Here is a 115,663-nt window from a genome sequence, read left to right as displayed (position 1 = left end):
TTTGATATGTGATTTTTGAGTTATTTAGATGCTGTTACTTTTGTACTTAGGTATAAACTGAAACACAAAACTTTTATTGGTAACAGAGTATTTATACACTGTGATACTTTTATGTAATTACAAGCTAGTACTTCTCTACAAAGAGTACTTGTCCCACTTCTGTCAGTCTCACAGTGTGTGTTATGTTACTGTGTCGCATCCAACTGAGAAGCAGCATATCAGATATCTTCTTCTTTTTTTTTTGAGTAATGTCTCCAAAGACCCCGATCAAAGATGTTCTTGCCTTTTCATTTTTTAGGAATAATTTATTGATTTATTATTTATTATGCAGTGAGATTAATACATTTTAAGTGTGTCCTCATGAAACTTTTGATAGCAAATATTGACATCTCACTTCATCTCCTGTACAGAATTGTTGTGTTTGTGCTTCAGAAACACTTGGACTGCACGCAGAATGTGGAATTAAAGGATTCAGTCCGTTAAAGAGCAGGAAAAACATTTTCACTTCTAGTGGTATCTTTCCACCCAATGTAGTGGAGTGGCATAGAGTTTCCGTTGTACTATTTGAAAAAGAACAGGAATGATTGTCTCCTTAAATTGTCATTGTGGTTAGTTTTAATCAGGACTATTTCTTCAGTTTATAAGGTACGAGTTATAGTATTATTAATGTAATACACTAGTATAGAGTGTAGAAACAACCCAGTTGAGCTATAGGAGATTTTGTTAGCCAGTACTGAAATAAGGGAATGAGGGCACATGCTTTGAAGGAATGCTTTTCATCACTGCAGTAGAGTTCCACACACTTTGAGAATCTGTGAGGAGAAGCTCTGAAGCCGTTCTGGAGGTGTCAGTCTTCATTCAGAAAAAGAAGTGACAGGATGTCTCAGTGGATGCTAGGAAGTATTAGCACGTGTAAGCTTAAAAAAAAAAAAAAAAGCAGTTTACTCTTACAATGCTGGTGGTATCTGTATAAAAGAAAGACAACATGTATGTTTAGGAAACTTTTGGCCTGAGCAGTCAGCTCAAAACATTGTGTTTAGTCTTGAGGAGAGAAGATTTATGAGAGGCAGAAGATGTGAGGTGTTCCCTGGTGAGCCACTGTCCCTGAATCTGTGCCCTGGCAGACCTCAGGGCTCTGATAAGATGACGTGCTGTCGTGGGGGGGGGGGACATCATTTAGGCTCAAGGTTTAAGAAAAAAGCTGAAAATGACTGTGAACAATCACAATTTATAATACAGCTTTTCATTTGTTTTTAACTAACTGCACAATTAAAATAGACATTCTTAAATTTGAAAATTATTTACTCATCTATAAATACAAACCAATACATACCAAAGTAAACAAATTCATTGTTTCATATTTTATTGGGCAATAAAAATAGGGAGCATAATAGAATTTGCAAGTCATGAAAAGGATTTACAAAAATGACATAAAACAGTAAATCATTTATAAATACATCAGTGAATTCATAAATAAATTATGAAATTTAAAATAAAGTTTGAAAAGAGAAATAAACTATATTCACAAACCGAATGAAGAGTACGGATTTTAATCAGGCATGTAAAAGGGCAACTTCCTTTACCATTTGTATTTTCATTTCGGCACTGTTTTTCCTTTTCCTATTAGCTATTCCATTTGCTTAGTCTTAGTCTCAGTCTTTCTGTGATACTTTTGAACTTGCACAGGTAAAATGAAGTAAAACAGAACAAATGGGATGAAACAAGATTTCTGATTGGTTACAGAAGTGGACCAGTCTCATACCCTCACTTTTCCAGCAGTGTTCAGACACCAAGAAGGCCCATGGCTAATTTACATTGTGCGTTAAAATACTGAATTACTTTGGAATTCAGATGATTTATTTATAGTTCAATACAAAACATATAAACATATTTATCATTGACTATTCTATAGTGCAATTATTTATTAGTTAAGGCCACACTACACAAAATGATACAGAAAATGTCATTCTAAAATATCAAGCACAGACTTAACTGTAGACTGTTCAATGGTTGTCTGACCAGCACTGGAGAGACATGAGCTGTTTTTATAAGAAAGACCCAATTTCTGACCGCCAATTAGATGTCGGTCTCCATAAAATCAAACTACTTCACATGTGGTGAGATAATTTCTTCAACTGCTGCTCCCGTGGTCAAGAAGAATGTTAGTAACAATTAATGTGAAAACTCTGAAGGGGTTGGATACTATTGGTTTAACTGAGATTTGGCTCAACCCAACCATGACAGTAATAAAGTGGAATAAGTATATGGAAGGCTGTCTGTACCAAAGTTTCAAGATTGGTCAGTAATTGGGCGGCAATGCAGCTACTTCAGATGTCGAAGTTTTACACCAAAATATGTCAAGACACAGACATTTTACACTGCTGCATCATCCAGTGTTTCTCTCAGCTCTAATTACACCCATTTCATTCTCGTTTCATTCTAATCCTACAACTGTTTAACTGTTCTAACCACACGTGGATTCTGCAGACTGGCTGGGTTGTCTTTGAAGGCCGCTATGTCCCCTTTATGAATCCAGTCCAGGAACGCACCCTCAGCCAGCTCATCGGCAGGACGTTCTCCCCACCCTGCTGTGGAACACGTGCAGTATTAGGTAACAAGACTCAGCAGCATAGCCTCAAGGACACGGTCAGGGTCAAGCAGCTGTTTGGCCTTCAGGCTGCTGATAACTTTGTCCCTTTGCTCCTTATCACGAGTCTGGGCTGAGGATGCAGAAAGTTTTCTGCATCACCAGAAATTTCTTAGCTTTATGGAGAAATATTTTTTAAATACAGGCTCTTCACTTCCAGTTCACTGCCAACTGTTAAGACTGAGTGTGACACCAGAATAATTATAGTCTTTCTTAATCTTCGGTTCTTTAAGAACTTTAATTAGAAACAATTACAAACAAATAAATGGGTGCAGGGACAGTTCACACCAAAATCTAAAATACATATTTTATCTGGATTCTTTCGGCATGAGCTGCAGAGTTTTTGAGATATGGGCTGTAATGTCTGCCTTCTCTTTAGTATAATGGAACTAGATGGCACCTAACTTGTGTCTGTGTGTTTGCACATTTTAAAAAAAACTCAGCAGTTGTCTGTCTTTCCAGAAATCAAAACTCGGTCACTCAAGATACTCCACAGCAGTTTCATGTAGCATAGCTGATATCCCCAAAACTTGGCAGCTCACGCCAAAACAGCACCACCGGTAAGAGGAAACATATACATTTTTGATTTTGTGGTGAACTGTGCCTTTAAAAAAAAACAAAAAATCAGAGCTTTCATTACTCTGTGGGTTGGGCCCCATGTCATTTTAGATGCAACATTTCTTTGTCTAAAGTCATGACAATTAAAGCAGTCACAGAAAGGGAAACTGTGAATGTTAAAGCAGCAAACTCTATTGAGGTACAACTTTAATACAAATTAAACTGAATTTGTAAGTAGATACATTTGAGTCCAATGTACCAGATGCAAACCATAAAGCAGAGATCACCAAACAGGCCAAAACTTTTCCCAGTCCATCTTTTCATCTTATTCAAGTGCGGTGAGATCTTTTTTGTTGAACTACTCCTCTTTCAAAACCTAAATGGCTAAAATGAATATTTGTACAAAGAACTCAACAAATTCCAGAAGGCTCATTCTATTTTCAGAACTGTTGCTCTCACAAAGTGCCTGCACAATCAAGACAACAATACACAATATTAAGCTCTACCAGTCAATGATGGTGATGAGGTGCACTCTAAAGACAAACATTAAAAGAGGTTATGCTTTGGTGCAGGCCTACAACTTTTTAAGACGATGGAGACAAACGTATTTCATAAATCAGTGTAAACATTTTACATAACTCAAAAAACTGTACGTGGTCCTCTCTTTGCTGACCAATCCTTAAACACAGGCACATGAAATGACAACAGCCCCAACTGCAGCAGCTGGCAGTGCGTTTACAGTAGCAGTATGGCAGATGATCCATGTGGGCCAGCATTAAATCCCACAGACACTGCTGAGACAGTGCTGGTTCGCACAGGACCCTCCTGAGGCCGGGGGGGCGCCAGTCACTTCAGCAGGTGTCTCAGCTGGTCCTGCAGGTTTTTAGAGTGCTCCACGCTGGAGGATGAGAACAGGAGGTCAGTGCACGTCATCGGTTTGTGTTATGACTAACTGTTGAGACATGATGTCAGCTGTTTCTTTAAAAGCATCAGCAGAATGCAGAGTTTACACTTACTTTTTCTGGATGGCCTCCTGCCTTAGACAAACAGAGAGAGACTCAATGTTCACACCCAGTTTGAGCAAAAGTGAACTGGTTTGAAATATTTCTACTCGTAAACAGCTGAGCGATACTTACTGGTACTGTAAATGTGTGGTGATAATGGACATTTTCCTCAGACTCTGGAAGGCAGGTGAGAATAATGTTGAGTTGTGACATCTCATGGACCATACAGCAAGAGCAATTAACTTCACCTCCTATTACTTCATTTCACAATCACAAATTAGAAACCTGAGCTTAATGTCATGTGATCTATTGTGCAACTGTTCAGGTTATGCTGAGACTCTCTTAAAGAGGAGTTAAAGAGGAATTCCTGTAATTTTAAACCTGGGGCCCTTTGTTTACATATTCTGGTGTGTAAAAGATTCATACTTTGGTCCAGTAGAACAGCTCACACGTTAGCTGGGGCACAACTGCAGCGGCTTCATCGTAATCCTTTGGGACAACTGTGACTGTCAAATTTATGTCTGCTAAAACTGCTTTATCACCACTCACAGGCTGAGACTGTTACTCAGAGTGACTGACAGCATTACAGAAAGGAATCCCTACAGAGAGAAATCTTTTGTTAAAGAGTAAAATCCTTTTTGTTTAAGCAGAAACACGAGTCTCTCTCTCAGGTAAAAGTCTCACTCTGACATCTTGTCAGAAGTGACTTTTGGCAGGAAGATGACAGTAGATCTGTCATAAGGTTATAAAATACCAGTAATCCCCTACAGCTGAACTGTTGATACTTACATCCTCAGAATGCAGGATAGCATCCTCCTGAATGACCATATTTCTTGCTGCTTGACCAAGAAGCTGGAAGAGACATGAGTCATTTAGAGCTGCAACTGATTTTCTTGATGAATCGATTCATTGTTCAGAATTTAGAAATGTAAAAATAGTAATAATAATAATAATAAAACTGTTTCAAAAGTCATGATCCCCGAGGTCCTCTAATTGGCTTTTTTCAGACAGAAAGTTCTGATTTCGGGTTGGACAGTGACAGATTACCTGTAATTTGGATTATGTAATAAGTTTACAAAGAATAAGCAACTATTATCACCTCAGACTACGTTTTTAGGCAATTTAAAAAAAAAATATTTCATGAATATGAATATGCTGTATGTGTATTGCTGTATATGAAAGCAGATTACTCCTCTCAGGCGGTCAGTTGTGTCAGCAGTTGTGTTGTAAACTACACACAGTATCATTTGTCCGTTAATGGTAAATGTGGTAAATGCATTTTATTTGACTAACATTAACATTGCCGTGTATTTTGGTATTCAGAAACGGACTAACCTACATTTCAAAGTAATCTGACCCAACCTTGAATATCACAGGAGACAAAGGCTCGCCGGAAAAATGACTCAAACGATTCATCTACTGACAAAGAGTTGAAGTAAGTAATACTGGGTTCAAGTCTGTTGTTTGTGATGAAAAATATTATTCCAACACTAATATACAGTTCTATTTCAACAACTTAACGTCGCGTTAAATGTCTTTATCAAAGAAGTTTGGCTACATAAAAAAAATCCCATTAAATTAGTGAATTCTACTATCCTGCATTGTAGTTAGCTACCAGTATCAAGTCACCGAAAATGACGCCCAAAGCTCACTTTTCAAATTAAAATAACTAGCGATGGAGTCAATGGGAACTACGTTGGACGTGCTACAAATGCTTTTATTTTGAATACAAAATGACACTTCTGAATGTGTTTCCGTTTGTTCTGTGCGTGTTAGCTACTAGAAACAATATGATGAAGCTGTAAACAACAGCGATATTTTTTTGATTAAATCACTCGTATAGTTTTACCTCCTGACTGCGGGATCCCTTCAGCACTTGGCGGGTCAGTGCTATCACGTCGCCGCTACAGCAGCCCACTTTATCGGATAATAAACCCTTGACAGACTGGCCAAACCGCGGCTGAGACTCAGTTGAAGCCATTTTCTGTTTTGGCTAGCGATGGTGCGCGGACAGGGACAAAACAGACAGCAACGCGTCTAACGGACTTAAACTAAGAATTTGACTCTCTTCAAAATTCATAGTCTCGCAAATTTAAAAATAAATGAATGGACTAGCTTTTTTATTTCATTATTAAATACAGTTGCTATTTAACGAGGTTATTTTAAACAGTCATTTTGTCCATGTCCATAAATCGATGTAAATTGTAATTTAGAGCTCCTTGGTGATGGTGTCATCATTTATTTTACAGACATAATTTTGCTGGTAGACTTTTAGAGATTTCATGGATTTTCTCAATATATATTTCAGTGCAATGGAAATTAACGTGGTGGAAATTAACGTTTACTTAAGTAAGTACATTTACTGTACTTAAGTACAGTTTTGAGGAACCTGTACTTTACTGGAGCGCTTCCATCTCCTGCCACATTGACATGAGATCAGTATCTCACTTTCAGCTTGAAGATAAAATAAAATGGGGCAGCACATTGGGGCGGTGGTTAGTGCTGTCACGTCACAGCAAGAGGGTACCAGGTTCGACTCGGGGTCTGGGCCCTTCTGTAACCAGCCCAGGGTGTACCCTCCCTCTTGCCCGTTGTCAGCTGGGATGGGCTCCAGCCCCCCTCCATGACCCAGACAGATAAGCGGTATAGAAAATGGATGGATCAGATAAAACTTTATTGATACCTTAAGGGAAATTCATAAGCTACCCAGTAGATACACTATATGATGTAGTAAAACCACCTTTACCAGCTGCAACATTAAAGAGATGAACACATCAATGCAATTAAAATACAATATTATTCTGAAGAATGCTATTCTGTATACTGTACTGTTACTTTTGGTGCTTCAAATAAATTTTAATGCTGATATATTATACTTCTATTTAAATGTAAACATGTAACACAATATTTATACACTGTGGTATTGCTACTTTTCAAGGATTCAGTGAATCTAGCGTCATCTTATCTTGTTTGAATTTGCCCAGCCTTAAATATTCGGATTCAAGGATTTGACATTGAAGGAGCTGCATAAAAGCGTGGCCCAGCAGCAGCTCGTGGCCTTCCTGCATAGCTTCTCTCTGTGATGCCTGGCCTCCGTTGAACTAGACCCCTCTGTCACGGCCCTCTGCTATGGATATAATTTGGTTTCTGTTGGTGCTTTTGGCTGTGGTTCTGGCTTTTTTAGTATTGCAGCTAAGGCTTAGGATGTCTGCACCTGGCCCTCAGGAGCCCCCTCACCTTCCAGCGCTGCCCCTGATCGGCAGTCTGCTGAGTCTGCGGAGCCCACTCCCTCCCCATGTGCTTTTCAAAAAACTGCAGGAGAAATACGGACCGACATACTCTCTGATGATGGGCCCCCACTGTGTCATCATCATCAACCATCACACCCACGCCAAAGAAGTGCTGCTGAAGAAGGGAAAGATATTTGCTGGGAGACCCAGAACTGTGGGTATACCTCTTCTTCTTCTTCTTCTTCATGTTCTGCTTCTTAGCAGCAGTAGTTACATGTGATTTTTTTTCCTCCTCCATCCCTGTCCTGTGTGTGATGAAGGTAACCACAGATGTTCTGACCAGAGATGGGAAAGACATCGCGTTTGGAGACTACAGTGCTACCTGGAGATTCCACAGGAAAATAGTTCATGGAGCCCTGTGTATGTTTGGAGAAGGCTCTGCGTCCATTGAGAAGATCAGTACGTACATTTCAGTTCATCTTAACATGAGGGTTATAACACCTTTTAGGTTGCATCCCTGACACTTTGACGACCTTCTGTCTGCCCTCTAGTGGCATCAATCAATGCACATGGTTTTGGTTTGTTTATCTTCATTCTGAGACATCCGTATTTGAGATTTCTGCCTCTGAACATATAGAGTAAAAGAGAATGGAATTTAGTTTGAACTGCGCAAAGCATTAAAGAATACATTCAAGAAAACTTTATCTTTCCAGACGAAGTGCCCCCAATACACTGATTCACTGAACACAATTTCCATTAAAGTTACTGTCTACAAAAAAGAAAAAAGAAAGTAAAAAAGGCCCCAGTGAAAACAGGTTGATTGTAATGAGTTTGGTGTGTAAGAAGTTTCAGGCTCTATCAGTGCTTTCTGACTTCCCTACCCTGTCTGTAGCGCCTAGCTCTTTGGTACTGAAGATTTGAGTCAAAAAAGAAATGCTACAGCGATGTTCATGTCACCTAGTGCAGCAGTGTGGTTCACTGATGTGTTTTAAATAGATGGATAAAATACGGCACGAGGAATAAGATATATCAGACTTTGATAAGCACACAAAACAAGTGAACATTTTAGTAACAGACTGTAAACACGTCATTCAGTGAAGATGGTTTGTCGCCCATGTCCTGCTCAGTCTGTGCAGAGGCTCAGTCTCTGTGCTCAGTCCTGTCCGAGGCGGCAGCAGCTGGACTGGCTCTGGATCTGTCTCCTGAGCTGACTCGGGCCGTCACCAACGTCATCTGTTCACTCTGCTTCAACTCGTCCTACCGCAGAGGAGACCCAGAGTTTGAGGCCATGCTGCACTACAGCCAGGGCATCGTGGACACTGTGGCAAAGGACAGTCTGGTGGACATCTTCCCCTGGTTACAGGTAGACAACATGAACACTCTGAATGTGGTAAATAAGGTGCTAAACAAGAAGGTGCAGGAAGATGCAAGAGATAGACAGAATCGCAACTCAAGATGCACTGTGAATATTTTTAATCATCGGTGTGTTCAATGAGTCAATATAATTCATATGTAATTACTGCTGGTGTTTGCTGGGTAGCAGTTTAAATTATTACTAGCTATGTTAAATACATTAAAAGCAAATTTCCTATGACTCCCATAATATATGTGTGCCAAAAAGCTTTTGTGCTGAAAGAAACAGTCCTCTGCTGCTGGGTACATGAAAGTGCAAAATGCAGCAGTTATACTGATTTCATTTGATTTACTTGTTATTTGTTAAAAATGTTCAAATGAGGGATATTCAAACCCGATAGGCCCATCCACAGCTCTACATTTAAAGATGAAGTTTAGGAGAATGACAGAAGAGAGTGAGGGATCACAACATACTGTTTGTAGCGATTATTCCAACAGAACTACACTGATATTACAATAAAGCTTACTGTATATTTAAGAATGACATGTGCCTCTTTGTCGCAGATTTTCCCCAATGCAGACCTGCGTCTTCTAAAGCAGTGTGTTTCAATCAGAGACCAGCTTCTACAGAGGGAATACGATGCACATAAGGTACGGTTGGCCTCTTGTGAATAATATGCCCTGTGCTGAAATGGAGTGAAGATGATTAAGATGTAACGGTGACATACATCAGGTTGGCTGACCATGCAAAAACAGGCTGACATCAGCAAATGTGGAAGATAAGGTTTCCAATATAGTCAATGTTTACTTGATTATTTCTTTAAATGTATCTTATTTTTAGTATTTCTTTAAAGTATGGCAAGTTTAAACTCAGAAACTTTATTCAGCACAGCAAATGCGCGGTCAGCTCATAAAAAGTGTATCTGACTTGTTTTATTTACAATAAAAATGGAAGCTGAACACTTCAAGTAAGCAATCTTCTACGTCCTCCATGTGGCCTTTGATTAAAAAGAGCAGCAACAAAAACAAAAAACAGCATCACACATGCTGTGGAGTACACACAGTACTTCTGTAGTTTGTACCAGTGTACCATTTTTGCCAGGGTCATTTGATATGAGCAGCTGGAAATGGTAAATAACTTGTTTGCACTGAAAATGTTTTGAAATATTTGAAGACAAAACAGAATAGTTATGGAACTCGGATGTTTACGACTGGAGGCTTTTTTTCAGTATGAGGTGCAATATGTTCAATGACTGATTTGGAAGTAATCCAGATCAGATTATTGAGATTATGTTGCAATTTTTCTGTAATCCTATGGATGACATTACTAAAACAATGGCCATGTATTTCGTAATCAGAAACTACATTTTAATGTCTCTTATTATCAGTAAATTATATACTTGTTTTTCAGGAAATATCCTTGAAAAAAAGCATTTTTTTTTAAATTTATTTAACAAAGTGTTGTACAAATCACTTATAAACAGTCCGAAGCAATATGAGAAGAAGGACAGTGGGGTGGAAAAAAATATCCAACTTCCTGCTCTCTCCTGGAGTTCTGTGTAACTCTACTCAGTGATCAAATGGCAATAGAAAACATCATCATCATCAACAACCCCGTCAACCAATCTGTTTTTAACTACTTCCTCTACTTCCTGCGTCTTTGCTGGAAGTTATTGCCATACACAGATACTGACAAAATGTACTGCGGTAGTGATTTTAAGTTTGTCTCTCTGCTAAATGAAATATAGTATACTGTGTGTGTGTGTGTGTGTGTGTGTGTGCGCGTGTGCTGCACGTTGGCTTCCCCCTCCTAGGCAGACTACAGTGACCATGTGCAGAGAGACCTGCTGGATGCCCTGCTGAGAGCCAAGCGCAGCGCTGAGAACAACAACACAGCAGAGATCAGTGCAGAGTCTGTGGGCCTGAGTGACGACCACCTCCTCATGACTGTGGGAGACATCTTCGGAGCCGGCGTGGAAACCACCACCACCGTGCTCAAGTGGGCGGTCACCTACCTCATCCATCACCCGCAGGTGAGGGTGGCGCTGCTGCGGTGTGCACGAGGGGTGGGGTGTTTTCCCTGTTTTCTGTTCAAATGGCCAGTCACAAGTTTTAATTCCTCCCTCACACATTTCTGTTTGGATAATGGAATGTGTTTATCTAGCCATACTGTAAGGCCGTTACCCTGGACCCAACCACATGATGAAAACATTTTTATGATTCATAAATTGGAAATCTCTCTCTTTTTTTAACAATAATTTCTAAGAGTTTTCTGAATTTCATTGCTCTGTTCTTTTCATTGTTTCAGTTTTGTTTTGTTTTATGTAGTGGCAGAGATTAGGGATGAATAGAAACAGCCATAATCATAATCATACAAACAGAAATGTATGCATTGGCTTACACAGATTAATTCTGTATATAGAAAAGCATATATTGATATTGTGGTCAAAGTTTGTAAATTGCTTTATAATTCCTTTTTTTAAAAAATTTTATTTATTTACAGTTAAGCTTGGGTGGAGTATGCTTAATCTGTTCAAACAATAAAATAGCCATTATAGCCTAAATAACACATTTTAATGCATCTGAATGTAAGACAGAGACAATGCAATTGATAAAAGTGACTAAAAGTATGATGAACAAAACTCAACCTCTACATTTCTGCATAGCAGTTTCACTTGCCAAATACTATGTTTGTATTCATACAAATTCTAGGACTGGAAAAAATTCTCTGAATTTTGTTTGCGAACTCTTTAAAGATCGCATGTACATTAAATTAAATGTATTCTTGGTGCAGAATATGGATACTTGTGACTGTGTTTGTGTGTGATTAGATTCAGAGGCGTATTCAGGAGGAGCTGGACAGTAAGGTGGGAGGAGACCGGTCCCCCCACCTCAGTGACAGAGGCAGTCTGCCCTACCTGGAGGCCACCATCAGGGAGGTGTTACGGATCCGACCCGTGGCCCCTTTGTTCATCCCTCATGTGGCTCTTGGTGACACCAGGTACATTCAACACTGGGTCATTCATTGTCACCCACCTCTGGCAGAATCTTTGGAGTATTTGTTTCTATCTCAGAACATGCATTTGCTTCATGCACAACGTTTTCACACCTGCAAACATTAAATGTGAGTAAACACAGTTCATAAAATGTTGCTTTTCTGTCTATGCATCTCTGTAGCATTGGGGATTTTATGGTGAGGAAAGGAACTCGAGTCATCATCAACTTGTGGTCCCTGCACCATGATGAGAAGGAATGGAAAAACCCTGAGCTCTTTGACCCCGGTGAGAGGAAACTTAAAAAATATGATGCACTGAAGTGTAATTGTTAAGTGTCTTATAAACTCACACTTCCACTTCAAATTAAAAGCCTTTTAGTTTTTCAATGGAAAGAATCCCTCCATTTCTTAACATGACTTTTATTGTGAAATATTTGCAGGAACGTGTAGTGAAAGGGTCTGACATGTACTGTTCCATCACAAAACTTCAAATGTAGTTTCATCTTTTGGAACGTGTATATTACTACAAAGCTACAGTTGGCTGAGACATTAACATGCACAAACACACACACAAAGTCTTGTTTCCATCACGTTTGGGGATATTACATAGACTTACATTCATTTTCCTGGAGGTTTAACCACCATCCAACCTTTACCCTAACCTTAACCTAAACCTATACTTCAATCCAGCCCATCCATCCATCCATTTTCTATACCGCTTAACCGTCAGGGTCGCGGGGGAGCTGGAGCCTATCCCAGCTGACTACGGGCGAGAGGCGGGGTTCACCCTGGACTGGTCGCCAGTCAATCGCAGGGCCAACACACAAAGACAGACAACCACACACTCTCACACTCACACCTAGGGGCAATTTAGAGTAGCCAATTAACCTAATGTGCATGTTTTTGGTATTGTGGGAGGAAGCCGGAGAACCCGGAGAAAACCCACGCAGGCACAGGGAGAACATGCAAACTCCACATAGAAGGGCCCAGACCGGGATTCGAACCTGGAACCCTCTTGCTATGAGGCGACAGTGCTAACCACTGCATCAATCCAGTCTTCACCCTAAAATTGAATCATTAACAAGCACCAGAAGTTTATCCACCCTTGTGTTTTTCTTCCAAACTGTATTCATGGTTGTTTGTTATTTGTTGGTGTCAACAATGCCATTACCTGAGACCCAACTTTAAACAGGCTACTAGCTGTTTGAGAAAATGCAGTATTAGTATCCAGAGAAATGTGTGACAGTCAAAATATGATTATTGTGGCAAAACTTAACCTTAAGCTTTTGTCAGTCACAGATCAGTACCGTGTGCATCTGGATATGTGTCGAGCTGGGAAAGGAATACGTTGCCTGTTTATATTGCTCACTCTTGCAAAAAAATGTTGAAAAAAGTTGAACTATTTTTCACATGTGGACCAAATATGAGCTGGCAGAGGCTTAGCACCTGTCGTGTAGGCTCAGAGCGGAGACTCAAAGCCACACCACAGTAATTTCTAAGTTTTAACTGTGTCAAATTGTTCAGGAAAATCTTCCCTCGAAGTCCAGTAGAATCATCAACAGGAGACAGGATTCTGAACAGCAAAGACTTTAATGCCGGCAAAAAAGGGAAAAACCGTTCATAAAGCACACGAGGTACACATGAAGGGTCTCTCGTAGAATGACTGGTGGCTTCACATTATATACCTTAAGGTTTGCACCTTTCCACGCCTATTGTCCATCCCTTTTGCCAACTGTGTTTTATTTACTCCAATAGGTGTCTGTTTTTGTCCTGAATTGGGTGGTGACTTTTACACCATTAGGTTTTCTGGGGACTTTCCACTGACCTCATCTTGCACCTGTTTATTCATTATTTTATTATTTTCATATGCTTCTGTGTACAGGTTACACCGTTATGTTTTTTATGTGCTTCTATGCACGTGCTTCTGTGTACAGATTACACCGTTATGTTTTTATGTGCTTCTATGCACACCACTAGTTCTCCTCTCTGAGCTGCCTTCTAATTTCAGCCTAAGTTTCAGCTGGCACCTGACACTATTATCTCCAGGCCTCTTTCTGTGCTATTTTTTTAAAACAATTGTTTTTTATGCAGGATTACAATAAATGTTCTTTTTCAGGTTTACAGCAGTTACAATGAGATTGCATTGACAGTGTATAGCTACCATAGACAGTGTTTCATTACCATAAAACAGTTTCACAATTACAGTTTTACCTTCTATAGCTTACAGGCCCTTAACCAGTTGTATCTTTTAATACAGCTGTATCTTGCTTTTCTTTCAGTCTTAATGGAAACATAACATGACTACTTGACTACTTCATGCTATCATATTGCAGTGCATACCATAACTTTAGCTCATCATAACTTACATAGAAATTATATCACACACCACGAACACCAACACTTTGCTTTTGTTGGTTGGGTTGGGAAGCTTGTAGTTTTGCTTGTAGTGTGTGTTGATTCTGATTTCTGTGTCCTTCCTCTGTAGGTCGGTTTTTGAACAGCGACGGCACTGGTCTGATTATCCCGTCACCCAGCTACCTGCCGTTCGGTGCTGGGGTCAGGGTGTGTCTGGGTGAGGCCTTGGCCAAAATGGAGCTCTTCCTCTTCCTGTCTTGGATCCTACAGCGCTTCACCCTCTCTGTCCCATCAGGCCACCCTCTGCCCAGTCTGGAGGGTAAATTTGGGGTGGTCCTCCAGCCAGCCAAGTACAAGGTGAATGCCATGCCCAGACCAGGCTGGGAGAGAAAATGCCAGGCATGTTGAGACTGGCCTCATGTTCTCCACATAGAAGTTCTTAGTTGTGACTGGAGAGTCTGTGGGAACAACATACATCATGTATTACAAGCATCGAACAGTGAAGTGGACGTATCATAACATCTTTTAGTAGAAGTAGGCTAGACAAAAGCTTACATACCAGCCATTCCATCGAGCAGCGGGTAAGACAAAATTTCAACAAACCGTCAATCTACAAAGCAGTTACCTTTTTTAATTTGCCTGTGCTGTAATGTCCTTTGGAATCAAACCAAGTCAGACCTCCTGTTAATGTACCTGAACCTTTTCAAAATGATTTTAGTGATGAATAATACAGATGTTTTTGATGTTGCATTTGAAACAGAAGCAACATCAAACTAACCCAGCATTTAACTGTAAAATACTCCAGTACAAGTAAAGGTACTGCGTTCAGTAAAATGTATTAAAATGCGCATTCTTTTGTATGACAGATTATGGGTACTGATGCATCAGTTAGTAAGGAGCATTTTACCACTGTATCCGCTGGAGGTGGAGCTATAGTTCTAACTACCTATATACACTTAGCTATGATCCAGTGGTTCCCAAAATAAATGTGCTTTCTTTTAAAAAAAATAATAATTTAAAAAATCAAACCATATGAGAGGTTTAAAGGGGAGATGTGTCTTTAGTGGAACGGCAAACAATTCATAAACATGTGAAACGTGACTAGAGGCCACAAATAGACACCAACCCTTTGTGAGGGGAACCGCTTCATATTAATCTTAAACAATGTACAATGTATATAAAATCTTAAGCTGAAAAGTAACTAGTAACTATATATCTATCAGATAAATGTAGAACAGTAAATCTAAAGTAGTGTAGTAAATGTAGTTAGGTAATTTTGACCGCTGGCTATCAAAATAAAACAGAGAAGGTGCTGAGATTTCAAGTTCTTCACCCAATGAAACACACTTCCATATGAAAGTATTGTAATGCATTTGGCATGTGAGCATATGCTGTGTATTGTAGAAATACTCAAGTGCTTCAACATTGCACTTAAGTTTTAATGCTATGGAAATGTACATTATGCTTAATTTATAAGTGGAATGTATAATGTATTTACAAATATACTTATATAAAGTGGAATTAGAAAGTAAGATCTGTTTCCAGTTTGTAAAGACCTGATTCTGTGTGTCGTGTGTGTGTGTGTGTGTGTGTGTGTGTGTGTGTGTGTGTGTGTGTGTGTGTGTGTGCGTGTGTGTGTTAAAGACAGAAATGTAACATAGACTTGGATGATTTGCTGTTGATTTCACATAGACCCTTGAGAAATATAACCTGTCATTCATCTCTCTGTATCTTTGTTATGGCTTTGGTAAATATAGGTCTGTTATAAAGACAAGCGGTGTGTTTCTGTTCATTCGGGGTGGGGTGCTGTGGGGTCCTCACTGTGGAAAGCTGTCCCGTCTCCCCCAGCTCCGGCAGCGCAGGGCAGTTTGAAGTGCTTCCGCGCCTCTATAGTGAGCGCCTATCACCATTCATACACCTGTTTTGTTTGGGAATGCTGATTGACACACAGAACCCGCCCCCCTGCACTTGTCCTTTCATTGTAATTGGTTCGACACTGGTGTCTATGGAAATTCCCCCGCGCGACCCTTGGCTCACACCTGACCATCGCTAGTCAGCGGAAGAATGCGCGAGGCCGCAGGCGGACAGACGCTCAGCTGCCCGCAGCAGCAGCAGCAGCAGTGAATCCAGCACGCTCTCTCTCTCTCCCTGAGGCAGCAGCTGCTTCCGTTACCCGGCGGCTGTAGACCACCGTCACTCCGAACCTACTCCAGCGAGGAGGGCGACAACATGCCGCGATCTTTCCTAGTGAAGAAACATCACGGCAGTAAGAAACCAAACTATGGAAGACTGAATTCAAACACTGAGGGTAAGACCATTTCAAACAGCCGCATCACAGGCTTGGCTTATTCTATTTGAAGAGTAACTGTAACGGTCACAAGGGGAAGAGTAACGAAGTACTGCAGATCCAAATGAGGCACAGATACTTCATTTTGAGTAGCATATTTCTTTTAGTTCTTAACGTTCATTAGAAAACAGACATATTCATAGCCTTAAAGTTCTCATTCCACTTTTAAAATGTTTTTTAGAACAAGATTTTATGTTCAAAACAGGAGTGTTGAGATACCTAATAGAAACCACAAAGAAACTGATATTTTGCTGTCACCTGCCGCATACAAATACTCTTTACATATTAATACATCAATTGCTAAGCTTAAGAATGAGTGTGCTAATTACTTTATCTTTTTTAAAAAGTATTTAAGTTCATTTTGTTTTTAATCCTCCTAAATGGTTTAAAACAGAAAAAACTTTTCAGAGTTTAATACATCTCTCTTTTTTTTTTATCAGGGAAAATAATGCTCCAGACAGAGAAACAAGAGATTTGTCCAACCACAAACCAAAATCTAGTTTTGTGTTTAGCAGGTGCAAAATCCGTCCCCAAAGAGTTGCAGCATTGTCTCCAGGTCCTTGAGAGACCAGAAGGGCCCCATTAAGCAGCCTCAAGAGCCGATGTAGCGGCCTTCCAGGCTCCTCCTGACAAATCCCTCCTTCAACCTTTGTATTTGTTCCAATATAGCCCTTAAAGCGAGCTTGAGCCTCCCCCCCTCCCAGTCCCACTGTATTGATAAACTTCTATTACCATCAGAATAGAGCTGAGAAAGAAGAGCTGCTAATACGTCTGAAATCAGTTTAAAGTTATACAAACTTGGTACAACTTGCTGTCATTTTTTATTTTATTTTATTTTTTATTTTTTGGATGGTGATTTTCTGCACTTTTTTAAAGATTGTATAACAGCAACAGCATTATTACAATCATGTGTGAAATGTGTGTTTGTGTGTGTGTGCTTACGCTTGTGTATTCTTAAAGGGACAGTTCACCCCCAAATCAAAAGTATATCTATTTCCTCTTACCTGTAGTGCGATAGTTTTGGTACGAGTTGTAGAGTTTTGGAGACATTGGCTATAGAGATGTGTGCCTTCTCGTGAATATAATGAAAGTAGATGGCACTACGCTTGTGGTGCCCAAAGCACCAAAAAGAAATCATGATCTAGTTACTCGAGGTAATCTGCAGGCTTTGTTGTAAACAATTTGTCAACATATCAGAATATCATGGCCAAAGAAATTCCCAGTAACGATTATTGTGATACAATTAGAAAAACAATGCTATTAGTCAAAGTCATCTTTATCATTGTTATTGTGTGTTTTGTCGCTTTTTGTGTAAATGAATCACACAAAATTTATGTGTAGAGAGGTGGAGAGGTCTATAGCTAAACAAAAGTGTACAAACAACAACATAGACATTTCATGAATAGTGAATAGGTAACTAGATGAACTGTAAACAAAAGATACCCAAGTCCTAATAATATATTATATTAACAATATTATCGTATTTGTATCATGAACACAATATCAATGTTTCATTTTTTTAATATCACAGTTATTGTTGATGATTTATTAAGAACTGAAGGAAACCAAGGATTAAGTTTGTCAGCATTAATCATCAGCGAGAATGGAGGTGAACTACTTAGAACTTGTCAGGTCTGCTCAAGCCCTCCCTCGTCTTTACCTCACACACCCGGTTTGATGGTGTTAGATGGTGCAGTGACATTTGCAGACCCAGATGAAAAAAACTTAGATGGGTTGCATATGATTCAGAATTTAAACCAAGTTGTTCAAATACTGAGAACAGCATTATCCCTTCTTACTGTATATAATGGAGTAAAACACATCAGTAATTTAAAAACTTTACCAGGGTGTTACAAAGAGCATAGCAACTACCACAAATTATATCAAAGAGAGATGGGACAAAGATTTAAATGATAAAATAATGTGTGAAACTGTTTTTTCTCCTTCATGTTTTAAGTTAGGGGAGTGCGATATGATATATGTTGTTTGACGACAGAAAAACGTCAATCATTTCATATTATGTTCTGTCGTTTGTTTTGTTGTGCCATAAATCACACCTTTTAATGCAACATTGTGGCAAGCTGAGAGACAGGAAGCAGCTTTCATCCAAGGCAAAATCAGACAAATGCACTGACTGTGGTGTGTTGTGCCCTGTTTAATGACGGTCTACTATTGTTCTATAAAAACAAGTAAGTGGCCCCCGGTTCCTGACATGTCAGTCAGTCCCATGTTGGTTTCTGGCATTCCAATAGGGTACATCTTTACCAACAGGGGTTCTCCACACACAGCTCACTTACTGTTGTGAAAAGTGAGTCATAGGTGAAAAATACCAAAGCGTGAGTTTTTTTTTGGCTGACTATATAAAACGTCCGCCCGACCAGGCTGTTTTGCCTGTATAACAATCTTGACCCTGAACTATGTGTGCCTTTCTGTCCCCTTTCTCACCTGGTTCTTCACGTTCTTCTATATATATAGATATATAGATGATATTCATAAATCAATACAAGATCCACGTATAACTAGTAACTCATAAAAAACTATTCTATATGGTGGAGTGCAGAGGTTGAACTGAAGAGTCCCACAGACTGAGGAAAGAAGCTGCTCAGCAGTCTGGTGGTTTGGCAGCAGATACTTCTGTATCACATGCCAGGCAGGAGCAGGATGAACAGGCTGTGGCTGGGGTGATAATCGCTGATGCTCAGTAGATGGGTACCAATGATGTTCTGGGTGGTTTTAATCACCTGCTGCAGAGCCTTCCCATACATCCCTTGCTGGTTGGTTGTTTCCAGTCAGGATGCTTTGTATTGCTCCTCTGTAAAGTGGCACATGTTTATCTGATGGGCCTTTATAGAGACCAAATCAAACTATTTAGAACAAATATTGGATGAGAAGATCAGTGGCATCCTTAATTATGAATTATTATTAATAAAATAATTTTTGTGCTGTTGCCAACATCTAAAAATAACATATAATAAAACTTTAACGCTCTTAGATTAATCCTTTTCATCATGACTGTGATGGTGTGGTTTATTCAAAATCTGTCATGTGGAGTAACCTAAATTGTCCTAACTTTGTTAAGGCAGTTTAAGTATGTTCAGGTAGGATCCAGTGACTAAGTAAAAAGCTGACTGAGGAAAAGCTTTTTAGCTTTAAGGTTAAAGTCAGGTGAGGGCTAAGGTAAGAGTGAGTTCAGCTCGATTCATACAGACACTGCCACTTTCAATTAGGACCCCGGTTTAGAGGTGTAAGTGGAGGAACATGGTCATAAAAGGAATGTAAGCAGATTTGTTTGACCTACAGAGAGTTATGAGATAAATCTTCAATTTCCCTTGACTTTACTGAGCTTTATAGCTAGTTGCTCATTGTTTGGTCACTCCAGTTCGAACTTTGATTTGGTTCACTCTCACTCATCTCTGGAGAACACAGTGGAGCACTGAGCAGCTAAAGAGCCAGACATTTCCCAGTTCAGGTTCAATTCAGTTCAATTTTATTTATATAGCATCTTTTACAATCAAAATTGTCTCTAGTTGCTCCCCAGAAACCCAGAGCCTGAACCCCCGAGCAAGCAGACAGTGGCAAGGAAAAACTCCCTCATGGTCGAGTCCAAAAACAGAGCTGAAAGAGTGAATATTGTAAACAAACACAACTCAAAATAAATGATCATGGTCAGTAACTTCTGGATGTATAAATAAGCTACTGTTTTCACCATATATTTAGTCAGTTTGTGTTCACTATGTTTCATCTGATGAAAACAAGTGACCGAAAAATCTGTTAATGCAGGGTTAGTGTACATGTCGAGTATGGAGTGGAGAAATGACTGCAGGAAGGCAAAAGCTTCACCGACTAATCTCACAAATATTATAATAAGCCCAGTGTGTGTGTGTGTGTGTGTGTGTTCCCTAGAGGCCCCCTGTGGCAGCCATGAAGACTCTCTGCTGCACAATGACATCCCCCCTCACCATCACTGTCCAGCCCAGAGCCCAAGGATACAGCTGAGAGCCCAGTCTGTCCCCTCCTCATCCTGTCCTCTTTCTCTCAGAGCAGACTGCCTGCATCCTCCATCTTCTCCAAACGCCTCCCCTCTCTCCTTTATAGGCCAGTGTTCAGAGGCTTACAGTAGAGGCCCGGCAGAAGCTTATAAAACAGCTGAATCCTGGACAAAAGTGAACCTTGAAGTCCAGTGCATCACAGGAGAGCACAGGAGGAGAGAGAGACTCCTCCCTCAGTCTCTCCCTCTCCTGGCCTTGTTTCCAGCCATCCCTCCTGGCAGTAGCCAGGAGAGCTTCGAGTGTTTGGACTGTCAGAAAGAGCACTTGAGCTTCTCAGGCCTGGCCAAACAGAAGCAGCTCCAGTGCGAGTGGAGCAGTAAGAAGTACTTCAGCTGCAAGTACTGTGAGAAGGAGTACGTCAGCCTGGGCGCACTCAAGATGCACATCAGGACACACACACTGCCCTGTGTGTGTAAACTCTGTGGCAAGGCATTCTCCAGACCCTGGCTGCTTCAGGGGCATATACGGACACACACAGGTCAGTGAAATACTCACTTTCATATATTTGAGGGTGTCTTAGTGATAGACCGATTAATTGGAATGCATATTATTCAGGTTAATGCCTGGCATTCAGTCGGCATCAAGCCATGGCGATGCAAGGACAGCACTGTAACACAAACATGTGTCCCCCCCCCCCGCAGCTAATCCTTCAGTGGGCCCTTATCCTGCAGCACAGAACTGGCCAATTTTAACATCTTCAAACCCTACCTACTTTCTCAACCACACACTGTCTATCCATCCATCCATCCATTTTCTATACCGCTTATCCGTCAGGGTCGCAGGGACACACTGTCTATTCACTGTGCAAAGTGGGCTTGATTGTGGGAGTGTTTATTTCAGAGAGTTACAAAATTGTTGATAATTAAGTCTACAAATGCACTAAATTACACTAAATTATCATCAGATAAAAGAAAGGTGTTGCCTCTCGGCATGCTACCTCTCTGGCCACTCCCTTTCCATTTGTCTTTCTCTGTCCGTCTGTCTTGTTCTCTTTTTTTTTCAGTAAGTTGTTTAAAAGTTTAAACATCTGTTTCATCAAAGTCATTGGCAGCAGAACCAGTTCACCATAGTCAGGGTGCCAGACCGTCCCAGCCCTGGTCAGGTGAAGGGTCTTGAAGGCTGGCTGATTCACCCTTTCAAACAGACCTTTGTCACTGTGTCGGTCTGAATGGGGTAGTCGTAGATATCTACGGGGGTAGTAATTTTTACTTGGACAGCAGTTGGGATTGATTAGGTGGTTCATGGTTTTCTAGAAACACTAAACCATGACCTCCTGTCAGTATGACTGACATGAATCTCTGTGTTCCTTCTGCAGGAGAGAAACCATTCTCGTGCCTCCACTGCAGCCGGGCCTTTGCCGACCGATCCAACCTTCGAGCTCACCTCCAAACCCACTCTGAAGTGAAAAAGTACCAGTGTGCAGGCTGCTTCAAGACCTTCTCCAGGATCTCACTGTTAGCCAAGCACCAAGAGGCAGGCTGCCCACTGTCCTGACATCCTGTAAATGTCAACTCACTCCGAAATATTCTTCTATAGACCATCTGTTGGCTAAATCACAGCACAACCAAAAGTCCCAAAAGACGCCAAGGGTTCTTAGTGTTTGGATTACAAAACACCATCCTGAGTAGTGGAAAAGCTGTGTCATGCAATGACACTTTCATGACAGCCTTTTTTGTTCCATCAGAACAATGCTCTTACAGAAGACGCTTTACAGAATTGTGAATTAACATTGAGGAATTGGTATCGAAACCTGGTACTAAACAGGCCCTAGAGACCATAGTATCCAACATTATCATTTTTGTTCTCTGCTTACTTGAGATATTAAGAAAACAGATTTATTTATTATTGCTACATAAATGTTATTGTCACATTTTATGTAACCAAGTCTGATTCTCATTAAGACTTTTTTCTATGATACATTTTCACTTTTCCCAATCCAGAAGACAGATCTCTCCATCTGAACCTGTGTGAGAGGAGTAGCTGTCACTTACACACTGCAGCACTGTGCGCACACACACACACACACACACAGAGAGTTGTGTTTCCATCACTTTTGGGGACATTACATAGACTTACATTCATTTCCTGGAGGCTTAACCACCACATAACCATAACAATAAACATTACTTACCTAATCCTAACCCTGACCTTAACCTAACCCTAACCTCAACATAACCTTAAAGAAGGTCCTCATGCTAAAATTTAATGATTTAAGTTGTGGGGACTTGTGTTTTGTAAGTAAGGCAGGTCCTCACAATATGAGTGAGTAAACAGATTTTTGTCCCCACAACTACAGCAATACGTGTCCACACACACACATCTACCTGAGTCAATGCTGACAACACTCAAGGTCACAAATACAACTTAGTCTGAAACTTTTAGTCTGAAAGGACAGAAAGTGAAAGTAGTGAACGTGCATCACACAGAGGTGTAGGAATGCACAGTTTTCATCAGCAGAGCTCATAGTTCATTTGTCTGCGCCACAGGTCTGTTATTTATGCTAGCAGCTTAAAGGCCACACAGAGTTAACTAAATTATACTAACATGAATTAACAGTAACCATCCGCCAGGTAACTGTTATGTGTACATTCATGAATTCAGTGTGAAATGGTCAGAGCATCATCTGAACTGTCGTTCAGATATTCACTTTCAGTTTCACATCACTGGGAGCAGGGCAGAGTTAGGGAGCTGCAGGCAAACTGCCATACGGTAAAAATACTGGTTCTGCATTCAATTTTATTTTTGGTCAGAGCAATGAGCAGTATTATCAGCAAAATGTACTTACTTTCATTTAATATCTGTTCAAGGTGGAGCTTTTAATTCTTCCACAATGCTGGATAGTTTAATGAATAATAATGCATCATATTTTATTTATTATATTTTGAGTAAAATCTGTGGTGCTCTGTTCAGAGTGATCTGATCTGAGATCAAATGTTCAGACTAAATTCATTAACACCCATTTAAAGATTCTGCTAGACTGATAAGGAGTACTGGTTACCATTAAAATCTTAATGATACCCCTCTCTATTAGCATCGCTATTCTCCTGTCAGAAACCACTTGATTTGTTAGTATATGTGTGTACAAACTAACATGTATTTTTATAAAAGGTTTACAATGCACAGATTGAGAACACCACAACCAGCTACATGTTTAACTTGATGTTGTTTTTGCTCCTGTTGCCTGGCAACAGTAATACTAGAAATGACTGAATGAGTAGCACTAGTACTTCCAAGCATCCACCCACAGTTTCAGTCATTATTGGGTCCTGTTGCTCCCCTGCTGTGATGAGATGCTCCTGATTAGGTTTGTCTCGATCAACACATGATCGCTTAATCGCGATTACAGGAGCTGACAGGGACCATTTTTTAACAATCCTTACAGTCCACAATCAAGGGAATTTTAAGCTAAGTGCAGGGGGAAAAATGCCTTCTATCCACATTCGCCACATTTTTTTTTTTCCACTGTTTGGTGTTTGATTGGCACTCTTTTTATTACATAATCTACAGTGGCTCTTAAACTTGGGAAAATGTAGTGTGTAACTAAGTTGGATAAATGTGATTTATGTAGGGAAAATAAACACAAGTTTACTGATGATATTGTGCTGATTTTTATTCGACTAAAATTCAGCTTGATCCCTTTTGTTAGTTGCCTCCCTTATCATTGTCGATGAAAAATGGTGGAGTGGAGGGGACTTCTGAGGGTAGGCATGCCATCAAAGTTTTGAGAAGCACCATTAATGCTACTGATTTTCTTTTGCAGATTTTCTGTAAATTCAAATAAAATTTGCACTACATGTTGATGGTAACCTAGTTAATATTAGAAATGTTGCAACAAATTGATCAGATGGGCAACATGTCTCCATTTCCTTCAGCTGTTCAAAAATGAGGCAAAACATCTTGGATATGAGTGCTTCAGTGTTGTGCTGGTGACGCCATTTGCAGCCAGAGATGAGGCGCTGGACGGGAACACGGCTTTTTGTTTCCCTGCTGCATATGAACTATTGAAAGTAAAATGTCCTCCTACATGAACTGACTATCTTGAACCACTTTCATGTTACATAAGGTCAGCCTAAAGAACCCTCTAGAACAAGCTATTTAAAATAAATCTATGTGCAGCAGAGCGAAACCTAACAGAGCGTAGGTGAACAAATTCAGAATTACCTGAATAAACCTAATCTTTCTAATGAGCACCTGTTGAAATTAACAACATAAATTCAGGCCTAGTAGCAAGGCCAAATACAATAGTGCTGCTGTGTGGCATAAAACAAACAAATAATTAAATCATTAATCGCAATTATGACAGCTATTCATCAAACAAAGTGACCTCATCTGAGACACCCTGATCAGTATCCAACATGCTTGATGCTTTGAGATGAATTACACTTCTGTGTCCCTTCTTCGATGGGACTGCAGCTAATGATCATTTTCATCAATGATTATTCTGCCAATTATTTTCATGATTAATTAATTAATTGCCAACCAACAGTTCAAAACCCAAATAAATAACAAAGACAAGCAGTAAACCCTCACATATAGAGAGACAGTTTACCCCAAAAACCAAAATATCCAAAATACATATTTTTCTTCTTGCCTGTACTGCTATTTATCTAAATTGTCTTGATGTGAGTTGTAGAATTTCGGAGATATCAGCTGTAGAGATGTCGGCCTTCTTTTGAATATAATTGAAGTAGATGGCACTTCACAAAAAATGAAACTTAAAAATTCAACAGCAATGTCTCTGTCCAGAAACCACGACCCAGTTACTAAAGATAATCCACACAGACCTTGTTGTGAGCAGTTTCATTTGGAACGATCTTCTTTCTACCAAACTGCAGCATATCACCATGCAAAAGGCTACTCGTGGACCAGAGGCTTGTGCGCCCCTTTCATACCCATTCCTGTTACAAATGAACTTGTTTACTTTTGAAATGTTCCAAACTGCTGTTTTTTGTTTTGTTTTGTTTTTTTCATTTCACAAAAAATGTTGCTGCCATCAAATTCACAATACAATACAAAATGCAAAACAAAACCAACAAAGCTGATGAGGTGAAAGATTTATACTGTCTTTGGACTGTTTATGTATGAATATATGTCAAAAAGGAATTATAACATTGTGTTTTATTTCTTTTGTTTTACACAGTGTCCCAACTTTATGAATCAGAGCGGACCCAGGATGCTGCCTTAAAGAATTCCAAAATCTGCATTTAAATCATCAGTCAGTACAGTCAATGCATATGTATTGTCTTGGGTGACAATGTGCAGTTTAATAAATAGATAATCCAGGTTTTTCCACCAGAAGCAAAGATACTTGACTTGCTGTCAGAATGCTGCAAACACTTGCCCTACCAGCACCTGTAGTATGAGTGTGAGCACCTGTTGTTTGCCCAGCAGAAGGGCTCTGTGGTGATGTAATGGAATGCTATGAATAGGAACTGTCTGTGGAACAAGGTCTAAATATTCCCAACCAGTCAGCCAGGTTCATTTTCAATACACACAGATGCTATTCTGACTCCCTACAGACCTATAAATACATGGAAAGCTGTTATATTAGGCATGAGGGCATCTCTCCATCTCACAGTGTGTCAGTAATACAAGACAGCTCTGCCGGATTTAGCTGCTGTCAAGACACGAGGCCTATTATTAGGCTACGATATTAGGCCAATGGATACAGTACAAAAAACCAAACTGTGTGACTGTGTGTGTAATAGACACAATAGCAATCAGATTATGTTGTATTTTCCACAGCGACTTTGTGTGTTTACATGTTGTCCTTTGATACAGGCCTCTGAAAGCTCTGCAAATGACACTGTTACCAAGACATCAATAAGATGTGTACGACTGTGTGTGTGTGTGTGTGTGTGTGTGTGCTAAATAGGGTTTAAGGATGGAGAAGGTCAGATGCTGCAGTGAAGTCAGATGAGAGTAAGCAGAAGGAACATTTAAATTCAAGGTTTAAGGTTTTAAGTAACATGAACGTATACCATTAAAATTACCTTTCAATTGAATTAAAATAATAAAAATAAAAATATTCAAGATATGTGGCAATAATTTCTGTATTTTTCAATGTTCAGTGATTAAACCTGAACCAATTTAAATGTAGTCACATCACATTGGGCAACAGCAGTCACCTGAAGCTCAATATCGTGAACGTGAACGTGTGGTGGACTACAATGCCTCAAATATGGATGTTGCTGTAAAGATGCTCCAGATTCTAAAATGTTAATCTTTCACACATATTTAACCTGGGAGCATAAAAGATCTATACAATCAGTACAATGTTAGTGTGGACACCCAAGATTAGTGTTATGATGTTAAATACGGTCACAATCTGCCATTCTGTTCCTGAGGTATCGTGTTGAATAATGGACAGAAAACTTAATGACGTCACAGTGAAGTTGACCTTTTGGATATTAAATGTCGTCACTTAATCATTTTATCCTATTAGACGTTTGTTTGAAATTTTGTGATAATTAGTACATGAATTCTGGATTTCTGGATGTTGTGAAATGTTTTGTAAGGTGACAGTGACCTTTGACCACTAAAATCTAAGTGGATATTTGTGTTAAATCTAAAGAAATTTCCTCAAGGTATTCCAGAGATATTGAATTCACAAGAATGGGTCAGCTGGACAACCGAAACATGATGCCTCTGGCCTCGGCTAACGGCGACACAGAGCCATAAAAAGGCTCCATCATTTCCTCAAAGGACGCACTGTCAGGTTGAGCCTGCTCGTGGGATTTGACAACAAGAAAACTGTAGAATACCCCCCAGACTTATCCCTCAAAGGCGTAGCAGCTTCAGTTAGTGGCGACTAACTGAAAACGAGGCGACTCACAAGAGAGTGGTGCAGGGACAGACGGGAGAGCTGGAGCTTCATATATCTGTGCTCTCACTGTGGAAAAGCAGGTGCTAACATTTCCAACTATGCCAGTCCAAGCCATTACAACCCCGCCTCTTTTTCCACCACGACTGGAGGAGTGTGTACGTGTGTGTTTGCAGTCTCTGTGTGTACATATTGCGAGCTTCTACTTCAGGCCGTGTCCGAAGGCAGACACGGACTATCATTTGTTGGGGAAGGTTCTGATATTGATTTGGGGACACTGACATGGCTGGATAGCTAGACAGTCTTGTTTAACATACCGTCAAGTTATATTTGCTGTATGTCAACGCTTGTTCTGGCTCACAGCTGAGTGGACTAGAAATATCTCCAGTTGTCAAGTCGCATCTTGGGTTGGTCCTTTTCACTGGAGTAGTGAACGCTTCCATTGGATAGGAACCTAATGGGTATGATGCTCCAGGTATTCCAGGCATATGTCAAACCCTTGGGTGTTATCAGAAAAAACGAGTCATGGTATTTGAAAAACATTAGATTTTGATTGCAAAACCATGAAAATATAAATGGTCTTAAGTTTTTTTCTTTGAAAAGTCTCATAAGCAGGATAATGCCCTTTGAGATGGCCTCAATGTTGTCCATTAATTCCTGATAACAGATACCTCATCAGGCCTTATCCCTTATTCATTCTAACCCAACTGGTTCACTGTTCACAAATCTTCCATATTTTTTATTTATTTATTTGTTTTTAACTTGTTTTGGCTGTATCTCTTTGCCAGTTTCCTTTAGGCTTAATTTCTCTTATGGTCTGTGAAGCATTTACTTGATAAGCACAATTTTATTGAAATGATATGACACAGTGACCCAGGCACTGTTTAAGGGTATGACTTCATATTTCATAAGTTAGAGAATCAAACTCCGCTTTAAGCATGGTGATATCTTTGCAGTTAAGCACGTCGCTGCCAATTATGTTCAGACAACATGAAAAAATACAACTTCAATATATTCCACGTTCTTTATTTTATTTAATGGGAAAGGAAAAAATATGCTACAAAACATCCTATTAGTGTACTCATAAAACCCCAAGCAGTGCAACAGCTGAAAAACCCAAATATCATTATATCATCACCTCCAGTGTCACTGTAAGCACCTCTTGTTGTATTATTATTATTATTATATTCAGAAAGAATGCATATTAAATGACATTAAAGGCAGGCTTTGAATTTACAAGTCTGCACTTTACACATTTATCTTTACACACAAACAATACCTCAGTGAAATTCACACAAGGAGAAAAGTTGAATCAATTTATCTGAACCCAGTGTACTGACATAAATGTACTTTAAACTGCCTTCCTAAGTGATTGTTTTTGTGATATCAGATTTTTGTGTAATAATAATGCCATTTTTTTTTAATTAGTACAAAATTGTGTATGGGGGTTAAGGTTACAAACATGATTTTACTTGTAGTTGGTCTTTGCACTGTTTCTGAGCAAAAGTATACTTATACTTTAAAGTTTAAAACTTAAATATGATATATCAAGTTTTCATGACATCTGACTGGTTGGCCAAGTTGATTTCACAAGGATACTCCAGAGACTTACTGTAGTAGTACACTTGCATAAAGTTGAGAGACAGTGTTAAAAAAGATATAAACGGCATGGCTGAAATATCCTGACTTTCACGCCTTAGTATGAGTTACGCTCCAGAACGCTGAGTTCTGCATTTCCCACAATTCAACTTGACGGCATCTCTTCGTCAGACCCTTCTTGTTTGGTAATTAGTCACAAATTTCAAACTTCCCCAGTTTTTCACACTATTATACTGTTTTGTATACATGTGTAGTGTCTATTCCAAGCCAAGATAACCATGGTGACACCACTATGACATGATCAGGGTTATATTTTCTCTAAGATTTGACTATGCTCCCCCAGAGCCAGAAAAGATTGTCTATTTTCAAAGTCGGTGTAGAACTCTATATGATGAGTAAACTGACCTTTAGGAGTAAAATCTGAGAAGTGACCCTTTAACGCAGCTTATAGAGCACAATATACACTATATAGACAAAAGTATTGGGATGGGGCTGTTTTCAGGGGTTGGACTGGGCCCCTTACTTCCAGTGAAGGGAAATCTTAATGCTTCAGCATACCAAGACATTTTGGACAATGCTATGCTTCCATCCCATCCAACATCTTTGGGATGAACAGGAACGAATATTGCAAACCGGTCCTTTTGGTCCAACATCAGTGACTGACCTCACGAATTCTCTACTGCATGAATGGGCAAAAAAAATCACACAGAAACACTCCAGGATCTTGTGGAAAGCCTTCAAGAAGAGTAGAAGCTGTTATGGTTGCAAAGCTGTCTGTGTATTTACAATGCTATGTCGTTAAAGTCCCGGTGTAATGGTCAGGTGGCCCAATACTTTTGTCTATATACTGTAGGAGTCAAAGACCAGTTCAGACAGCTCAGGTTTCAGAAGGGACTGACATATAGAGCCCCCAAGAGTCAGATGAGAAAAAACTAGTCATGTAAATCTGTACTCTCAGTTTACAAATCTGAGGGCACAAATTTACAATGTGTGCATCTGAATTTGGATTTTCTATGTATTTGTGACTGTGTCATATCCACTGACTGTTTGCTTTGCTACCTCCTGTTAACCATAATGTTATTGCAGCAAGCATAATGTTAGCTAGCTGAGTGGACTAGAAATGTATCCTGTTGCCAAGTCATATCACAAGTTTGTTCTATTTACTGGGGAAGTGAAAAACATTTCCACTGTATAGGAACTTTATGGGATGGGAACCCTCAAATATTACCAGGGAAACAAAGTTATAGCGTTGGAAAAACTTCAGATCTTGATTGAAAAATGCACTAAAATATATATATATAAAAAAAACAGTGAACTGTGAACCAGTGAGATTTGAATGGTGGAATGAGGTTATGTAAGGGGTAATACTCAATGGGGTGTCCATTATCAAGAATTAATGGATGATGTGAATTCCTGATAATGGACACCTTGAAGGGCATTAATCCTTACCTACAGACTACAGTACATAAGGGAAAGCCTTAAAGGAGTATGTAAGAGACTGGAGTACGGAAAGCACATTACAGCAGAGTCTATATGAAAGTCATAGTAATATGGATTATTATGGCCAAAAACAACATGGCAAACTTAAAAATAGCAAATCTGTGGGCATAGACTGTTAAACCATGGGCAGTTTAGTAATCTGCATGCACATATCTGTAAACCGAGATCATAGATTTACATGTGACATTTTTTTTTCTCAGCTGACCCAATGGGGGCTCTGTACAGTTCAGTTTGGTCCAATCAATCCCTGATAGCCAGATGGTGTCTTGGCTCAAACAGGCTACAGTTCTACTAGTGAAGTGGGGGGTCTTCACCTGTTGAGTGTATTTGCCAATGGAATCATCAGACTAAACACAGTATTTGCTGTGCTTCTATATAGTTGCACCAGAGTGTTGGTACTAAATAAGGAATAGCTTTGGATCTTTGCAGTCTCTCACAGCCCTCAGATGCCATATGTACACTGAAAAGAGTTTGTGGTCAGTTGGCTGCCTTACTAGCCATGTAGCATTCAACAAGCTGCCAAAACTGCTGTATCTTCAGATCTTGATCTCAGAGTCAAAATGCATTCTAAAGCTAATGATGATTAAGCAGTTTGAGTTAGCCAAAGCAAGTGGGGGTCTTCCAGAGTCGAAGTGAATTACCAGAAGAAAGATGGAAGACCAGTTTCATTAACATCATATCTGGGCTAATCTCTGTTGCTTCTCAACATTTCTTGCACTGGTCTATCTGAAATGCTCCATATTCTCAGACGGATCCACATCCACTACAGGTGTGATATTGAAAATGAAAAGTGCATCATTAGCAACATTAAACAGGGATTACTCTGTGAGCACAGAAAAAACTACAAGCACGCTTACCGGTACTTATATCATTATAGCTTTCCTCCTTATCCATAAAACTCACTAATGCTCACAAGTAGTCATTTTTTAATGTAGTTTTAACTCTGCAGTGCAAGAACATTATATGACATTCAGACGTGCATCTAGCCATGGACTCCTCTTTCTGCCACTATATACGACTCTAGAACTTTGAGTTATACTTACTTTAGTTATAAGTTCCAAATCAGCTCTTTATGCTCATTTGATTTGGGTCCCTCACACTGCTGAAGCCTCATATTAGCTTCAACTAAAGTTTCATATCTGCCATGTAGTGAAATAGTGCTACAATGACCCATATCCATTTCAACATACACAAGGCATGTGAGTATTGTTTTGAAAGCTGAATTAATCTTTTAACCATTACAAGGCAGACAGGTTCCATGCACCTCCTCTAAAGATCATCGGTGATGAGCCATTTCACAAAAACAAGGATTAAACACAGATTATTTACATTTCTTTGAGAAATATGTTCAACAGAAGAGTTCAAAAGAAGCAGATAAGCATGGAGAACACAAACTGTAACAAAGTTAGAATCAAGGAATTCTGCTACCGAAGTGATAAGGTAACAAACATTTATAAAAGATTGCTATTATAACGTGTATATAAAAAAAAACAACAAACAGAAGAAATAATTCTGTTTGTGTGAGGGAAGGAAGCTGAAATCTACTCAAATATAAAGCTTTCAGTTTTCATTTATGTGAAACGTTTTCATTTTCGAGCAAGAAATGCACTTTATGGAAGAGTAATACTGACAAGGGGCGGGCGATCTGGCCAAAAAAATAATATAACAACCTGTTTAATCCCAATCATGATGCAAGATCTATTTTCACCAATTAAACACAATATTGCATTACAGATAGTTTCTTTTAGTTTTTGGCACAAGCTCCTCACACGCTATGCTGCTCAATATAACTCATGTTGTTATTCACAATACGCCACCAGAGGAAGAGCCACATGAATTAATTGACCCAATCAGCATCGCCATCTAGTGGGCTATATCACTCTGTTGGTTTGTTCACATAACATATCTGCTTGTGAAAACAGCATTCGAAAAAAAAAAAAAATCTTGATATGAAAGACAGAAGGATTCTTCAATAATGTTTAGCGTTTAGACTGGACCTGAAGCTTATTTTAGAAGACAAGCATCTGATCACGTGAATGCAAAGACAAAAGAATGCACAACTTGCACAGGCAGTACAAATTAAAGTGAAAAAAATGTGTATGAAATCTCCAAAATGCATCGACATGAGCAAAAGATTTACAGAGACAAGAAAAATGAAGTCAAAAATAAAAGCACAAAATAAAAGAAAAAAATAATCCTGGTTTTAAATCTGATATCAAACAGGAGTTAAATTGTCACCCAGCACAGGCATGTTATATTGCATACTTTGCTAGCTAGCTACTGCTAACATCTGCAGTCACAAATGCAAAAACACACCTGCAGTCTAATTCGGGTCAATATTCTGAAAAATTATCAGCTTTATGTTCAGTCTGAACACAGCTTTAATTCTACTTTAATCTTTGAATTACAACACCATTTTGAGATGCTGTAGTGTCTTAATTGTAAGGGACGGTTCACCCCAAAACTAAAAGTGCATATTCATCCATCCTGACTGTTTTAGTGTGAGTTGCAGAGTTCACATGACACTTCACTTGTGTCTGTATACTTGTACATTTGAAAAACTCAATAGCAGTGTCTCTTTCGAGAAATCATGATCCGGTTACTTAAGATAATTCACAGACGTGGTTGGGAACCATTTTATGTAGGAACTATTTTCTTTCTATCAAACTATTCAATATCACCAAAGAGAAGGAAATGTACATCTACTCGTGGACTAGACGTTTGTGCTTGTGACAGGGCAGGATGTCAATGCTAATGGCGTCCTACTCAGCTAAGCTGTAACATTAGCCAACTTTGATAGCTTAATTAACTAATCCTATGACTTTTTTTTTTTTTTAAATCCCGCCTGCAAGTCACACCAAAACTATCTAGAGGGATAAACAGCTCTACAACTAAGAGGAAAATACACAGTTTTGATTTTGGGCTGAACTGTCCTTTAAGATTCAGATGAATTTCACAAGAACATCCAAGTTATAATCATAACAGGAAACGAAATGTAACGTTTTATGTAACATAAAGATATGTTTTCACCAGAAAACCAAGCAAACTTAGAACCTTTCACGTCAGCTTAAGTCTGTTGTTTAAGGTAGTTCGACCCAGTTTTAAAAAAATGTAAATCTATACTGTCAACGCAAAGCATTTGTAACCATCGTCTGACGGACTCTGCTAGCATACCCCTGAAGTGAATCATTAACCGATGTGAATGCTTGCAAGCGTTTGCCTCTTTACCATTAATTACACCATGTCGTGAACATAGGATAACAATTTCTTTTTCCTCACATGACCTTGTTATTAGAATTCCTCTACACATGACTTGCTCTTACAGTTGGAGCGTGCAACCCCCAGCTCTGGGGTTGCATAAAGAAAATTCCTGATCAATTCAAATTTGACAATTTTGACAACAAAAACATGAATGAAAGAAAAAGAACGGGACATGCTGCCCATTTAAATTAAACGAGCAGTATGTAGGATTTAGGGAGCAGGTATCTACAGTAGCCCCAAATGGACAAACCAAACACTGGCTCTAGAGACGGCCTTTCACATTTTTTGTGTTTTCTCCTTCACGCTTGGAAGGGCAGAGCGAGGGAAGGGGTACTCAGCTGTTTGCAATATTCAACTTCAGCTCTACCTGCCATTAAATCCTACACACTGGACCTTTAAGGACTCAGTCATCAAATATTTCAATGATTTGTCACACAAAACAAAGTTAAGGGTACATCAAATAACCTGACACTTTTTACAACTTACAAGATCTGTGTCAACTTATTTTTAACAAAACACAAAGTCATTAAACAATTGTTAAGAATATACAAATACAATTTCCAATTACCATTAAAAACTGAGTGTATTAAAGTGCAAATGATGAATGCATCCTTCTGTGGAAACATTACTTAGGTTACTTCTTCATAGAAAGTGAAATTTCCGTGTGTGTTGGTTTAAGTATGGCTCTGCATGTATTGAGGAGGACTGCCATCTATTGGTTAAACTACAGAAAACATCCGTGTTAAAGTAGTCCCAGTCTCTCTAGTCCTGTAAAAGTTTCTTTTAAGTGTGTTTGTAAATGTGTTTAACAGCAATTCAAGTGTGACAACTTTATTATGCCCGAAAGGTTGCAGACACATATCTGACCCAGGTCCGACATTGATCCAGTGGTTTTAAACAGAGACATTTTCCAAAAATATATCTTTTTAGACTCATCTATCATGGCAGATGGATCATAAAAATATTCCTTGTAGCAAGAGCTGAAGGAGCAGACAACAGTAAAATGGAGGTCTGACCTCCATCCAGCACTTCCATCCATTTGTACCCACAGATCAATATCGTACAAAAAAAATGCTGATAAGTGCAAATATTCATGATAAACGAATGACTCGTGAATGGTGTGCTAATGTCAGTTATTGTTAATGTTAACATACTGAGGAGCTCATGATGCTATTGTTGGCATTCTAACCTGTCATGGACATTGTAAATGATCCTTCATGGGTGCGTCTGCCTTCCCTTGAGGTCTCTCCTGTTACCCCCAGCAAAGCTGGGATGGGGTGTAATGGATAAGCCGCGGCTGAACCTCCAGGCCTTTTATCAGTTGTCAGTCCTTCCTTTTCATGTTGCAATCTCACAATTATGACTAAAATACTAATTCACCATCTAAAGATGTGAAACTTGTTCAACATCACAGTAAACAAGATCCACCAATGAACTGAAGAGCATTGTTGAATTCAATCATTCACAACAGTAACGGGTAACCTGACTATTCTGACAATGCCGCTCCCTTTGGAGATTATATATTACCAAGACTAACCTCCTGACATTAGCATCTGACATCAAGACTGACCATGATGTGACCTGACCTGTCACACTATCATCACTGAGCCAAGATGAAAGTTCCACAACACTGATTTTGACCTTTCATGTCTCCAGCTCCAGTAAGAAGTCCAAAACAGATGTGGACATGGACAGTGGACACAGTTCTGTTCATACTACATTGAGCCTCTGCAAACATAAACACAGATGCAAACAGTTGACACAGATCCTTTTGGACATGGGCAAGAGATGAGATTTCAACTTTGTGAGGAGGATGCGGAAAGAGTACATTAGGATTAAGTCTGTCTCTGGTAATTTACTTGGTCTTCAGTTATTTTTATGTGGTAGAAAACATAAAATATCATATTATTTTGGAGAAGCAAGCAAGAAAGACAGCAGAGAGACAGAGGCCTTGAGTTCCACAGTGCTGTGGTACGGCAGGATGTGCAATGCTGGCAGAACAGGACTGAATACTGAACCGAGGTGGTTATAAATAATGAGCTGGGTGGGTTGTCCTTCAATCAGCCATCTGAGCTACTGGTATCAAAAATCTGTAACATTTCACCCCAGAAAAAATGTGGATTTCACTTAAATTGTTTTGTTGAGCAATTTCCATTTTGTGTGCATAGAAAATAACAATAAAATAGAATAACATAAAATCAATAAAAATATAAAATCTCCAGCTCATTGGAATTTTATGTTCCACAGAATATATTTCTATTCATACGTAGAGCATACAGAGTAAGGTTTAGTAAGATAACAGTGAGCTTCCTTAAGATCTGCTGCTTTTATTTGAATTACTTATTGTCATTTTAAAACGCTCCTATGATCTGTCAGTATCATATTTGTACCTTAGTTAATCATACAGCATGTTCTGCAGCAGCTGCTCAACTTGGATTTTATGATAGTTTTTTTCCAATATAGTATTACAGGGACAGCTGTCAGTCTATGTGTCCTCTCCAGAGTCTCCCAAACTAATGAAGAACGTCAGGACAGATGTTTGTCACCTGCACACGCACACGCACACACATCAGGATTGACAAACTGAGTGAAGCAGTGTGGCCCATCAGGTCACGGCAGTGAAACTATAAAGCCAAATCATGTAAGGAACGTGGAGACAGGCCTGTCACGATAACTGCCTTATTGACTTAAAGCACATACCTTATCGACTAATCAATTCGTAAATGTTGTTGTACATTGTTTTGTTGACCTTTATGTTGCCTATTGCATTTAAAGTAACTTTTTTTCTTAACAGAGCCAGAGTCCATTTTATTGACTGTTTTTGATTTTATTTTATTTCTGTTTTATTTGTTTAGGATATTTTTCAGGATATCCTCCTCATATGCATTAAGGCATATATACTTTAATGTGCGTACGTAATGGTTTTTGCTGAATATCCTTAAACTGTTTCTCATATCACATATTACACTGCTGATGTCTCAGTGTGTGTGCACTGGAGACTTCCAAGTTTCCACATCAGACTTGTATATCCTGAATACTGGATCAGGATTGGTTACATACTATTTGTGATGAATGAGCAAACAGCCTTATCGTGTCACACTCTGCACATAAATCATTCTGCATAGCAAAGCGCCAACGCTCAACTGCAGGAACGAGAAGAAAAACACAGATATGACTGGAGGGGAACTTCAATAATTTTTTACATCCCATTTCTAATAAGAAGAATTGAATGTCCATTGCTCTTTGAAGGCTCATACTTCCATTATCATGCTATTATATTAAAACTATATCATTGGCTTAAAATGGTAGCAAAATGACCAAAAGAATTGTTTATCGCAATTATGATTTGGACAATATATCATCCTACATAAGCAGTTATCGTGACAGGCCAACATAGAGCTTTCTTTTGTGACATATAAATGCATGGATTTTCGGTCTGTCCATGCATGATGTTCTGGGACCTTCTCTGAGGGATCCTTACCTCTAACCTACAGACCCTGACCACTGGAAGATGCCACGGACAGCAGGACTACAGGTGTGACCATAAGCAGCTCAGTCAGCTCCTACATAGCTGAGCAACAGAATAAACTCTTCACTTCTGTTGTGTATATGGTCAGCCAGTCTGCCAGTGCTGCTTTTCTAACCAATACATTTGGGTTTGTCGGTCACAAACCACCGCATACCAACTAATGAGAGAAGCTACTGATTCGTTGTGTTTTATAGTTTAATTTTGTCTGCTTATATGCATACTAATGAGCTCTTGTGGTCTCGCTACTGTTTATTAACTCTTTAAAAAACATGAATTTGCCAAGTGAGTGGAAACGGGATGTCTCTCCGCTCTCTATCTCTCAGAGTCACAATGAGTGACAGCAGTCACAAGCACAGAAACTAGAATACTGGTGAGGGTTTTAGAGTCAGCAGGCTTCAGGATGTTTCAAACTCAAAGACGAAGACATTTTTCCAGGGAGGTAGCCCTTCTCATGCTGTGGTGGACCAGATGGCAGCTGTCAGGTGAACTTTGGCTGTGAGAGAATGCACTGTTTCCAAGGTTGGTGGATTTTTAAAGTGTGATGGGTTCTTAATGTGGGTTATGTTGATACGGCCACTGGATCCGGTCCAAACTCACAGGTCTTCATTTTGTCTTCAAATGATCAAAACAAAATGAAGCAGAGAAGAAACTGCTGTCGCTTCGTAACGTGCCAAACCGGCTGTACTGCTACGCCACGGAAAATCCTTGGTGTGAAAAGGAACTGACAGACTGTTTGAAGCTGGCTGGGTCAGGTGTGTCTGTTGGCTGCACGGTACCTTCTGAGCTCTGGAGGACCAGCAGCCGTGCAGTAATGGTGGAGTTGGTGCTAACAGTGAGAGGATGGTGGTCGTGTCAGTTCTCAGCCAGTGACAATGCCAGAGCTGCCTGCAGTGCTGCCTCTTCATCAATGCTGTAGTCCTGACAAAATATAAAAAATGGACAGCAGCTTGAAACCATAATCTAATTAAAACATTTGACTGTCCATTATTTAGGGAGGTAGCTGCAGTTACAGACACACACTTTTTCATTCTGATTAAAATCCTCTCAGTTTCAGGTCAACTGTTTCTGTGGGATGTGATCCAGTCTGTTCTGGATCCCCATGCACATCTGATCAGAACAGCTATGGAAGCTTTTTCTTCCTTCCTTTTTTCAGATTAAGAAACAGAATAATCAAAGTTTACATAATCTGGTTGAAATATACATTTTTAAGCGCTTTCCATTTAAATATCCAGTAATCACTAAAGTATACAGTATGTCATGCAAGAAAGCCAATAAAAAAAAAGCCTTCAAAGCTTCAAAGTTCAAAGCCTTTTGCTATAAGTTGTGCTGATTGATTCACACTTAAAAGCTGCAAAACAGTGAATGAAATAAGTTTTTCTCCAGTCTGTGGCTACCTAATGTTAATGTGTAAAGATGAAAACAACACAAAGTAGAATCAATACATTATGATATTATTATTATTATTATTATTATTATAAGGCATTGTGGGTCCCCCACAAACTACCCAGATCTATGTAAAGGAATATATGAAATACAGATATAAATAAATATAAAATTATCTCCACATTTACCAGCTGTAACTTTAAAGTCATAAAAACACTGATGTAAGGTTCAATAATTCAAACCTAATTCTGCATAAACTGTACACATTGTTGTTGAGAGAGTTTTACGGACACATTTTAGTGATTTTAGGATAGGACGTTGTAGTGACAGGGCTTTCTCTATTCAGTGTCTTAAGACTGATGGTTGTGCAAATAAAATTCAATAACAGTATATCTTTTGCTGGTATGATATTTGTTTTCATTTAGTGGTATCAAAAAGGTCTTAAAAGTCATTAAATATGCACTTCAAAATGCGCAGATAGGGTGCACTCAGAGCTCAGTGAAACTTTCTTCTTTTATGCACCCTGAGCATGGGATAAGCTGCAGAAATCCATTACCTTAGAAGCACTCTCCCCTTTGAACACCTTGAAAGGTCTTTTACAAACAGCCCTGAAACAGACTAGCTGTTGTTTTACTAAACTCTCTACTCAAGGTGAAATGCTTTTGAGTCATTGCTGCTATGGCCTCTATGTCACTTGTGTTGTTTTTATATAGGATATGTGTCCTAATGTTTTTTAATGCAATTTTTGTTTTACATTCACCTCGACAAAGACTCTCAGGAAAAAGAAATCTAGTATCTAAGTGGGATACACAATAAAATAAATAATACATTTTTTATTCTCTTAGGACTAGGAATGTTAGGCTCCATATACACATAGCTAGTGAGTGAGTTGGAGTTATATTTACACATCACTGGACATACATTTGGTAAATGTGTTATGATTATCCAAGTTGACTTTCAATTTTAATGTCATAATTTGATTCAATTTTCAATTTAAGCATTTTTCTTCCAGCAAGCGATGGCTATGCTATTGTTAGATTATCATATCTGGGTTTGTAAAGATCAATAGATATTAGGTTTTATGCCCTGACAACTGTCATTTACATTTTATACACTGTGTAAACAAAAGCTCTTATCCGCTTTATGGGGCTGATTTTCAGGGTTGGGCTCGGCCCCTTACTCCCAGTGAAGAGAAATCTTCACAGCATACCAAGACATTTTGGACAATGCTATGCTTCCAACCTTGTGGCAACAGTTGGGTCCTTTTCTATTCCAGCATGACTGTGTCCCAGTGCACAAAGCAAAGTCCATAAAGACATGGTTGGATGAGTTTGGTGTGGAAGAACTTGACTGGCCCACACTGAGCCCTGACCTCAACCCCATCCAACACCTTTGGGATGAACTGGAACAGAGATTGTGATTCAGGCCTTTTGGTCCAAAATCAGTGTCTGACCTCACAAATGCTCTACTGCATGAATGGGCAGCATGAATATTTCCACAGAAACACTCCAAAGTCTCACAGAAAGCCTTCCCAGAAGAGTGGAGGCTGTTACAGCTGCGAAGGTGTCCATATATTTAGAATGTCATTAAAGTCCCTGTTTAGTGTAATGGTCATGTGTCCCAGTACTTCTCTCTATATAACAATAAATGCTTGACTTGGTGGCTTTTTGCTGGTTAGGGAGAGATAAGTTCAAATAATATTCACCAAAATTGAAGAATCCAGAGTTCAATAAAAAAAATACCACCCTCTGGCATTCAACAACAACAAAAGATAGAAATTCAGTTCGTTACAAAGTGAGGTTTCTGTTATCTGTTCTTCCCAAACAAATCAATCAAAATCTCAGCATTGGACTTACAACAAAGGTGTCATAAGAGAACTTGTGTCTGTGGAGGAGATGCTGGAGGAAGTTGGAGCTTTTATAGCTGGGGTCTCCCCATGGCATAGCTGAACACACTGGACACACCTGGAGATACAAACACACAGCTTTAGCAGTCTAGAGAAAACCACCATCACCAACTACTCCAACCGACATCAACAAGAGAGAACTTCCATCAGTGGCAAGCTGGTGCAGGTGACGCTGTCCAACATTACGTTACATTTCGCAGTACTTCGGTATGAGGTTTCAACTTGATCCATTCCGTTTGCCCTGTTAAAGTTACTTCAGTACTCTGTTGATACAAATCAAGACTTTGTGTTTCAGTTTAAAAGCACTCTAGGTCGTCCATGGACAGTCTTCATTTCTTAACAAGGCTTTTTGTCTTATCTTATTTAGTTTGTAATTAAATTCTAGAAGAAGAACAGTTAAGTTAGGTCTTGACCACACTCAAACCCTTTTGTTTTAGACAATCAATAAGTCGGTTATGTAACTGTTGTTTAAATGTTACTAACATTAGATTACAATGTACCTGAGAACCCTTCATGCAGTAAAAAGTGCTGTTTCTCAGACAGAGTTGAGGCATTTATGGTGATTTAGGATCACCTGAGTTAGTCTAAAGATAATGATGTAATCAGGAACACTACAGAGTGGTTACTTACCACTTTATTAGGGTCATTACGGTGGTTGTCCATACAGTGCTTCACCAGTTCCTGCTGGTCCAGGTTTCTGGCCCCACAGAACGGACACACAAATGTTGACCGGTTTGGAATATTGCTACACACACGCACAAAGAGAAGACATGAATTAATGCAAGCTTGTTGTGGCTAAAAATCACAACCTCCCCCCCAAGGCACAAAACCGACTTCACAGTGGCAAAGACTGACTGTGGCGTCAGTTCAGGCGGCCTTTGCCTGGGACGAAAAGTTGCACTTGAACACATTGCAAAGACTACAGCCAGCAGCCAACTAGCACATACGTTGTCTTCGCCGTCTCTTCTCATCACTGACTCGCTGAGCTGAACAGCCAATCAGAGTGACTTCTGTCACCAACAGGCTCTGCTGCCAACTCAGGGCACATCCCGCTTCCCTCACTTGCGTCTTCACCTTGCGTCTTATTCTTTTCACCGAGCACGCATGAAGACACACAAGGAAACCATGCGTGAAGAGAGGAAACGAGGAGAGGTGTTTTGAGAGAAATGACATCCTCACAGATCCTCAGGGTCATACGAAGCAATGTCTGATTTGAATGACGGCGGCAGAAGATCACAGCTGGATCACCTGTCAGCCGAGTTTGTGTCCACACATATGAGCTTTGGTAATAGCAAACAAAGGCAGGCAGCTCTCAGTGAAGAGCAGCAGCATTTTCCCTCTGTCACTTGTTACCTGTTTAACCATCAGCTGCACAACAATAACAAGCTGCATTCTGTATTCACACTGTGCACTTTGTCCTGCTCAGATGACTGTCAGCTGATTAGTTAATAACCCAGAATATGACTAGAGTGTCTTTTTAATAGTGGAAAATATTTATTGGGCTTAACTTTTCAGGGAAAATTTAAGTTATGTAAAATATCAAACCCGATGATTAGGAATTATCAGCCAGGTGACTGAATGGAAACAACAAAAAAATGATGTATGAAGATGAGATTTTTAACGACATGTTGAATCATAAAATAAATAATATGGGGGGGGAGGGTATAGTATGATGTCAATTCGACACAGTCAGGCTTTCTTTGTGTGAGCTAATGTGACAACACCTGAAAAAATAAAAGATAATGAGTATCACAAATGGTGATTATCAAGCGCCTTTGTTAACACACACTTGCTGCTTCAGGCTATATGCACATTCCAATAAAACAGGGCGTTTGGTCCGTCATTCGACTCGTCTTCCGCACGAGGCGGACCGATCACGTGCCACCTATTTCAGGCAAGAGGAACGGGTTGGAGAGCTATGAAGAACACAAAATAAGAACATTTACATCAAAAAGCAACACTGTTGCTGCTAATAAGGAAAGTGAGAAATGCTGGCAGAAATCTTTGCCCCCCCCCCCAGGGCATTCTCAATGTCCTGCTTGTTTCACTGTGATAACTGCACCATGTAGAGCTCCTAAACTTTAAACTTGATCAGTATATTTCAAAATTATACTCAAGAATTGCATTGGATAAAGTTTGCATATGACATATTCCCTCAGTTGAGAATCGTACACAGAGAATATCACCAGCGAAATAATGAAAGGGCAGGTCTGTTTAGAGCCTTTTAATCTGAAACTCTAAAACAACCTCATCCGAACCAGGTTAGGTGTGCAGCATGAGTTACCACGGCGATCTGGTTGAAAGAGAGTCACCTTTGTGACACTGAAGACCCTGGCTTGAGGCTTCATAGTAGAACCCAAATAGAACCCATTGCTTCATAGTACACCCCTCAGGTGTGACAGGGCCCAAACATGACACAGCGGTTTTCTGTCCATACAAGATAAATGAGTATTGCTATGACTTGTTATTTTAACCAGTAATAAACAATGGTAAGTTTGTTTAATACAACTTGCAGCTCCAGCCAGGCTTTGATAGCTCCTCTGTGGCTGGGTCTCGGGGGGGGGGTGTAGTCGTTAAATGCAAAAAGACTTTGGCTGGCTGTTTAGAAATTTCAGTGCAGCTAGAGAGTTGACAATAATCTGAAAATGCTAATGTGAGCACACACCGTTTTTGCATGTCAACAGCATTTTTAGATTCAGTCAGCAAAGCATGGACATGGTCAGAGTGTGTGTACCTTGGTATAGGCTGGGAAGTGGGTACCACAGGGACAAACTTGGGACAGTTGGCTATCTGCTCCTGCACTTTAGAACAGGAAGCGATGTGGGACCTCATCTTTACCAAAGCCACCTGAGAACAGACACACACACACACACGACTGTACATCAATAATACCATTTTAACACCAAAGCCACTGAAACAGGCGACTGACTCCTTTCCCATCGTCAGTATATGAGCTTTTCTTTCTGTTTTTCTGCTGCTGTGTCACATGTGACATCATAAACAGGCTGTAAATCAGGAACTGGTAGAAAGCAGCAGATCACATATTTCATCAGACTATATCAAGAAGACAACAAAAATTAACTACTTCCTTACCAAAGTCTGGCCATTACAACAGACTCAGAAACACTCTGATGAATTATATCATCATAACAGTTGTAAAACATTACAGATTTGACTTAGAATGAATTCTAAATTTTAGCCAGTTTGCTTTGTTAATGATTTCTTCTTGCACTGTTATTAATTACTTAAGTTTATTTTTTACAAGTGCCTGTGTTTGTTTCGCACCACAGGGCACCGTAAAATTCTCAACTGTAAAAACAAACAATTTCCTGTATATGCCGCAAAAATAAAACGTAATACGCATTGTGTATATTACTTACACAAGAAAGTCACAGTATGATTAACGATTTCTAAGGTGGATAACGGACGGTGGATATCTACCTTTTTGCTACAGCCCCTGCAGGGTGCTTTGTACGAGGCCAGCTGCTTCTCCACACTGGAGGAACGCTCCACTTTCTTGGGGTCAAAGGGCACACGACAGAGAGGGCAGAGGGGCGAGGTCACCTGAAGACATGGCTGCAGACACTCCCCACAGAACCTGGGAAAGCAGGCGAGTAACGCTTAAGTTCAAAGTTAGTGAGGAATAAGCAAGCACTGCTCCTCTCTTTCCCATCTCAGCTCACATTATCCTAAAGGTTAGACAGCTGAAGGTAAAAAGGGTGATGGAGCGTAACCGAAGACACTGAGAGTCTGACATACCACATGCAGTCTAAAGGTGAGTTGGTCCATGGCCAGCTGTTTCCCGTGTGTGTGTGTGTGTGTGTGTGTGTATGGGCCAGTGTCAGTGTTTCCTGAAGTTTCATCCGTCCTCATCAGCAGCAGAGGTGTAAAAATAGCTCCTTTTTTTTCTTTAACTCGAAATAGAACTGAAGTCTGCTCTGCTCTTTGTTGTTCTTTCAGCTCCAGACTGAGACAGATTAGAAATACACGCCTCTGGCTTACTCCTCTCAAGTTTAATTTGAAATAAAGTAAGATCCCTGTGGCAACAAGAGCCGATATGTCAGTATGCCATCACATTTCTCAAGTCACCAGTCACATGACTGCAAATGGTTTTTAAGATAACCTCGAGTTTAGTTTCTATATAGCAACCCCTCATTTAGGTATAAAACATTAAAAGAGTAAGTTCTCATTCTCTTATTTAGCCCATACTTTTCTAACACTTTGGTCTGCCAACATGCAGAGTGACAACATTCACTTTTAATGTTTGTGATGACTGAGAGCTTTTTATTTTCATTCATTTTCATTCCGGTTCGCAAAAGGTTGGCCTTGTTTAGTCTGCGTGTGCTGCAGTCAGCTGGGGAGAGCTGTAGAAGGCTGCAGAGTGACAGGCGCCACAAACACATGAACTCACCTACTGGGGAGCTCCCTGGGAATCAATGCCGGGTCTCTGTGGAAGTGACTAACTCCTGCACACTACCAAACGTGTGTTCCACTTCAGCTGTCTCTCTCGCAGCCAGTGCACGACACAGTGTTTTTAGAAATGTCTATTTTAAGGTTGGTTGTAATAAAATAATGAAGCATTACACTGGAATGCACAGGTGTAATCTGCATTTTCTGTTGATTAGATTAATTCCATAACTTGCTAATAAATGCCATGCAAGTAAATGACATCTAACTAACCCTGTTCGTAGCAACATAACAAGCAGTATGGGGTTGTGTCAGTTTCACTAAACCAGTACATGTGGACTTAACCAGTGGCACAGTGTCACTAAGTGCTGTAATTCAGTACGGAGATGAGGTACTTGTACTTTACTTGAGCATGTTTATTTTATGTAAACATGTACTTTTTACTCGACTACATTTGTCTGACAGCTTTTGTCACTGGCTATTTTTCAGGTTGTGCGAAAAATTACCCAGTAAAAACAATGTATCGTCATATTTGGTTATTTTTTAAATAATATTAATAATCAACAATAATTAAGAATTTGCTCTCAGCAAGGAAAAAAAATTAAATGTTTCTTTCTGTGTGGAAACAATTCTCCTACTTCTTAACCAAAACAACTATTTAAATGCTTTCTTGGAACAGTTGGAAAACACTCTGCTTCAAAATAAAATACAATCAGACTATTGTTCAGAATGATGAGTACTTTTACTTTTTATGCAATATAATTCAATTCTGCTGACAATAATTGGAGGCTTTAACTTAAGTAAGATTTGGAATAGACTAATTTAGAGTATTTTCACGGTGTGGTATTAATACTTTCACTTAATTCACTTAATTAAAGGTTTAACACGCGTAAAATCGGACCAAGACATGTGAGCCAATATTGACTTCTTACATCAACACATTACATAATTGAACATTTTTGGTCTTAATCCATTTAATGTCCATAACATTTCACGGTGTAAGAAAAAAAAATTGTCAGTGCTCTCTTATGTTTATTTCAAGCTTCAAAATGATTATTAGAAGATTTATGGGGGGAAAAAATAACCCCATTCAAAAGTCTCCTGGCGGTTATGAGGCATCTAAACTGTAGTGACGGACAGAACAGCCCAAGGTGGAGTACAGCAGTGTCATGTGACAGATGTTACTCCGAAAAACAAACAGTAAACAATAAAGGCTAAATGGACTCGGCGAGGACAGCCGTTCCAAACATACAACATACTGGGCATTAAAAACGACGCCGTCTGCTTAAGCAAACGTATGTCACCTTAACTTCCCGCGTGTCCACACACCAATACAAACATCCAAACAAGAAGTGGCTACTTTACGTGTGAGCACAGCTGGCGATGCTGACGGGTTTGTGGTAGACCTCCAGGCAGATGGGACAGGAGAACTGGCTCTCGATGCCCTCAGCCGGGGCTGCCAGCGAGCCTGAGCCGCTGCTGGGCGGCTGCTGCTGCTGCTGCTGCTGCTGCTGGCGGAGCTGGGTGCTCGCCGAGACAAAGCTCCGAAACATCGCCATCATGGAGCCGGAGACGATCTGTAAGTGTCGACAACAGCTCGTAGCCCGAGAGAGGAAGCCGTCTGTAACTGCTCTAACCGCGGCTAGCTAGTGCATTATCCGTACAGCAGTTTGAATATATGCCGTACAAACATGGTGGCGTTTCAATCTTCTTGTCATAAAATTACCCTCGATAACCCAAAACATTACTTTTCTGTGGCTGGAGAAGACATGCCGGAGAAGTAAACATTGGGAGCAGTGCTCGTTGACGAGTGTCAGCACTGTGCTACGCGGATGACCTGAATTTAAAAAATCTAAATCTGTAAACTACTGGAAAGCAGCTAATGCCGGATCCACTTGGTTTGCAGATTAGCGCTTTTGGAGCAACGCCAGCGAACGTTCGCTAACAACAAGAGAAGCTACAGCAAAAGCTATCCAGACGCTTTGCTTTATGGAGGCTGAAGTCTTACTGTTCATGTGTTCATCAGTACAAGACATTTCTTTGGAACTACAATCCCAGAGGCCAGTTCTGGGGTGTATAGTGAGCGGACAGGGCCAAACTGTTTGAATAAGGGAACATCGCGTTACCTTGTTTTTTAATTCTGATTGATACGCCATTTATTTCTAACGTGTTGTCAAGGCAGTGCATCCCATACTGACGGGAGCCTACGAAAATATACAGAAAAGTATCGCCATTAGAACAATTTAGGTTTTGTCCTTTTGGCTTATTATTCAATGTTCATATAATCAAAATCAAATCAAATCAAGTTTATTTATATAGCCCTTTACAATAGCCAGACGGTACCCAAAGTGCTTTACAACAAAGCTCTAGAAACAATACATAACAGGTACATAGATAAATAAATGCAGTTAAAATTAAAATACAACTAAAATACAATTTAAATACAATAAAAAGAAAATAAATAAAAGAAAATAAAAGTGCTGTAGTGTTAAAAACCTTCCAGAAATGTATAAGATGCAGCAGGCAGAGTGAGTACACATGAAGTGTATACCTAGTTGGAATAAAAGGCCAATCTAAAAAAGTGTGTCTTAAGTTTTGATTTAAAAAGGCTGAGATCACTAGTGGTGCGGATGTCGGCGGGCAGTTTGTTCCACAGGCTGGGACCAGCGACGGCAAAGGAACGATCGCCCCACTGTTTGAGTCTCGTCCTGGGGGCCTCTAGCAGAAGCTGACCGGAAGAGCGCAAGGCTCTGCCACAGTTGCGAAAAGTTAAAATGTCTGCCAGGTAGGGGGGGGCTAAGTCATTAATGGCGTTAAAAACAAACAACAGAAGTTTAAAATCAATTCTAAAACGGACAGGGAGCCAGTGGAGTGACGCCAGCACAGGGGTGATATGTTCACGCCTGGATGTGCCCACTAAAAATCGTGCAGCAGCATTCTGCACGAGTTGGAGACGAGCAATAGAGGTCTGACTGAGTCCAACGTAAAGGGCGTTGCAGTAATCGAGTCTGGAACTAATAAAAGCATGGATTGCCCTCTCAAGATCCTGCCGACTGAGAAAAGACTTCACTTTTGCCAGTAGACGAAGCTGAAAAAAGCCTGTGCTGACAACAGAGCTAATCTGTTTTTCAAATTTGAGCCCATTGTCAAATGTTACCCCAAGATTTTTAACATGTGATTTAAAAAAAGGGGCCAGAGTACCAGAGTTTGTGGTGAAAATATTTAACATGGATGGTGAACCAAACAGAATGCACTCGGTTTTGTTGTCATTTAGATGCAAGAAGTTCTGTGCCAGCCACTGTTTTATATCGGTGATGCAACTCGACAGCTCAGCAAGTGCAGTGTTATTGTTCGGTCTCATGGGCAAATAAATCTGCCGATCGTCAGCATAAAAGTGAAAAGGGAGGTTGTGTTTTTTTATGATTGAACCCAGAGGTAGCATGTATAATGAAAAGATAGGGCCAAGAATAGATCCCTGTGGCACCCCACAGGGGAGGGATGCACTTGAGGAGCAGTGGTCACCAATTGCGACCGAAAAACTCCTGTTTGCCAGGTATGACCTAAACCACTGAAGAGCGGTGCCACGGATGCCAACATGCTGCTCTAGGCGAGATAGGAGGACTTCATGGTCAACTGTATCGAAGGCTGCTGTGAGGTCTAGTAGCACCAGCACAGCAGGATTCCCAGCATCTACAGACAGGGCAATATCATTGTGCACCCTTAACAGTGCTGACTCTGTGCTATGACGGGATCTAAAACCAGACTGAAATTTCTCAAGAACAAAATTTATCTCCAAGAATGTCTGTAATTGAATAAAAACAACTTTTTCTAGAACCTTAGAGAGAAAAGGCAAGTGGGAGACAGGTCTGAAATTGGAGAGCACAGATGGGTCAAGATTTGTTTTCTTTAGGAGGGGCCTGACCGTAGCGTGTTTGAAGGCAGCTGGAACAGACCCTGAGCTAAGAGAAGTGTTAATGAGAACAAGCAGACTCGGCCCAACACAACTCAGAACCCCTTTCAAAAACTTGGCTGGAATAATATCTAAGGGACAGTTTGTGGGTTTCATGCCACTAACCACATTAGTAAAAGACGACAGGGAGATGGGCTCAAACCGCTCAAGAACAGTAGTCAGTGCCTGAGGAGCACAGACATCAACACGGATCATATTCATATTTGCAATATTCTGCCTGACAGATGCCACTTTATTGGTAAAGAAAGACGCAAACTCACATTCACATTGTGAAAAAACAATCACAAGGGAGAATATATAAAAATGTCAAATTTAGTACCCATACGAAAATCATTACAATTGATAACTTACTTGGTATAACTTGGTCGCTTACATCTGTATTTGTCTTCCTTGGTTTCTCTTTTTTTGTGTATATAACCTCCATATCTTTTGGTTCACTTCCAATAAGCCTTTTTTTAAAAAAAAATAATGTATCTGTGGAGAGGTACACAAGTGCATATTTTCATGTGAGAGAAAATTAGAAGAGCTCTTAGTAATTTGGACCCTTAGAAGTGCCATGACACACACTCTTCCCACTCAGCTGTGGGACAGACAGTCTGTCTTTCTAAAGATATTTGCTACATCCTTCTCAGTCGGTCTTTTCACTTGTTAAAACAAAACAACAGAACACAAGAGCAGCGTCACGCATGCAGCCGGCTTAAATGCACTTTTCAGTTGCCCGCAAAACCCACAATGCATTGCGGTTTCCACACTTCGCTACGTCACACTTTGTGTTGAGTTAGAATTGTGTGAAATTGTGCTGTTCTTGTAATATTTACATGCCATGTTGTTTGAAAAATGTGAACTTGTGTTATATTATGATTCTTTGAAAATAAATATTCACTTTTGAAAAATGTTGAAACACTATTAAATACTGAAGACTGTTGTGATTCATCCTGTGGTCCGCAGGTATCCATCACACCTGTGTGTGCTCATAGGATTGTGCTGAGCGAACCTGAAGAAGCACCTGATCACATACACTGGCTGAGCACAGGGAGTTCTGTTTGCTGAAAATCAATGCCAGGATTTCCTGGCTTTTATGAGTCAAGCTCCAAAAACACTGGATCTTATATTTACCATAATGTAGGTCACTGGAAAACATCTTTATTAAATCAGTTAATATAATACACTGATTCACTGTCTTTGATGTTGTGCTGTGTTTTGCAGATTCAATAGAGTAATTTACAGAAATGTTGTGCTGCCCCTGTATTTCTAAACTTAAATAAATAAATGAATAAATCTCAGACAATTTGATTGACAGGATGCATTTTTGAAATTGTCATTAAATCTAGGCCTAAATAATAATCTTCCTAATTTATAAAATTTTTCATATTAAAAGTTTTTAATTGACACCCACCCTCCACACCAGCTGGTGGCGGTAGTGCACCTTTGTGTTGTTTGACAGCCACCGTAAAACATCAAGAAGATTCTTTACGTCATCAAAGAGAGGCATGATTTGCACTGGACACACGAGACTGTTCAATGCAAAGTTGAATTAAAACTTAATATTTAACAGTATTAAAGTGTAACATACAACCGCCGGTGATATTTTAGAGAAGCTGTTTGTGTGACGTGTACCAGCTCTCAGTGAAAAGAACCTCCGTATTCAATATTTCAGTGTTGTATAAATCTAAGGTGAGGAAGAAGTGTTGCAGGGAACTGTTCTTCGGACTTTTTGTTGATTAGACCCAGCAGACCGCTGTGTTAAGTTGCCATCTTCTCAATGTGCCAAGTGGAGGAAGACTACCATGATCACCTGGAGCGCGCGGACGTGCCCAGGTGAGTTATTACATCAGAACGCTTCATCGCGAGACCTAGAGTTGGTTTTATGTTACTAGCTACATGTTAAAAATGTGCTGGAAAGTTATCATGGGACACACAGAAAACCTGCTGATTTGTTTCTGCGCACATAATGAAACTGAAATGTATTGTGCTGTGTACAGTGGACCTTGGAATGGGACAATCAAAAAAATGTTCAGCACTAGAAAGACATTGTATGCATCTAAAACTATGAGATGAAATGTTGCTGTTGCAGGGTAACTGTCGTAGCATCCTAATAGACACATAACCTCCACAGGTGTAGAAATCCTTTGTCGTGAAAGCACCATAAAACGTGAATTCATACACATGGGTTTCTAAAAACACTTTTGTTCCCACGTTTTTTAGTGTTTCCAAGAAATGTGTCAAATGCAAAGAGGCAACTGCAGCTGTGGTCATCAGAGCCGGAGACACATATTGCAGGTAAGACAAGCAGCACTGTTTGACTGGTATCTATGAGCATTAAAAGTGGGGAAATTCATTTGTCGTGGCAGCTCACAAGAACAGAAGAAGAGTGCAAAAAATGTGCAGAAACAGTTACAAAAAATATAGAGGTAAGGAATTAAATTAACAATTTGCAGTACAGTAAACACAGTACAATATACAGCTATATACAAGTCCTCATAAGGGAGGAAACAAGGACTAGACCATAGAATTATACAGTCCAACAGCAGTGGGAATGAAGGACCTGCTGTAGCTCCTTCCTACACTGAGGGTGTAGCAGTCTGCTGCTGAAGGAGCTGCTCAGAGCCTCCACTGTCTGATGCAGAGGATGAGAGGTGTTGTCCATGATGGATGTCAGCTTGGCCAACATCCTCCTCTCACCCACCTGCTCCACTGAGTCCAGTGGGCAGCCCAGGATAGAGCTGGCCCTCCTGACCAGCTTATTTAGTCTCTTCCTGTCCCGGTCCGTGCTGCCCGGTCCCCAACAGACCACAGCATACTGAATAGCAGAGGCTACCACAGAGTCATAAAAAGCATTAGCAATTCATGAAACAGACATGTTTCCCACTCAAATATCAGCAAACATAATTATATGTTTGGTGAGGGGAAATTAGGATTAATAATATAAGCCTGTTACTCTGCACTTGAGGTCAGGGTTCAGTATAAATGTCTTATTATCAATCATCATGTTTAACCTGTCATCTTAAACCACTTTGCTTTCGAACTTGTAGCAAAATGTTTACTGGCTCCAGCTGTCATTTTAAGCGGGCAGTCCTAATTTTTGAGCCCTTAAGGTGTACACAGACCAATATTTGAGAATTTAAATTTAAATATACCTTTTATTCATGACAAGTCCATGTACTAAGTCTGTCCTATGTGATCCCTGATGTAGTAGTTGGGTGTTATCAATAGAAAAAGGGTATAAGGGTGTGAGGGACCATCTCTTTGAACCCAAAGTGAGAATCTCTTAGAGCTGAAGGTTTGCCTAGAAGATGTTGTGTTCCAGTGTTTACATTGTTTGTTTACATGGTTTGAGAAGACATTTACTGTGTTTTACTGTCTTCTCTGTTTGTGTTAGGGGCTGTTTCAGGGAATATTTCATTCATAAGTTCAGAGCCATGCTGGGCAAAAACAGGGTCATTTTCCCTGGAGAGAAGGTAAGCTGCTTGATTCATCCGCACGCTCTGAATAATAGCAGTTCTTTCCTGACACAGCATGACCAAATCCACTTTACTGCCATTCATTTTCTGAATTTATTATACACACAGAATCATTGTGTGACGCCTATCTTTGGTCCATATGTGTGGGTGTCTTCTCTGGCTGTAGGTGCTGCTGGCTGTATCTGGAGGTCCCTCTTCGTGCTCAATGCTCAGTCAAGTCCAAGAGGTGTTGTCTTTCAGTCCATTCTTCCATCCTTTATGTAGTCCTCATGAAAGCTTTTTTCTTTTAACAGTGCAAGAATGTAGAAACGAGGGTCGTGTATTAGAATGTGGTGATAAAATACCTGTCACAGTTCAGGGGTTCATTATATACTGTAAACAAGGTGATGTATTGCAATTTATTTAAATCTAATTTTTGGAAAACTGCAGGGTTTAAAGAACACACCATCATATGTATAAAATCAGAGTAAGAAACTGACTTGTTTATTCAGTCAGACCGGTGGGTTCTGCATTTGTATTTATCACAGTCCCTGAAATATCAGCATCATAGCACTACTTTATGTGCAGTCTGAGCAAAGACATTTAGATGAATAAAGTAGATAGATGATGTTATATTAAAAATCTCAGTGACCTTAGCCTCATGCTTTGAGATGAGCTGGACTGCTAGCTGTGGACCAGGTCTTACTGTCCAGCATCAGTGTCAGACCTCACTGACTGCTCTGTAGCTGAATGGGAGCAAAACCCTGCAGAGAGGAGGTTCTTCTAGAGCACATATGTCAAACCGGTCCACAGGAGGGCCGGTGTGGCTGCAGGTTTTTGTGCCAACCAACCAAGAGCACACCGTTTGACCAATCAACTGTCTGAAGACGGAGATCAGTTGATTAAATGAGTCAAGTCTGGTGTGCTGCTACTTGGTTGGAAAGAAAACCTGCAGCCACACCGGCCCTCCTGTGGACCAGCTTGACATGCCTGTTCTAGAGGCACATTAATGACCAATGCTATGACATGATCAGCTGACACCTGAAAGCTCACTCTTCCACTTAATTGCCCATGCAGTGTATTCTGTACATTCATTTCCAAACATGTGACTGTGGTGTTCACCACATTAATTCAAGGTATCTCAGAATCTAATGAGTGGTGAGTGGAATCTGCTGATAAATCCATTTGACTTTAATTACTTCATGACCTTCGCCATTTTGTTGTTTGTTTTCTCTTAACACTTTGATATTTTGGTTTATAATGAATTTTTCAGCTTCTCAGGTCCACCAGGCAGAAGTAAAAAAAAAAAAAAAAGAAGAAGAAGAAAAAGTTTTTCAGTCATAGTCCAAGTATATTCATTAATATTTACATTTGACTTTTAGAAATGAGAGTTCAGCATGAAGCATCAGAGCCAGTGTGTATGTTTGTGGATGAAAGGATGAGATTCACTAATGAACCAAAGCGCCAAAACGCTGGTCATGTTCCCCTCAACTTAAATGATTTATTAGATGATAGAATTCTTCTGAAATTCCAGTGTATATTGCTAATCTGTAAAGGTTTTCTGTAAACCTCTAGATAAAATATAACTTTATGTCCTTGTATATGTTTTAATAATATTAATGCAACCGAAACCATTTTCTTCCTCACAGGGTTTGAGTCAGAATGCTCACAAGAAGTTGAGATTCTTACCTGGCATTGTCTACATTGATGGTAAATAAAATTAAGAGTGTGGCTTTTCAAAGGACTCTTAATTATTTTGTATTCATGTATGGATGGAGGAATTTTGTCATTTCTGAACTGATTCTGGCCTAAACATTTTACATTACATTACATGTTGTGTGTTTTTTTTTGTTCCCAGAGGGTGGCGCTGTAGGTCAGTCTCCTGAGAACAGGCAAAAGTCGGTGGCTGAGCTGCAGGCTGTGCTCAAAGCAACCGGCTTCCCCGTCCACATCGTGCCTCTGGAACAGGTCAGTTTGAGCGCAGGAGGAGTGTGTGTGCTAGACCTCGGCACTCTGTCACACCAGTTAACATGAAATTCACTAAATTCAAGCTGAGTCTAAAGCTCCACTCACACTCACTCCGTTTCACCATGCATTTAGCTTGCTAGTCTCAAGCCATTCAACTCAGTGTAGCTTGATTAACCTGGAACATGGACGATAAATACTCTTGTATAATGGGCTGTAACAGCCAAGCGCATGCCAACAAACAAGAAAATATAAACACAGATCATGTGGAAGTGCAGTTAGTGCACTTCCACATAGACGTTTTACTGGCTATGAATATAACATGGTACGTGTTTCAGTCTACGTAGAAGATTACTCAGGATCTTGGCAGCCATATACTGGCTGTTCACTGTAGGTGAACAAAAAGCCAACAAAATGTCGCTGAACTAGAAAAAACCACATTTAACAAGATGAATTATGCATGACTAGCCACTTTTTTGTTAGCATTCAGTTAGCTTAGCTAATCCTAAATCTACTGTTAACTAACTTCAGTTTTGCAGTATATTGCTCCTTTGCCTCTGTCAAGAGCTTCCTAAACTATATACACAAAAGTACTGGTCCACGTGACTATTACACCAACAGGGACTTGTTTGATGGGTTTTGAGGTCAGGGCTCTATCCATACCTGTCAAGTTCTGTCAGGTGTCACTAAAGCAATGTCAACACCAGCAATCATGTAAAGTATTAAAGACACATCACGGTGAAAGAGCACAATAAGTTCACCATGGCGAAGGGAAAGAAGGAACTTGACTGACTGATACACTCTGAATGAAGAAGGAAGAAAAGTCACAACAAAATTTGTTATCCCAGTGAAATGTTTTATTGACTGTGTCCCCCAACCCCCTCCCAGGTTCTGGAACTTCCCAGCTCAGTTTTGATGACGGCCCTGTCATCTTCAGAGCGAGCAGCTGGTGCCTACAAAGCAGCTGTGGGTCATTTCCTCCACAGCAACAGCAGCAGCTCTTTGGCACCACAGGACCAGGAGGAAACAACGCTACCTGATGTTCAGGAGTCCCACACTCAGCTACTGCAGCAGCTGATTGGCTCTGCTAAGACGCTGACGGCCAGAGAAGACCTGCTAAACACGTTAAGGTCAGACAGAAGGGTGCATGCTCTCAGCCTCAGGTGCTCCACTCTCATCTGTCTTGATGCTTCCTTTTTTAGTTTCAGCTTCAACCACAGGTATTGATTTTGGGTAACAAACTACTATTGAATGATGGATGGATTGACTGTGGGTTGCAAGTCGGGCCAGACAGTTCAATACATGACAAAACAACACTCTGAGTATTATTAATAACTTAGAGAAACATGTGCAATAATCCACCTTCCACCTCCTCTTCCTCTCTCTCTGTCTCAAACACATTGTTTGTATGAGAGACGGGGTGGGAGAGAGACACGGAGGGAGACAGCGTTCATGTCTGTAATGAAGGGCTGCTTGTTTTGCTGCTATTCACGAATAGAACAAAAACAACACCCTCTGGAACAATTTGTCTGCTTATTTAGCCCAGATCTTCCCACTTGTGTGGGCGAGGGAGAAAGAGAAAGAGAGAAAGAAATGCTCTGCTGCTCCCACCAACAGGAACAGTCTCTTGGAAAGTGTTTTGCAGCTCAGTCCCGTCTCTGTCGTTGTCTCAGTCAGACAATTGTGCCAATATAGTGCATGGAGTTGACAGCTGACATATTTTTGCAGATTGGTTGCTTAACTTCAGGCAGTCCTAGTGGTCATTTTGCAAGAGGCAGGTTTTTCCCTTTGAGAATATCATTTGCTCCTTCCTGAAGTTAAACCATATGGTCAGTGCCAAGCGCTCAAGAGAGAACGGTGTTAGAGGTGCAAAGAAATTATGGTAGAAATCTGGCGTTCACCTTAGCTGTGAGGATTATGATGTTGATTAAAACAAAATGGAGCACAGTCCGTACTTTTAGTTTGGCACCTTGTCAGCCACCCCTGACCCCCACCTCAATGTGTTCTTCTCAAAGGCAGCATCTGCTGGTGCACACAGCTCGTACTGAAGGCTACAGTAAACTGATGTTGGGAGACAGCTGCACCAGACTGGCTGTTAAACTGCTCACCAGTATATCACTGGGCCGAGGAGCACACCTCGCTCAGGACACGGTGAGTATGTGTGGGTTATGACGGGGACGGGAATCAGATGATATCAAATGTGTGATGAAAATGTTTCTCTGTGGAGCAAATCTGATGCAAACAAGTCATGTCAATATTGCATTAGTCTGTGTGTGTTTGTCTTAACAGGGTTTCTCAGACTCCAGATACGGTGACATAATATTAGTGAGGCCGATGAGGGACTACTCGGCTAAAGAAATAGCTTACTACAACCATATGTTCAAAGTGCCCTCTGTTTTCATACCAAGCCTGGACAGCAAGGTAAGATCTGACTGGAGCATCAGGCCGTGATGTCACAGTGAAACGGATCTTTTTTTAATCCAAACAGATCTTTGCTCTTGTAACAAAAGAAAGAGGCTCATTTTTCCTCACTGCTGCTTGGTTGGGAGCTGGTTCTTTCATATGTTTTGATCTGTAATCCTGAATATAGCCATCCCAGCAGCGTTGCATTGCAGCATTAGCTACCCTGGCAGCCACCTGTGTGAGACATAACAACCAGATTTAATTCCAACGTTAACTAGATAACGCTCTCATCCTGTTTTGTGGGACAGATTGTGCTGTAGCTGGCTCAAAGCTTTACAGTTTGAAACTCATCTCTGAGGAGCAGTGTGAGCTGGAAGGAAATGTTATTTGGTTTTACTGGTTGGCAATATGATACCTGACATGAATATGTCTCTTTCCATCTGTGAGCAAGTCTGCTCTAATTCCATAAACTTGTCAACACATGTTGTCAACACTGTTGCATTCAGGCTGTGTTTGTGTCTGTCCCACAGACAACTGACAAGGCCAGTATCCAGCGTCTGACAGAGAGTTTTGTCACTAAACTGCAGGCAGACTTCCCTTCAACTGTCAGCACCATCTACAGGTCAGTAGGACATTACAAACCTCATGTATTCTGCAGGAAGTTTTTTTTTAAACATATGCATTGGATGCTTTTTCCTAATTTTTAGCAAGATACAGTCAATGTAGCATTTTTCTCACACACACACACACACACAGCAGCTGTGGAAGCCTGTCATACAGTCAATGATAAACCTGCTGTGTGTGTCCTGCAGGACCAGTGAGAAGCTACAGACCGTATGCAAGAGCTCCTCCACAGCTGAACACTGTGACAGGTGTCTGCTCTGCATGTGTGTCCTGGACACTGCTGTTGGTGAGTGCTATGTGGAACAGGTACAAGACCTTTCAGAAGAAGCACACATACACGCAAGGCCTTTTGACTGAGGAGCTTTATCTTCATTACAGTAAACATTGTTACGGAGCTCAAGTTAACCTCCTCAGCTACAAAGCTAGTAGCAAGCTAACCCTGATGCGAAGCTATGCATTTTTACTGTCCAGGTGCTAACATTAGCTTTTTCACTCAGATAAGATTGATGTGGTAGATCCAGCATCCTTCTTTGTGACAACACATTACATTTAGCAATTTTCTTCGGGCTTTGTCTGAAGTTATTGTAGCCAAACTTTCTGAGAAACGTGTCAGCAGCTGAGCTCCCTGTGGTGTTATTATTACAACATCATCTGTGGCTGCACACACCAGATGTGTAAAAAAGGAGGGAATGATATTCAGGTTGTGCTCATCAGACATTTGCTGAATGTTCATGTGCCAGAAAACATAAACTAAAGAGACACAACGGAGCTATCCGATCTACAGTTTGGTTATAGTAGTGATTTTACTTATTCCATTGCAAGAGCCTCTGTTGCCTCAGTCTTCATGCTCCATATTCTCCCTGTTTATGAATCTAAAGAGAGGGCCTAAAGAAAATGATGAAAACCTGTCCTTCATACTTAGTTTATGTAGGTATTTCCCTCTCATTACAACCATTTCCTCTGCTACAGTTATCCCATGGAACCTTATTTTCAACCTTTCCATGAACATAAAAACCTGTGAAAAACTTTAGACTTCAGCAACTGATGGATATAATTACATGAAGAGAGTGGAATATTATTCCAATTTCCTCCAACCTAAACTCTGTTCATACTTTTAAGGTCTATGTTCCATCCAGTCTCAAAGCCCAGCGCATAACTATGGTGTTGTTGGGTTTGTCATAATTGAATCCATGGATCCCTATTTGGGATGTTTCTAACAACACTATCTTTTCTTGACCTTAAAATGGGATGTTTAAACTTTGATTAGTCAACTAGTCTAAAAGTAAGAAAACACTCACAAAGCTATAAGGTTAAATGTTGTCCATAAACCTGATGTGTCTGTTATACCAGCCACCAGCCATTTGAAAATGTTAATTACTAACCAGTGTTGTTACCATCAGTGACGGACGCTCACTTAGCAGTCTGATATCAGCTTCCTGTCCATGTTGGAATATTTATTACTCTCTCTAATGTTCTTCAATGTGTTACATACAGGAATCTATAACCACTGACCGTAAATCTCAGTACAATCAAACGTTTCACCAGTACAACACAACGTTCACCTAGCATAGTGCTAACAACACCCGTCTCCTGAGTGAAAGTTTCTAACCTGCTGTATATTGTAAGTGACCCAAATCACAAATATGACACCTACTGGACCAAAGTGGTGTCCTACATCATATACCTCCCCACCTTTAAACCACTGCACATTTCTACCTTGAAACATAGCAAGCTTTTTGTGAAATTGAACACTGAACATCTTTCACTTGGACGAAACCGACTGATATACGAGTTCTTCACTCACTTTCCGCCTCTCCTTTCTGTCTCTCCCAGAGGATGCTTCAGCCTTCAAGGCCACACTGTTGTCAGAGCAACTCTCCCAGAATAAGCCTACAGGAGCAACCCACACTGAGACCTCCGGACAAAACCCAGGCACAGTAAACTCTGTCAATGAACACATTTTACATCACCTCATGCCTTCTGTATTTCTTGAAGCTATTGTCTGTCTGTTGTATGCTAATTAACTAGTAACTCTGACAAGTTTGTTCATTTTCATACAGCATATGTAAGTTCAGAGAGAAGAACAAATGTCTTCAGCACAGTAATACAAGTTAAAGATAAAGATTCTTTTGGGGCTTGACTTGGTCAGAAATTTGTGATTCAGCTCTGTGTTCACAGTTCACAGCACTTTCCTGTGTGTTTGGGCCTTTGGAATCTTGCAGAGGGAAAATGTAACCTGACAGAGCGCTAGAAGTCTGCAGTTGAGTTTCTACGCTCAGTTCTAAAGTTCTAAAATCTGTCTCCATTACAGCTCCAGTAGAGCCAGAACCAACTGCTTCCACTGGACAGTGTTGTTCCCCTGGAAGAGAGGAGGATTGTGGGAAAGCAGCAAGTGGTGGAGGCTGCTGTTCTTCTGCCAAGTAAATATTCAGTGATTTATTACTCTTAATGTTAAGCAGTGATTGATTTCATGTTGTCACCTATGCAGAGACTCACACTGACACTTACCATGATTATACTTGAGATACTGTTGCAATCCTAGATGAGAGTTCAGAGAGGACCATGCTACTCCAATTCAATTCAGTTTATTTATATAGCGCCAATTCACAACAAAAGATATCTCATGACGCTTTCTAATTAGAGCAGGTCTACACCAAACTCTTTAATTAAATTGTAATACAGAGAGCCCAACATTCCCATTACTTGAGCAAGCACTTGGCGACAGTGGTGAGGAAAAACTGCCTTTTAGAAGGCAGAAACCTCGGAGCAGACCCCGGCTCAAGATGGGCGGCCATCTGCCTTGACCGGTTGGGTTGAGAGAGAGAGAGAGATAGACAGACAGACAGAAAGAGAGGGAGAGGGGGGGTGGGGCATGAGAGAAGGAGCACACAAGCAGAGATGCGTAGCAGCAGCATTAATACCAGAAGTATTGGAACTGTAGATAATGATAATGATGAAGTATACATCCCTGCTCACCTAAAACATACACACAGGAGGCCAAACAATTCAAAAGTGAAGCCAAAACAGACACCAGCTGCTCAGGTACCGTGTGCTAAGGGCTCAGCTCGACGTGTGTGTGTGTGTGTGTGTGTGTGTCTATTTGGACGTAGCGTGTGATGCTCGTCACATTTGGGGGCAGCTGTAATAAAGCCTCTAAACCAAATATGCAGTTGTGCCATGGTAGGTGGAAAGTCATTTGAAGCTAACCAGCCAATCACAAGAGACAGGTAATCAACAGAGAAGTGATTCACTTGTGTGGTAGCCAAGCCCTAGTTGACACTACCAAGAGGATGTTTCACACGGTTCTAAATCCATTCTGACAGGATTAGGCCTGCGTGCCTGATTAAGTTCTTCTGTTGTTTTGGAAATGCACTGGCATTACCTGGTATAAAAGTACAGACGGAAAAATGTTAGATTGCTCCTTTTTGTTCTAATAAAGTGGAGCTTCATTGTGGCTGAAAAACGAGCCGTCACAGGGCAGCGGTGGCTCACTTTATGCACCAAGTGTTTGCCAGAATGTCTGCAGCATTTGTGGTGCAGCTTGTGCAGGCCTTAATACTTATTGTCAGAGTAACCACACACTCATGTAAGCTATTTGCTCCATGGCTTATATTTACTGTATCAAGTTATTTGTTTGTTGGGTGTACTTTAGATTGAGACCTTGGCTGTCCACCTTGAAGCTGTACTAATTGAATAGATCTGGGTTGAAGATGTGTGTCAAGTATCCACATTTTAAAATTTGTAGCTTCTTTGCAGTAACATCCATGTGATGAAGCTCTCTATCAGTCACTACGGAAATCATTCTGTAACCTGAAATAAACATTAGCAAATGTGTGCAAAGAATAACTCAGGTCTCCTCATTTATATGTCGCAGCCAACACAGAATCCACCAGGTTAGCCCTCATTAGTTTCATCGCTGACTTCTCTGTGTTGTTGTTGTTCTGTTACAGGCTACCAGAGACAACCGATCTGACGAGCCTGTTGTGTTACAGCTGCCGGCTGACCTTCAAAGACATGGTGAGTGAAAGCCCCTGTGCAGGAAGTGAATGGACTTCACTTTCAAATACAGTCTGAACTCTGTGTTCGTTATAACTGTTTAATCCAAATTCTAAATAGAGTTTTAAAGTAGTGAAATCACATACAATAACACATTTCTCTGCTCCTGTGTGCTTTGTTTCACTCCTCCTTTCTTCCTAGTCGTCAGTGGACTGTCTCCCACAGTATATCCTGTCAGAGGCTCAGAGGAGGCAAAGGAGGTGAGAAAATGTGGTTTATTTAAAACAGGCATTCTCATTACTGTGTCTGTATGCAAGAGTTACATCTCCTTTACATGGTTCTCATTTTAATACACTTTTTTTATTTAGACCTTTTCATTATTTTCTGATTGTCCCCTGATGTCAAAATGAACTATCATCTGGCAGCTTCGTGGTATAGTTTAGAAAATACACATAAACCATTACAACCTTTAAACAATGACAGAAAAGTCATCAAGGGGAAATTCAGTGAATAATAAGATGGTAATTAAATTTACATTCACACATAAAAATAAGAGCAGAAACTCATCATAGCCAATCAGAAGTGTCATATTTTGACCTAAGATGTGTTACGTTCTGCAGGTCTCAGATGAGAGAGGAGATCAGTGAGTTCCTGCTGGATGATGGTGATGAAAGCGATTAGAGGGAGGAGAAGAGTGAATGTTCACCTCTGGGGAAAAAATGTACATCACAATACTAACGTCACCCTGATGTTGGTCAAGACTCTTTAACATCTTTAACGAATACTGACATTTTGAATTTTTACAAAACCCTAGCCATCGATCATCAACATCCTGGTTTCCTATGGAAGATCATGGGATGTGGATAATAGTTCTACCAGCAAGCAAGGAGTGAGAGGTGGGCTACAACATGGACAGGTCACAGTACATCACTGCACCTTTCTTGACTTATAAAATGATCCGTTAAATTGACAAAACATCATATGTATAATCTATGGCACAATTCAAACCGAAACTGATTTGTCTCACCATGAACTATTATACATATTTGTTCTGAAATGAAGTCCGATGGTGGATACAGGAAGGGAGGGGACGTGGCCTCTCTGTGTACTGACCTCGTTCCAGTGATTGAGGCTGTTTTTTTTCACACATGGCCAGTCAGGTTGAATGTGGCCTAATTAATACACTATATAGACAAAGGTATTGGGATGGGGCTGGTTCCCTTACTTTCAGTGAAGGGAAATCGTAATGCTTCAGCATACCAACACATTTTGGACAATGCTATGCTTCCATCTTTGTGTGAACACTCTGGGGAAGACCCTTTTCTATTCCAGCATGACTGTGTCCCAGTGCACAAAGCAAAGTCCATAAAGACATGGCTGGATGAGTTTGGTGTGGAAGAACTTGACTGGCCCACACAGAGCCCTGACCTCCACCACACTGAATACTTTGGGATAAACTGAAACAGAGACTGAGCCAGGTCTTTCAGTCCAACATCAGTGCCTGACCTCACAAATGCTCTACTGCATGAATTTCCCACAGAAACACTCTAAATGCTTGTGGAAAGCCTTCCCAGAAGAGTGGAAGCTGTTATAGCTGTATATGTATCTAGGATGCAACATCGTTAAAGACCCTGCTCGTGTCCCAATACTTGTGTCTATATGGTGTACATATACTGAAACACACATTCTGTATTGAAACCCCCCCCAGTGCATAATGGAAAATACAAAATATCACACACTATTAAATAGTTTGCAGTTAACATGCTCATTTAGACACTTCTGAAACAGAACATCTTAAAACAAATTTCAGCTTCTTTCCATGTAATATTTCCCTTATTCATTCATCATCTTGTCATTTTGGAATTCAAAGGCTGATTAAACGTGATGATGGAAATATGAGTCCATGCTGGTACATCCAGATAAACTGAACTTAACATCCTGTAAAGTAGGTAACAGTTCAGTTTGATGTTTGAAATTTTGTATTTTTTGTTGTTAATGAATTTAAATAAACCTATTCAAAGTGGCTTTTATGCCATTGAAATACATTTTTTTGTGTTGATGACTCATTAAATTGAAATTGACAATAGAAAAAGGTGGTTGGTTATGTACTGAGGTCGTAGTGTAGGTTGAAGTGCTTGACTTTAATTACTTGTAAATCCATTTCAGATATTTTATACCTTTAGCTGTAGTTATTTACTCTGCAGGTTAAGATTTTACATACAAAACATCAAACTTGTACTGAAATAAAATTGCAAACGCAGGACTTTAAAGATTTGCTATGAAGAATTTGTTGTAAGCACACCATTCAAAAGTGCAATGGGTGATCATTGAGTCTCAATCCCAGGTTGTCTGGGAATGACACTCAGCAGTCATCTTTCACCAGAGTCCCCAGAAACACACTGAGAAAATACAGGGGCCAGGTTCTCTGCAGACACAGCTCAACAATGGAGGTAAAAATAAAATACATACTACTGTGCTATACTATCAAAACTACAACATGAACTGTCTCAGATTTCACTGATAAATCACCTGCTGTAGGTCCCAAAGTTACTGAAACATCTGCAATTAGCCTTCATGCCATACTATGAAATGGTATACATGGAGGGGATCATTAAAAAGTATGTCATGCACTGCCGAGTCTTTTTTTCTGTTACAGGAAGTTACAACTTCTGTCAAGGCTGACATTTTCAGAAAAATGTTGAGAAGTTTAGGGAATCACAGAAAGTGCAGTTTTATTCAAACGACATTGTTGAAAGACGAGACTTAAGTGAAGGCCTACAACAATTTTCACACACAAGTATTTACAGAGGGACAATTCACAATGGGTATAACTGTGTTTGTATGCGTTTTAGATTTTGTTGATGCTGGCAGCGGGCAGAGTGGATTTGTCCAAGTCATCAAAGTAAGGATGAGTCATGGCCTCGCGCGCCGAGATCCTCTTTGGTGGATTGTAGGTCAACATTTTCTACAGCAGAGAAAGAAGACAGAAGAAAGGGGCAATAATGTCACTCACAGGAAGTTATGTGGAAAGACTAGCCATTTAATAGCAAACGTCATGCTAGTTTACAAGACCAACACTACTTGTTAGGTTGGTTAGCTGTAGCTGCTGGCTTCTGCTTTGGCACGATTTTAACTTTACTATTTTTTTTCCCCTCCCCGCCAGTCAATCACAGGGCCAACACACAAAGACAGACAACAACACACTCTCACACTCACACCTAGGGGCAATTTAGAGTAGCCAATTAACCTAATGTGCATGTTTTTGGTATTGTGGGAGGAAGCCGGAGAACCCGGAGAAAACCCACGCAGGCACAGGGAGAACATGCAAACTCCACATAGAAGGGCCCAGACCGGGATTCGAACCTGGAACCCTCTTGCTATGAGGCGACAGTGCTAAGAAAGAATTACAGTGCTTTCATTTTTAGGTTTTAAAACAGTCAATACTATGAAACCCCTTCATCAACATGCTCAGTTTGTAAATAATCACCCAAATCATAACCTTTCAACAGGAAAACATTTTACAGTAATCTGGTGCTAGAAAAGACCTGATATAAATTCTTTAATATGTCATTTACAGGGAGCAACAGTACCGTACAGTTACAGGCCAGAGAAGAGGTAGACACAGCGACAACCTGACTTACTCTAGTTTACAGCTCATTATACACGCCTCCCCTGTCCCTGCCTGAAACGGTCGTGTGTTTGTTCGAAGCAACTGTAAAGCACCTCCATACTGTTGCCAAACTTGGTTAGGCTGCGTTTGGTCCTGGACTGGCCATGTCACAGTCTCTTTGCAGTGGTTTAGAGTGACATACCGTACGTGCGTGCGTGCTGTGATGTCAAAAAGCATACTTGCAAAATGTATCCAGATGGCAGGTCCGGAAACTATGTTTATCTGTACTGATCTTTGTCTGACCAACTAGTTTGAAGAAGAGAATGCTGCGAGGAAAATGAAAACGAATGTGCCAGTTGGTTTAGTCCTAGTCCTTACCGCCAGTAGATCCAGGCCATTCTTATCCAGGTTTTTCACCATTGATGATAGGTTGCCAGACTTCCATTTAGGGAAGGTGTTTTTGTAGTCAGGCAGACTCTCTACATCAGGCCATACATCATTGTTTGGGGTTCCCAGTGTCCTGAAAAGAACAGAAATGATCAATAAGTAAGTAACAAACTAGGAGGGAACAACAGGGAAGGCAGGTACTAAAACTGTGTTTCAACCAGACGACCCAGGGGCTACATATTAAAGTTCATAAAGTTTATTTGTTTTAATGTAGTTCTTGGTGTACCAAGGGTTCTAAACCTTCTATATAGCTAGACCTTGTATGGTCAGTGTGCTTTACTGACCAAATTATTACACAGCTCTTTGCTCTTCTTCAGATGCAGAAATGTAGATGGGAATGTGCAAAGAGGACTTTAATATTTTAACAAGTAATTAAAATCAGGAACACACCAAGGCTGCTGTTGGTTACCCATAACAAGATTTCAGCAGAAAACTGGCCCACATGTGAATACTATTTGCATTATTATTTTCCATAGTCTGGGTTTTAATGTTTTAGTTCACACCAGGAGTTGAACAGCTGACGAGGGTTCTATTAAATGCATGTATGTTCTCGTGCATACCTGAAGATCCTGAAGAGCTGGTCTATTTCAGAGTCTCCGTGGAACAGAGGCTTCTTGGTGGCGAGTTCAGCAAAGATGGTCCCCGTGCTCCAAACGTCAACAGGGGTTGAATATCGGGGCGAACCCAGGAGGACCTCTGGAGCCCGGTACCAAAGAGTTACAACCTGAAAACACACGCAAGTGTTCATTCAGCTCAGGGGGCATTTTAGAGGCTTTTTGTTTGTTGGTGTTGCAAATCAAATTCCTCTTATACATGTCTCGCTCAGTGTTGCTGATGGTTTAAAGTTCAGTTGTTTTAGTCCACAAATCCCAGTGGTGCGTGAATGGATTCTCACCTCATGGGTGTAGACCCTGACAGGAACACCAAAGGCTCGAGCCAGCCCAAAGTCTGCCAATTTGATGACTCCCTTATTGTCGATCAGGAGGTTCTGGGGTTTCAGATCCCGGTGAAGGACTCGACGACAGTGACAGAAGTAAATGCCCTCCAAGATCTGGTAAAGGTAGCTCTGAAAGGGTGAAGAATGAGGGGAGGAGATGGACACATGTTTGAATCAGCTTATATGAGCACACACAGATTCAAGTGGAGAAAAAACAAACAAACAAACAAAAAAAGTAGACCTTCTGTAACAAATGATCTAACATTAGGCAAATCTTTCAGGTCTGCATTAACTTTCCACATCTGCCACTGTCCATTCACCTTAAAGGAGTCAAAAGAACCATCCTCACTTTAGGAACCAACTAGTCGAAGTGAGGAGGGCGAGAGGGATCAAAATCGACACTTCAGCATCTTCAAATAACATTACATACTTGTCAATCATAAGTTTGCTTTTATTTTTTTCTTTTTAAACAGGCTAGACACAGCAGCATCTTGCCATCAGACTCGAGAATTGCACATGCACAACAACCTTTTGTGTAATGTGTAATTTAAGTGCCAATATCAGCTCCTCTCTCACTTCTGTGTTTAGCACAAATGTTCATATGATGCTGAAAATACAATTTATCAGTCAAAACATTTAACACTAAAATTTATATTCAACAACATCAGGATACAGAAATATGTAGAAGTTGTTCAATTTCCCTGAGGGAGTCATCGCAAAGGGATCAATAAAGTGAAGTCTAAGCATCGACTACTTAAGTAATGACATTTATTTTATTATTGTAGCCATTAGGCGTGTCTCTCAGCAGCTTGTATAGCACACACACCCTCTCAGACTCGACGTGACCACAGTGAACATGTCACAGCACATACAGTCTGAGTTCTCAGACAGTCGACATCTGGATTCAGCTATACATTCTTTTCATGAGCATCCCCATTCGCTATACGTGATGAAAAAGGTTGCAAGTTTCAGTAATCAGTGCTTGCTGGCTCACACTTTGCGAGAGCTGTGATCCTTGTGTGTATATGACTGTATAACCTGTTAGACAGGAATGGACTAACTGCCTCAAAGCAATAAATGAAGACAGAAATTCAAAAGTGGATGACTGGAGTCACTGTTCAGTTGTTATAAGTCACCATGTGTACATGAGCTATTTTTAGATTCCATAATCCAATTCAAAACAAACTCAACAGCAGAGCTGTCACATGACTGTCACATGACATGTGATATAAGATCTCCAAGATTAACTGCTAAGCGTTTATTAATCACAAACACACTTACCTTCACCAGCATAGGGTCCATGTACTGGCCAGAGGGGATGGAGTCCAGGTACTTCTTCAGGTCCATGGACAGGAACTCAAAGATGAGGTAGAGACGAGACTCCTGCATCAGGACATCCAGGAGTCTGGGACATACACAAACACACACACAGGTACAGGTCAAGGTCATGCTGTATTTATGTATAACCTCTCTCATAGACTGTAACTCTCAGTTCTTATTTGCGCACATATTTTATATTAATGGTTTACAATATGCTGTAAGCAGCTGACATGAATGGGAACCATGGTTTGTCATATGGCGTGAAAAGACCTTCTTCCAATTAGAATCTCAAGACAGACGATATGGTCATTGACTTAAGAAGGAAATCATCCCACACACCATCCCGGATCTTCCCCAGACCTCTGAAACTGTCCAAAACATTCACACTGGTCACATGTTTGACTCTCTAGGCTACACTGCACGGCCCTACACAGAGTGAGTCATCGGGGATGCAGAGATTTCTAAAGGTCATTCATAATAACCTAAAATCTGATGCAAACTAACATCTTGCCTGATCAGTTCCTACTTTTTCTTTTTTGCTTAATATGGTAACCTGAACATCAGGGGGAAAAACCACCCAAGCTATATTGTGAAGAGGACTGGTAAGGTGATAGGTGCCCCACAGACCCCCTGAAGGCTATCTTTGACCAGCAGGGTGTCAGCTTAACCATCTCGCAGCCTACAGTATAGTTTAAGGTACATTACCACAAGACTGAACATACAAACTGCTGACATTTCCCTCCGCTACTTGATACTCACAGCCGCTTTTCGGCTGCTTGTCCCTGTCCCTCACTTGTTCAAGTGCACAACTCATGTTTCATGTTTTTCTTCTCTGTGAGTGGATGTTTATTACAATGAGCAGAAAAGCTTTGTTTGAGGAAAAAGCTGCAGGCAGGAAGACTGCTGAAAAACAGGAGAGCTGTGAAATCCTTTGTCAAAGCGCAAGATGACTCGTTTGTCTGACTAATCAATCAGCGGTTTACTGCGTCATAAGTCCTCCTTTTAGTATTGTATCAGTGTGCTGTGTACGTGAACAGAGGGCTAATGAATAAAATGGGGTGCCACTGCCCCGGGTTTGCTGTGTGTGTCTGTGCACGTCACTTGGGTGGGTTAAATGCAGAGAACAAATTTCATTGGAGTGAGTTCCCTCCAATGACAAGATATGTCACTTTACTTTCCTTTCCTTTCCTTTCCTTTTGAGGTGCAACAATAACCATTCCAATGGGTGACCAACTGAACTGAACCAGACTGTTTGCTGTAAACAAGACTTCAGACTGCACAAACCACCTTCAGGCTGGAGTTTCACCAGCACTCTTGTTCAAATGCAATTATGAGATTGTGTTGTTGTATAACTGTGTTATGTATACTGCAAAGACAGTGATAGGCCACTATTGTTCTCGTGCCATGACGATTCTGGGTTGTATGTCACTGTTCATATGCCTGCATGAAGTGACAAACAGCAACAGCACACCAAAGAGCAACTGCGAATCACCACGTCGATTGGACATATGCCACTAGAACAGCAGCAGCAAACCATCTGTTTCACTGGGACGTAATGCAATGGTCTGCAAGGGTGAAAAAGCTCGATTCACTTTTAAAACCTTTAAATCTGACGGAATGTACCGGACAACGTTGGGATGCTTCAGCTCTTGCAGCAGAGAGACCTCTCTGACAGCGGTGCTGGGGACCCCCTCCTCCTCACTCTCCAGGCGGATCTTCTTCATAGCCACGACCTGCCCCGTGGCCTTGTGTCTGCCCTTATAGACCACCCCATAGGTGCCTGCAAGAACAGCAAGTCTCCAGTGTAGTCCCAGTCACATTCACTCAACTGACATTGTATAAACTTTACCAGCCACGACATTGTTGATAAGAGAGTAAGGCTAATAAGAACAACGTGGCTATACTTCCACAAAGCCACACTAGCCGTAATTTTCTGACTAAATTTAATGATTTATATGAAAACAAGAACACATTTTGACCGACCTTCTCCAATTTTCTCTATTTTCACGTAGTCATCCATTATTTCCTGAAAGAAAAAAAAAATGCTGTCATACCAACAGTGCTAATACAACAATTAGCAATCACTTTTCAGGAGCTTGAGCTTACGTTTTATTACAGACTTACATTTAAATACTACGACATTTTAGCGAATGACAATAAGTTAAAGAAGCTGTTTTTCTTACAGTGTACAATGTGGCCTAACTATCTCAAGGTTATGAAAGCTAAACCTAAGTTACTTAGACGTTGGCAGCTTGAATTACGCACATCACGTAACTAACCGTTAATTCAACCATTTACCGTAATCTATCGTAGCCTTTTAACTCAGCAATCAACTACTAGCTAAGCAGATATAAAACTCTTAACAGTAAAGCAACTTAACGTCAACTTACGCTACGTTGTCTGACGTTAAAAAATGCTCTATATAAGCTAAAGTTACACGTTTCCTTACATTACATTTCAGAATCGGCCGTTAACTACTTTTCACAAATGATTGTAACTTTAATCGATGGCAATGACATAAACTTTTACCTAGCCGTTACCGTTTTCTTCATGCTAAGCGGACAAGGTCACAAACGTTAGCTTAGCTAATGGTAAATTGTTAAGCCTATCTTCTGTTGATTTTCTAGCGACAGCAGATCCACTTTCTGTCCAGATGGAACGTTTTAAAGCATCAACTGACCTGACAAATCATCTGAATCTGAATCATCACATTCTAATCAATATAAAATGGAATCAAAGTTACCTGACTGTGCCTCGTTTCGTATCGTGTGTATCCACTGTGCACAGACGGCTGCTGGAATGCTGATAGACTCTTTTGAATTGACCGCACTACAGCAGCAGTTCAAAATAGACCAATGAGATCAAGCGACGTATTTCAAAGCATCCAGTCAGAAAACGGGAAACTGTCACGTGGGCTGAGCGGGAGCGAACGCGCCGACGTTATTCTGAAATATTACGTCCCGAGTTTGGTCTTCCAGGCACTGAAGACTTTCCTCTCCTAACCTACAATAAACCCTAAAAGCCTTTATTCTGTGAGTAGTGTTTCAACCGCTTAAACGTGTCGTGCCTTTATTTTAATTGAAATGATGACCTAATTTAAGATTAGGCTACATTCTACAAGCTTCTATTGCTTATTCAGGTTGGTAAACTTTCATTATAGGCCAACTGTTTGAAAATCTGACACCGCCTACATAATACTGAGTTTTTCTTTTGCCATACTCAAATATAAATTTCTATCTTTTGTACTAGAATGTGTAAGCATCTTGTTTTCTTTATGTCATTTATTTTATATATAATTTTATTTCTATATTTTTGTTGAATACTAACAAAATAAGAAGTAACAGCTGTTTCGTATTGATGTGGTGCTCAAATATCACTAACCAGTACAGCACGGCAGGCCTACTAATGACGACAGAAAGACACTGCAACATATTTGAGGTTTATAGAGAGGCTAATGAAAGAAAGACTGACAAAATACTGAATGTCCTCATAAACAGACGTCAGACAATTGGGACTGGCAGTCACACCTCCTACACTCTTAGTGCTCAACGTCAGAGTCCCCATGGGCTGTGTGCTCGGGCCCCTCCTGTTCACACTTTACACTCATGATCACATTCCCAGATACGGACAGAACTTTATTGTGAAGTATGCAGACAACACCACTGTCACTAGCAAGATTGCAAACAGCGGTGAGAATTTATATCGGGAGGAAATCAATAAATTTGCAATCTGGTGCGTAGAGAACAACCTACTGATCAATCAACAAGACAAAGGAGCTGATGGTTGATTTTAGACAAAAGAGGCAAAGACACACACACCCTGTCTACATCAGTGGAGCTGGGGTGGGGCGGGTGAACAGTTTTATGTTCCTGGGAACATCACAGAGATCCTGTCATGGTCATGACATGTCTCCAGCCTGGTAAAGAAAGCTCAAATGATTGTACTTTTTAAGGAAATTTCCAAATTCCCATGTCATGCCATAGAAAACATTCTGACTGAAAACATCATAAACTCATGTGGTTCACACACTCTGTAGTGTGTGATTAAAGCCACCCAAAGCATCACTGGTACCCATCTATTGATCATCAGCCATATTCATAATAAAATACTAAAAGACAGCTCCCACCCCAGTCACAGCCTGTTCTAATGCTGTCTGGTTGGAAATACACAAATATCAACCCTGTTTGTAGAATGATAAATGAACCTTGTGTTTTGTAATGATTAAATTTGGATAGCAATGACATTAAACCTAAAATATTAATAGTATAGTATAAGTAAAATAAAAATTTGCCAGTTAAAATGAGTACTTATACTCTGTCGATGAATAATGAAATGATAATAAAATAAAAAAATGGACTGCAAATGAAACTGTTCTTACTAGCAGTTACTTTGATGCATAATTGAAAAAAAACATGCATAATTTAAATACAAATTTCATCAAACTATTCATAATAGTAGCTTTTTCAAATGAACTTATTCATTGATATAATATGTGTGTTTCTGATGACCTCAAATGTGGTTTGAAAAATCAACAAGCACATCCTCTTTAAACACCATGTTTAGCTACAAATGAAGGCAAGTGAGAGGCAGCCGAGTTGAGCTGTGTGGAGCCGACCTTCCAGCCCCAAACCTGAATTTATTCCATTTGAACATGTACATAGAAGTTACAACCACAAGAGTCTTAAATCAATGGAACAATATAGTTGTATGTTTTTTTTGGTTTTTTTTTTTGTTTGTTTTGTTTTGTTTTTTTGGTTTTCTTAGTGATTACTGACTATTAACAACATTAACCCTATATAGCAATATCTGTGTTCCCTGTCTCATACTGTCAGTTCTGTGATTAAGAATAACAACAGCCCTCATTTACAACCCCCTTTAAGTGTTTACAAAATATAAAAAGAATAAATAACACCTCCTCAGAGATACAGTAAGATTCAAGTGATGTAAGAGACATACAAACAACATCTAAATGAGCAATAATTTCACTACAGACAAAGTGGGATTCATCTGTTGAAACCTATTCTCACCTTTTTCTTATTTACATATAATGTACAAAAAGCATGCCTTAATTCACAAGGGTGATGGACCCTGGAGTACTAAAAGAACGGCTTGGAGCAGTAAAATCTGTATGTCCTCTGTGAGATACAGGCTGGAACAGAGGCAATATACTTTTATTACTGTGCTTCACCAAACAAGTGGCCTTCAAGAAACTCAGTGTGCCCAATCATCCTCTCTGCACCTCCATAAGTAGCCTATGCATCTCCAGTATTTTAGGTAGCCTATTTATTCACATATTTTGTGCAAAAATCCACAAAAAAATCTCATATGATCATTAGATTATAAGATAAAATTATTGCATGAAAAAAAAATGAATATGTTGTTTAATTTGACAAAGCAAAATGTTATGCAGAGTACAATGCAATTCCAGCAGATTTCCACGTGCAGTGCAAATAGTTATTGTATATATTTGTATCTAAATGAGCATAAATTTTTTCCACACAGAAATTAAACTGATTTGAAAGTGCACCGACGATACAATTGGTAAATACTGTGTCTGAAGGTAAGATTAGTCTACTTTTCAGGAAGATTATCACTAATATTAAAAGCTAAACTGAAGAGCTACCTCCTGGTTCTACTTTGACATACTTGTCTCACAGTAGTTGTGCACTCTATTATAAAAGCAGAGCAAGTGTCTAATAGATATTTCAGATGCAATGACCCCTCTTTTAAAATGTTAAACCTGTCTTGTGTTAGCACCATGGACTCTTCTGTATATGAGAGTACTGACCACAACAGACCTCAAATCACAGCAAGTAAGCCGAGGACTAAACTGTTAGGTTTCCTGAAAGGAAACTCCAAAAGATTTCATGACACGGGCCCTCATTAGGTTAAATAACTCTAGTCAAAGCATGCAGCAGACACTGACTGTGATTTCACAGAGGCAGGGTTAGGAAACCTAGCTGAGCTCGTGCTCGCGTTCTGATGCCTTGCTTTTGACTAACCACGTCCACCAGCAGTATCTAAACAACTTGACCAGCAACTCAACTGTGACAGTTACGTACTAGATTTCTGGCATGACGGAGAATGGAGTGAGACTGATTCATTTGAAACTGAAAACAGGCCACAGACAAAAGGGCAGGAAGCAGCTGACTGAGGCCTTGAGAACTTCGATCCTCCTGCCAACGTCGATCTGTGAGAAAAAAATGAAAGCCAGAACAAAATAATTAACTTTACTATTAGAAGAGCCTCACCACACCTTTCCTGATTGTGGTGCTAGAAAAAAGGCCATAGGAGTCTGAAATTTCTTGTGTCTAGGCCAGAACATTTGGAGAAGGTGGAAGGTGGGTCTTAAGAAACAACATTATCTTTTTAAAAACATGACAACTCATCTTCTTGGAAACATTAGTTTCCCAGATACCATGTCAAAGACCAGAGTGCTAGCTGAAGATTTTCACTAACTGCTGATGTTAGGGGAGAGGTCAGACCAGAGGATCACCAACACTGTGTAGAGTCTTTCTCTGGAGATGACCATCCCCAGCAAGCTTAACATTTGGTCAGCCATTGCTTGTCTCACTTTGGGCCAAAACGCTTGACCGAACAGTGAAGCAACACTTCTGACCCAAGGCCTCGCTGCTGCCAGGACAAGAAGTTCACGTAGCACTAAGGAACTCTAAATGAGAACTAAAATCATATCCACGTATACTGTATATGTTCAATGACAATTCAAAACAACACACTGTATTCATCAGTTTTTAAACATTAAAATAATACCGGGTATTTTAGTCAACATGTGTCATGTGCACAGATGATGATTTTGTGGGACCAACAATGAAGTAGACTTTGTACAATTGATTGATCAAAGAGTCCCCACCTGTCTGTCTGTCTGTCTGTCTAGGTCTGCACTCAAAGACAAGTTTACCATGCAGTGAAGACTTCAGGGACAAACACACGAGATGTGTCCTCCAGATGCCATTAGTCACTCAGCTTGTTGAGTTGTGATTGGACGGGTGGATGATTTAATGTTCAGGTTGGAGACAGTAACAGTGTCTTCTCTCTCTTTAACTCTTTTCTTTCCGTCTTCTTTATCGCCTTCAAAGGCCACCTACTCTCGGTCTCTTCTTCTTTCATATTTCTTTGTTTATCTCCCCTCCACTTGTCTCCCATGGTCCCGCTCTCTCTCTCTCTCTCTCTCTCTCTCTCTCTCAGGCCAGAGGTCAGATATCATCAGGTTCAGCAGACTTGGCAACTTTTTAGAGATGAGACGAGGTGGAGAAGCACAGCTTCAGGGTGTATGGGTTGGACCCATCTGAAACCACACACACACACACACACATAAACTTGTAATTGGAGCATTACTCATGTCCTATCACAGATAAAAGAGTATAAGAAATGTGAAAGGACTTCAGAAACTGTAGTACAGAAATGCCAAAAGAGTAGGCTACAGCTAAACGTTTAAAACAGTTTTTTACATAAGTTCTACTGCTGTGTGGTAAATTTATGAAAATGACTAATTAGTCAAAACAGGTAAAAAGTAGGCCTGCACATAGAAAATAGAAGTGCGATAATAGTTTAATCAAAGCAAGAAAGGTTTGCATCTGTTCATGTAAAAGAAGCTGAGGCATGGTGTGATGTCTGATCATAGCCTCATTAAACACACACACACACACACACACAAGAGGAGAGTGTGTGGGTGTGTGTGGGGAAGATGCACTGACTATGGACTACAGTCTGGAAGCTGAGCAGAGGAGATGTTTGTTTTTCTTCCAGGGCAGAAGTCGATGCTTACTTCAGGGATAAAGCGATAACCCCACTCACTTTTCCAACAGTTAAGAAGCACAGTTTATTAACTTTTTGCACTTCTCAATGTTGCTCATCTTCTTCTCACTTGTCACCAGCTGCATCATGACAGAAAAGTCTACTGCAGCATATGGGACTTGTAGCTGTTGAATTAGCAGAGCTTAGCGTTATAATTTTTGTCAATTAATTTTCTGGTTTGCATGCATCTATTTTTAGGGAGCAAATGTGAGAGAAACCTGTTAAGCCCTGTGTCATTTAACCTTCATGACTGATCTGCTTTACTTAATCATGACCATAGCCAAATATAGCTTATTATAGTTCAGATGCAAAAAACACAGTATTTTTCATATTTGTGTTTAATTTTTCTAACCTCAGCTTTAGCATATTTTTATTGTACTGTATTCTTTCGTGTTATTGTGAACAGTTTATGATAGGCCGACTAATTTAATTTAGTAAGTTTACTCTTGTAAGATTAACTGCTACATTACCTGTGATAAACATATTAGCTGTTTGTTTTCATCCCAGTGTAATGTTTTTGACAAATTAATGCTGCTTGAGTACATCCAATTCTTATTAACCAAAAATATTTAAACTTAAACCTAAAACAAAAACCAAATAATCTATAAGAATAAACAATTATCAAAACATATCATATTTTTCACATCTGAGATACTGGTATTGCCCTCAGAAATGACCTCAGACAGTCACTACAGGACTTAGCATACTGACGTGTTATAATCGAGTCTCACAGATGTAACATTTAGGTGGATTACTAACCAGTATGAGTTTCAGTTGCTTATGCCAGGAACCAAAAACACGATGATGTGTCAACCAGCATTAAGGAAAGGGAAAGTGTAATCGGATATACATTGATCCTGACAGAGGGAACATTCAGTATGTGACTGCCTGGAGAGGCGTCCCAGTAAGACAGACTTACTGGGTATCCTGATCTGGTAGTGGTTGAGAACAGTGAGAACCTCCACAGCCTCCGTCTTACTGTCAAACTCTAACAGGCCAGAGATGGTCTTAGAGGAGGCTGACAGAAAGATACACAAGGAGAAATTAAAAGGCCAGTAGATAAATAAAAACAGCAGAAGACATTACATTAGATCACTTTCAAATTCATCGCTTTACACACAGAAGTAAAACAATCAATCAAATATAAAACAAGTTTTACTTACGTTTGGCATCAAACATCTTGAATTTGACAAAGCCAGGCACGTCATGCTCCGTACACAGCTGCCAAAACACACACACAGCAGCTAATGTATGAGTAGAGCTGCATTAGGCAACACACACATTGGATGTAAAGCTTCAGTCATCATATGGTCTGAACTGAGGGAGGGTTTCAACACAGCCAAGTGTCCATCTGTCCCCAGCAGGACATTTAGGCACTGTTCCTCCCTGCATCATCATATTCATATCTGTTTGAACCTGTTTCCAAAGGTCATTTTAATATGAAATATTACCCTGCTCATATCACTTAATGATGACCCTGCGAAAACATGCGGGGTGATATTTCAAAAAATTCTAGAAATTAGCATGTAAAAATCTTACCTATGGTCATGAACGGATTATGTACGTTTTGTTATATGGACATACAGTTTGATCCAACAGCTGCTTTTATAAACAAAATAAAATACATTCGAGTATTTATGCATGCCTGCATGTAAATGTAGCACTTTTTTGAATATTGACACACATTTCCATAAATAGTACATATGTAGTTTAATCAGATCAATACCTTTCATTATAGTTTGAACTAAAACTTCCAACAAGACATTATCAGACAGAATAGCATACCCTCAGTAAATGGTCCTGTGATATGCATGGAGGAACGTTGTAGTAGTGTAGCACTGCAGATGGAGGCTGAATGATGTTTTTGGAGGCCTGTCCGGCGCTGCTGAAGCGGTTGTTCCTGGTCATGGCAAAGTCCTTATAGCTGCTGCTGCCATCCTCCAACTCAAACACCTGACTGGGGATCACTGCGTGCTGCTTCGACACACTGCATAGCAACACAACACCTGCGTTTACCCATCAGGTCAGAGCTGCTTCCCACAAAATACTACAGACACATGCACAACATGTCACAAAAACAGGTTTGTAGGCAGTTAATATTTCATATTTAACACTGACACTGTAAAGGCACCACCCAGAGCACAAGGGCTCTCATTTAGGCTCCAAACTGTGTCTTAGGAGTGTTCATACAGGCTTACACACTGAGGAGGGGGTCAAACTAATAATAACGATTACAGTTTATTAGCCTGACTTTATTGTTTGGATCTTTTTATTCTTTGTGACTTTATAGAATTCAAAACTGTTCGATCCTCTTGCTGATGAAAGATGATCGGTATCGAATTCAATCAACAACAATTTTGACTTTTCTCTATTTTATAACACAGTCAATTGGACTTTGTCTTTTGGGCTGTTGTTCGGAAAAAAATATCTGAAGACTTTGAAGACTTGTGCCATAGCATTTGCTACTATTTTTCCATATTTCAAAAGCTGAAAAATAACAAAGAGATTAATGTGGTGGTGTATTTACTGCATTATCAGTAGCTTTGCTAAGGTAAGGCCGAGACATGGTGAAAGACAGGAAACTTTAGATATAATAAAATAATGCATATGTGTGTGTGTGTGTGTGTGTACTGAGCTACTTCTCACCAGACGTTGAGTCTCTTGCCAAACACTTTGATGCTGTTCAGGTGTGTGATGGCTCTGTCCACAGCATACTCATCTCCCATCTCAACCAACGCTGTGCCAGGCACACTCTTCATAAACTTGACCTGCAACCACACACACTCACAATTAACAGCTCTTACAAAAGCAACATATGCTACTTTCATACACCAACATTTGTAATGATTCCTTAAAGGATAGGTTTATATTTTTCCAAGTCGCTCATGGGTGCCCATATGAATTAAAAAAATACATTCTGCATTAGATGTGAAGCCAATATGAGAACAATATTTTTTATTTACATTTATCAGTGAAATGATTATGAAAAATAACATCAGAAGGGTGTCTTTATATTTCTCTTACAGACAAGAAACCTGTCAAAGAGCAACTTTAAGCAAACACACACACACACCTACCTTCTCAATGTTTCCGTAGAGGCAGAAAAGGTTGAAGATGCGGGTGCAGTTCATCTTGGATGGATGGAGGCCACTCACCATGGCAACAGAGCTAGGGGCATGGCCAGAGTATGAGGATGATGACTGGGGCAGAGGGTAGGACACCATGTCAGGAACATCCACTGAGGTGAGCTTGTACCTGCTGTTGCCGGGCAGAGGCAGCAGGGGGCAGGGTGGACCTGAGGAGGCAGAAACAACAGGGGCTCAGATTCTCAATTCAGCTCAGTTCAGCGAGGCCACCTGAACCACCCCTCACTGCAGTGTGCAATCCCGGGCAGTTCACCACATGGACAAAGTTTCTTTGCCTCCAACCACCTTGAGGAGCTTCAGCTCAGTGTTTCATTTCGACCTCAGATGGACCCAAACAACACTGGAAGGAAATGTGAGCGAAGCACGGTGTCGTCTGAGTCAAACCAATTGCACATTGTAGTGAGGGGTATACCATTAAAACTGTGTAGACTGTTAGATGTGGCTGCATCGTCTTCAGGTGGGATTCCACAATTTGCAAGAAATCATTTTACCAGGAACCCTCTTATAACATAAACTAACGTATTTTATAAACTGTCTGCATTAAAACTGCACATTTGACACTAAGAGTTAGTCATGAGTTAACCATACTGCACCTTAGTGGCTATTATTCTATTATTCAGTATTCTGCATCACAACAGAAAGCTGACCCTCAGTGAAGTTAAATGTGTCATATCTCAAGTTAAAACATAACAAGATGCACACTGAGCATAGCACACGGCCATTTGTTCTTCTGATCAGACTGTGGTCATTGCTCCTGGGAGCTCCATGGATGATGGAGGTATCTGACTGCCAGAGGGGATGCAGCCTTGACAGCTGACAAGTCGACAAGCTGACAAGATTTTGTTCCTTCAGTAACAACTGTTTGTGTCACTGTGTGACTCAGCTGTGCACGAAGGAGCTCACTGGTCAGCTTACAGAGGAGGGGTCTGGCTTTTTTATAAAATGAAATATGAGACTCAGCCCAACTACTCACCCAAATACATTTCTTAGTGTGCCTAATCATATAGTAACACATATTTTATTATTGCTACTCAACAGGGAGGCCTGCATACCGTCTATCACTCTGTGAGTCCCCCAAATCTAAAGACATCATATCCCCTATTAGGACACCTTCACCTGTCAGGAACAAGCAGCTGTTGTGTCTGACCAACCTATGAGTCATTCAGGAAGCTATTAAATGCAATACATAGGCTGTGGTTTGGCTATCCTTTTCACAAAGACTATCAATGCTGCCTGCGAAACAGTAAATATTCATATGGGCCCAATGTGTCAACACGTTCTGACTCCCTACTCATCAAATAAATCACCTTGAGCTTCACACTGTGACGCTCATCAGTGTCGCTCACGCAAGGAGCTAATCTTGCCATGAAACATTTAACACTGAGTTCATTTTAAAACAGGATATATCTCACATTAGGTATGGGAAGAGAAGGAGCAAGATTTAATCTGGAATCAATCAGCTAAATTAATAAGAATGCTGTGTAGGAAACAACACACCATATGCATGTACACACAAGTACATGTGTACATGTTGATGGAAAACGACAGTCATATGTGTGTGTCTCATTCAATTATCTGTGGTACGGCCACAAAAAAAGTATAACCATTGTGTTTGTGTGTGTGTATTGTGGGACAGCTTAAGTTAAAGACAGTGTAATTGGCAGGGATCAGTTTCCAAATGCTGGTGAAGGTATACCTACTGCTACCTGTGTGTGTGTGTGTGTGTGTGTGTGTACGTAGGAGAGTGTCAACTTTCACCTCAGAGGTATGGGAACTGTAAATGAAGTAGCTACCTTGTGCAAGACAGCAGATTCAGTTACCAATGTAATTCTAAGTGTGTGTGTGTGTCTGTGTGTGTGTGCTTGTCTTACCATAGCCGTTATCACTGTAGGATGATGGGTGTTCTCCTAAAATGGCCTGTCTCTGCCTGCCCTTTCCACGGTCTGAAAAACACACACACACACACACACACACACACACATTATTAGATTGTGTACAGGGCCCACAGTAATTTACTTACAAACAATGGGCTTCTTTCACAGATTTCTTTTTTCCTATTTCTGGAGACTCAGAATTCAGTATAATTGTAAGAAGTATTTAATCCAGAGCAAGGCCACATCAGTGTCTAATAGAAGAAACTGGTTCTCTCGAGTTCAAGTTAGTCTCAGAGAGAGCTAAACTCGCCTCTTAGGGCTGGATGATTACAAGAGACAGCTTGGGTCACTTTCTTTGGTTTTTCTTTCAAAGAAGGTTTAACCCACGGTAGCCATCTTTAGTGATGTTAACATGTTCGCAGATCTCAGCAATTAACTTGGTTATTGCAATGTTCATTGTGTTGATAGAAATGTTACACAAAACAACAAGAAAAAGAGCGAAGTTGCAAAAAACCCAACCATCCATTATCTGTCATTGCTTATCAGGTTTCGCTACAGCAGTATAATGTCACAAGTATGAGTCTTGAAGGGAAACTGCTGAAGGATAATGTGGAAGGGGATCTGTCAGTCAGGCTCTGTAGCACAGAAACAGGAATATTACCACACTATGCAACCAACCCGTGTAACCATCTTATTAACAATAAGCAGATTACTGTGTAGACTTTGCAAGGGCTCTGAGCACACAGTACAATCATACTTGTGGTCAGAGGTGAATTAGCAGCACAGCTGGAAATTTCTTTGCCAATGTGCAAATCACGTCTTCGTGGTTTTGTCATTTCTACGGATTCAGCCATTCCCGTTCAGACGTAACCCTGGCAACAGGCTTGGCATTGAACAGAACAAGGCATCCAGGCAGAGCATGATGGTCACTGCAAATGCTGTTCTTACCTGAGTAATTGCTGAGATCTGAAACACAATAACAATAACCAGCCCTTGGAATGCACCAAATCTTTTAAACATTGGAAGTACTGGAATAGTGATGGCCAGCAGAGAGTTGTTTTTAGTGATTTTTTCATAACCTGAAAACAACAGAATCCGTTAGAACAGTTTGTATTCTCTGTGGGCGAGCAAATTACATCTTTCAGACAACAGGGAGCATCTAGTTTGATAATCTTTGGAATATTTTCTTAAAGAAAAAAAAAAAACAACAAACAACAACAAAAAAAAAAACAAAAACCCATACAACACACACTATGAAGGTGACCACTGGAATACTGCCCCGACACACATGGCCTTTTTTAATGACTCATATGATCATGATAGCTCTGGAAAAGATATATTTTAAACAATGTGTCATCAGAAGTTACGCTCCACACGAGTGTGAGCAAAGTCAAGGGCAGCTGCTTCATTTATTCAGACATTCCATAGTGCTACTAAAGTACACCACAGATATTACTGGTTTGGTCATTTTTTTGTATGTTGAAAATATGTGAGTTCAAATTACAATCATTTCTATAAACAACACTCTGAGTGATGATTCTATAGCCCAGAAAAACAAAACTTGAGTACGCTTTATGGTAATGATGGAGGTGAGTAAATAAGAAATAAGCAGCTTTAAGGCGGTTTTATTGAGAGACAGGCAGATATAATGATACAGAGAATGTCGTGTGAACAGAGGTAGAGAGAGACAGTACCTGTGAGGCATCAAGCTTTCTCTTTTTTCCCCCTCAGCACGAAAGAACATCAACCTGCATTACATTATCATCATAATGATAAAAACATTACATTTAATCACTGTGCCTAATCCACAACAAAGTTAAAATACATAGTATACTATATATACTACATACAAACAATATAGCACAGTACAGAAGGCACATTGAAATTACACTGACTTGCTTTTTTAAGGGTCAAAGTCAGCTGAAAAGAGTATCCCTGCCCCAACCTCTACACACTGGTCAACAGGTCAGCAGTTATTTGGCAGAGTGCTGATGCATTGCTGTGTTATATCCTGAAGACAAGCACACACACACACACACATCAGCACATGCTGCCATTGAATGGAGAGATGCTACAGCAGTGAAAAGTGAGAAGGCCTGGAGATAATCCGGACAGCAGGACGGCCATCCACACTGACCTTCACACCACAGACTAGCAGCGCACACGGTCAGCGTGCGTGTTTCTCTGGTATGTTCAGAGAACCTGCTTAGTGTTTGCAACTTACTGAGTATAGGAATGTGGGCAGACTATACTGCAGCATGGGCTTGCAAAGTTTATGTGGACATGTGAATATTTTTGTTGCCAGGTAAAACTGGGTCAACATCTGGATCCATTGATATTTTGGAAAAAACACAATTGACAATACGCCCTCATCCCTCAATTAAGAAAAGAAACGGAACAAAAAGAGGTACAGCATGGCTAGATAGTGATCTTTGAGCTTATTCTGAACAATATTACAGGATTCAAAATCGAGTCAACGAGAGCTTCAGCTGAAATCCTTGAGTCAAAAATGTAATATTTGCGCATTATTTGCCTGCTGGCTTTCCAAATCTCCAAGTATTTTGCTGAGACAGAGAAAGAGATCTCAGTGTTCAGCGTTACATTTAAAGCTGTTAACAGACATGAACTATCATTTCCTTCAGCACAATACGAACGAACGACAAAAACAAATCAAAGCAAATCCCTCTCAGACCGCATCCTCTGGGGGTTCGATTAATTACCAGCTGGAGTTACCAGCTGCTCTATGAAGGTTATCACTACCAGCATGTCACACAGTAACAATATTAAAATCTACAGCAACCTACGACCACTTTGCAGCCACTTTGAAATACAGCGCAGTGTGTATTACTGTATGACTGTGTAACCCATCCAGGACAGAGCTCCTTCTCTGTCCTTGGATGTGACCTTGTGCAAGCTGATCTGAAGCAATGTGAGCACTGCCTCAACACACACACAGTGGATAATATAGGTTTAATGGCAGTGATAGTTTTTTAATTACTGAATAGGGTAAAGGAAGTAAGAGAATGACAGGAGAGGGAAAGAAAATGGGAGGAGATGGTGACAAAAAAGAAAGAGAAGAAGGGGAAAATAACAAGAAATTGCTTTTCGGAAAAACAGAAGGAAAGAAAGCTATGGAAGGCAAAGGGGGGGAGAAAATGATTGTGGGTTGGGAAGCTAACAGCAAAAAGAGAAAAAAAAGAACCAGAAAACCAGGAGTAAGAAGGAATAGGAGAAAGAGGAAGGCTAGGATGGCTAGAGGATGTGGAGGAAGAAAAGAGGATGAACAGATTATGGAGGAGTAGGAGGGAGACATGGAGGGAGAGGTATGTTGGAGGAAAGATGAGAAGGACATGACAGGAGGGTGAGAGGATTAGCAGACACAAGATGATGAGAGTGCAAAAGATGAAGAATGTGAAAGCAGACAGGTAGGCGAGCTGAAAGGGGAAGAGGAAGACAAAGAGAAGACAGTGAAACGGTGGTATGAAAGCTGCTATCAAAGAGAAGAGGGGAGACTTAACAACATGTAAAAAACAGGAGACCTGTTACTTTATCCTGTTTACTCTAAGTAGGGTAGCATGAACATCAACAAGACAATAAGAGGGCAGTATTTTTGCAAGGCTGTTGTACGATGAATTTTGCATTACATTATAAAAGCGTGCCCACGCCTTTACTATAAATTACCAGACTAGTTTCTGTTCAGAAAGCTTCCCTATTTAGTTTCAGGTACAAAATACGGTGCTTCTATAACTTCTTTAAATGTCAGGAAAATGCAGTGCTGAAAGTATTATCTTACTTTGTACTATCTTATAGCTTTTAACTGAACAAGTGCGAGTATCTGCATAGTAGGAGAACACTTCACAAATCCCCAAAGCACTTTTATATAGAGCATCAGCATCTATTACGTTTGTGTGTACCGAGAGTAGCATTCAAGGCGATAAAATTTTGTAAACACACATTTTACATGAAAATATTACTGAACTCATACAATTCAGTGATTCTTACATGATATAATGCTGGCAGTTCAAGAGATAAGTTGCACAAAATCATCACAACATCTGAGAAATGTTTCAGTTTGTCCTTAAAAATAATAGTCCAACATGGCCTATGGGATGTGAATCTGCATTCACAGTTATAACAGTCAAACTGTCTTTGTCTGTTTAATAAAGGACGGCGACAGGTTTTGTGCAGGTGAAATGGAAGAGAAGCGGCACTGCTGAAAATATCTTTGGGCCCTTGCAATCTGTAATTTATGGTGGTGCAGGCAGAGTGCTCGACATTGGATGACAGGCCTCCAAGGTTCTGTCATAGGTCAGGTTAGGGGGACTGAATAAAAGAACAGATTCCAGCTAAGCCAGAAGAAATGATGTGACATACCACATTTGTTATCGAGACAAACCATAACATGACTGTTAAGTGTCATCCACATAAGAGCGGAAATTAACATTATACCTACAGATGATCTGACCCAAAGAAAGAGTATAAATAGAAAATAGCCAAGAACTGATCTGTGGGGAACACCGCATGAAAGGGGGAAGGGGATGAAGTGAGTTCTCTCATTACAACAGAGAAAGATCTGTTGGAGAGCCAGGAGCGAAACCAGTCCAGAGCAGTGTCCTTAATACCAACACAGTTCAAATCAAGAATAATTAAAATGAAACAAACCCCAGATTCAGTGAAGACCACTAAGTGATTTGTACATTCTGTTCTGTGCTGGGCACAAAATCTTGACTACTCATGTTAGAAAGTAATTGAGCAGCAGCAGACTTCTAAAATTAGGATTGAGGAAGAGCGTTAAGTTTTCATTTTCAGTTTCTTGGCTGAATATCTAGTTTCTTTGACAGCATGCTGACAGACCAATGTTAGACTTTTTAGGGTGTCAAGAGTTGGCCATTATTTTTTCATTTTCATTCAGCTCTTCTACAATACCTCTTGATATCCCTTGTACGGCCATCAAGCCAAGGGAGTGTCTTATTTAGCTTGTTTCATCTTGATGGGGATTATGTCATCCAGGTTAGTCCGACATGTTCTATTAAAATACATTGACAGAAAGATCCTTCTGATTAAAGACATAATTGGTAAAGGCAGCTAGGAAGATTTTGCAAAAGCCACTAGCCGACTTGGTATTAAAAGATAGAGGATGAATGTAAGTAGATGATCTATGAGCAGTAAGTTGGTGCATGGTATGGAAAAACACAGCTATGATCGAAGACATGGAAATCCAACAGTTAACTGTTATTTAAAAAACACCATGATTTGAACGGACTTTATAAGATTAAAAGACTCAAACGCAGGGAACAGGGGACCGTTTGTTGACTAAGTTGATTAAAGCCAATGACCTGATTTATGACCACAGACTGATCACTGACACAAAGGAAAGTGAGTCTGAAATTTAACGTCTGGTAAAAGCATCAGAAGCATCAGAATATCAGACTATTTATTGAATTTTGTTTTTTTTTTACTCACACAATGCATTAATCCTGTGCGAAGAATACACGCTTCATGTCTCTACACGCTGTCGCCACACTAAATAGCATAATCTGTGACCAGTGATTCCCATTGCTACTCAAAAACAATGTTCAGTCATGACTTGTCGCTGTCTGTGTTCTTGCAATGTGCCCCCACTGAAAAAAGGAAAACAGTGAAGATATACATTTATTTAGTAGATATTTAATATATAACAGAGTTGGGACCAGTTCATCATGCTATCAGTCATTTCATGAATAATTTTGAAACTATTAAGTCTAATGCTGTGTTAAGAGGCCATCTTTAAAGGTTCCCTGTGGAGTATTACACTTCTAGTATGGTCATGGAGCTGGTTTTACATGAGCTGGTCCTTGTTTTCCCTAACATATAAGAATGCACGTGACAAACACAAAGGTGACGCAATACACATTCTTACCAGTGGCGTCATGGTATTTTAGTGATCAATAAGGTGGCAGTAACAAACCATCTTACTGTATTTAACAATGTACCAACAAAAGTAGAAAATTATAATACCGCAATCTAGTAAACATAGATGCAAAATTACATTAAAATTCTTGGATTGGCAAATACTATATGCACTCAACAAGTTTGTTAGAATTCATGAATACATACAACGCTGTTCAGTGGATGTAAATATTACTTCTGTCTGTTTGCAAGAGAACGCCACATGGCCCTTAAAAGCTAAGAGTTTTGTCTGAGGGTGACAGTAGAGACAAACTCATAGGCTTAAGGCAGAGCAAAGGCTTTATACTACTGAAACAATAAAAGGGACCAGAAATGTCATTTATTGATATTTACTGTGTACAATGGACAACACTGGCCAGAAGGTAGCGATTGAGCCAGTAGTTTTATAGATGTCCGGCTCTGGACAGTGTTGTTTGAAAATGTAGAAATGTGAATATAATTTCATGAACTGACTGAGTTAACAATAAACTGACCCCAACATTAATCTCATCACACTTTTGAGTAAGAATCCTGAGCTACACACCACATACAGTACAAAGAATGCTGCATTTAGAGTAGTTCACTGTGCACACTGGGACCATGCATAGATAACATAGGTTGTTATGGTTATATTACAGCTGGAGTGTTGTTTGGCCATGTTTAAACAAGGCATTGATGCATTCCTGCGCATCTTTATATCAACAATATAACAATTGACATTGTATGAGCTACATTATGTCAAGGCACATGCATGCACGTGTCTGAATGTACAGCATCAGGGGATTCAGATTAGGATTAGGGCTGTCACAATATACTGTTTTTTGGGTTTTTTTTAACCCTTATCACAATTTACTTACAGAAGTACAAATAATAGTGTCATGTCATTTAGTCAAACAATACAGTAAATTGAGATTACTTTTTGAACTTATCTGAACCCTCCACATGTACAGATCATCTGCTCACACGCACATCCACAAAGAGAAGTTCAAACATGCATACAGACACTCACTCCAAATTCTGGAGACAATATTATAAATTTGTATTTAACTGTCTATTCTATCTGTCTTCTGTATGTGTTTATGTCCTTTTGAATATAGCAGCTAAATTCTGAATGACATCTGAAATATTCAGTAATATTTAATGATAGTTCTTATTATCTTATTATATATTTAGTATTGAAATGCTTCCATTGTTTTGATATTTTGTGCCTCAATATGGATCTAAAGGAAATCTGATATCATGACAGCCCTAATTCAGATGGAGTAAAGTGACAGAGAGCAGAGATTAGGCCATACTTTAATACTGTAGACTTGCATAGCCACAGTTTTGACTCTGATCACGTTATGTCTGGTCCACCATGTTGAACTTTAAACTAGAAAGAGTTTTCAATCAATATTTTGGCAGTGAAAAAAAAGGAAAAACTTAGGGCATATGGAACATTTTCACCGGTTTACTTAAGAACCTGCAAAATCATCAAAGAACCACTGAGTGAAATGTAGAATCTAGTGGAGCTCATTGCACTGTGTGGACCAGATATCAGGCCATGCAAGACTACTTCTCTGGACAGAGGAGGAGGAGTTTAAAAACACAGGGTTGAGTAGCTAGATAGAAGGAAGTGCTACTGGAGTCCTGCAGGCAGAGGTGGGGCTGAGGCCTCCTGGGCATGTTGAAGCACCAGCTGCATGGTGGTCAGCAGAAGTGAGATCCATCTCTTTTTCTCCCTCTCTCTTTTTGCTGAGTTGCAGAAGGTGAAGATGGAAGAAAGCTGCTGTGCATGGTCAGCCTGACGTCCATCCCTTTTTCTCTGTTCTCTCTGTCTCCCTCAATGATTCTTTCTCTCTCTCTCTCTCGTCATGGTAAGCGAAGGTGCAACGCTTGTGAGAGGCCGGTGATTGGCTGGTGTGAGAGTGTTTAGATTGCAGATGGAGAGACGAGAGGCGCAGGAGTCTTGGTGTGATGGAGGACTACGGTCCAAACTGGTTATGACTACATTCTTAATCCACGGTCGAAGACTGACCCATAATGACTGAAGATCTGGACACAGTTTCACAAATGGCGTGAAAGCTATGGCCATTTTCATCTATGGGTGTAGCATGAATCAAGGATTGCTGCAGTGAAGGGAAATGTGCCCCTACAGAGAGTTCAGACTAAAAACAGTCCTACCTTCTACACCACAGGATCTCTCCTTAGTTCAAGTATGAAACAGACAAAAGAGAAAGAGAGACACAGAGAGATAGTGTATGTCTTACCTCTTCTGACCAGGTATGGTTTAGTGTAGTCCCAGCTCTCGTTGTCATTCTTAATCACGTTCAGACGTGTTGGCTGTTGACACAAAGAAGAAAGAATTAATCTGGATAGAGTTAAACATACCACAGGTTTTAAAATTTTAAAATTACTAGTTTATGCAGATGACATAATTTTATATCCCAAAGGTTCTATTAAATATGGACAAATTTGCAAACCTACTGCCTACTTTTGATACATTTAAAATATCTCTCATCCATCACAAGTCTTTTGAGATGAGAATAACATGGACATGTATGGACTTTATTAAGCTACCACCATCTCCAATACAAAAGAACTACCATCTTGCAATTGTATGCCTCCATGTACCAATCAAGTTGCAGTTCACACCCTTGTCTGTCCACACTCTATAATATACTATATATATACAGTAATATACATATATATACAAAATCTGAAATATGGTTACAGTCTGCCCTTCTCGTCCTGTGTTATGTTGTGTTGAATAATGGATATTGGTGATGTCACAGCGAAAGTGACCTCTGACCTGTTGCACTGAATTATTTTTTCACTTCATCATTTTATTCTATAAATACAGTGCCCATTCAAAATGTGTATGTTCAGACGGAGCTAAATGCTTGGCAGCTTGTAGTTCACTGCTACTTCTCACTCACCATCAAGTAGGTTCATCAAAATATTGACATTAAAACTCTAGTTGATGCCTCATTAGGTATAACCAGTGCCATTGAATATATGGCTCTGGGCATAATGTAGTCTAAGCTGCACCTAATGATTACTTTTTTAGCAATTGATAAGACTGCTTTTTTGATTAGGTTTTAATTATTGATTATTCTCTACAGATTATTGTATTATCACTCAATTAATATAACAATTAATTTAATTAAGCCTGTCTCTCTTGAATCTACAGTCATTCAGAACCTAAGCAGAGATTGACATGATTTGATTAAGTTCCTGTAGGAGACAGATTTTATGGAGGAAATATTATATGAGGTTTGGTGAGAGATTCTTGGAAGAGTATGCAGCTCTTTGTAATTATTTTCCTTCATTGTTCTCCAGCCCATCGTCAAACAAAATTCCTTCTGTTACAGACAAACGCAATTTAAATTTTGCTTAACAAGTTCAGGCCACCTGCTGCCATTGTGGCAACTCGGTTCTTGTGTTTTCATGCATAGGTAAGATGGTTGGATTTATTTCCACATCAGAGAAAAGGCTTTTTGGCTGCAAGTATTCCACAAAGACCACTTCCAGACTTCTCAGGGCTATAGATCAATGTACTGTGGTCCTGCTGGTTTCTGCTAGTTCTGAGCTGACTGCACTGCTGCACATCTTCTGATTGCGAAGAGAAGTCAGCTTGATGTTTGTTTGGCCTGTTGCACTGAGTTTCCTTGATGTTTTCAGTCCTCAGTCTTGCCCCTTTCTTTGTGCTTGTGAAGAAGAGCTTAGACAGCACTTCTATAAACACTGATCTGTCTCCAAACTGCTGCCTGTAAAGGACCTTGCTGATGCAGGGTGACCACCTTTGAGTCTTGCTGCCATACTTGCTTTCGCCATGCTGCAAGATTTTTTAGGTTACAATGTCCTCAGCAACCTTTTTAGTATGACTAAAACCCAGTCCTAACCCAGTGTTATTCTCCCTACACAGCTGTTTCTGTCTCACTGAATGATTTTGGTTCAATGTGTATTATGTCATTAGCAACACAGAAAAGTGCCTAAAACTTTTGCTCACTACTGTACATGGAAATAAAAGATTAATTGTATATAATCACAGGAAGGAACACTCCCACTGAATTGCGAGGAATTATTAGATTTTGATTTTAGATTTTATTCAAATTTTTACTGTATCAATTTGGAGATTTCCAAAATAAAAGCTAATGACAATAAATATTGTTCTTACTGTATTATGTTTCTTACATGCACAGTCATGTAATTTTGAATGAACCTGTGGTGATGAGGATATCTGATGAGCATTTTAATTAATCAGTATTTATACTGTATAAATATGATGGTTATACGTGAACACACAGTTTTCACAGCTCTTAATATGAGATGGTCATTACTGAATATGTCCTGCTCCAGACACAGCCATGCTTATATAAATACGCTAAAAATCTCCTTTACTTCCCAGAAGTTTTCATTTAGATTATATAACCAAAACAGCCATAGTATTAAGGGTTAATTAAGTGATAACACCTACAGCATATGATGATCTGTTCATATTCGAAGCATGATATTACTGTCAAGTCTCTACAGTTCTCCTAAACCAGCTGTAACTTGGTACAACAAAGTTTATTCAAGGACCGACTGTTCTCTTCATTTCACATTTTATGCAAATTTAGCTTGATAAGATTACCCCAAATAAAGCTGCCCTGCTGCTTCAGACTACAGAGTCTAAATCTTGAAAATCTGAATGTTTTAAGGCTTGTCTGACCTGATTTGAGGTGGATCTGGTCAACCTGCTGGGAGGATAAGCCCGGAAAAGTATAGAAAATGTCGTTTTCTGTGGTTCACTGTTAAGATATTTAAATTGCAGACCAAATTTGAAGCTGATCTATTTAATTCGGTAGGAGTTTGTTAAAGTACAGTACATCATTTTTGCCAAATGCCAAAAGAAGTAAATATATCTCAACTGCATCTGATTGTCTGAGCCCTGTCCACAATTTTGTAAATTGCATTTCAGACATTAGTGATGGTGTGGCTCTGAAACCAGAAAACCTAATTTTATTTCTTAGTACAAATTCTCTCAGTGTAACATCTGTGGCCAATAGAAAACAAAAATGTATTTTGGTTTTTGTTTATACTCGTTGTGATTACCTTAATGCACTGTTACTGTAACGTAAATGTATGTAAGTGAGTCACAGGCATTCCTAAGAACCTACAGTGCAAATATTTCTATGATTTCCTTGAGAAAACACAGCACATCAGTGCAAACGCACTGATTATGCAGAATGATACCAGACCTCTTGCTGTTGATGTATTTTATGTCGCTTACCCTTGCATATTCAATCTTGAGTGTGCAGCAACCAGCATAGATGTCAGCTCCGTTCAGAGCAGCTTTAGCCTTCTGTGCGCATTGAACAGACTCGAACCTGGGGGGGGGGTGGGTCAAGGAGAGGATGCTACACATTCAAACACACAGATACACACAGCAAAAGTTACACAACAAATTTACACTCTCAGTAAGGATACTCCACCATGGCCTGGATTCCATTTCGCTTAAAGATGACAATCCTCAGAACACTACCAATTGGGTTACACACTGTGTACAGAACATCCTGGACCAAATGGAGAAAAAAGAAAGAAATTCAGCATTCAGCATAATATAAAAGTTTCTAATGATGTTGTGTGTCTTAACCTGGATGAAGGACAGGCTTCGGATCTTTATTTAGGGATCCAGTGAAAACTTTTCCCATACTCAAAATCTAAATTCTAAATTCTAAATTCTCGAGAGACTATATTTGGTTACAGCTGTGTGAAATTCAGTTACCAGTTATAAAAACACCACTCTATCCCTGACAATGCAAAGAGGCCTCATTACTGTTTGTGGTTTATTACTTCAGGACCAAAAAGTATCTCATAGTATTATAATACTCAAATCAGCTACAAAAAGGACAAATTTCAGTGTACAGAAACTTCGTTGTAACCTTTTCTTGGAACTTGGGGTGTTCTTTGTCTTAGCCAGGAATACTGATTAACACGTGACTGGACCTTCCAGACACAGGTGTCACTTGAGGCATGTTCACTGCAGTCATGTGACTTCATTAACTGTGAGACTACTAGCACCAATTGGCTGGACCTCTGTTGAATTAGGTCAGTCACTTTAAAGGGGGTAACATTTTGGCAATCACTTATTTTACATAATATGTTTTAATTGGCTGACATTACTTTGTCATCTGTTTTCATTTTGACATTAAAGAGCTTTTTTTGTAAATTTTTATCAAAAACGCTAAATATATTGCATTTGATTCCATTTACAAAAACAATAAAAGGGGTAAAAATCCAAAGGGGTGAATACATTTTGTAGGCACTGTAGCTTGGGACTAAGCCCTTTCTATGAACACTTAATTTACTTTTGTGTTCATCATCGAGGATTCATTACACCTGCTTTTGTGGGTAGTAAGATCATGCTGATAATGACCAAAAGCTTGACATGATATGAAAAACAATCAAAAGTATCATATACTGAACATACAGCGTATTTTTGTAGGTACATTACAATTGTACTTGAAATAAGTTTTAGGAAGAAATTCACAAATAATATAATAATAATAATATCCATATAGATGAATAGATGATTGTGTGTATGTGTGTTTACCGTGGTTATAGGGTAAAGGGGATTCTGGATGGACAGCAGGAGAACCTTGTTGCCACTATTGGGATTGTCAGCGTTGGTAGGCCTGGTAATTCTCTTGGATGTGGAATAATTGAAGTATGCCTGTTGGCCTGATGAATATATGAATGAAAATATGACCATGGTATGCAATGTACATGTATGTGTAACCAATCAATTTCATCTCTAGGTCTAACCAGTAAAAAGCCTGGGGATCAAACCTGCGATGTATACAGGCTCCTTGGCCCCACAGGACACACAGCGGTCTGCGCTCTCCACTGCAGAGAACTCCACCAAAGCCTGACGCTTGAATGGCATCATCATCACATAACTGAGAACACACACATGTAAACATTAGGATAGGACATATACATGCTATTCATTTCAATCTCTTCCACATATCACCTCCTCTGCCAGCAATACTGCAGGTCTTCCATTCCATCCTTTGACAACATCCTAGAACAGCTGATTGTGTTTCAATCCTCAGTACTCAATTCTCAGATCTGAACAGGAATGGGTCATTTTGTGTGCTGTCAATTTTGAACCAATGGCAAAGGCTTTCCCGACCACTACATGGAAGCAAAGGAGTTCACTACCTTTTGTTCTTTAGATAAAAGTAACGAAAGACAAAACAAAGTGAAAAAGAAGTCCTTTAAAGTACCTGCCAAAATAGTGCAACATGATAATACCTGTGTTCATATGCAGGTTTCAGCAACCCACTTGCCCTTGGCAAGTAAATTTCCACCATAAATGCAGCACCATCAGACAAATGGTACAGTGCATCTGGATAGGATTTTTGTACATGTTGCTATGTTACAGTCTCTTCCAAAATGGATTAAATTCATTTTTTCCCTCAAGATTCTACACAAAATACCCCATATTGACAAAGTGAAACAAGTTTGCTTGAACTTTTTGCAAATTTATTAAAAATTAAAAAACAAAAATATAACATGTACATAAGTATTCACACCCTGTGATCAATACTTTGTTGAAGCCCCTTTGGCAGCAATTACAGCCTCAAGTCTTTTTGTGTATGATCCTATAAGCTTGGCACACTTATTTTTGGGGAGTTTCTCCCACTCTTAAGTGCAGAACCTCTCAAGCTCCATCAGGTTGGATGGGAAGCATTGGTGCAAAGCCATTTTCAGATCTCTCCAGAGATGCTCAATAGGGTTCAAGTCTGGGCTCTGGCTGGGCCACTCAAGGACATCACAAAGTGAAAGTCACTCCTTTGTGATGCTGGCTGTATGCTTAGGGTTGTTGTCCTGTTGGAAGATAAACCTTCGCCCCAGTCTGAGGTCCAGTACACTCTGGAGCAGATTGTCAGCAAGGATGTCTCTGTACATTGCTGCAGTCATCCTTCCCTCGACCCTTACTAGTCTCCCAGTTCCTGCTGCTGCAGAACATCCCCACAGCATGCTGCTACCACCACCAGGCTTCACAGTAGGAATGGTATTGGCCAGGTGATGAGCAGTGCCTGGTTTCCTCCAGACATGATGCTTGTCATTCATGAAAAAGAGTTCAATCTTTGTTTCATCAGAGAATTTTGTTTCTCATGGTCCAAGAGTCCTTCAGGTGCCTTTTGGCAAACTCCAGGCTGGCTTTCACATGCATTTTACTGAGGAGTGGCTTCCATCTGGCCACTCTACCATACAGGCCTGATTGGTGGAGTGCTGCAAAAATGGTTGTCCTTCTTGAAGGTTCTCCCCTTTCCACAGAGCAAGACTGGAGCTCTGTCAGTGACCATTTGGTTCTTGGTCACCTCCCTGACTAAGGCCATTCTACCCCGATCACTCAGTTCAGTTGGGCAGCCAGCTCTAGGAAGAGTCCTGGTGGTTCCAAACTTCTTCCAATTCTGGATTATGGAGGCCACTGTGCAGAAATCTTTTTGTACCCTTCCCCAGATCTGTGCTTTGACACAATCCTGTCTCAGAGGTCTACAGACAATTCCTTTGACTTCATGACTTGGTTTGTGCTCTGACATCCACTATCAACTGTGAGGGCTTATATAGACAGGTGTGTGCCTTCTCAAATCTTGCCCAATCAACTGAATTTACCACAGGTGGACTCAACTCAAGTTGTAGAAACCTCAATGGAAACAGGATGCACCTGAGCTCAATTTTGAGTGTCATGGCAAAGGGCGTGAATACTTATGTACATGTTACATTTTTTGTTTTTCACTTTTAATAAATTTGCAAAAAATTCAAGCAAACTTGTTTCACCTTGTCATCATGAGGTATTTTGTGTAGAATTTTGAGGGAGAAATTTAATTGAATCCATTTTGGAACGAGACTGTAACATAACAAAATGTGAAAAAAGCAAGACAGCGTGAATACTTTACGGATGCACTGTATAAAAGAATATGGTGTGACATGCAGGGCAGTGGCTTAGTATATCTATCTATCTATCTATCTCAACCCATGTAATGTTGAACCTTAGTGTGTGTGTGTGTGTGTGTGTGTGTGTGTGTGTGTGTGTGTGCATCCATTACAGCATGTTTTTCCCTGCAACTGTGCGCAGGTGAATAAGAGGTTAATGAATACTGGACAATGCGGGGAGTGTGAATAATGGAGAAGGAGTCTATTAGAGTGGAAACTGCAGTATCACAAAATGCTTCCTTCAATTATTCAGCATCTGTAACTAGCTTTACACTGAAGCTGCTAAAGCTGAACTGTAGATTATTACACGAAATCATTTGGTGTCTGTGACTTCATGCTGTTCAGTTTTTACTTTGTGTATCCGACATAAAAATGTATGGTCAAATGTGTTGGTGTGAGTGTTAGCTATTTGCTTTTTAAAAGGTTACTATACGCAGAACAGAAACAAAACAAAAAAATCAAAACAAAACAAAAAAACAAGAACAAAAAACTAGAAATAAAAAGTGTTCAAGTATTGGTTATGAGGTGAGTGAATGAGTGTGTGTATCATCCAAACTGTATTTGGATGATAATTTTCTTATCATTTTGTTTTGGATGTTTGCCTTACAGTATAGATATTTATTTATTTTTTTACTTATTGCTGGCAGTATGGTGCCACCTATTCACCTGGACTTCTGCATTTCAATAACCATGGACAACAATAGAATTATGCCAGATGAAAGCTCAGCAGATTTTCAAGCTGATCAATCTTTGCTAAGGAGGAAGGACAGATTTCACAATAGATTCGTTAGCCACTGAGTTTAGTAAATCCAGTGTATTTTGCCTACCTGGGTGTCAAAACTAAGAATCACTTGCTTGGAGCACATATAATGTTTACTTTGAGCACGGTCTAATTTTCAGCTTCATCTGTAAAAGTGTGATGACCCCAGGTCATGACACAAGTAAAATGCTCAAACTGTTGCTAGAGTCCTTCTGTTCTCTCTGCTGCTGATATGAAAACTCACCCAGACTTTGTCTATGAACTTGACTAAACTTCTCTCTGAATGTGTATCAAGAGATATTAGTTATAAAGAAGCCTGTAGACTGAACTAGGGAGGCATGTTTGCTCACACAAGATTAATATTTTTTATTTAATAACTAATCACTGGCTCAGCTAAAACACAGGTCTGGTGTGTAGATGAATCTGAAACTGTCCTGTTGCAGTCAGTTTGTTCTCTTTTTCTGTACTGATACAGTCTGTCATAGGACTGACCTATCCTTAGTGTGCAATCAAAACCTGTCATATTATGCAAGCTCAAAAACGTGCAAGTTCCAGACTCCTACAATCCAGAACGGAAGAAACAGTTTACAGGTTGCTCTCTTGTTGCTCTCTCTCTCTCCCTACCACACACACACACACACACACACACACACACACACACACACACACACACACACACACACACACATATACACAATAACAAAACAATAAAACAATATGAGTGTTTACCATATGGGTCCAAATTTCTCCAGGGCATCTATCAGGTCTGCTTCCACCACAGCTTCACACAGACCCCTGACATGGACCACAGGACTGGGTGAGATACGATGGGAGTCTTCACCATTATCCTGAAACACACACAGTTAACTACAGTTACACACTATGTTCACATCAAGATGATGTGCAGCTTGCTGTATTTGCAGTCAAAACACGGCGGTCTCTGGACATCAAAAATGTCATGTGATGTTTAATCATTTGGACGTTCTTTGACACACACCACACACCTCATCATTACAGACTAAATACACCCCCCCCCCCGAATAGCAATGCCTCTCCAAGTCAGCAGCAAATGAACCCCGCGCAGATGCACCCCATCACCTTTTGAAAACAGCTCAGGAATGTGTCAAGGACCAAAACAAGACTCCCTAGATCCCAACCTGATGGAGAATCTGAGGGGATGCACCAGAATAAGCCGGATCCACCCTCCCATCTGGAGGCCCCATTCTCAATGCACAGGACCCAAAGAATCCAACATTCTGATGCCCCCAGAGGTCCTGTTTCCCTTCCCCTGACAAGTCAGAGCTGTTTTGGAAGATCAAGGAGGACCTACAAAATATTAAGAAGGTTGGATTAACGTTGTGGCTGATCTGTGTATGTGCACATTCCTGGTAAATTACTGTGCAACATGAACAACATCATTATGCTGTTGTCACTGTAGTTGTCTCTAGAGGCAGAGGATAAAGTTAATGTCACAGTGATAATTTCCAGATGTGTAAATTGCTGTGGAGTATTTTAGCATCTGAAAAACCTTCAAAGAAAGAAGCGATCTATGACTGAAACTGGACTCCATCATTTTTTCACCAGTACCTAAAACACAAATGCAGCCCCTTGTTTTTAAATGCAGCACTGTTTTCTGTCTGAACACCTCCTGTTAGAAGATTCAGGATTAGAAAACTGGTTTTGTTTCCTGTTCTTCTACTCTGTTGAAGCCATGCGTAACGTAGCCTAAACCACCACCCTCTGACAACCATCCTCTGGTTTATTCTCTCTACACCAGGTGATAAAAACGTGCCCACTTTGCATTTTTTTCTTCTTCTGAAGTTGGCTTTAAATCAGCTGATACTTATATGGAAACACAGCAGTGAAAGAAGTGGCTGTAAAATGGTAGGTACATTTTTCCGGGAATTACAATCCCTGCAAAATGACTCATTGCAAGATTAGAAATAATTTTGAAAGTCTAGAAGAGATGCATGATAAAGTAACGTTATCCCCATTGAAGTTAGCAGAGGGCGAAACCACAAGTTAGCTGGCTCGACCATCTGAACAGTCTGTTGAACATGAATTGAGTAATTTCTTTACTACAGGAAGTAGCTTTTTTGGCTTCATGTGCCATTGAACAACATTCATAAGAAGAGAGCCCTACACCCAAATCTGTATCCAGTTCTATTTATACATCCACGGTTTATCCCCTCAGATGTTCTGTCTCTTTTAAACTTTAATCATTTCCCTCTGCTTATCTCATTCTCCTTATTCAACACCCCTGCCATTCCCTCTTTTTGTGCTTCTCTTTTACACTGACATTCCCTTTAGTCTATTTATACAGGCAGATGGCTCATCTAACTGTCATGAGACTGACTTCGTCTTCTGTTGACCAGGCTGCTGACCTCTGTGTTTCAGACATGTTAGCATTATTTCTGTACACACAAAAAGAACACTTAGCATTTTTATTTCTTCATCACTGTGTTCATTTTCCCCAGCTGTGAATTGAGTACTTTGATATACTGCTCACAACACTTTGTGGATACAGATTTCTGTAGATCTGATATAGTAAATAAACAATATATAGCTGTAGGCAGAGGTGATTAAATCTATTCTTTTCAATTTTCTTAATTAACAAATCCCATACCTTTATATAACCAGCCTTTTTCTTTCTCTATCCAGACTCAAATGTTCTTAATAAAACACAGGACGTTTACACCTTCTCACTGACACCACACCACAAATCTATTTTAAATGACATTTTTGTCACAGTTAAAAAATGAAATAAGATAAAATCTGGTCTCGACTCAGTGATGACAGGTGCGTCTAACCTTTACTCTGCCCAAAGTTGCATGGTTGACACACATTAGCACCATGAAATATGCAAATATGTGAGAGTGATGAAATGCATCACCAATGCCAGAGATGATTGTCTTTGCCTCAGACAAACACCTTCTGACCTTCTCTCTCATTTGAATATGTTCTAAAGACTGAACCTGCTCTAACACTGCAAACTGCAATTACGACTGCCACTTCAGGCAGAGTTTTGAAGATGGCAAAAATGTCTCCCAGGGAAGTGATCAGAAGTTGGCAAGACTCTCTGAACAAAGGATTTTCTGATCCTGAAAGCACTTGCCTTACCAGGAGGAAGTCATGCAAGGTGTGCTCCATGGCCTCCAATAGCTTTTCAGCATACTGTCAGCACTCCGATAACCAGACACGTTGAGGACAGTGTCAAGGAAAGCAATGAAGACCACATGCTCTGAGAGGAATCTTTATTTTAAAGATTTTGCCGCATTGTTCTGAGGGTAGCTAGCTCCTTCACTAGCATTCAAGCAAAAGTGAATGCTCGTGCTATTAAATATTGTGGCTTTAGCAATCTTTTGTTTCGAGGCATTATTTTCTGCTTTGGTGCTGGTCAATGTGTCCTAGACGATTTCAATGTTCCAGACAAACGGGAGAAATCAATCAGTCAAATATTATCTATGTTTAAAAACAATTCTGCTGTATGTGTTGTGCATCACCAAACCAACGCATAAGTATTTGACAACCTGGGAATTAGACTCAACAATCAACTATCATTCTCCGGTTTTAATACAATTCTTATTAATACAAATGTGCTTTTGTCCATATAGAAAGCAAACTATCTGTTGCCCTTACTGTACATTAGCCAAAAGCTTGAGAGCACACCTAGGATGTGTGTGTTGCCTAGGACTTAACTCATCACTCATCTTCCTCTCTAGTCAGCAGTGAACAAGGACAAAAAGAGACTCTTTACAGTACTGTATATTACAGATCACTGCTGCTGACAGGATGAGAAACAAGAGTGACAACGAAAGCACATTTTAATCCCACAAGTTTTAAAAGCAAACTCTGAGCGCTCTGTCCACTGAATGGGAGCAGAATCTGATTCTCCAGAGCTTCCCGGCTTCAGAGCTTTGTGGCCCATACACAACAAAAGTCCCTCAACATGCATGATTTTATCGCTCAAGTTGAGTACTTTCAACTTGTGCTCTTTGCACTGACTTTGTAAATAATGTGAAAAATTCTGTATAGTGTTAAAATTCTTTGTGTGTTTAACAGGCATTTCCAGTTAGAAACTGAATAATGAAAATTCTTATTTCTCCTAGCAACATCATAACAATAAAATGAAAATCACCATATCTTTATAAGCATTTTATAAGAAATTGCAAGGTCACATAAGGTTGTATTATTGTTGTTGGGTCTGAGTGTAATATTGTCAGGCACTATGTAGTCCATGTGTTTTCACTGCTGGTGTGTTGACATTTGTAGTATCCTTTCTTCTAAAATCCTTCCAAGTCTTCATGTTCTAAATTAGCAGTGCAGCCTCAAAATATTATTTGTCTCTCTCTCTCTGCTGCAGCCTGCAGAACAGCAACTGGACAGCCGCCATCTTCTCACTGCTCTCATCCTCACATGAAGTCATGTTCTTAGTCATCAGCTTGTACACTAACACAAACTGCTAACCTATAATTTCCCTGGTAACAGGAAGTGTTTCTGGTTTGAATTTAGAACAGAACTTAAATAGGACTTGTATGCCGAGTTGTTCATTAATAACAAACCAAGTGGCTGGCAATATTTGGTGTTGTAATTACAGCTGCCACAGCCAGAAAAAAAAATATTGTGACACCATTATACGCTTTTCAAACTCAGATTTATCTTTAGGAAAGGTTACTGGACTGTCACTTACCACAAGAAAATATAAACTTGACACAGAAAGTATACTGATGGTGGTTGGGTCAGCACCAATGGATTCAATGTTGACAGTTAATGTATGTATGCATATAGTAATATAGTGAGGAGCAACACAACCATTACACAACCATTACCATCACCACAGGAATCTGTCCACTTGATCTGTAATTGCAGTTATGACCTCATTGCAAGCGACTATAAGAAACAGTTATTGAAAAGTATAAGTGAGGCGATGGATACAAAAAAAATCCAAGTCTGGGATGACACTGGAGCTCAGTTTAATATATCATTAAGAAATGGAAGGCCCAAGTGTAAATCTGTAAATCTGAGCAGACTGTCCTCACAAAGTGTGACTGTGCAAGAAAGGGACTAGTGAGGCAGGCCACCAAGACACCTATGACTACTCTGAAAGAGTTAAAAGCTGCTGCCTGGCTTCTATACCAGTCAGAGTTCACCCAAAGGTATGTGGGAGACTCCAAGGTCAACTGGAAGAAGGTTCTTTGGTCTGATGAGACCAAAATGGAGCTCTTTGGCCATCAGACCAGAAGCTGTGTTTGGCAGACACCAAACATTGTGCATCACCACAAACACCATCTCCACAGTGAAACTTGGTGTGGGGATGCTTCTGAGCAGCAGGACCTGAAAGGCTTGTAAAAGTAGGGGATAAAATGAATGCAGCAAAATATAGAGAAATCCTGGAGGACAGTCTGATTCAGTCTGCAATCCAACTACAACTTGGGAGAAGCTACAAAGATTTTTTTTAAGACCTGAATGTTCTGAAGTGTCCAAGTCAAAGCCCAGACCTCAAATGGAGAATTTGTGACTGGACTTGAACAGGGCTGTTCAGGCCCAATCCCCATGCATCCTGACAGCTTGAGCAGTTTTGCAAAGAACAGTGGAGTAAAACTGCAGTCCCCAGATGTGCCAGCCTGACAGAGACCTATCCACACAGACTCAGAGCTGTGATTGTGGTCACAGGTGCATCTACTAAATACTGACTTGAAGGGGTTGAGTATTTATGCAATCACTTATTTTACATATATTTTAAATTAATTGACTGTATAAGAAATCTGTTTTCACTTAAACATTATTATATTGGCCATGATTCCATTTATAAAAGCAATAAAAGAGGAAAACATCACCAACACTTGTTATAGGCATTGTATGCATAATGCATAAATGGATCTACTTAATGTCTTTATGTTTTAGATAATGTTCACATCCCATTTACGCTTACCAATACCAGCAACAGTTATCACTGTTAACCTAAAATAAATATGTATGTAGGTATATGTTTGTGAGAGCATCTGAAGTGAAGGCTCTGTACTTAACACTGAGCCTGAATTCTTAATGGTTATATGTTCAGTTCCAGTATCAGGTTTATTTGAAGTTTGAATTGAATTATTTAGAATACAGCATTGTCTTGCAGCATGTTATAACCTTCTCCTTGCTGTCACAGTTCCTTTGTCTGAAGGGACATGACTAATTCTATGTCAGATTTCTGTTTCATAGGTGACCACTAACTTGACTGGCACTGAGGCAAAACTCAGTGATTGCATACAACAATCCATCTTCCATCTTGGCAGCTGGTAAGCTAATAACTTCACTTAAAAACAAAGGTCTCAAAACAGTAAAACTAAGATACTTTCAAAATGGAAGCTGTAAGGTTCCAAATGAGAACAGTATTACAAGTGAGGGATGCTTCCTGTTCTGAATTTACAATTTCACTCGCCTCCTCCTCTGTTTACTTGGGAAATCTTGCCAAATCTCTACTGGTGGACACACTTCTACTGACGCTACGTTTATACCTTATCTCCCAGCCCTACTTCCCTTGTATTGTAAATAATTTATATGTCTTCTGTTGTTTCTTTTTCGTGATCTTGTTTTAAAAACAGCACACTTGTAAGAGGTCTGCCACACCTCAATGTATCCTTCTCACTGTAAATAATGACTGAAGGCATGAACATCCCTAAGTAGCCCATCCATCTTTTTAATTACCCTCTAATGATCAAATGACATGTGTGTGTGTGTGTGTGTGTGTGTGTGTGTGTGTGTTTGTGTAACTTTGTCCCGCATGCATATCTGAGTGTTTGTGGAAACCAGACTACATGCATGTAATGCTGATTACACAGCAAGGTGATACCACCTTCACTCAGCACTGGTGTGTGTGTGTGTGTGTAAATGAGCCAAACTGAACAGTGAACTAACAGGGTGGTTGACATTGTTACATCCTACCACAGGGACCAAAAACTTTTTACTTCTCTGTTTCTTTACCTTGTATATACAATACAGTTTGTCTCTGTTACTCCCTCATACATAAACTCCCTCAACAGTAGAGCACAGACTGGCTTGAAGGAGTTGTGTACCAAGAATTTGCTCCCCCCAGTTTAACAAAAACTTAAACATGTGCTCAGTGGTTGCTTTAATTGATTTAACTGTTTAGACAAACAAAAGCATATATAGGTAGTTGAGAGAGCAGTTGAACTCTCATTTAAATAGACTGGGATGAAAGAAGGTGATTTAAGTTAAAGAACAATGACAAAGGTGGATGAGATGTCAATTAATGTGAAAGAGGTGAAAGGAGGAGATGAATGTAAATGAAATGTCAGCTAAATGAAATGACAGACAAATGAGAACTACAGGTCACACTGTACTGTTGAGTAAAGTTAAAGAAAGTCTGAGTAAATTGCATTACCGTATATATCAATGTGATTTTCACATTTCTGGAACAGAAACTTTAAGTTCTGGTTTTGTTTTGGCTCTCTTGGTGAATACTCATCCCTCACATGACAAAATGTAATTTTCAACAAATTATAAATTGAGGTGTTGCTGTATTCGACAGGCTGTTGACCCTAAACCTGACACTGAATTTGGAGTGATAAGCATCATAAAACTACAATAAATAATATAAAGGCTGGTCTGCTGCAAATTAGATGATCTTATAGACAAAGTGCTTTAGTTGAGATAAAATGATGAACTGCACCTTAACATGAAGATTACAGTCAACTGATACATTCAGTAAATAATTTACTCTACTGTGTATTTTTATTACACATCCACAAAATTACAACTTAAATGAAAAACAAAAAGGACAAAGAGGCATCCTTAGTCACAAGCAATTTCATCAGGGTTTCACTTCTCTGTCATATCTGTCATACGCTCTTACTTCCACATTTGATGCCTGAACACACCTGAGATTTTAAAGTGTAATGAAAGGGAGTAAAAGTGGTGACAGACGATGAAGATCAAACTGAATCTCTTAAAAAATACATATGCATTTTCGTGACTTTCTTTTCTCACAGGTCTTAGCATTTCCCTAATCAAACCTTAAACATGTTCTACCTGTTGCTCACTGAACTACATGCAGAACTGAAAATTGTTTTTATTATTTGTTTATTACAGTATAAGCACTATGAAAATGATCCAGTGTACTACCCAGTAAACAGATCCAAAATTACAGTTTTAATGCATTAAACTATATGCTCCATCCTTGGAGTTGCATTTTATTATTAAAATTTCATATGCAGCAATTTCCTTAAAAAATGTATGGGCTCATACAACAGTTCTCAAAGTCATTACTGATGAAACTCTAGAACTGTGTGTGATGTATCTGCAGAGACTCAGAGAGTCAGAGTATTTTGCTGTGTCGCCACCACTGCTCTCTCATTTCTAAGTATTTGTGTTATTGTGTGTCTTTAGCCAGGAATCTCTACAAAATTTCGTTATGTTCGCATAATGACAATAAAGACTCTTGATTCTTGAGTCTCGATTCTCGCCCTCAACCATTAAACTGCTGAGGAGTGGCAACCTTTGTATTAACAAACAGCAGCTCATATATTCTGCATGTTTTGGAGGGTAAGAGGGAAATATGTAACCATTTTACTATCTGAACTTGCAAAATGTTGCACAAAATGACCCATTGAGGCATGGACTCCACTACACCTCTAAAGGTCTGCTGTGGTATCTGGCACAAAGCTGTCAGTGGCAGATCCTTTAAGTCCCATAAGTTGCGAGTTGGGGCCTCCATGGATCAAACTTGTTTTTCCAGCACATCCCACAGATGTTTGGCTGGATTGAGATCTGGAGAATTTGCAGGCCAAGTCAACACCTCAAACTTGTTGTTGTGTTCCTCAAACCATTCTTGAACCATTTTTGCAGTGTGGCAGGGCGCATGATCCTGCTGAGGCCACTGCCATCAGGGAATACTGTTCACATGAAGGGCTGTACTTGGTCAGCAACAAAGGTGGCACGTGTCAAAGTAATATCTACATAAATGGCATGGCTCCAGGTTTTCCAGAAGAATATTGCCCAAAGCATCACATTCCCTCCGCTGGCTTGCCTTCTGTCTATAGTGCATTCTGGTGCCATGTCTTCACCATGTAACACATGGCCATCCACATGATAAAAAAGAAAACGTGACTGATCAGACCAGGCTGTCTTTTTGCATTGCCTCATAGTCCAGTTCTGATAGTCACAAGCCCATCGTAGGCGCTTTTGGCGATGTACACAGGTCAGCATAGGCACCCTGACCATTCTGCAGTTACATAGCCCCATATACAACTGTAAACTGTAACGCACTGTGTTCTGACAACTTTCAGAACAACTTTTCAGAACCAGCATTAATTTTTTCAGCAATTAGAGCTACAGTAGTTCTTCTACAGGATCCAGGATCCAACAACAAGGGCCAGACTTTGCTCCCCACGTACATCAGAGAGCCTTGGCTGCCCATGACCCTGTTGCCGGTTCTCCGGTTTTCCTTCCTTGGCTCATTTTATATCCAGTGTACAAGAGCTGCAGTTTTGGAGATGCTCTGTCCCAGTCGTATAGCCATCACAATTTGGTCCTTGTCAAAGTCACTGAAATCCTTTCACTTTACCATTTTGATGGTAACTTCAATGATCAACTTCAATGACAAAATGTTCTCTTGCTGCCAAATATATCCCACCCACTGCCAGGTGCCACTGTAACGAGATAATCAATGTTATTTACTTCACCTGTCGAAGTAGTCTCTCCACCTCTCTCCACTTTAGTCTATCTACCTACCCAAATGCATGGATTTTTCATTTCTAGTCATGTAGCAAATGACCAATTCCCCTCATGTTTAAAGTTGGACTAGTCAAATAGGCTTAAAGTAAGAAAACACTCAGAGAAGAGTCGAAATTGAGTACAATTTAATATCTAAGCTAAACATTCACCAATCATATTATGTACATTGTAACAATCATTTTAAACTGTTAATCACATTCTCCAATAAGATCTCAAACATAACAGCTATCTGACGTTGTTAACGATAGTAATGAATACATGTTGTACAATTTGACTATGAAGACGTGACATTTCGGTGTAAATTATGTCAGTATGTAATTTAAAATGTGTACTGTAGCAATTAAACTTACAGCCACTGAGGGGCTGCATAGACAGGCTAATAACTAACACACTCACAGCAGAGTTTCACTGCAGCTCCTTGTCTTTGATGGAATATTTATATTTATTAATATTTATGACTCTCTGTCTGTTCTTCAGTGTCTTACATGCAGGAATCCATAACCGTTGTCTGTAAATCTCCATACAGCCAAACATTTCACCAGTACAACAACACAACGTTCACCTAGCCTCGTGCTAACAACACCCGAACCCAAGAACAAATGTGGCACCCACTGGACCAAAGTGGTGTCCTATGTACACCTAGCCCCAAATCCCTCCTACATGTACATTAATAGAATAATTATAGTTAAATAACCGATTAGTATTTATGGTGCCAACCAGCGAGGGTAGTGACATTTAAACGGCAAACGTTGACTAAACGGGCACATCTGTATTCTCCCTTTGAAAATTAACGACACAATTAGGGCCAGCTGTCCTTGTTAGAGGGCTACGCACATACTCATACAAACAGAGTTACATCCAGGTAACTATTATTTCTATCTCTGTATGTGTGCTAATCGCTAACAGGCTTCACTGTTGGTTAAATGGTCTGGTTCTCAATCGTCCAGGAAGAACTCACCTAGCAGTTTGCGTGTTAGTTCACCCAAAACACAGCCTGTGTGCCATAGTGTCTCTGACACCATTTTGTTTCAGGGCCAGGGTGGCCTGTACACTGCCTCCACCTCTGACATGCAAACACACATGAGACTTTGACTGAAAATTCTCTCAGATGCCATGTGACATCTTTCTGCAAACAACTTAACTGAATAAAAGAGACAGAAAAAAAAATCCATCTCTCAAGGAGGGGCTTCTAGTTAAGCTATGGCATGCACCTGAAACTGTCTGTGTATCATGTAGCACTGTGTGGAATTAGAGCCAGAGACAGGGCATGCCTTCAATCAACAAATGCATTACATCTGAAAGACCATAGTACATTGAAACCTTGTCAAGCAAGCCAGCAAAACAGATAGCTAGTGCTAAAATGGATAGCAGGCCAAGACAAACTAAGGTCTGTTGCTCATTCTGAGCAGTACTAGCAAAATAACCTTAACCGCATTAATGTGGGACCGTGAGGGAAAACCCTATAATTACTGTTACCAACTGCTAATAACCAGATTAGTTAGCAGGAGATGCTGCAGCTAGAGCTCACCGGTAAGAGTAGGCAGTGACACCACCTGAGTAACCCCAACCAACAAAACCATTCTAGAGATACAGCATGTGTCTGTTGTCAAAAAGCGGCAAGATAAAGCAGAGGGAGTGAGGGGAAACTGTCGTTCAAGCACGTGTTAACACCAGATTAACATAAGATAGGCCATGTGTTTTATAATTTCTCCACTTTCACCATCAAACACATTATTTCATTAAATATAGTTCTATTTTGCCACAAAATCCTCATCCACTTACAAAACATCATCCAAGGAGGACCCACATTAATTAACTGTCTACACCTCATATCATCATAGTCTAGTGATGGTTTAATCAATGAGCTTATGTGATATTTGGAAACAGAAGTAAGAGAACATTAAATATCGTAATCTCTGCGATTCACTTAAAAAGCAGATTGTAAACCCATTCAAGTTCATTCACAATCTAGGATCATCAGATTGCCCACTCCTAAGCAGAAGTATCATCTTCTCTGTAGTATGGCACAGCTAGCAGCCCTCCTGTGCCCTTTCAGTGATGGGCAGAGAAGGGAGCAAGGGGAACAGTTCCGCTAGTTAATGTTAACGAGGATTAGCAGAAGCTAGCAAAGGATGCTGGCAACCAGGCTAAGCTAGTGATGGAGCTTCAGTGACACCAGCTAGACTTGCAGAGGTAGAAGTGTGCAATAGGTGTTGGATGAGGAATTGGGATTGCAGAAAGTCCTTCAAAACGTGCCAGTCATCTTTCCTGTGGTACAGTACTGTGACCCTCCTCAGCACCAGGCAGAGCAGAGGGAGCAAGCAGGCACAAAACATGAAATGTGCCTCATGACTGAAATGAGACTGAAAACAGTTCCTCCCAACAGAGCCTCTGTTGGGAGGAACTGTAGCAGGCACACTTGCACACCTTATGTATTCTGAAACTCAGTTCACAGCAAGCTGGGAAGAGATTTTGAAGCTCCACTGGTAAATGCAGTGTAACAAAACCAACTCTGAACTCCAAATAATTGAGTCAAAATTTGATTAAAGTGGTTGCAGCAATATTTTATATGCTTGAGGATTTTTTTCATTTAAAATCTCAAATTATCGAGACAGTTATCACAAATAACTGTTGGTTTTAATAGATAAATCACTGCATGAAAACATTTAGTTCGTGAGAGTCAGTGCTGACATGAAGGAACCTGTAGTGTGTGACAGCAGATGCACTGACAGAATGACAGCGGCAGCTACAACACGGACGCGCGCAAGCACGCGGTCGTCTGTGATGCTGTACTGCAGGGTAGCGTTAGATAATATTTTTGCTCTCTTTACCTTCCGTCCTCCGTACTGGCTGGCGCTCCATCGGGCCCGGTTGTCCACCGCTGACTCTCCGTTACCGGGCAGAGAACCGGAGTCTGAATCCTCCCCCTCCTCCAGTTCCTCTTCCCCCTCCTCTCTCTCCTCCGCCTCTGTCTCCCTGTCCTCCGTTTTCAGCCGCTTTGCCGCCCTTCCGTACTCCCCTTCCTCGCGCTGCCCGGCTCCTTCTACTGTCGACATGCTGGCGGCTGCGGTAGACCTGTTGGAGAGTGCGAATATCAAGAGCTGGTCAAAGTGACACGTACATGTCAGCACTTATCCGGTAGTGTCTCCTCGTTGAGCAGCGTCCGCGTATGAGTCTGTCTCCTTGTATATATGTCCCTGTCCCTATCCCCACTCTCAGTCCCTGTCTGTCTATTCTACTGCTTTCCAAAACCAGTGATTTTCTATGAGTGTAGGTGTGAGTAGCCAGTACACATCCCGCCCGTGCTAGTCTCTTATTGGTCAATGTGGTACTGCGCCTTGGAGATACGGCGTGTGATTGGCTAGTGTTGATGCGTCAACAGACAGCTTTCCACACTCTGCAGAGAAGTGCGCAGAGAGGAAGCAAAGAGAGAAATGGTGGGCTATCTCCTTGCAGCTCCTTGAACACTGTATGAAGTAGGCTATAACGAGCCAAGTTTGCAAATCTGTGTAAATTTAGGGTGTAATATTCTGCTGTGGAGAAAATTAAAGGGGTGCTTCAGTCAGTCATTTCGTATTTAACTCCCTGGAAGAGCTTGGAAGAGTTAAGATGCCTGATTAAAAAAGCAAAAAACAATGTGGTGAAATGACATACACATTATCATATATAACTCCTTTTTATGTGTGCATTTATACACATTTACACATTAGTTGTATGTTTAATGATTGAAAGGAAAACATGTTTAAAATGATGCCTGAAGGAAGTGAGTTTTTTTCAGTATTACATGAAGAAAACAGAGGAGAGCAGCTTAAAGGCGGACTCAGCAATCCTTAATCAAAAACACTTCTTGTCAAATTCAATGAATATCTCCTCATATCTCCTCAGCATGTGCTGCTGTGGGCAGCTTTGACTGTAAATGGGAAACAAACAGTGGCTTGGACTGAACCACACAACATTATTCTGATCAATCAGCAACAGGTGGCATTCATGATCGTGAAGAGTGAAGGGAATGACAGTAAATGTGGCACATGCTAACATATGATTGCATTGCCAAGAAGGAGAGATGGCCAAGAAACAACCAAAGAGGAAAAGGTCAGAAGAACAAAAAACTCAAGAAGTCTCACGATCAGGCAAGGACGGCGAGCCGCATTAACATCGGTGAGGCTTACCAATGTTGAGTTGAATGGCACAAAGAGGGATGTAGATGTTTCTCTGTTCCTGTTTCGTAGGTGGGTAACATTAGTGCTGTTATGTTCAGAGAACCAACAGCTCAGAGTTCTTTTGCCTTATTTGTGATTTATTTCTAAGGTAAGATTAACTTACTTACTACACAGACATTAATCTCATTTTTCTAGTCTAGTTTAGAGCTGTTAGGGTTTTATTTCAAGCAATTGTTAGTGTTGCTTAGGCAATGTGTGTCCACGGATTTGTCTCTCTTCCAGTTCATCCCAACAATGTTCAATGGGGTTGAGGTCAGGGCTCTGCAGGCCAGTCAAGTTGTTCCACACCAAACTCATCCAGTGGAAGTAAGGGGCCTAGCTCGACCCCTGAAAAACAGCCTTATCCCAATACTTTTGCCTGTATAGTGTATGTTTCCATCTAACTAAATCAAGCAAATTTAAATTTAAAGCAAACTTTTAAAATGTCAACAAAAAAGAAAAAAATGTAAATCTGAATTACCAAACTGGTTTGGAGACAATAAATTAGGCTATTACAAAGGATGCTATCAGCGGACACAGAGTCATCTTCTTCTGATACTCACCATGAGGAGGGAATGAGCCTGGAACACAGTATTATTGCTGGGAAAAGATGGTGATTCAAGGTAACAGTCCAGCAGAGTCCGGAGTAGGAGGGCATACAGCTTTTCATGCGCCGACAAGGAAGAAGGACTGCTTTCGTGACATTTTTTTTGACTAAATTGTTGCCTAACCATGTTGTAATGTACTACATAAGTATACCCTAGGACCACTACAGAAAATTTCAAAAGAAAATATAATATCTAGGAATTCAGACTGTACACTACCACTGACTAGCAGTATAACAATTTTGGGGTGAATTCTCTCAATAACAACAAGCAGATGTTCATGCTCGCCTCCCTGCAGGTACTTTTGGTTGTATTTGTCCAGGTTAGTAGAGGTGAATGTCTTTTTTTCTTTTTTGTGGTTCTCAAAATTGAAAATGTATATTTGACAAGTTCAACAGCACCATCTCTTTGGATAATCTCTTAATGGATTTTCATTGGGACCGTATCAAGAAAATAGCTTGATAGAAAGTGTTTTGAAATCAAACCGAGCCAGAGTCAGCCTGCCTGTGAATTTCAACCTCAAAAGTATTGAATGGTACAGTGGGAAAAATAAGGAGATTAGAACATAGTTAATGTAAAACATTGCACAGAGTGTGAGTATGGTATCATCACTGCGCTGCACAGGATGTAAGTCGACCTAATGAACGACTAAATGAGATAGTCATTTCATTTTCAAGTCTATTCTTGAATGAGTGGGGTGCTGGGGAGTCAGCAAGAGACAAGGGAACAAAATAAGTAAGAGTAATTGTTTAATGGACAAGTCCTATGAGAGACAGTCTCACAGGAGAGGAGTTTCTCATTAGCTCAAACTTTTAATTTGTCCAATTCATTTCATTCATTCCCTTCTCAGCTGTATATGTAAATCTAAGATAATGACCATGATAAACATACATGGAGTAATCGTGGCAATGGAGGACATGTTAAAGTAATTGGCTTGTTACTTGTAGAAATATTCTATTACAAGTAAAAGTCCTGCATTCAGTATTTCACTTAAGTAAAACAACAAAAGCATTATCAACAAAATGTGCTTCAAGTACCAAATGCAAACAAATTCAGAATGATACTTTTCACTGTAAATATTATTGATGGATTACTTTAATGTTGTAGTTACACTACATACACCTGGCCATTACACCAACAGGGACTTTAGGGACTAGATATTCTAAATACAGAGACAGATTTGCAGCTATAACAGCTTCCACTCCTCTGGGAAGGCTTTCCACAATTTGTGTTTCTGTGGGAACTTTCATGCAGTAGAGCATTTGTGAGGTCAGTCACTGATGTTGGACAATAAGTCCTGGCTCACAATCTAAATTCATGCCAAAGGTGTTGGATGGGATTCAGGTCAGGGCTCTATGCAGGCCAGTCAAGTTCTTCCACACCAAACTCATCCAACCATGTCTTTATGGACTTTGCTTTGTGCACCGGGGGACAGTCATGCTGGAATAGAAAAAAAGATCTTTCCCAAACTGTTGCCACAAAGTTGGAAGCATAGCATTGTCCAAAATGTCTTGGTATGCTGAAGCATTAAGATTTCCCTTCACTGGGAGGAAGGGACCCAGTCCAACCCCTGGAAAACAGCCCCTTAAAGAGTTTTGTCTGGATATTTTTGTCTATATGGCGTGGTTGAGTTGGAGCTCATTTTTGCTACTTCATATCTCGTTTGTTAGTGGCCTAGAGGTTGGAGAAGCGGCTTGTGATCGGAGGGTCACCGGTTCGATTAATGGGAAAAAAATGCTCCCCCCCTCCATTAGCCGGCTGATGTGCCCTTGAGCAAGGCATTTAACCCCCCAGTATGCTCCCCGGGCCTTGATGCTGCCCACTGCTCCTGTGTGTGTTTCACTGCATGTAATTTGCCGGGTGTTGCATGTGTGTGTTCAACTAAGGATGGGTCAAATGCAGAAGTCAATTTCAGTATGTGTATGTAAAAATATATATACTGCCAATAAAAGATTCTTCTTCTTCTTCTTTAATGTGCTGCAGTACATTATATTTTACATTGCAATCATACGATTTTTATGAAAATCTCTGTCTTAAAAGTAACTAGCAAAGTAAAGCATAGTAAAAATTATATTCCCTCATAAATTATATTCCCTTGCAGAGCAGAAATTGAAAGAAGCATAAAATGGAAATACATGAGAGAAGTATTAAATACAGTACTTAGTTATTTTCCACTATTGCGTCATAACATAGATGACCAATTCTTCAAGTGAGACTATACATCGTCACAATCTTCAGCACACTCATTCACTTCAATATGAAAGTGTTATCATTATATCCGTATTGGTTTCCTCTCTTAACGTCATGCTCACTGTAGTGATGTTTTATCTCTGTTATTGTGGGTGTCTGTCATGCAGTGTGCAGCTTACAGATGCATCAGGAAAAAGTGCTCTAACTTTGGTGGCACTCGACAACTGCTGTATTCTGATGTGTTTCGTCATGCTGCTTTGAAACGTCATATAAAAAAAAGGACGATTGTCAGAGCTTTGTCAAACGTGTTAAACCTGAATTTTTAGTCTGGTGAGATTTTATATTTTTCTCATGGTCATCTAATCCCATGTGCCGGCTCCAAACCAGTCCCACATACACCCGTCCTGCTCCCTCAAATACTCGTTAGAGCACCAAATGTGGATCACAGTTGACATTAATCCCAAATTAAAGCATTGTTGTGATGCTTGTTAAAAACTACAGTGCCCTGTTTTTTTTTTTAGGAAAATACTGAGGCTTTTTCAAAAATGCAACTATATGAGCTCTTGGCTTTAGTAATAACCAATGGGCATGGAGACGACAGGTTAAGCAGGTCAGAAAGTACTGAGAGACAGAATTCAATGCTGTTGATTTGAGTCTTTTCATTTGATTTGTCACCCTAATCCTAAAGTACTAACTCACATGCAGCATAATATAAACAGTTTGTTTGTTTTTTAAGGAAGACTGAGTGGTGAGCTGATCTTGATGTGTAAATTGCAGGAGTCCTTTCACGCAACCCTTCCAGAAATCTCGCAAGCATAAATTGTATCAGTGATGCAATTATTAAACGTGCAAGTTAGACAGCGGCTATCTCTCACATTGGTCTGAGTATCAACAGGACACAACCTCTGAACAGGAACATAGCGGTTTGTTAGGCATGCATGCATGCATGATGTACACCCATCAATATATATGTGTGTGTACTTGTGGCCGTGCTTGTGTGACCAAAAAGAATAATGCAATATAGCAGAGTCATTTCCTGTTCCTTTTTGTCTAACTCTGCAAACACACTTAATCTTCCTCAGTATCTGCTCTTTCTCACATCGCTTATTTTCACACTGACGCTGTGATTCAGATCAGCTTTCAGGCTGCTCGGCCTGTTGGATAAGACTGCAGCTGAAAGACAAGACTAATCAAATGATCCTTTCACTTAATACTTTGAAAATAGTGTGATTCACACACGCCAACATTAATGGGTGGGAAGTGGAAAAAGTGAAGATATCAGTAATTATGTGAGCTTAAATACACAGAAAACTGAGAATGATTATTTACTGGTAGTGATTTTTCAGTCCCTGACCACATAACCAGCAAGTTTGTGTTTTTAATCACCACCACTGTTAAGGACTAAGGGTGCTGACCTCAGGGTGTCTCCAAACATGCATTGTGGATGTTCCTTGACACACACCACCTACCTAAACACTGCAGACCAAAAACAACCCCCCCCAACCCCATAGCAACAGCTCCTCCCATCAGCAGCAGCCTCCCCCCAGCTGGACAATGTAATGTACCCCATAACATCTCAGAACCAGCTCTGTCTCGAGGAGCACCACAACGGCCTGCAGACTCTCCAGATCCCGACCTGATGGAGAATCTGTAGCAGGCACTGGAATAAGTCGAATCCACCTTCTCAAGGTCAGGTGGGGCCAGCCTGAGCTGTTTTCAAAATGTGATGGGGTAGTACATTTTGAGCATGTACGTGCTTTGTTGTATGTGCAAACAGTATTCCCTGGTTAAGGCAGACACAGGTGACGTTACGCGACCCAAGGGTCAGCCGTTGTCGGCATTAGTTCTCCAATGCTGGTCTGGTGTGTCGAGGAGCTCAAAGCATCTCTTGCTAACCGTCCTCTCTGATTTGCAAAGTCAGGAGGCCTTCTGTCATTATTTCCTGCATCATCATCATCATCATCACCATGTCCATTGAAACATCTCTCCTCACACTGTGAAACAATACTGTTGATTTGAATCCTATTATTTCTACACCCAGCTAAAACCACAATTCTGAAACCTTACATGAAGACCTTATATATCATATAATCATATCAAAGGTTGTTGGCACACTGACCACCATACAACCTTTTCACATGAACTGCATTTGCAGGATCTTGAGTTATTTCACAGGTTGGTTGGCAGTCAGCACTATCTATGGGAGAAACACAGCAGTATTTCATAGTTGAGCAAGTTCTGCATGAACTTAGCCATGCACTCATTGTTCAGGATATTGCACAAGTGCAGGAAAGTCTCTTTCCTCATTCAGAGATTCTAAAGCATTCCTGTGTGTCTTATTTTGAAGAAACATTGGTATGTATGTAAGTGTATAGTAGTTGATATTAACTTGTAAATAAGAAAATAATTTATTATATGCACTGGACCTGATCTGTATACACTTTTCCTGATTGTAATGATCTATTTTCTTGGTATTCTATAATGAACAGAATCTGAACAGAAGTTCCAGCAAACCAAGTGCAAAAACCCCTAAGAGTGGTTTCACTTCCAAGCTGTTCAGTATGGTTCAGAAAGGATGAATGCAGCCACGTGGCTCCTTGTGGGTTCATGAAGCCTGATAATGCAGGTGGTGGTGGCAAAAAATTTAACGGGCGTGTCAGTCCATATGATGTCAACACTCAAGTGTGAACAGGAAACACTGAGAGGAAACTGTTTTATTTTCTTCTGTTGAACTAAAGTACAAGTGGGGTGCTTTACACTTTAGAGCAGCCCCACTG

The 115,663-nt window shown here is 40.1% G+C and overlaps 7 protein-coding genes across 12 annotated transcripts; 3 read left to right on the top strand and 4 right to left on the bottom strand.

Moving 5' to 3' along the window:
• Window positions 1-2,860: 2,860 nt before the first annotated feature.
• borcs7 (BLOC-1 related complex subunit 7) lies at window positions 2,861-6,248 on the bottom strand. Of its 2 annotated transcripts, none has more exons than XM_046402296.1 (5): window positions 6,059-6,248; window positions 4,999-5,061; window positions 4,342-4,385; window positions 4,222-4,238; window positions 2,861-4,103 (listed from the first exon to the last, which is right to left on the bottom strand). In XM_046402296.1, the coding sequence occupies exons 1-5, from the start codon at window positions 6,188-6,190 to the stop codon at window positions 4,069-4,071; spliced, it is 291 nt and encodes a 96-aa protein (XP_046258252.1). In that variant the 5' UTR covers window positions 6,191-6,248; the 3' UTR covers window positions 2,861-4,068. The 2 variants fall into 2 exon arrangements, with proteins under 2 accessions (XP_046258252.1, XP_046258251.1); XM_046402295.1 differs by having other exon boundaries at window positions 4,222-4,242; window positions 6,059-6,242.
• Window positions 6,249-6,611: 363 nt separating this feature from the next.
• LOC124066145 (steroid 17-alpha-hydroxylase/17,20 lyase) lies at window positions 6,612-15,914 on the top strand. The gene is made up of 8 exons (XM_046402292.1): window positions 6,612-7,653; window positions 7,760-7,898; window positions 8,567-8,802; window positions 9,357-9,443; window positions 10,607-10,825; window positions 11,624-11,793; window positions 11,970-12,073; window positions 14,273-15,914. The coding sequence occupies exons 1-8, from the start codon at window positions 7,339-7,341 to the stop codon at window positions 14,548-14,550; spliced, it is 1,548 nt and encodes a 515-aa protein (XP_046258248.1). The 5' UTR covers window positions 6,612-7,338; the 3' UTR covers window positions 14,551-15,914.
• Window positions 15,915-16,046: 132 nt separating this feature from the next.
• LOC124066146 (zinc finger protein SNAI2-like) lies at window positions 16,047-26,370 on the top strand. 2 transcript variants are annotated; one of them, XM_046402294.1, is made up of 3 exons: window positions 16,047-16,450; window positions 20,393-21,016; window positions 21,854-22,896. In XM_046402294.1, exons 1-3 carry the CDS (start codon window positions 16,372-16,374, stop codon window positions 22,030-22,032), a joined length of 882 nt encoding a protein of 293 aa, XP_046258250.1. In that variant the 5' UTR covers window positions 16,047-16,371; the 3' UTR covers window positions 22,033-22,896. The 2 variants fall into 2 exon arrangements, with proteins under 2 accessions (XP_046258250.1, XP_046258249.1); XM_046402293.1 differs by lacking the exon at window positions 16,047-16,450 and adding an exon at window positions 25,679-26,370 and having other exon boundaries at window positions 20,278-21,016; window positions 21,854-22,038.
• Window positions 26,371-32,012: 5,642 nt separating this feature from the next.
• On the bottom strand, window positions 32,013-46,854 carry LOC124066144 (E3 ubiquitin-protein ligase RNF166). Its single transcript, XM_046402291.1, has 6 exons — window positions 46,312-46,854; window positions 43,981-44,137; window positions 43,274-43,386; window positions 41,170-41,284; window positions 40,490-40,597; window positions 32,013-38,168 (listed from the first exon to the last, which is right to left on the bottom strand). Exons 1-6 carry the CDS (start codon window positions 46,506-46,508, stop codon window positions 38,103-38,105), a joined length of 756 nt encoding a protein of 251 aa, XP_046258247.1. The 5' UTR covers window positions 46,509-46,854; the 3' UTR covers window positions 32,013-38,102.
• Window positions 46,855-50,319: 3,465 nt separating this feature from the next.
• Window positions 50,320-62,057, top strand: ctu2 (cytosolic thiouridylase subunit 2 homolog (S. pombe)). Its single transcript, XM_046402286.1, has 17 exons — window positions 50,320-50,439; window positions 50,574-50,734; window positions 51,122-51,196; window positions 52,296-52,374; window positions 52,544-52,603; window positions 54,006-54,066; window positions 54,215-54,324; window positions 55,210-55,451; window positions 56,337-56,472; window positions 56,611-56,742; window positions 57,255-57,346; window positions 57,537-57,634; window positions 59,182-59,280; window positions 59,660-59,768; window positions 61,299-61,365; window positions 61,546-61,604; window positions 61,965-62,057. Exons 2-17 carry the CDS (start codon window positions 50,679-50,681, stop codon window positions 62,023-62,025), a joined length of 1,536 nt encoding a protein of 511 aa, XP_046258242.1. The 5' UTR covers window positions 50,320-50,439; window positions 50,574-50,678; the 3' UTR covers window positions 62,026-62,057.
• A 1,993-nt stretch (window positions 62,058-64,050) lies between these two features.
• On the bottom strand, window positions 64,051-70,516 carry cdk1 (cyclin-dependent kinase 1). 4 transcript variants are annotated; one of them, XM_046402288.1, is made up of 8 exons: window positions 70,402-70,516; window positions 69,642-69,684; window positions 69,282-69,438; window positions 67,620-67,743; window positions 66,297-66,467; window positions 65,962-66,125; window positions 65,333-65,474; window positions 64,051-64,309 (listed from the first exon to the last, which is right to left on the bottom strand). In XM_046402288.1, the coding sequence occupies exons 2-8, from the start codon at window positions 69,676-69,678 to the stop codon at window positions 64,193-64,195; spliced, it is 912 nt and encodes a 303-aa protein (XP_046258244.1). In that variant the 5' UTR covers window positions 69,679-69,684; window positions 70,402-70,516; the 3' UTR covers window positions 64,051-64,192. The 4 variants fall into 4 exon arrangements, with proteins under 4 accessions (XP_046258244.1, XP_046258245.1, XP_046258243.1 ...); XM_046402289.1 differs by lacking the exon at window positions 70,402-70,516 and adding an exon at window positions 70,188-70,321; XM_046402287.1 differs by lacking the exon at window positions 70,402-70,516 and adding an exon at window positions 70,199-70,306.
• Window positions 70,517-72,253: 1,737 nt separating this feature from the next.
• On the bottom strand, window positions 72,254-109,196 carry LOC124065876 (heterogeneous nuclear ribonucleoprotein L-like). The gene is made up of 14 exons (XM_046401745.1): window positions 108,724-109,196; window positions 96,881-96,999; window positions 93,235-93,344; window positions 92,999-93,126; window positions 91,873-91,958; window positions 91,676-91,772; window positions 88,671-88,743; window positions 80,491-80,562; window positions 78,551-78,768; window positions 78,120-78,241; window positions 77,259-77,460; window positions 76,637-76,694; window positions 76,393-76,491; window positions 72,254-74,964 (listed from the first exon to the last, which is right to left on the bottom strand). The coding sequence occupies exons 1-14, from the start codon at window positions 108,946-108,948 to the stop codon at window positions 74,909-74,911; spliced, it is 1,665 nt and encodes a 554-aa protein (XP_046257701.1). The 5' UTR covers window positions 108,949-109,196; the 3' UTR covers window positions 72,254-74,908.
• Window positions 109,197-115,663: the final 6,467 nt, after the last annotated feature.

This window comes from Scatophagus argus, chromosome 10, assembly GCF_020382885.2.
Source record: "Scatophagus argus isolate fScaArg1 chromosome 10, fScaArg1.pri, whole genome shotgun sequence".
Taxonomy (NCBI): domain Eukaryota; kingdom Metazoa; phylum Chordata; class Actinopteri; family Scatophagidae; genus Scatophagus; species Scatophagus argus.
This window is presented reverse-complemented; position numbering and strand designations above follow the sequence as displayed.

What these genes read in the sequence shown, in the direction of transcription:
- LOC124066144 (XM_046402291.1), bottom strand. Translation starts at nt 46,508, where the DNA reads ATGATGGCGATGTTTCGGAGCTTTGTCTCGGCGAGCACCCAGCTCCGC. An exon ending in GCAGGGGCTGTAGCAAAAAG is followed by an intron (nt 43,387 to 43,980) that starts GTAGATATCCAC and finishes GTCTGTTCTCAG; the next exon opens with GTGGCTTTGGTAAAGATGAG. An exon ending in ACTTCCCAGCCTATACCAAG is followed by an intron (nt 41,285 to 43,273) that starts GTACACACACTC and finishes GCGTGTGTGTAG; the next exon opens with CAATATTCCAAACCGGTCAA.
- borcs7 (XM_046402295.1), bottom strand. Translation starts at nt 6,190, where the DNA reads ATGGCTTCAACTGAGTCTCAGCCGCGGTTTGGCCAGTCTGTCAAGGGT. An exon ending in ACCACACATTTACAGTACCA is followed by an intron (nt 4,243 to 4,341) that starts GTAAGTATCGCT and finishes TGTTTGTCTAAG; the next exon opens with GCAGGAGGCCATCCAGAAAA. An exon ending in CAGGAGGCCATCCAGAAAAA is followed by an intron (nt 4,104 to 4,221) that starts GTAAGTGTAAAC and finishes CTCATCCTCCAG; the next exon opens with CGTGGAGCACTCTAAAAACC.
- LOC124066146 (XM_046402293.1), top strand. Translation starts at nt 20,281, where the DNA reads ATGTCGAGTATGGAGTGGAGAAATGACTGCAGGAAGGCAAAAGCTTCA. An exon ending in GCATATACGGACACACACAG is followed by an intron (nt 21,017 to 21,853) that starts GTCAGTGAAATA and finishes TTCCTTCTGCAG; the next exon opens with GAGAGAAACCATTCTCGTGC.
- cdk1 (XM_046402287.1), bottom strand. An exon ending in AATAGAGAAAATTGGAGAAG is followed by an intron (nt 69,439 to 69,641) that starts GTCGGTCAAAAT and finishes CTGTTCTTGCAG; the next exon opens with GCACCTATGGGGTGGTCTAT. An exon ending in TCAGGGTCTACACCCATGAG is followed by an intron (nt 66,126 to 66,296) that starts GTGAGAATCCAT and finishes GTGTGTTTTCAG; the next exon opens with GTTGTAACTCTTTGGTACCG.
- LOC124066145 (XM_046402292.1), top strand. Translation starts at nt 7,339, where the DNA reads ATGGATATAATTTGGTTTCTGTTGGTGCTTTTGGCTGTGGTTCTGGCT. An exon ending in GGGAATACGATGCACATAAG is followed by an intron (nt 9,444 to 10,606) that starts GTACGGTTGGCC and finishes TCCCCCTCCTAG; the next exon opens with GCAGACTACAGTGACCATGT. An exon ending in ACCTCATCCATCACCCGCAG is followed by an intron (nt 10,826 to 11,623) that starts GTGAGGGTGGCG and finishes GTGTGTGATTAG; the next exon opens with ATTCAGAGGCGTATTCAGGA.
- ctu2 (XM_046402286.1), top strand. Translation starts at nt 50,679, where the DNA reads ATGTGCCAAGTGGAGGAAGACTACCATGATCACCTGGAGCGCGCGGAC. An exon ending in GACCTGCTAAACACGTTAAG is followed by an intron (nt 55,452 to 56,336) that starts GTCAGACAGAAG and finishes TTCTTCTCAAAG; the next exon opens with GCAGCATCTGCTGGTGCACA. An exon ending in GGCTGACCTTCAAAGACATG is followed by an intron (nt 61,366 to 61,545) that starts GTGAGTGAAAGC and finishes CTTTCTTCCTAG; the next exon opens with TCGTCAGTGGACTGTCTCCC.
- LOC124065876 (XM_046401745.1), bottom strand. Translation starts at nt 108,948, where the DNA reads ATGTCGACAGTAGAAGGAGCCGGGCAGCGCGAGGAAGGGGAGTACGGA. An exon ending in ACCATACCTGGTCAGAAGAG is followed by an intron (nt 80,563 to 88,670) that starts GTAAGACATACA and finishes TGTGTTTTTCAG; the next exon opens with ACCGTGGAAAGGGCAGGCAG. An exon ending in CACAGGACCATTTACTGAGG is followed by an intron (nt 76,695 to 77,258) that starts GTATGCTATTCT and finishes GTGTTTTGGCAG; the next exon opens with CTGTGTACGGAGCATGACGT.